Source organism: Centropristis striata, chromosome 4 (genome assembly GCF_030273125.1).
Source record: "Centropristis striata isolate RG_2023a ecotype Rhode Island chromosome 4, C.striata_1.0, whole genome shotgun sequence".
NCBI classification, from domain to species: Eukaryota; Metazoa; Chordata; class Actinopteri; order Perciformes; family Serranidae; genus Centropristis; species Centropristis striata.
The window spans coordinates 25,170,248-25,314,426 of record NC_081520.1 but is presented as its reverse complement, the minus strand read 5'-3'; the positions used below and the strand labels follow the sequence as shown (position 1 = coordinate 25,314,426).

The 144,179-nt window shown below is 38.2% G+C and overlaps 5 protein-coding genes across 7 annotated transcripts; 3 read left to right on the top strand and 2 right to left on the bottom strand.

The window, feature by feature from the left end:
• The first annotated feature begins 67,657 nt into the window (after window positions 1-67,657).
• On the top strand, window positions 67,658-76,358 carry LOC131969719 (sialate O-acetylesterase-like). The gene is made up of 10 exons (XM_059330889.1): window positions 67,658-67,859; window positions 68,436-68,594; window positions 68,846-69,000; window positions 69,344-69,482; window positions 70,206-70,374; window positions 70,494-70,588; window positions 70,679-70,812; window positions 71,961-72,118; window positions 74,921-75,104; window positions 75,699-76,358. The coding sequence occupies exons 1-10, from the start codon at window positions 67,736-67,738 to the stop codon at window positions 75,972-75,974; spliced, it is 1,593 nt and encodes a 530-aa protein (XP_059186872.1). The 5' UTR covers window positions 67,658-67,735; the 3' UTR covers window positions 75,975-76,358.
• A 1,637-nt stretch (window positions 76,359-77,995) lies between these two features.
• Window positions 77,996-83,860, top strand: LOC131969717 (sialate O-acetylesterase-like). The gene is made up of 10 exons (XM_059330887.1): window positions 77,996-78,170; window positions 78,849-79,007; window positions 80,007-80,161; window positions 80,285-80,423; window positions 80,579-80,747; window positions 80,936-81,018; window positions 81,109-81,242; window positions 81,441-81,595; window positions 82,183-82,366; window positions 82,891-83,860. The coding sequence occupies exons 1-10, from the start codon at window positions 78,059-78,061 to the stop codon at window positions 83,146-83,148; spliced, it is 1,548 nt and encodes a 515-aa protein (XP_059186870.1). The 5' UTR covers window positions 77,996-78,058; the 3' UTR covers window positions 83,149-83,860.
• tbrg1 (transforming growth factor beta regulator 1) lies at window positions 83,736-106,593 on the bottom strand. 3 transcript variants are annotated; one of them, XM_059330883.1, is made up of 32 exons: window positions 106,474-106,593; window positions 104,465-104,712; window positions 104,207-104,355; window positions 103,985-104,110; window positions 102,759-102,920; window positions 102,525-102,636; window positions 102,288-102,430; window positions 101,908-102,064; window positions 100,542-100,645; window positions 98,549-98,598; window positions 98,278-98,394; window positions 98,009-98,136; window positions 97,779-97,927; window positions 97,550-97,675; window positions 97,259-97,420; window positions 96,683-96,884; window positions 96,470-96,600; window positions 96,216-96,381; window positions 95,979-96,082; window positions 92,221-92,410; window positions 91,781-91,826; window positions 91,579-91,661; window positions 91,404-91,440; window positions 89,601-89,837; window positions 89,432-89,502; window positions 89,051-89,292; window positions 88,017-88,153; window positions 87,756-87,902; window positions 87,299-87,396; window positions 87,073-87,183; window positions 85,260-85,405; window positions 83,736-84,382 (listed from the first exon to the last, which is right to left on the bottom strand). In XM_059330883.1, the coding sequence occupies exons 1-32, from the start codon at window positions 106,591-106,593 to the stop codon at window positions 84,294-84,296; spliced, it is 4,290 nt and encodes a 1,429-aa protein (XP_059186866.1). In that variant the 3' UTR covers window positions 83,736-84,293. The 3 variants fall into 3 exon arrangements, with proteins under 3 accessions (XP_059186866.1, XP_059186868.1, XP_059186869.1); XM_059330885.1 differs by lacking the exons at window positions 95,979-96,082; window positions 96,216-96,381; window positions 96,470-96,600; ... (14 more) ...; window positions 104,465-104,712; window positions 106,474-106,593 and adding exons at window positions 90,970-91,032; window positions 92,592-92,881 and having other exon boundaries at window positions 91,781-91,838; window positions 92,236-92,367; XM_059330886.1 differs by lacking the exons at window positions 95,979-96,082; window positions 96,216-96,381; window positions 96,470-96,600; ... (14 more) ...; window positions 104,465-104,712; window positions 106,474-106,593 and adding exons at window positions 90,970-91,032; window positions 92,625-92,881 and having other exon boundaries at window positions 91,781-91,838; window positions 92,236-92,367.
• A 440-nt stretch (window positions 106,594-107,033) lies between these two features.
• On the bottom strand, window positions 107,034-114,307 carry LOC131969718 (matrix metalloproteinase-20-like). The gene is made up of 10 exons (XM_059330888.1): window positions 114,173-114,307; window positions 113,279-113,517; window positions 112,543-112,691; window positions 112,138-112,263; window positions 111,747-111,902; window positions 111,482-111,653; window positions 111,073-111,206; window positions 110,827-110,983; window positions 109,082-109,185; window positions 107,034-107,264 (listed from the first exon to the last, which is right to left on the bottom strand). The coding sequence occupies exons 1-10, from the start codon at window positions 114,305-114,307 to the stop codon at window positions 107,164-107,166; spliced, it is 1,473 nt and encodes a 490-aa protein (XP_059186871.1). The 3' UTR covers window positions 107,034-107,163.
• Window positions 114,308-125,704: 11,397 nt separating this feature from the next.
• On the top strand, window positions 125,705-131,784 carry mmp13b (matrix metallopeptidase 13b). Its single transcript, XM_059331529.1, has 11 exons — window positions 125,705-125,797; window positions 125,937-126,047; window positions 127,607-127,734; window positions 127,832-127,980; window positions 128,089-128,214; window positions 128,706-128,861; window positions 129,003-129,123; window positions 130,461-130,594; window positions 130,683-130,842; window positions 130,950-131,053; window positions 131,398-131,784. Exons 1-11 carry the CDS (start codon window positions 125,705-125,707, stop codon window positions 131,496-131,498), a joined length of 1,383 nt encoding a protein of 460 aa, XP_059187512.1. The 3' UTR covers window positions 131,499-131,784.
• The last annotated feature ends 12,395 nt before the right edge of the window (window positions 131,785-144,179 follow it).

Genomic DNA, 144,179 nt, shown 5'->3' with positions numbered 1-144,179 from the left:
GCTGAAAGCTAAATCTGTCTATAAGTAAATTATTGGTTCAGCCTGGAGTATATAATAGACTGTGCAAAAGAACTGGATGCAGTCAGAAGCCCCTTTCAGACTGCTGGTTCAAGCTGTGATATTTACACCTTGGTGACATTTCACCTTCAACCTGAATGCGGCAGGGGCATGATGGGGGGAATCATGTGATCCCGGCTCTGTAACACCTTCAGAGGTAGTTAGTGAAGTTAAATTGGTGAGACTGTTTGAGGCAGGGTCAATGTGAAATGGCGGTGCCGGAAAAAAGGAAGAACAACTTTGCTTGAGTCTGTAGAATCTCTACAGAGATAGCTGGACTTTTGCAGAAACGCCATCTTAAACGCCATTAACTGTCTACTACAGTTTGGAAGCCTCAAGTTCTGGCCACCACCATCTTGGCTTGGTGACCAAATTTGGATGAGAGGGTGGACCTGGGGAGAACGAAAGCTGGCTCAATTGCTTAGCAAAATGCATTCATAACTCAAATCTGAGTTGAACTATTCTCAACCTTTTAACGCTCCAAAAACAGTCTTTTAATACAACTGAACTCTAACAAGACATTTTTAGGCCAAAATGTTATGCTTAACTTTGATCAATTGAAAAGACACAAAGGGTTAAAGTTCTAGGACGAAAACATACAGTGTTAGTGACCTGTCAGTCAGAGCATCATGCTGCATTGAAGAATAGTTAAGCAAGCAATTGAGGCCATGAACTCTGGAATTAAAATGTTGACTGAGATAATAAATGAAGTGAGAAGAAGTGCCATTGTCGCATTGACTTCTATAAAGTCAGACTTCTTTTTGCAATCACTGGAGTCGCCCCCTGCTGGCCATTAGAAAAAATGCAGTTTTAAGACACTTCTGCATTGGCAGAATTATTTTCCAGCCCAGGTGTTTCTGTTTGGTATGCGTTAGTTTGCTGAGTGCATTATAATGGGCAAAAGATGGAAACAAGGCCACATGATGTTTTGCAAAAAGTTTGCCCATGTCCACTGCAAGCAAATCAAATGTAAGAAAGTCCTCCTGACAGATGTAGCACGAATGTGATAAACTAAAGGACTCATTTTTACATTGTTCAGTATGCTACATTTTATCTTAATGAGAGCCAGTATATCTGTATGGGTTTAGTCACTGAACTGAATATTTGGAGTTCCTTTTCACCTGATTAGAAAGCATATACAAACAGAAAAATTTATTATTTTATACTTTATTGGATGTGGAGACACAATACAAACCAGGTGAGCAGTTTACTATATTTTCTCACATGAAAGGCAATCTACTGGATGCCACTGCACCAGAAATGTGTTTATAAAAGTATTTTTCTAACTATTTCTCTCTGGGAAGCTGTGTGCATCCAGAACCCTTTGACATTATGTTGCAAGGGCCTTTTTAAAAAGGTTTTTTTTTCACACTATTTGTTTTATTCAACAGTCCCCCGTGAGAAATGGGTTCAAAGACACAGGAACAAGGGTTATACTCCTGACTTGGATCGAGCTGAGTCAACAGGACTTCTAAGAAACTGCTTTGTGAGTCGTGACCCTAAGTCTGTGGTAATCAATGTATTGAAAAGTTACGGTTGAGATAATCAGCTTCACAAAACTGTTAATTCAAACCCGACATATCTATTTTAACATTGTTCAGAATGGGAAATAAAATGGTGTTGACAACTCCCGGTGGATAAAACACTTTCCTCATTAAAGACCATTATATGAAACATTAGCTGTCAGTCCGCATGTTCCAAAAACACCAGCAGCTGCCTGCGGTGGTGGAGCACACAGAGGTTCTGGCTTCCTGTTCATCATAGGTGCAGGAGGATGCGTCTGGCAGTGAATCGCACAATTATATCTCTAAAAGTGTGTAGACACACACACCCTGTGCCAGTTGGCATCAGTTATTTTAGTAATAGCCTTTACATTGACTAAACCTATCAATCTCCAAAATGACCACATTTCCTTTCATTTTATCCAAAGTTAATGTAGTAGTTGATGTAGCGAACAAACCTTTATTGCTTTTTTTGATATTAGGGAATAAAATATGGAATCTATGGTCCATTTTGGTATGTTATGGGGAAATTTCATGCGCACACTGCAACTTGCAATCACACACATAGTATATGGATTGACATGTGGTATTGTTACAAAGTGCCCTCCCTTTTTCCCCAACTCCCAGAGATAAAGATGGCCAGAGTTGCAGTCCAACAAAAATGTATTCTTAATACAAAAGGTAGTTATCGTGAGGGTGAGCATGGCCAACATAACAAACAAAATATATCTTAATTGAAACTAACTTACCTTCACACAAATAAAATATAAAAGAAAAATCCAGGGATCTTACCTGCCTCTCTAACACAATACAGGTGTAGGGCTCACAGCTACTCCAGAAGATTCATTTGGATTAAAGACTGAATTCAGTGAGAATTGTCAACAAATTCTCTCCATGCTTCAAGATGGAGGTCGTTCTTTGTCCCCCTCCAAACAAAGACAAACGACCCCACCCCCACAGGTATCTGGAGATACCTAAAGGCGTCTCATTGGCTGATACCAACAGGAAATACAACTTCCAGGTTGAGACACAAAAGTGTCCTGCAGCCACCCTTTCCCGCTCTTCTCTTCTCAACTCCCTGAGGAACAGCATGTCTGCTGTCCTGGTCTGATCTTCCAGGAGGAAGACCAGGCTCCTTTGTCTCCAGCTCTAAGGGAAGGCCGGTGAAAACCCAAACCAAGTGGGCCCACCACCACGCTTCTAAGTTTCCTACCTGTGATCTATACTGGACATAATCACAGAGACCCTCACCAAGCTTCTGGAGCCAACAGCAACCAGCGCTACAACCACCAAAACCCAACCAGGAACCAGATTCTTCTCCAAAAGGATTTCTGCTTTCCCTTTCAACTCTGGACTCTGTGGTACAGTACTGGGCAGTTAGTAAGCAAGAACAAGTTTGTTAAGCTTTAATCAATGGTGTTGATCCGTTGTGTGTTTAAGTATATTTGTTGGGATATTTTGTGTAGTTCGATCACTTGAAGTTGTATGATTAATGTTGCTCTACATATCTCAAGTTGTACATGTAAACTAACTATAACTCATTTGATTTGCTCACACACTAATCCACATGAAATATACTTTTAATCTGGCTTCCAACAACACATAGACCTTCAAGACCGCATGGTCTATTGTTCTTCAAGAACAAAAGGGCTTCCGCCATTTTGATTTATTTAAATGACCGCCTTTCGGTAGCCATTTTGTTACACATTTTTTCCTCACTCACATTTCCACTGTAAATAGTCTTTTAGATTAGTTATTGTGTGTTCTGTTTGCTTTGTTTTATTTAGAATAAATATGTTTTTGGATTAATATGCTTCTCCCTTTAATGTTGCACATGAATGAATGATTTGCTAAACCTCTGCTATGAGAAGAACTCAAAATTCCTTCAACCGTTACTAAATATTAATAAGGTAATTCGATTATAATTATATTCATAATTAATAATCAATGTTCCAAATTGATAATTTGTTAACTTTATGAGACTGATTAACTATGATTTGCTATCTTTTCCTATTCCTAAGTGAATAGGTGGTGCCCCTGAGTAACTTTAATTCATTTAAAGTATTAAATATAAATTTAGTCAATTTCTGATAGCAAAATTGATCTAAATTAGCTTTACCTCTAAATATTTTGGTACCCCTGCTGGAGGCAATGTGTATCTGAAGCAGATACCCCTACACAGGAGAAAAGGTTCCCAAACAAAAAGGCTTCTCACCCCTACCTACAGGGACTGCACTAAACAAAAGGTGTCTTTGTTCCAAACAATTAAACAAAGATTCAACACTTCTCAACAAGTTTTTGCAAATCACAATGGCCCTCATTTATCAAACGAACGTAGAAACGAGCGCAGAACTGAGCGTATATTTTGTCTTACGACAGGGTTCAAGTGGGATTTATCAAACAATCGTATCCCATCAATCAAAGCGTAAGAATGGTCGGCTGTTGATAAATGTGGCCCTAAAGATTACGACACTGAAGGGCGAAATTCACCCTTTTCACCTTGATTAGCAAAGTGCACCATGACAAATAACAACAGGAGCAAAATAGACATTTTACAGAAATACGCAGCAAGGTTTATGAAATAAAAAGTTCAGTGAATATTTTACATTTGGAGCACTTTGAACTTAAATTTTCCACAGCTTTTTGGTTGCACCCAGGAGGTAAACAATTTTTTAAAGTAAGTTTTAATCCCAAAAGAAGAGAAATTTCTCAGAGGCAGAAAGTGAAACGCTGACGTCCAACAGCTACAACACAACAAACTGGTTTTGTTGTTTACTGCATTATTCACAGTTCATCACTGTGTTTGATTTTTACAGTATGGTGCTGTATAATTTACAATAAAAATCGGTCCTTGTGACAAAATTTAAAAAAAAAAATCACAGTCGTGAAAACATTACTATAGAAAAAACACAGTAGGCCGTGTAGTACTGTGAAAAGTAAAGTAGATTACTGTATTTTTCCATTTTTATGGAAAATCATAATCATAATGCATATCATAATTTTGATCAGAATCAGTCCTATACGATGCTGTTTAAATAATTAACTTAAAGTAAAGTTTTTCATACAAAACACAGTATGCAAATCAATTGTAAAACAATTCTTTTCTATAAAAAATAATGATTACATTATTATCAAATTAACAGCACTGTTTACTGTGCCATATTGCCATATACAGTAGCATTAAAAATCAGTTTTTAACTGTTTTTTATTCTTACAGTAAACAAATCAGTACTGTAAACACAACAAAAAATTCAGTGTTTAATTGTTTTTTTATTTTACTGTAAAGAAACCAGTACTATAAATAAAACTAAAATCACAGCGTTTGTTTTTTATTTCAGTTTAAAAAAACAGTACCGTACTGTAAATAAATATACAGTAGTTCTACTGTAAATAATAATTACAGTAAGTTACTTGTGAATTGCTGCCAATAAGTTACTATAAAAATCACAGTAAATTCTTTATAGTGTATAGTTGTTATTATTATGATGGAGAGATATTATTCACTTATTTGCATTCAGAAAGAATTCTGTCCCAGTCAGAGGAGCGTGTGGCAGCGATGATTGGAAATGAAAAACTGGGCTCCTCCGCTAGTGAAGGAGACGCTGACGCTCCAGTGTCCAGCAGGATAACGATAAACAGCAGAAGACATCAACATTGAATAGCCTCGGCTAGTATTCTGGTTGAAGAATTTCACGGTTGCAGGGTGTATTTATTTTTAATGAAGTTTTAGTGATAAATGATATAGCCTTATCAAGCTTTGGTTTGTCACCATTAAAAAAAAAAACATGGCAGATTTTGATCAGCTCCAGGCATCGATACAATCGTCTAAAATCACTTCTCAGACTCAGACTTGTGGACTTCACTCAGACTCAAATTTGCAGGCACAAGCTGAGAGCAGACGTGAGATCTGATCGTACCCTCCGCTCATGTCCAAATTGATAAATGCCGAGCCTTGTAGAAATGATCGTACGCCCACTTTACGCTCACTTTCTGTTGTACGCTCGTTTGATAAATGAGGGCTAGTATCTGTGATCTTGCTGGAAGATTACACACTGAAATACACACATAAAAACCATATGACCAATGGTCATAACAGTATACAATAACAAAAAGCCTGTATAGAAAAAATTCCAAAATACTAAAAACATTTATGATTTATTATCCAATATAATGAAGTAATTTATATCCATTTAATAATCCCTTTTTATTAATCACTGTCATTTTAATTTGATTGCCTCTGACTGTAATTTTACACATTACATTCACTGTGTTTTGTAATCACTCCATTGTAAATCCATTATTGAACATGTAATCCACAGTGACATCCCTCAGGGTGGGAGAGTGAAACTCCTTCCTCAGCGTGTTTATGAAACCAGCTGTGTTACTTTTCTCACCTGACTGCTTTGTCTTATTGGAATTAATGGGAGGCCAAGGTGGTTCACTCACTCCATTAATTAGGTATCATGAAGCTGCAACTTTGAACAAAACCCTAAAGTAATACACACCAAACAGCCCACCACTTGTTTGGCATTGGCAAGGGGGACTTGCACTAATGTCCTGTCCTCTGGCGGGTGGAAGGTACAGTTTTGTTTTCCTGATTTAAATGAGACTTCAACCTTGAAAATCGATGAGCCTCACCCCCCTCCCAACAACAGAAAAAGCAGCGCAGTGGCCTGAATGGTGGCATGGTTTAAATTCATGGTACATAAGTCAATAAGCAATTTGAGATTAGGCTCTATTGTTGTCCTCAATGGGTAAAAGATGCAGTAGACAGACTGCGAAGCATTGTCAGCCCATTTGTGTTGCAGCTTGTCATGAATAAAATGTTTCAAAAAAGCTATTTGGCTGCACTACAGGCTTTGTTTTTGACCTTGCTGGAAGTAAATAGAAGACAGTCAAATCCCTACACTGACATAAACAAAAGGCAGCGAAGGCAGCAGCTCATTTCACCACTTTATTCATTTTTTAGGCTATAAAGCAAAACCTAAAAAGGTTTTATTCAACAATGTTTCTCACTATCTGGACTGACGACCAGTGAAACTAATCCCAATCCTGAGTTTGCACAATAAAGGTGATTTATCAGATTATATAATTAATCTTTAAAGCAATGGCTCTCTTTAAATGACACCACATTTTATTCTTCAGCAGATTTTATTATGACACTTTAACATGAAATAAACCTGTACATTTAAAACAAGCATGCAGACTTTTTGCTTCATTTTTTCCTTTTCAGAATGTGTAAAGGATATTTTTTCTGTAAATTAATTTAGAACAACTGTATGATTACATTAACAGAGGCGGAAAAACAAAACTAATAAAGGATTAAATAATAATAATAATAATGATACTGCTAGCAGGCAAGCACGGCAGCAGTGAAATAAAGCTTTAGGAGCAAAAACAATGGTGTACTATTTGTCTGTCTGCAAGGCATCAATAACTCTGGCCCTCAGGATCAGAGTCATCTATTTCTCTGTCTGTCCCTACAGCTGTCATCATATTATTAAGCAAACATGCAGTAATTTAATTTGCTTGCATTACTCTTGTAAAATGGATGGATATTGGTGGTCCATGGTCAACAAGCAGAGAACCAGGCTAGGAGCACCGCTGACAGGAGAGAGCCACGTAATATAGCATGATTTCTTCTCTAGCAAGCAGTCTGAATTTAGATAAACAGTCATTTGAGCTCATACTGTTTGAATCAAGTCTGTTGTATATACACAGTCGCACATAAAGTTGGAATAATTTAGTTTTCAGACACAATCTTCTGTTAATTGTGGTTTCATTTTCATTGGGCTATGTTTGGGAAGAGAAGTTTTGAGAAGATAAACACTTTATCTATCAAGAATAAATCACATTGTCACAATCATTTCATGGAAAGAGGTAAAAAATATTTTATTCCAACTTTATGGGTGACTGTGTATTAATACACTGCTCCAAAATAATACTGAATATCATATTTCAATAGTTGATTTATATTTTCCATTGATAATCTGAATCTGCAAAGTAACTCACATTGTTTATTGTAGTGGAATAAAAAAAAAAATACAATATTGGCTTTTAAAATGTGGTGGAGCTGTATAAAGTAGTATAGAATGAAAATACTCAAGTAAAGTAAAAGTATCTCAAAATTGAGGTAAAAATCCTCTAACAACATACATAAATTAGAAGAAATAATAAAAATAATAATAATAATAATAATAATAATAATAATACACTTCACATTCACAATTATGACTGATTGAAATCACTGGATATCATAATATTAAGATACAAACTTGAATCAACTTTAAAAATATTTACTTTGTAATACTAATAACATACTTTGCATATGTATTTTTTATTTCAACATAGTAGTAGTTTGTACAGGTTTGTACTGTATGTCTTCCAACAGATGACCATTCTAGTCAACACAAAGTCATTCTTTTAAACATATGACAGTTACTTTTTTTAGTTTAAGTCACCAAAACTAATCATTTAAGTTTAGGCAACAACATTACTTCGTTAACTGTAGAAAAACAGTTGGATTAAAAAAAACTACTTCTGTAATTTATTTCAGGAACTTGAGAAATGCCTGGCCTGGAATTAGCAGTAAATTAACACAATTTCTCTACACAATGACTGCAACAAAGTAGAGAGCAGCCCATAGGGAGGCAGCCATGGCATCATACAGGCCCAGGCTCCAATCCTAGTCAGTCAAACTCTGGAGCACAGTGACCATGGACCCCAGGAGGTCAGTAGGTAAGCTATATTCACCACCAAACAAATCGCATAGTAGCATATCAGTAGCATATCCATGATACTAAAAAAGAGTGTGGCTGCCTCTTCCATGGTCCCTTTGGACAAGAAGATATCCAGCCTAAATGACAGAATGGCTCGTTTGTCAATACCACCCATGACCAGTGGTGGAGGTACTGAATATAAGTGCAATTATGAGGGATTTCCTTTTTATGCAACTTTATATTTGTACTTCATTACATTTAGAGGCCGATATTGCATTACATTACATTTAGCTGACAGCTTTTTAGGTCGAAATTTAATTATTTTTTAAATTTTGATTTGACTTATTTTAGTATTTTTTTTTTATTAAACCTCATAACAGTATATTAAGTCATTAAAATGAGCCCTATCTTGAGAAAGTTAAAATGTGCCTACATAAATGCAACAATGACAATAATCTAATAATATCTGAAAAATATATAATACAATCTGAGTGGGTCCATTCTGCATAACGAGTACTATTACTTTTGATACTTTAAGTACATTTTCATGCTGATACTTTTGTACTTTTACTTGAGTAAGTTTTGAATGCAGGACTTTTACTTGTAGTGGAGTAATTTCACAATGTGGTACTAGTACTTTTACTTAACTAAGGGATCTGAATACTTTCCCCACCACTGCCCATAACGACCCATATGATCGTTTCACAGTGCAGAGCAGATAGTTCTAAAAATAGCATGTGCGTCATCATACATAAACGCAGTTTGTGGTTGTAAAAAAGGCTGCAGTTTCATTTAGGCTACAAAACCACTGACCTAGGTTCAGGGCAAAACACTTCCTGGTAAGGCTTTATGAAAGACAGTTTAAACAGAAAGTAAATATACGTAAATGCTGGAAGTGACATAGCTATGCTGTGTGTATTTTGTGTGTTATCAGTGGACGATTTTCATTTTCAGGATCAGAGGGTGAGATGCAATCATTTCCAGCCAGATTCAAGGCTGCATTCTCTGGGATACACACATCTCTAAAAACACAAGGCTGTTAGGATGTGTCATTGAAAACAGAGAGGACAAGCCAACTTGTTTCCGCTCGCTCTGTGTGTGTGTGTGTGTGTGTGTGTGTGTGTGCTTGTGTTTTATTCATACCCTCCTTACGCAGCATGTCAGCTGTAGTCACACAACATGTACAAATGTGAAACTCTACCGGAGCGATTTGGCCGGTAAGTGGAAGCTGTACTCTATTTGCTGGTTCCATTCCATTAGGTCTATCACCCATACTGGAACATCCTTTCTCGTATCAACAAACTATGTATAATTGAATCACTGTTGTTGTCATTTCACACACTTATGTACTTGTAATGTGAAATACAATTAGAGGATCATTGTCATCAGCACTGCGTGTGAAGCCAGTGCACTCGACAGCTGGCTCTTCCGTGGCCTTTTTCTATTAGCAACAGTGAAGCAAAACACAACAGTATTTTAATTTATAATTCAATTTTAATCATTCAGAAAATAATAATTCAAAGGTGTTGTTCTCAGGATAATATTTTTATTGTTTTAGTCATCATTCATTTACAAGTGTAAACAAAAATATCTGCTATTACTATTAATAGCTAATATGGACTATCACTATTATTACAATTACCCCATGGAAATGTATTTGCTTTTTGTTTGGCATTAAATAATAAAAAATGTATAAAAGTACAGATTTATTTCTACTGCATCTACATAAATCTCCAAACTCAGTCCCATTACACACACTTCAAATCTGTTTGTTTTGTCTTGAGGGAAACAAACATTTAGCAAAACATTGTTCAGTGTTCACATTGTACAACTTGCAAGATTGAAGAACTATGTTAAACATATTTGTTGTTGAAAATGATTAAGATTTCTAGGAGATAGAGCTATAATCTCCATATATACAGTGAGATATAGATTATTATATTCAGTATATATGGATTCACACAGTGAAACAATAAAAAAAACAATGCTGCCTCTTGGACTCAAATGCACACTGAGAATGGCTAAAAACAAGCCGTGCTCAATGGTAAAATAAATAAAACAAATATTCATATGGGGCTTGGGGGTGGACAGATAGTGTACATTGTTGGGGTTTTGAGATTTTGACAGCCGGGCAAAAGAAACTGTTGCTCACCCTGGCCGTGAATCCTCCAACCAGATGGTGGTGAAACAAAGAGGCGGTGGAAAGAGTGAGAGAGGTTGTTGATAACGCAAGAGACTTGAGCATTTGTAAAAAATAAAAATAAAAATAAAAATAAATCCTCAATGGAGGGCAAAGCCTGAATGGTGCTTTTTTTCTCATCTCATTATGTGCTTGAGGGTCTCACGGTCTGAGGCAGGCTCTGTACCAGCAAGTCTGTTTAATATAAGGACACACAAGCCTGAGATATCTGGCTGTATAAATGCTACTTAGGCTGTATGTTCGGCTACATGAGTGTGAGAGAGTTTATTCATTTGTAAACAGAACTGTGACAGTGTTTTGATTATTTAACCTTGATTATCCATGTAAATCTAATGTTCTGGGAACTCAGAGTGTAACATGTATTTGCACTATCTCTGTTTACATCTGACCATATTAGCCTTATATTAGGCCTTCTGTATTTTTTGCTATATATCACAATCATTAATATATTTACATGCGACAAACTATTTAACCTATTTAACATGCTAAAATATATTTATCCAATGTGCAATATCTGTAAAAATGCAAAGTACTTTCAGGTAACAAACAAAAACAAAACAAAACAAAACAAAACAAATATATATATATATATATATTAATAATAAATGCCAAATAGCAGAAATGTATGTATATAATACATAGAATGTGTATAGAATGTATGTATTTGTCTCATTTTTTATATTCTTTATTCTGTCTTCTATCTACGTGTTTGTATCTAGCTGCTGTGCTGTACAACTACATTTCCCCACTGCAGGATAAATAAAGTCATATCTTATCCTATCTTGTCTTACACTGTATTTTAGACCTTCAAAATAACGGGGGTAAAGGAGTAAGGAGTAAAAAGAGTCAGAAAAATCTGTTGTGTAAAATAAATACACTGTGAAATCTCTCATATAGTAAGCTAATAGTTGCATCAAACCTGCATTTAATATTATTTTTTGCATGCAATTTCTGTTTAGTGAGCCTAGGCTGCTTAAAGGGAAGAAATGCGATGGAAATGACCATTCTTGTGATCATTCTTTTGTAACAGACACCTCCCTGCCCATGTAATCTCTAAAACCTTGTGAAATCTGTGAAATCTGTACTATACAGTGACTATGTATGTGTATGTACTAGTGTTTATTTCAGTTCTTGGACAAGAAAGGCCAAGATAAAATTAATTGGAATTAAAACAAATTATTGAGGCACATTAACACTTAAAAATATATGTGCACATTTATACATTTTCTGCAGAAGTACAGAACCAGCATATTGACTAAAGATTTCACAGTCCTTCACAACACCCTCCCGTATTATGCAGGAACATTAGCAACAATCCGATTTTGCACGACTGGATTCACAGCTGGGAACAAACTGAAAAGGATCAATGAGCCCGGTAAACTAAACCTCCCTCTACCTGACTACTGCATTTCCATTTCGGAAACTACACAACATGGCTTGAAAATTGGATGAGCAAAAAAATAAGCCCCCCTAATGAAATTCGAGGAGGTTCAATGCAGCACTCGACTTGCTTCCCTTGATGAAGAAACGCACTCTGATGGGAGGGTGAAATAATGAGAAGTCGGATGCCTGAGAGGTACAACGTAATTGGGATGGGCATATTCAATCAAAACACACTTCTATTCAATTTCCACTCTTGCAGGCTTACCTCGCCTGTAATTTCTTTTGATTGGCACCGGTCGGGAAACGGTGGAGGCTGCGGCCTATTTTCCCCCCTCATCAGGGAGAGATGGTCAGTCTGTATCAGCATGAATATGATTAGCCGGATCACTTCAGTGACCTCTGAAAGTCATTTTATGTTTAGACAAGATGTGACTGCCTAGAAATTACATGTGCTGTTTTATCCCTGAGTACAGGATGATGTGACACATTATACCTCTGCCACCATTTTTATATCATGCAAAGCAATGCAGATATTACTAAAAATGTGAATGCACTAAACATTATAGAGGCTGTAAGGTTGTTGTGTGGGATTGGATTAAATGTACAGCAGTTGCCACTGACTACAAGGCTAAAATGTACCATTTAAATTCTTTCTCTGTCAGTTAAGTCTATTGAATTATATTTCTAAACAATACTCTGCTTTTGCTTTCTGTCTAGACATGTAATTTGCATTTGCCTTTCATACAATCATCACTGATGGCCAATATAAAAAGTGCCTCAAGGACGTAAAAGCCATTTGAAAAAATATAACCATGCACTGACTTTATCAAAATAAAAACTGTGGATTTAATACACACTGCCTCTTGTATCTAATGGTGGATTTAAGTAGAAGATTACAACACAATTCTTTAGTGCATTAGGAAATGTAAAACGGTTATGAAATGTGTGTCTGTACAGTATCCATAGGGGGTACTGCCATACGGTTTTATAATGCACAAAAATAACTTTGCACTTTGTAGTATTTATTACTTTTTATCCTTTTTTTAAAGTATTTTAGCTATATGAGGGAATGTGTGTTTGTTATGTCTGACCATACGCTGTTTGTGACACTGTAATTTCCTGTAAAGGATTATTAAAAGGATCTATCTATCTATCTGCACACAGGTAGAATAAAATACAATCCAATGCAACAGACATGTAATAACAACCCTGCAGACAAAATATATATAATTAAACCTCTTACTGGAAGCTAGAACCTGAAAGGGTACTCCAGTTGAATGAACACAAAGTCTAGCATTATATATAGAATGTGTGAGAGGCCATCAAATTTAGGCTTTTAGGGTAAAAAAATTTATTCGGGGAGCATGCCCACGACTTTGTTCAGTTCCCACCATCATAGTCTCAGAAAATCCTGTGGGAAACACTTCTACAGCTTGTTTTGCAGTTGAGTGTCATTTTTTTATACTTTCTAAATTGCTAATTGATATTTTCATGCCATCCAGGCGACAAATAACGACTTACCCCCGCTAATTAAAAAAAAACCTAGAGGAGACACTGCATATATTACACCATCATTCCTGATTCAGATTCAAAGCAGAGCAATCTGTGTGTTAACACATATGTCTATACAGCAGACTGTAAAGTGAATTAAACCTCCCCTGGTGTGGTGATAAAGACATATTAATAACACCACAAACTGAATATTGGGAGCTACTGCAGCTTGAATAGCATGGAAATAATTTTCAACATACTTTTTCATCCAACCTCGGATCTACACAAGATGATTAACATGTTTTTAATGTTGATGTATGTTAAGACTAATGGTTTAGGTTTCTCAAAGAGACAGCTTAACCCAGAAAACATGTTATCTTGTAATTCTCATTAATGAGTGTATGCCCTTAAAATTATGTACTTCATCAGTTGAAAACCTTGAAAAACCTGAAGGCCTCTGCTCAGGTAAGGCATCTGTCCGTGACCATTGCTTGAACACAATACAGTGCTTCAAACTCAATGATTACATCCACCAATGTGGACACCCACTACAGGAAGGATGCACACTATAGGACGGCCTTGGGCGCATCCAATGCATAGAAAAGAATTCTGCCTCCATATAGAAGGTCAAAACACACAGATAACAAAAAAAGAGAGATGCTTTGAAAAACGGACTGACATACATCTAACTGGAGCAACATCACTGAGAGAGAAGATGAGCTGTAAGAACACTTACAGACCCAAACCCCCCATGACCCCAGGCTACATCACTGAAGATGTGTCCAGGAGCATGTATGTTCAAAAAAGGCTCTCTCTGTGCAGCCTCCTTTTGTTTTACCAATATTACCAAATGAGCGGCTGTGGCTCAGTTGGTAGAGTGGGTTCCACCCTAACCGAATGGTTGGTGGTTCGATCCCTGACCGTCGCAGCCTTCATGTCGAAGTATCCTTGAGCAAGATACTGAACCCCAAATTGCTCCCGATGCTGCGTTCATCGGTGTGTGAATGAATTCCCAATGGTGCAGGTGGCACCGTTTAGGGTAGCCTCTGCCACCAGTATGAATGTGTGTGTGAAAGGGTGAATGAGCGCAGTCTGTAGTGTAAAGCGCTTTGAGTGGTCACAAAGCGCTTTACACTACAGACTGAAAAGCGCTATATAAGTGCAGGTCCATTTACCATTTATTTTTTAATTCATCCATTATATTATATTCCTGATGGTCTAGGACCAGGAGACCTGTCAGGTGTCCTCTTAGTGAACACAGGTATTTGAAGGTGTGTCTTTGTATTAAATATCCGGCTTAATTTGGTGGTAAAATAAATAATATATGTTTTTTATGTCAAATCTTGACGTGAAAAGTAACTAAAGCTGGCAGCTAAATGTAGTGGAGTAAAACGTACAATATTGCCTCATATTTTAGTGAAGTAGAAGTATAAAGCTACATAAAATGGAAATAATCAAGTAAAGTACAAGTACCTCAAAATTATGCTTAAGTACAGTACTTGAGTAAATTTACTTTCCACCACTGTTCGTGGCAGCAGTAGTTAAGCTTTGTGTGATAAAACTTTTGACAAGTTCACCTTCAAGATGTTCTTATTGTGGAAGTGGGATACAGCGTCCCTGTTTCCGGAGAGGTGATGCACAGGAAAGATGACAGTATGTATGGTGCTATTTTTACATGCTGATATGCTTTATTCAGGGCCAGCTATATAATGCAAGGTCTCTCTGGTAACACTGTATGTGCTTTTGTTACCATGGTAAATTCAAGTTATTATTTTCTTCTCTGTCGATCAAAGTATTTAATTGGGCTTAAGCAGTACTGAGCTACAGAAAACCTTTTATTAAAGGCAGAGCACAGCCTTAAAGGGCACCGTCTGTTAGCCTGCATACAAACTATACATGCTTTCTGCTGATAGAAGAGCAAAGAGGTCACTGCTGCCACACAACATAAACTCCTAATCTTCAAAAACTGTAAATAGCTTTTGGAAACCAATAAGTCTATAAAAAAGCAAAAGGTTATGCAAGCACTGAATAAAACATTTTAAAAAAACTGTGGAATCCATCAAACATATTTTTAATTGCTTTCAATAGGTATATAATTCATCTGATGTAAGATCACAAACCTTACCCTTCAAAGTCTCATTTCAGCTTAAGACATCAAAGTCACTGGAATTTGGGTACGGAAAGTTTTCCCACAACACCTGTGAAACCACTGTATTTCTATACATCATGGCAGTGTGGCAGATGCTTGCACAGCTGGCAGAAACTCTGCAGCACAGCCTGAATTGACTTACGTTGTAGCTACTGTCATTTTTTTCATTATATGCCATATCTTTTGGGCTGATTTGGGGAAAAAACCTTAAAACTAAACACTTTCAGGTAATAAAGAAAGAATGCCAAGTTTTATCATTTATGCTCGCACCTTTGAAAATACAGCATTTAAAGTCAGTCATTAAGCGTCATTTTGACACACCATGTAATCCTTCAGTTCATTACAGAACAGATTGGTAGTAAACACGTCATCCCTGGGGAGGGAGTTATGATGCATCGTTCCATTACGTTTTTGAAAATAGCCGTGGCTATGGTGCAGTCTGGTATATTGTCTGTGTGTGCAGCAGATTAAACTATGTAGTGGTGCTTTTAGTCCAATTATTGTTATTCCCAAAACACATCAAGAGAGCACTGACCTGCAACACTCCAAAGATGCATCACAACCTGATCAGTGGATCCAAGCTATCATGCTTGACAGATGGATATTGACTGAAGCCCATCAATTTCATCCTTAAAATAAACAAAACATGTATTTTAGCACAGCAGTCACAGCTCTGAATGAGCGTTCTCATTAAGACTGAAGTTTAATCCTTAATGATCCCATATTCAAGTTCATAGTTATACTTTTAAAATCTTGCTTTGAGTGCAGAGACAACAGAGGTGAGGTTATACACAGCTGTATTCTGTTGTTGGAGGTTATGCTTTTGGTTCTGTTTGTTTGCTGGGTGGTTTGTTTGCCTGTGTCTTAGCAGCATTATAGAAGAATAACGGTCCTGATTTCAAACTTAGTGTTAAATTTAGGGTGTAGAATGGGACAAGAACTGCAAATCCTTGACTGGCCACTGGAAGCTGGCACTGAACGGGAGTCAACACTCAAGAGAATCAAAAGTTAAAATGCCCAACTTTACCACAAAAATAGACATGTCTAAACAGACCGTATGTTTTTTATGTAACTTACGTAGCTCACATCACCCTCGTAACTACTTCATTTCCGGCATTTACACATTTACATACATTTATTTACTGTATAAACTCTAAAAAAGTCTTTTACACTGCCTCACCAGGAAGGTTTTTTCCCCTAGCTTTTTTTACAAACGCAAACCGTATGTGTATGTACAGTTGAAACCAGAAGTTTACATACATAATATAAAAAGACACATATGCTTTTTTTCTCACTGTCTGACATGAAATCAGATCACTTTTCCTGTTTTAGGTCCGTTAGGATGACCAAAATTATTTCTATTTGCTAAATGCCAGAATAATGAGAGAAGGATTTTTTTATTACTTTCTTCAAAGTCAGAAGTTTACATACACTAACATTATTATGCTTTGAAACAATTTGGGAAAGCCCAGATGATGCTGTCATGCATATGGTAACTACAGTCATATGTGATGTAGTTACAAAGGTGACATAAAATGTGACGTAGAACATAACAAAGCTATGTAAATTGACTTATATACGAAACTTACAAACGGGACATGAAAAGCGATATCCTGTGTTTGAGCCATCCTTCAATCCAAACCACCTCCAGACAGAGTCATCTGTGGATATTGGTGAGAAATATTTTTGTGAAGGACAATCCGAAAATAAGAAAGGACATTTTCCTCAAAACATAACTGACAATGCAATTTAGCTACATGAGAATCTAGTTTTTTTAGGAAACTAGGCTGCACACAATGTGTGGAATTGTGATGGCAGCGTGAACCTCTCACATGTTAAGGGTTTAGTACACTTTCCATGTGTTTTCAAACCCGTCTGAAGACTAAAGTGTTTACACCCGTTCTGACTGACCACATTTGAAAGATTCCTCATGGCTGCATCTCACTGCTTTCTCTCTCAATCTCTCTTCATGAATTATATCTTTTGCATATGCGTTATGTAGAGAATCAAAAGAGACAGCTTGAGAGAGAAATTCAAACACTGCCTTACTTTCACACCTCTACCTCACATTGTCAGGTTTTTTCTTTTGGAAAGTTACAGAAGCAGAAGCAGCGCCTTGTATGTGTGCACGCTGTACTGTTCTATATTCTATTTTTATGCATGCAGAGAGATATTTTGGTAAATGGAGGTTCTATTCTAATCACTTAATTACTCTTTCTACATTAATATTTCTTCCCAGCACAGAAACTGCGTCTGCAGGCTTTGCAGGTGTCCAGTTTGTGGATGTTACATGTACATAATGAAGCGCTGGGTACGGAAAACAGTGTACGGTAAATTAATGAGTTTTGCCGGCCAGTCAGCAGTTTCTGAATGTGCTATCACTGCACATTAGATTGATCCAAACAAGCACTTAATACATTGCTTTCTGGTCCGAGGCACATGGAGGGGTCCGGAGGATGCGGAGACAAAGAAATCAATTGGCCCGATAGAGAGCAGAGAGGAGGGACAGAGAGGGAGACTGGGTTGGTGGAAGCAGCCGATCCAATCAGACGAGATGATGATTGCCTGTGTAGTAATTAAGTTTTTATATGAAGGACCACAGGAAATTGGGGAGCCAGTCGATATCCAATTTAATCAATATCAACAAGCTCCACTCCAAAGCAGCAATTTCCTAAAAAGCTGCTCGGTGTTGGTGCCAAATTTTATTTATAATATTAGAGGAGGAATACAACAAAAGGTCTATAGCTCCAGTCCTAAAAATATGCACAGCTCACCTTTTGTTGACAAACACGAGATGCTTCAGTGAAACCGATGAAATGAGTTTTAAATTAGAGACGGTTGCCGAGCTGGGACTTGTTGAGTGGTATGAATGTTCTGCTTATATGAAGATGAAGAAAAGTGGATTTAAATAGATTAGAATTGGCTGCGATACACACACAGTTAATGATTAAATGATCACATATAAATATTAATTTAAGTACTTGTCTATGCTATTGTAGGTACAGTGTTGTAAATATATTGCAGCTGAGTTTATTGAATTTGTATTTCTTATGGAGAGACATCATCAGCACTAAGAGTAATACCACTGTATCTCAGATACAGATAAGATTTACTGTGTTCCTAATTTACACACACTGAGCTCTTATTATTAATGATTTGATTAATGGCTATTTTATGTTGATTTATAAGTCATCAACCCCCAAACAGCAATTATCCAATCAAAGCTTAGCAACTGTAAGTAGGTCTGGCCTTGGACTTCTCCACATAAGTGGCATGCATAAAGCACATGGAAGAAGTAAGACTTGAAGCTCGTTAGAAAGCCTTTCTAAGACTTGGTTAAAGTTGTGAAATGGTGTATTTTAACACTAACCATTATCCTTTCCTAAACCTAACTGAGTAGTTTACCTGAAGCAAGGGTGAAAGTACTCTTTACTCTTTACCCATTAGACAGACAGACAGACAGACAGACAGACAGACAGATCCTTTATTAATGCTTTTCAGGAAATTGTAGTGTCACAGCAGCTTCAAGACAGACATAAGTGCAAAGTTATTTTTGTGCATTATAAAACCTTAAAGCAGTTGGTATAAAAGATCAATTAGTCTCCGACTGAAGGTGCTGCTATTGATCACCTTCAGGGCATTCTCATGTACATGAGCTCTCTTACTCCTACGACTGAATCTTTCTGGCAGAAAGCCCCGAAGGCTGATTTTTCCCGTCTGCATGCATGGAGGTGTTGTAAAGCTGATAACTACAGACTGTATACAACATGGATCTAGACTTTAAGCCGGATCGAATTAAGCCTAACTTTGAAATGAAACACAACTTTAAGCCTTGTAGAACCTGATAATGTAATAAATTCCCGATAATGTAATAACCCCAATAATGTAATAAAAATCTGCTCTTGAGTCCATTGAAAATGTAATAAAACCTGATAATGTAATAACTTCCCGATAATGTAATAAAGTGCATTTCCCAATAATGTAATACACTTTTTTACCAATAACATTAATGGGAGGTTATTACATTATCAGGTTAGCCTTCATTTCGCAAGTCCTGATCATGTAATAATTCCCCAATATTGTAATAATTTAACAGCAGACAACCCATTACTTGGGTTCAAGTGGTGATACTGTGTAGGCAACTCTAGCTCAAGAGCTCTAGCGCCACCAACAGGTCAAAGTTGAATGTTTATTAACTTTTGACCCGTTCATGTATCCATGACACATGAATGCATTCAACAGCTTCTTGAAATGTAAAGGTGCTCGGCCGTGACAACCAATCAAACTTAATGGCTAAGTCGCCAAACAGGAAGTAAGCCCATTTCTCAGCAACCCTTTAACATATCTTCACCAAACTTGGTATATAGAGTCATGACGTCATTCTGGGAACACCTAAACAATTTGGTGACCTTTGACATCTAGGGGGCGGTGCAATATCGAAAATGTGTTTTAACTCCTATATCCTATACTTATTTTTCAATGTCTGGTGATATTGCCAGACCTCTCCAAATAGCTCCAAAACTATTTTGCAAATCAGAATTTGACTGCCATTCTGATCTTTGAGCATCCTGGTGTTAAACTTTAACTCTTATTGACATTAAACCGGCTTAGAACCTAGGGAAAAAACCTGGTCTCAACCAGTCTTGGTGCCATTCACATGTAGTTAGAAAAACTATGTAGGTAATGCAATACTTGTAATGTAATACTATATTTTTGATTATTTGTATTAGTAGTAATAATATATTACTGGAGCTGATTAAAGACATTAATAGTAGTAATAATAATAACAACTAGAAACAACTAGAGTGGATGCAATATATTGGCTAAAATGTTGCAATGTTGCTGAGCTCACTGAGCTAGCTGCTTAATTTGAAACACGTGCATCAAGGACATATAAGGAGGGACCTTTGACCTTTATCATCAAATCAATTAATCTTTAAGTCCCTACAAACACTCATACCATAGTTGAAGCACTTGCACCAATGCATTCTAGAAATACTGTACTCAAGATTATCATGGCTGCCAGAGAGCCAAATGGTTTTGAATTTGAAAAAGCTGTTTGACACATTTGTTCAACTTGGTCTGAAGATCATATGCCAAGTTTCATGACGATTGGACAGAATATGTGGCCCCCTAGAGGTCACCAGATGTTTTGGGTGTCCCTAGGATAATGTCATGAGTCATATGATGATGTCATATGTACCAAGTTTGGTTAAGATATGCTAAAGGGTTACTGAGAAATGGGCTTACTTCCTGTTTGGCGACCTCACCATCAAGTTGGATTGGTTGTCACAGCCAAGTGCCTTGAATTTCAAGATGTTGAATGCATTCATGTTTCATGGTCTGAAGATCATCTGGGCCAAGTTTAGAGAAGATTAGGCAAAATGTGTGATAAGAGAGGCCTTTTAAAGGTTTCTGATCAAATCAAAGATGGCGGAAAATCCAAGATGGCCGAAAAACCCCATTGAGGATGCATTGAGCTCGGCTTGGCCCAAGGGTTCCAGTGATACATCCTTTGAGAAAAACGGATGAACGGGTCAAAAGTTAATAAACATTCAACTTTGACCTGTTGGTGGCGCTAGAGCTCTTGAGCTAGAGTTGCCTACACAGTATCACCACTTGAACCCAAGTAATGGGTTGTCTGCTGTTAAATGATTACAATATTAGGGAATTATTACATTATCAGGCTAAATGAAGGCTAACCTGATAATGTAATAACCTCCCATTAATGTGATACTTTATTACATTATTGGTAAAAAAAAAAAAAAAAGGGTATTACATTATTGGGAAATGCACTTTATTACATTATCGGGAAGTTATTACATTATCAGGTTTTATTACATTTTCAATGGACTCAAGTGCAGGTTTTTATTACATTATCAGGGTTATTACATTATCGGGAATTTATTACGTTATCAGGTTCTACAAGCCTCAATATTATTTAAACATATGAGTTGCATAAGAATCCACCTTCACAGGAGTCATGAATAGGGAAATTGACCCAAGTGGCCATTCGAGGAACTGCAGGTTACCGCTTGGTGATAACTCCATTTATAAAACATTTGGAGGGCGGTCATAGTCCGAGGTAGCCCTAGCTACGACAAACAAAATTATTATTATTTTTCATTCTAAAATTATTTTGTCCTGTAATCTCATATTTGTCCTGAATCCCTAGGTGCACCTACTGCTCCACTTCTACTATCAAGATAATCAACTGATCAGTATATCAGACTCTGTGAGACAACATTTTCATGACATAACAGAGGTTGCTAATGGACACCTGATACTGTGGTTCCATCAGTTTCAGAATCCAAAATACTTAATTGAGCCTTGAGGGAAATAATTTGGTTTTGCTCCAGTTACGGCAAACAAGAACAGAGAGTAGATACAGTATATATATATATATATTATTAAATTATACAGTATTAGATACAGTATATATATATAATATTTATAAATTATGATAAATTAGGTTAGAGTTGTAAGTGAGCTGACATGATTAAAAGCTGGGGCTCAGTCTGTTGACTCAGAGTGTCCAGCAGGAATTAAACAGTCTGATGACCACAGAATGACTTCCTGTGGCCCTTTGAGGTACATCTCGGTGGAAGGAGTCTGTCTTTATGTCATGTAAGGCCAAATGATGCTCAGGTGGGTCAATGTGAAGAGAAATGAAGCTAGCTGATGTGAGGGCGTTAAACCGTATTAACTGTTGAAGTACCAAAGGGGAACATTTGTGTGATAAGAGGCAGATGTTCCACCCACTTTAAAGTCTCATGTTTTCCACTGGGGAAACACATGGTGATGTGGGAGTCTATGTTCTATATGTGCACACATATGTTGCACATGTGCATTTATACTGTGTGTATGCATCGTCACCCATTTGTTTGTAATGTTTTAAAAGTGTCACCCCATAGCATGTGTTAATGTACACAAAGCATGTCATTGAAAGTTTGTTGTTCTGACATCAGACGCCTGCAAAGTGGAGCATGCATAATCACATTTTCATCCTGACTTTGTTTCATAATTACTTGGTGAAAGGTTGATTAGTGTGAGATGCTGTTAATGGAGTCATTGAATGCAGCACAAAAGGCAGCCCTTATCTTAATTTCCTATTTTTTCAGGGGTGCTGGGATATTATGACTGTTTTGTCTGTCTTTCAGAGAAAGTTCTGTACAAATTGTATTATATTGCTTTAGAATGAGTTGTTCAGCATTTCATTTAATCATTCATTCTCTTCAGCATTTTTCAAAGTGCCAGTGCAATAACTCAAAATACAAAAAATAAAATCTCTTTTTCTTGGAGCCTCTGTCTTAACACAAATATTAATTTAAATAAGCTTCACTCTACAACTTTACAGCATGAATTTCCTTCTTTTTTAGTAGGTCAACCCTTATTATAAAATATGAATAAGCAGTTTAACAAATAAAGTAATTTATGGTCCCGCTCTTCATTAAAGTATCTATCTTTAGGTTACCCTTCATCCTGATAATTTTTTGAGGTTCTGAGTTGGGGCTGACGTTAAATTAATTACTGACAATCTGTTTGAATCTCCAACTGAAAATGAAAAGTGTCAATGGAATAATGAGCTTTTGGGGTCATGCAGACAGCTTCAGTGTGACGAGAAATAAATATTATATGGGGTATTTTGTGCTGTATTGATGATAAAATATAATCCCAATTTATATGTATATGAATATATCTTAGAGATATAAATCATTAGAAACTGCATTTTCTCATAATTCTATTAATACATTTGTCAACAACTTTTTGATTTACTATTATTTCAAAGTTGAGTTTTTATAATTTATTGCAAAGCTCACCTCTCATTTGACCCCCTCACCAGCTGCTATTAGCTGTATGTTGATCAGGTAAAAATTTTATTGAGGTAAATTATTATTAATTTCTCCTGCCGGACCCAGATTATACAATATGTCATTATGCCTTGCTTTGTACAATTGTTTTAGAGCAATTACATATACAAACATGAAAATATTGGTACATAGTGTTGGCAATTACCCATCAGAAAATCATTAGAATATTTTCAATTTAAGGGATACTCCTAGACTGCATAACATTCATTAATTATTCATTCAGTAAAACTGTATGAATATGTATGCATAAGACTTACTGGGGCATACCCAAAGACCAGGTCAAGCTGGTGTTTTTGCTTACTTTCTGTCTATCTGTCTGCATGTATACAGTATGTAGTATGGATCACAGTGAGAAACAGAATACTCAATGAGGCTTTCTGCTTCCATTTATGTGTTTTGTGAAAAACGAAGCAGCCAGCTAGAAAATAAAACCCTTTTTCCTATTAACCAGATGGGTGCACAGCCGGTCGTCAAAGCTCTGAATTAAACCCTAAATTTACAATTGTGTTTCTGAGCACACCCACTCCAGTCTCCTCACCTACACTGGAAGTGTTTTTTTCCCCTTCAAATTTATAAAACAGCAGCGCAGCCTCGTCATGCAGTAAAACTTATAATTTTCCCAGGGGAGTTCTCTTGTTCACTGTACACGCTGCATTATGTTCTGATCACTGCAATATGTTCTCAAGGAAGGAAATATTTACACTACAGGATTGAATTAGACAGCTTCATGCAAACTTTATACCATAAACTACAATAAAGTAGTTACATGCATTCTAAAATATCCGGATTTCTTTAAACTTGTAGTTGCAAACTATTTTTGATGAGTGTACAAATCCAAAAAAACTTAACCATCCTCTTTCAAGTGTTGATTTCTGATCCACAGTACTGGCAGAGTGCATTATAGAGGGCTAATCCAAAAATGGGTTTAATCTCTGTTGAAATTATCTGTAGCCAAATCCTGCTACTGAAACCAAAGCAGGTGACCACTTCAACCCCTTTAAACCCAACTGACTGTATCATGTTGCCACTGGGGAGACATAATCAGCTCTCACAGCATCTGTCTCACCACATGGATTAACAGAGTCAGTGTGGAAACCAGCAGCACTCTAATCAGGACCAGCCAACCTGGTAGGAAACAGTAATACAGTACGTGGCACCATGGAGCTCTGAAAACACTGCAAAGAGGCGTATATATTAAGCCTGAGTGGAATTCTGCAGTTAAGTCGACAATATAAGGGACATAAGTTATATTACATATAACATATTAGACCTAACCAACGGTGACAAGCTACAATTAGTTTGATTAACAGCATGGATTGTGAATTGTTATAGCTCTTGGATCCAAAACACAAGCTTCACAGCTTGATGTGCTGCTTTGCAAGATTGTGTGTGTGTGTGTGCGTGTGTGTGTGTGTGTGTGTGTGTGTGACTGTGTGACACTGTTCCCATTTCACATTGAATGTGAAAACAAATTAAGTTTCATTAGAGCATCTTCAGTGTGCCTGATTAAAATGATGGGCAAAATTAGAAACCGTTTTATAATTTACAGAAAATTAAAAAGATCAACACACCATTTGCAGTTAATGCAACTCAGTGGTGCCATTACTGTGCTATTAAAAGGAAATAATGGAATTAATTTTATTTTTAGGTGTCTGTTCCAAATGTTGTGGGAATTCACCATTTAATGTATTTTTTTAACTACTTTCTACTGTATACAATTTGGTGTCCATATCAGCTCAACATCCATTAATCCATAAGTAAGCGGTTCATTTCAAGACAAAAAAGGTAAAATTATGTAAAATACAAGAAATACATGGTCAGAGCTAGCTTGTCTGCCCTGTCTAGCTTAACTCTAAGCTCATGCTTTTTCTCCTCAAAGTGTTTTTCAGCATGTTTATTCAAAGTAACTTATTGATATGGATTACTCAGGCTTCAGGGGCCGAACCAGAGTTAACTCTTTGCCTTCTACCACACTAATTGGCATCATGGGCGGGTGCTAGATCTTAGTGTGGTACAGCATAGCGATAGCACTACATAGCGCTATAATACTTCTCGCCAGTCCTACTACATGATGCAGTGCTTGGAGCTCCGCCTGCTCGTCCACCAGCAAAAGTCTGCCGGATGATGAGCGGCAGGAGCTCTGGCGTGCCTGTACTGCAGGCACACAGGGATGATTGGAAGTTTCCAATATTAGCTGGGCATGCACTGTAAGATTTGAGCCTGTTTCACTTTTTAAGTAAGTATCCAGACAGAATATTTTCTGTAAACTACAACATGTCTTTTGCAAAAGTCAGAATATGAATGTGACTGAAATCAGGGACCAATTGGAATGGTTTCCTGTACTGTGCTGCTGTTTTCTTGCCACCCAAGGCAACAATTACAGTAAATTCATTACTCCATAAAACCTATTATACTACCATTAAAAGTCCATTATGAGATGGTGTTATTGGAAGATAGGAGGTGTTTGTTGGCCCTCTGGGTATCAGTCACAGATGCTTAAGAGGCAGACAATTAGAGGACTTTAACATGTTAAATAGCTTTTATCTGATATAAATCAAATTAGTAAGTGATTTATTCATTTATTGGTTAATATGGCCAATCTGTCTCATGTTGAGTTATATCAGGATAAGGAGAATATGCAGACCAGTAGCATGACTAAATCCCTGACCATAACTTTTTAAAAGAATAGATATGAATTTAAACAACAACACCTGTCAGTCGCATACATCTTAGAAATCTGCAAAGACACAAGAGAGAAAGAAAAAGAGTGAAAATGTCAACAGGAAAGCTTGCGGGCAACAAAAGCTGTTCACAATTTTCCTGCGTCCAACCTCATTAAAGTGACAAATAAGCCCATCAACACATTACATTCAATGTCCCTGTACTAATTTTATCATGGACAAGCTGAGGGACTGGTTGATGATGAGATTAGGTTTATGTCCGTGTCTCCACCATCTGAAATCAGGCGCTGTTTGTCAACACGCCGTTTAGTTTCCAAGTAATGCAGTTTGTTCGGAGTCAATCACCTGAATGCGGTGCTCCCATGAGTGTCACACTGGCTGACTGACAGCATAGATTATATTGCCGGGCGTGTGAAGAATCACTGAGCAATTGCCGCAAAATACAAAAAGAGATTGGATTGGAGTTAGGAAATTAGGCAATTTATAGTAGAGTCATTCCACTGACAAGCTGTTTTGGTATATTTTTAATTTGGCTTTTGGAGAAGGAGGCATCAAGGACACTGCTCAACATGCTGGACGATCAGGATCCATATTGCTGAAGCAGAAATTAAGAGGCATGTTACACTTTAAGATATTCCAACCAAATTGGTTAAATAATACCTGAAAACCAACACAGATGACCCAGGAGAGGGTTGCTTTTTCTGCCCAGTGTGGATTAATTTTACATGGTAGAAACCCACTTCTCTTTATTTACCACCATTACCACCTCCTGTCTAGAGCTACATTTAGCTGCGAGCATGCCATGCTCTCTCTTCCACGCAATAACACATTTATCTTTTGTTCTTTTGTTTTGTCTCCACTCATTCCAAGGAATGTCACTTACCCCCCAAAATTGCAGTGCCTGAGGCAGAAGGTAAAGTATTTGTTTTCACTGTCTGTTTCACAAAGCCGGGCTCATTTGTCAAAAAGAGCGTGATCTGAGGGCCCTGCCCCAACGCCGTTTGTCTTGTATTGATCACCTCTTGTCACGCCTGCCTTTCTTGAAGCTGATGGGCGCTTTCTCTTTTCTTTCATGCTTAAAAAATGGCTTTTTTAAGAGCTCTTTGAGGGCACAATCATTTGAGGTGTTTTTTTCAGGTTACCAATGACAGAGTTTGGAGGTGATGTTGCCATTCTGATCATGACCCAACAGATTTTTATAAACCTACATAAGGTTCACTAAAAATAATTATATTAAATATAAATCATTAGACTGTGTGTCAGGCTGCATGACTTATTCAAACTTTGAGATACATTGTGTATTTGATTCAGTTTTTGTTAAGGTGGAAATATTTTACTCTATGTATGTGTTATGATCTCTCCCTTTACCCCTTTTATTTCCCTGTCTGAAGTCTTTCCCATGCACATTCTCACATGTGAAAAGCCAATTAGAAACCCTGATTATGCCGATACATGGCCAATAAAATTGGCTTTCTCCTGAAGAGATCTAGCCGGGAAATCAGTATCTCTAATCTCTTTCCTCGATTACATTTAAGGAATCGGCTTACTTGAGAAAGCTTACCATAACCCACTTACTGAATTGCATGTCAACGCATTGATTGTGTAGTTGATTGGTATGCCCTGCCATCAAGTGATGTATGATAGAAGACTGTGGAGATCATGGAACCGCCTTTACATGCTTGCTCAATGCAGTGTTAAACACATTTCTACAGAATTATGTCATGATGAATCACAATCTGTGTCACTCCTTTGAAGAAATTGTATTTTGAAGAAGTAAAGAAAAAAGCACACATATTGTAGTGAGGTGCTTGCTCCCAGGCAGACATCATAAAAGAATGAGAAAAGTCATTAGAGTGATGATTGTGCCTCCCTTTCATTCTTCCAAAGAAAATATATTTTTCTTGTCTCAAAGCACCTCCCACTGACAGGACATACATGGCTTTAGGAGGGAAGAGCGTACATTTTGTACAATTGGCATATTAGGCTGACTGCTTTAATAAGTGGAGCAGCCTATTATCTAAAGATGCCATAATGCATAAATTGTGTCCGTGGGGGGGGGGGGGGGGGGTACTCAACAATGTAAGCAAACACCAGATTAGAAAATATCAAACTTAGGCCAAAAGAACCTTGTCCTGTTAAAGCTGATATTGAAAATGCCTCAGTTGGGTTTTTGACTGGCTGTAACAGCGAGGGAAATGAAAAAAGTGTCAGGCTGAGATGTGGAGGAAATGCTGCTCATGTCAATACTAGAATCACCATCTGTCAGACAAAGTCAGAACAAGATAACAATGACAGGTAAGACTGGTTTTACTTCTATAAAGCAACATATAGTGTATTGCACACAGCAAATATTGTCATGAGTATTAAAAAACATGTATTCTTTTCATTTTCTGTGTAATATATACTGTAGAATACATTATAGTGTATGTTGTTGAACAGATGGTGGTGTCTACCATTAAAAAGAGCCAAGGGATGGTATTTCTAATCAGCCTGTTGTCCTTGTTTGCATCTTTATTCGTCTCCTGACCTTTAATCTCAGTCTCCTCTCCCTGTTATTATGTTGTGTCATGAATAGCCTTGAAGTGTTTATCGTAATCAGAGGTGAAATAAGCGACGAATGGCAGGGTGATAGTGGAAGCAGAAAGAGAGGTTTTTGTGTAAAAGGCATAAACTACCCAGACAGCATGAGGGTTATCAGCCAAAGTAAACACATAAAATGCCTTTTAATGTGGATGCATGGGTAGGTGCTCCCCAGCGATTGCAGACACACCAACGCAAAGGCCATTAAAGGTTTATCAGAGGTTTGCAGTGGCTTGGCCAGAGCTGCTCACAAACAGATGAATATGTTATTGTGGCATTAACAGCAACTGCTTAAATGGCTAACCGGGCGTTCACTTTTCTCCCAGGATAATGGAAGGCAAGTCTAAAGACAAATGTGCTCTTTACTGCTGCAAAGACAAAACAAGCTGAATGAAACCTAAAGAGGCAGCCTTCCCAGCGGTGTTAGCATCAGCATGACATCCCCATGGTGATCCCGCATCGCTACAGATTCTAGATAAGCCCCCAGGTCAGAAACAATAAGGTGGGGACATGACCCCATTAAATTCCTGCAACACTTAGGCGTAAGCAGCCCCCGTTTCCACTCGCCTGTGTTCGTGCAGATGCTCCCCTCGCAACAGCTTAACGCTCTCGCCGTAGAAGGCTCAGTTTGCAAATGACAGCACCAGCAGAGTTAAATCCTTCTAAATGTCCTGAAATGACTGACACAGAAGGGTTTAATAGAAGTTATATCCAAAAAGGTCGACAGCCACCAGACGCGACAGCTGTAATGACCATCAACACAGCCTCGGTCACATTGAACCTGCAACAAATACCATGTGTTTGTTTTATCCAGCTGTACTGGAAGGATCAAATGGGTGGCATTCAAACATGAGGAATAATCCACATTTACAGAGGAATTTAACACCAGCCTGAAAAGCTGTGATTCACTGCCTGCTCTTGTTGAAGGTTTCAAGTCTGTTTGACCTCAACCAGTATCGCTATTGGTGGTTAGAAATATATTCGACTGCAATTGCACCTGTAACCACAGCCAACAGTGATATCACAGTGAACTAATACTGCCATTTGTAACCTCTTCGTCACTGCAGCCCTGAAGTTAGACTATATGAGATAACAAAAAACCAAGGGGCACCCCCAGGGCCTGGTATTTGAAGCCAGTGCAGAAGTGTCTAAAACCTGCAATCTTTCTAATGGCCAGCTGAGGGCAACTCCACTGGTTGCAAAAAGAAATATGTTTGTATATAAGAAAATAAATGAGAAAATGACTCTATATCATATATATATATATATATATATATATATATATATATATATATATATAATTCTTCAATAAGAAAATGACTCTATATGTCACTTTATTGATAACCTAAGTATACTTCATAATAATAAATGTATGGTCTAAGTAGCTAGTTGCCAGTCTTCTTCAATATGGCATAGTGTTGATGTTGTAAATTATGGTCCCATTTAAATAAAAATATACATTTAAGCAGAGTATACTATTGCTTCCTTTCATCCTTTTGCACTGTGTTTTCAGTTCATTGTGACATTTCAAGAGTTGCGTCTGGATTTGGAGTTGAGCACCACTAGTGGTATTTAGCTATTGTTTTCGGTTGCTGTCTGTGTGTAAGGACACTGTCCTGCTTCTTATTTTTCTATTTTTCTTTATTTATTTTTTTCTCACTGCATTCTGTCAGTGTGTCTGTGTTATAACGTGAGCTGATCTATATAATAGTGTGGCTGTGGCTCAGACAACGATAAACCATGTTCTGATTAGGAATAAATGTGCATTCTGTGTGTGAGCTGTCCATCGCTTAAGCTGCTGTGACATACAGCATGTTGGTGACTTTGCTGTCTGCTATAGTGTAAATGTTCTAAAACTGGTAAAATATTGTTGGCCAACCAAATGAATACAACCATGAATGTTGCGCAGCATTTCATATGATGTGATTAAATAGACTTTATCTCAGCACCCCCAACTGTGTCTGACTTCCTCTGTGTACAAGTGTTTTATAGGAAGCTGTTCATCCATTAGTCTGGATCAGCGTGGTAGATCGACCAACAGACAGACCAACATTGCCATCAATGGAGCCATGCTGCTAGTGCCGCTAAAAGTTTTGCAAATAGAGGGCTGATATGTAAAAGGTTTTTTTTTTAATATATTTAGATTAAACCACTGTGATGTTGTCTGTAGCAATGCATCCACACTAGCCCAGCCTCTTGCATATTTTGAGTCAATTACTGCCAGTCTGAATGCAGTCTAAGATTATTGATGATTATGATTTGTCCCAAAATATCAATTAATGTTGAGTGGTCTTATTTAATGGCATGTGGTCACAGTATGGATACTGGATTTCCATTCAGCCTAATACGGGTTGTCTCAGGGGTCTTAAATCTTGCATGATTCCCTAGAAAACATCTCACCGATACCAAAGAATTGCTTCAAAGAGAATCCAGTTGTGAAATCAGGTTTGCTAATTGACAGAGTGGGGTTTAAAAGTCCTTAAGGCAGCATATTGATACTTATCATCAGTTTATGTGATGCAGTAATTTACAGTGTGAACCACAATTATGAGTTATTAGGTTAAAGGGGCACGGCATCTGGCACTCCACACTCTGTTTCACACTCATTAGCAGCTCATTAGGAGAGTGGTGATGGTTCTACTGAGCTTGCAGAAATATTGGAAATGAAAATATGCTATCCTTATCCTAACTACTGCACACAGATGATGCATCAAATTCAAGGCTTTAAAATCCAAACTTTTCATTCATCATTTGTTAAAAGTACGACAATGAACTGCTTTTATCAAACTATTTTATAGCAGATTTGATGGAGTGTAACTTAACATTTATTCTTTTATTCATAAATGTTTTTGAGTTTTTCATCTCTTATATTTCAATAAACATCCTGACAACTTTTAATGTCCAAAAGTTTTTTTTTCTACAGTAAACAACAGCTGAATTTGGCATTTTGCTAAACACCTCCAACATGCTGCAACTGACCAATCATAATCAAGCAACTGTAACTAGGCAAGAGGGTTGTGTCTTTTTACTTTGCATTTCCAAAGCCAATGTAAGGAATGGATTACTTAATGTGATGTAAGCTGCAAATGTTAGCATGATTGGCTAATTCACTACTGACATTAGTAACCTAACAATTGATCCAAGGCCAGAAGGCCATATTATTATGGCTACATTAGAAACTAAACCCTGCACACAATAATGCATCGTATGAGAGATTAGGGTATCATCAGTGTCCAGCTCTTTATTGGTCCATACCACAGCAGCAACATAGAAAGTGTTGAGTTTAACAAACCCATTAGTTAGTTCTCATCCTTAAAGCTTAAGTTAAAGTGTAAAAAGGAAAAATTCATAGTCAGACTTAAAAACTTATTATAGGTTTCTTTATTTTCATCCTAACATGGATCATCAACTCAAGTATGAGTACTTGCCAGGGACCTATTAACTTTAGCTTCAGTCATTGATCATGATATCATGAATGTTTTGTAGCTCAGACTTTTTTGTAGGGTACTTGTTTGAAAACAAGTCCCAAGACACATTGAAGATTCAGCGGGAGGCAACGTTTCAATCAATTATGCCCATTGGCTATCAGTTTGATTCACCCTTGGCTAGCAAGGGTTAATACTTCTGGGGTTCCAGTGTAGCCAGCGGGCATCCGGATGATGAATATCTGGGCCAAAACTTTCTTTTTCATGTGCGGGTTACTGTTTACAGCTCAATTTTTCAACTGGAGATGCAATAGAGTTGTAGTCGAGAGACAACAGCTATGTCTGGATTTCTTTCAAGTAGCCTGTTTAGTTAACTCAGCTAAGCTTCTAAAAAGCTAAATCATAGTCAGATTATACCAATGGGTTCCACCAATGCATTACAACTTGTTTATTCTCCACACAGACTGTTTACCTTGAGTTAATCCAGGCCTGCTCGAAAGTCATTGTTCAGCACTAGAGATGTTCCAATACCATTTTTTCCCTCCCGATGCCGATTTCGATACTTGTACTGTGGGTATTTGAGTATATCTGGATACGCCAGGGCAATGCCTAATCCAATCAGCAAAAGACCTGTAATCATGGTTCCGAATAGGTAAAGATCTTCAACGTCCTCCATGGAAAGAGCTGCCAGGCACACGAATCGCCACCTCTCCCACGCGTCCATCGTGTAGCCAACTGCAAACGTCGAGAAGATGGAGTCAATTGCGCTGAGAGACCAGTTGATCAAATCCATGATTTTTAGTTTTGGAGAGCAGTGCAGAGAGAGTCTCTCAAAGTGTAAGACAGTAGGCAAGACGAGACATTTAAGGGGCATTACACAAGGCCACAAAGTGATTTGTGACCAATCAGTAGGCCTATGTTTATGTAATCAATAGTCATACATACATACGTTGTAAATATTTTGTTAGAGGAAGAAGACATTGCAATTTTTGCCCCCAAAGAAGGCCTCCCCACCAGAGACATTTTTTCGAGTACCGATCCGATACCAGTATGTTAAAAAAAGAAATCATGCTACACCTGCATGACTGTGGTATGATTATCATTGTGGTAAGGCCTGGCTCAGGATAAATCATTTGTAAAACATGAATAAATACAGCAGATTAAAGCCATTTATTTTTAAATAAAACCTTAGACAAAACAGTAGTGCAACAGCAACTTAAATAAATAAATCTGGGGGTCCAGGGGCATACTCCCCCGGAGAACATTTTTGCCCTAAAAGCCTAAATTTGGTGCCTCTTGCACATTCTTATGCCACTATTCCATCCAAATCATTGCATATTTTATAGAATAATTGTAAAGGGGAATCAGGGTTCTTCTATGTTTTATTTAAGGCTTCTTATTTTCACTTCTTGTAAATTATGTGGTGGACTCTGCTAACACAGTGTTTCCCAACCTCTTTTGTGTCACGGCACATATTTTACATTAGAAAAATCACACGGCATACCACCAAACAAAATGTCAAAAAGACAGTAAAAAACACCCCAAATGGTTTCTGTATCCTGAGGGATACAGACATTTGGCAGGCTGTAGGGGGGAGGGGCATCAAGCATCTGCACTTAATATCATGAGAAAGTTTTAAGGGGGGGTGGGTCAAGTACCCAAGTCATGTGACTGAATGGCAGCATTCAAAACTAAATTGATACATTTATGTCAAACTCCAAAATGGCAGCCTACGTGGACAGAGACACTGGCCATGAGGTAAGAGTTGTTATTTTTCTTGTAAATTATGTTTTGGGGGGATTTGTTTTTGAAAATGTTGTTCTTCAAGCATAATTTTGTGTATTCTTGTTGAAAAATAATGAATGACATTTACACGTCTTTGATAAACAGGCATTGAATGTCTGTATCTTGGGGGATACGTTGTCCAGATAGGGGTATAAAAACAGGCATAATCACTCTCAGATATACTTATGTTTGGAACCCTATACTCTACAGATAATCAATAATATAAAGGTGTTAAATATTGATTACACTTTACTCTTGAATGTGTATTACTGATTTATTCACCAGTGTACATATGTTTTCAGGGAATTTCTACCAGTACTTTCTATGGTGCAAGAAAGAGAGAGCCGGCATCTGTTGTGTTGCCACCTGATGGTTCATCTGATTCAGATGAGGGAACCAGTGAAGAAGATGAGGAAGATTAATTATATACAGAGGGCCAGAATCAGGACAGTAGCAGCAGTGACCAGCTCAGTGACGAGGCAGAAGAGGGAGCAAACCGCAATAAAAGAGGGAAGATGTTCAGGTAATGAATAGAGTAGTATAGTGCATTGTTCTGTAAGAGATCCAGTGATTTTGGCGCAGATATTGTATGTACAGCATATGTCTGCAACAAAACATGATCTGTTGTATGGTCATGTGTGTTAGTATCTCTCATTTGCACAAACAGACACAAAGGAGTTTGTGTAAAATTATAGATAGTTTTGTGGTTTGTATTGATGATTGGGGAAAGGGGGTGTCTCTTTTTTCACAGATATATATTTTTTCCTTTTCAATAGGTGGAGAAAAACTAAATTTGAGCACCAGTGTACAGTCACACCAAGTTGCTTCACTGCACCAGATGAGCTATCCACTCCACTGACATACTTAGACATACACACCAAATTCTTTGACGACGACATCTTTGAGACTATTGCTCACCAGACAAACTTGTATTCATGTCAACTCATTGGAAGCAGCATCAACACTAATGCCTCTGAAATCAAAGCATTCATTTGAATGAAGTTGATCATGGGTGTAGTGAAAATGCCTGCAGTGGAAAACTACTGGGCAACAGATACAAGATATGACAAAGTGGCAGATGTCATGCCACTCAAGAGGTTAAATGTTTGTCCAGAATGCTCCACTTTCAAGACAACACAAACTCTGACTCCAGTGCAGATTGCCTGCTGAAAGTAAGGCCTGTACTTGACCACATGAGGGGGAAGTGTGTGGAAATTGAGAGTGAAAACCAATTCTCAATTGATGAAATGATGGTTCCATACAAAGGCAAAAAAGCTGGAAGTCTGCGGCAGTATCTACCCAGCAAACCCAAGAAATGGGGTTTCAAGATCTTTGCGAGCTGGTGTGTCTGGCTTTGTGTATGACTTCATGGTTTACACAGGGAAGTCTACATTTAATGGTGCTACTCCAGACAAAGAGTTTGGGTTACGTGGAAATGTTGTCCTGCAGCTGTGCAGCACCATCAGAAACCCCTCCAACTGCATTTTCTATTTTGACAACTTCTTTACATCCCTGAGATTGATAACTCATCTAAAAAAGTCTATGGGCCTCAGCAGTTTGGGTACCATTCGAAAGAACCGATTGATGGGTTGTACATTGGAAGAAGATCGAGACCTCCTACGAAGAGGAAGAGGCAGCTTTGACTTTCGTGTAGACAATGATGCGAAGCTTGCTGTGGTCAAATGGGCACACAACAAAACTGTCACCTTGGTGAGCTCCTGTGCTTCTGTCATCCCTGTTGGCCAAGTGAGACGATACTCCAAAGAAGAAAAGAAGAAGATAAATGTGCCATGTCTGAAGATTGTATCTGAGTACAACACTCACATGGGAGGAGTAGATTTAGCCGATATGATGATTGCCCTGTATCTCACTCCAGCCAAGTCCCATCGATGGTACCTGGCCATATTTTGGCAGATGGTTGACATTGCTGTCAATAATGCCTGGCTTCTCCATCGTCGTGATGCATCCCCACTGGGTCAGAAACATCAGTGTCTGAAGGACTTTAGGTTGGATGTTGCCAAGGGACTCATCTACCCTGAAAAGCAGAAACGGGGTCGCCCCTCCAAAGGAAATGAAGACAACACACCACCAAGAGTCATCAAACAGCCAAAAGTCCCCAGGCCTGTGGATGATATGAGATATGATGGGATTGACCACTTCCCTATCCTGTCAGCGAAAGGCCGATGCAGGATGTGCCCGGATGGACAGACCTCGCTCGTGTGTCAGAAGTGCAAAGTGAGGCTATGCATTGTCACTGGCCAAAAACCTTGCAACTGTTTCCACCGCTTCCACTGCCAATAGGCTATTCCTAGTGTAGGAGCTCCACAGGGGAGATGTTTGTATAAGAACAGAATAAGATGTTTTGTGTAATGTTAGTAGCTCGTTTTTTATTCAAAGCTAGATTTGTTTCCAGCATTATAAACATGTTAATAACTTGTGTTCACTTTTTCCCCCACTTTTTTGAAACTTTGTATACAAGTCAAAGTCAATGTTTCCAAATGAAATATTTAAATAATTGTAAAATGGTAAATTTATACCCTAAACGGACAATGTATCCTGGGGGATACAAACTGTAAAATTAAAAATAAAGGTCATATTTTGAAAAAAATCATGAAATTGTGTTATTTTAGAAAATAGCAATTAATTATTTTTCCAAAATTTTTTACATGTGCTTGCCCATTTAAGGGTTAATATGTTTAGAACTACATGTGTAATCTGTCACAATTCCAACCCTCCTCCTTTATCTGGCCTAGGAACTGGCAAAAGTGACCCAAAACAGACTGTAAGCCAGCCAGTGGCAACTTTACACATGCACGATTCATTTGCAGACTATTTTTGTCAGACGACGGAGCACGGCGCATCAATTCGGCACAGAGCAGATCGTGTGGGGCAGGAAGTCGTGCACAGACACAAAATAAAACATCCGGTATATTTTCAAAATAAAGTACCTCAGGTTAACGGCGGATCATATTTCACAACTTGAAGACTTGATGATGGGCAGGGACAGACCTGAAGTCAACAGGTTAGAGGTTTTCACGCTCACTCCGGTGCTTGTTGTAAACAAACAGAGATCGCTAAGTGAACACCTCCTACAGCAGCAGCAGCACATACACACTGTACTGCTACAAAGCTAACTGTAGCTAACTGCCGCTAACGAGGTCGGCCGAAATAAAGACGGAGTCGCTGGATTTGCCTCCAGTCATTAATGAGATGTTGATTCTCTTTCGGTTATATCATTTGATTACGCGTGCATTCGCGAGATTCGCTGATGCACTGCTCTCTGCTGGTAGAGCATTTCATTGTTCTGCGTCTCACTTCACGCCGCTCACTTAGAGTACCAATCAGATAAAATCGGATAATCTTCCATGGCACACCTGATGATTTCTCACGGCACACTTGTGTGCCACGGAACAGTGGTTGGGAATCACTGTGCTAACACATCCATGTGCTCTTATTTTGAAAGCTACATGTGTTTGCTTTTGTTTTGAAGGCGGGTCTAATACGTTCTTACCGTAACGCCATATTGTGTGTTTAATTTACACTCAAAGTCAGAACTTGGAGCTCAGAACAACATTGAAAATTCTGACATTCATGTAGACCTTGAACGCACCATTAGCCACCTGACTTTCTATGTGCGCTGCAATGTAAATAGCATAACTAACGGAACATTAATCCTCTGTTTTACTGATGATGTTTGTCGCTGAAAGTGGGGGGGGCGGATCGGGATCACTTTGAATCTGGAGGGGACATATCCCCCCCCCGTCCCTAGTGCCATCTGCATGATAGTGCTACTTAGCTTAGCTCCAAGCCTCGCGTCAACCTGCTCTGACACACGTCTGTCTGTTGTGTCTCTGTTACGTAATCAATTCCTCCTTGTCCCTCTAAAACAGCAGACTGCAGGTTGCAGCACTGCTACACTGAGCGCGAAGAAGAACTGTGCCAGAGCTTAACGGGGCGAACCAGTAAATAGATTTAATAGATAGAACCACGTAATTTAATAAATTACGTGGTTGCGGATCGGTGCCTGGACTCGCCGATACCGATGCCATCATTTTCAGCAGTATCGGAGCAATTTCTGATACTGGTATCGGAATCGGAACAACTCTATTCAGCAGAGTAAGACTACAAACAGACAACTAATAAAAAACCAAAACACTTTCTGTACTAAAATCTTGTTCCTTTGCTCATGCAGAGTTTGTTTATAGAGATACTGTTAGCTAAATTAGCCAGTTGGTTACAGCTAATAAAATCTGCAAGAAATTAAGCCTGCTTTTGTCCTGCTCTTTCTGAAATCAAGAACCCATTGTTTCTTAAAATTACTATGGATTTGAAGTGGTAGCCTTTAATTAGCTAAAAGTAGTATCAGCATTGACTGAAAGGTGAGTGGCTTTGGCAAATTATCAGTGATGACTGAAAGTTGTCTGCCATAGAAAATCAAATTAAGGTTTCATCATGTGACTGTAGATCAGGATCTCTTTCTGGAGTCTAACAAGGAGGACAGCCTGAAGCTGAACTGCAGACAAATGAAATGCTATGTGTATTTTCTAACCTTGGACTGATAATCCTTTCCCGGGGGTGCGCTATGACATTCCATGTTTCACTGAAAGTGCATTTGAGTGAGTCAGCGCAGTTTGGCTGCTCTGCGCTCACTACCACTCTCCATTACCATAATGATGACTCAGTCCTGTTCTCTACCACCCCGTCCTGTCCAATCCTGTCTCAGTCCTCTGCTCTCATGCCCTCTTCTCTCTGCCCCTCCTCCCCTGCCTCTCCTTCCACCGTCCTGTCCTTTATCACCTTGTCCTGTCGTCTTCTATTCTTAGTCTTCTCTGTCATCCCTTGACCACTCCTCTCCTCTTCCCAGATCGCGCCTATTCCTGCAGTTATTCACTTCCTCGCTTTGCTGACACAAGCTCCCACAGCTGTCTGTTATGGTTTTTCCATTACAGTGAGGTGAAAGGATTTTTATCGTAATGTTGTGTTAAGGGACCACAATGTCATCTGTCCTCATTAACCGGCACACTGATTAGTTATACTGAGTCGATGGATGCTGGCCAAGTGTGTAACCAAGCTGTTCTACCTTCAGCCAGCTCTGTGTTTCCTCACCCCTCCCGGCAATCGGAGCTTGTGTGCCGAGGCTGAAAATAGAATCTGCTGCATCATATTCCCAGTCCTCCTGGTAAAGTACCTACGGCTTAACATACTGCTGTGACGGCTCGTCTAGGTGAAACTGTCCTGGATTTAGCAGACATTTTTTTTACCAGAGGGACTTCGATGGATGGATGGATGGATGGATGGATGGATGGATGGATGGATAGATAGATAGATAGATAGATAGATAGATAGATAGATAGATAGATAGATAGATAGATAGATAGATAGATAGATAGATAGATAGATAGGCCTTGCGAGGTACAATATACACTTTAAAACACAGGGCACAAAGTTATCTTCAAACACAAATTTGAAGAAAACTTGAGTAATTGTGATTTGACAATTTGTTGTTAAGACACCGACCACTACTGGATGTTGTTGTTATGAGGGGATGGGAGGAAAGTAGGAAATGAGGCCACATAGTATGAAGAAAGAAAGTTGTTCAAATACCCATACTTCCCGTACTTACTATACTTAGTTTGAGTACGCAGGGTGTTCCGATTCCGATCGCGGCGAAAAGAAGTGTACCTAAAGGACCCAGATGTTGCCCTCATAACGGTTAAAACGCTGAGTGTGGAACGATTTACACTATACGCACTCAACGGCCGCCATCTTGTCTACGTAGCGGAACAGGCGGAGCCAGGCAGAGCCACTCAGCTCGAAATAATGATTGTAATGGCGGCCGAAACAACAGCGGAGCATTGCCTGTCAACATCAGGAGGAGTAGGTAGCGTTGCTGACGATGCCGCCGCATTCTCCACATTTGCTGCGTTAATGGAGCCATATTGCCGGATTGTAGAAGTAAAGATTAAACAACACAAAGGGTAATTTTTTCGCCGTTCAAAGCCGGAAGTTTTTCGCGGGTGATGAGCCGCGGCGGCTGTCGCAAGCGTAATTTCCGGTAAGTGCAACACGGAGTATTACATTTGGAACAACACTCACCTGCTGAAATCTGCGTACTTAGTAAGTGCGGATAGTGTACTGCGTTTAAGTGTACTCATGGAAGTATGAGTATTGGAACACAGCAAGTGTCTTTTGGGCATGGTTGATGGGTCAAACAAACCCAGACGTTGACCCAAGAGACCTGTGTTCATGCCCCATTTGTAATTCAAGGTTATTTTAAGGTTTACCTTTAAATTTGACTTCCGTATATACACAGTCACCCATAAAGTTGGAATAATTTTGCTTTCAGACATAATCCTCTATTAATTGAGGTTTCATTTTCATTGTGATATGTTTGGAAGAGATTGATTAATAAAGTTAATCTGTCAAGAATAAATCACATTGTCGCAATCATTTCATGAAAATAGGTGAATATTATTTTTTTCCAACTTTATGAGCAACCATGTAGATACATCATGTCCTACATCACCTTCTACGCCACCAACATAAATGCGTCCAGTAAGTTACATATGGAAGTACTTATTTGACCAAATTCTGTTTGGTCCCAAACCAAACCCAAACCGTATTTTTGGTGCTTAAACTTTACGAAGAAGTTCTGTTTTACAACATTAAAGACTTGTTAAATCATGTGTTTAAACAGAGATCATACAAAGGTTTCACAATGTTAAATAGAACAGTCATATTCTGTAAGATATTAACAAACCTGTTCATTGGGATTCATTGCATGGGGTCAAATGAATGCAAATCAAGTATTGCATAAGTGACAAAAAGACAGCTACATAGGTTTCCATGGTATCAAACATTGCATAATAAACAAAATTTGAATAGAATCTATTTTAAACATGTGGAAGACACAGACTCTATTTAAATATATTCATCCAGCCAGTGTCAAAATACTGCCATCGTGACTATTGTGAGTGAGTGAGTGAGTGAGAGTGAATAAATAAATCAAATGGGAAATTTAATTTTGTGATGTTTCCTGGCAGGGCTTAAAGACTGTTAGATGGCAGCATATGATACTCTGAACCTGCCAGAGTGAAAAGATAATGGGTTTAAACCAAGGGCAAAAGGCAGCCTCAGCCTTCTGTGGACCATGTAGGGCACATTGAGGACCAAAGCAGCCAAATATGTAATGCCATGCAATACGTTTGACTTGTAGAACATGTGAATTTAATAAATGGGTCAATTTCACCCACTGACATCTTAATGACTTGATAATAGACAAAAAAACATTTTTATTAATATATACTTATAGTATAAAACTTAAAAATGCCAAGATTTGTGAACCCTTGACAAAACTATGTTGGGTAATGAGCTGTAAAATGTATTAATGAAGAGATAAAAACTGCATGGTTACAAAAAAATCAGTCTTACAAGTTCAGTTTCATATACAAGGAAATGTTTCAATTTTGTGATTAAAGGCTACAAAAGTCTGACCTATTAACAGAGGTTTAGCAATGTACTGTAACAAATAATTGAGCATACATTCGTTAAACAAGAGTGCAACAATTTAACATCTATCAATATTTAAGTATCTATGATTTAGCAATAAATAGGTAGTGGTTTATAAAAAATGATTTTACAATTTACAGCTTATTTTGCCATTCCTCATATTGTATTACTTTCCATTTAGCAAGTATTGGTGATATAGGAATTAATGCTTACTTCTTCTCAGTCACTTCCAGTATTCCCAAATGGTAGTATTTAAGTGGAGGAATTGCAATTCAGTGTTTTGTTTCAGATGAGGAATATGCCACTCCACAGGCAGTCAATTGTCCTTGCTCCTCTTTATGGCTCTGAAAAAACTTACGACCATTTCACAACTTTTCAATCTGTAATCAACTGAGTTTGTTTGACTCTTCAGACTCTTTATCATCATGCTGTCAAAAAGAGTGTTGTCCAGTCAGAGATTTAGATATGAGGGATTTATACTTGACAATCATCTAAAGTTTTACAACAGTAGATTCATAAATTGGGGTGCCTTTCAAGACCTCCCAACAACAACAAAGAAATGCATGATAATAAAAGTATGCATGCTTCGCACCATTTATTAAGAGGAAACTGTGAGAGTATGCATGGCAAATAAGTTAAAGCATGCACCAGAGGTTTCACTTTGCAAAGGTTTTATAATATTAAATCATCTTATGTTGGTACATTTAGCCTTGCTCTTTGTGACTTTCCCACAATATACATAGAGTATACAGTTGATCTTTCATCATCAGAAAAAGACATTCAATTGTTCAGCCTCTTTTAGCTACACATTCAGTCATTCTGTCCAATAACCACTGGACTGATATCTATATCTATACTTCTGTACATCTATTCAACATATTGTCTGACTCAATAAGTCCAATCAGTCATGATGTGGATCTCTGGGTTATTAAAGTTAAAAGTGATACCAACACTGTATAAGGCTTATCAGCTGTTTCTTTATCCTTTGTACTGTAAAATATCAGGTGAATTCAGGACAGTTAATTCGAAATACCTTCTTTTCAGCTTTAAAAACCAATCATTAAAAGCAGAGAAAATACATTTTATTTTATCTGACCATGTCTTTGATTGTCATTTTCGGCACAGTCAAAGACTTTCGGTAGAGACATTTTAACAAATTCTGGCAGTGTCTAATCATCAGCACCATTATTTCCTTAATGGTTTTAACACAAACGCTGTCCACTATGTCCAACCCAGTTACTACTTAATGCCCAGAGTTGTCTCTTTAAGTTCCATTAAGTGATAATTTTGATGTTAACGCCAGGATCCAGCCAAGTCCTGGCGAAACAAAGAACATCACTGCTCCTGTTGGAAACCGATTCAGGCAAGAGGGCCACTGAGGTCCCAATGGAGCACCAGCACACTGGCAAGCAGGATGCTTTGTAGAGAAAATCCAGCCAGTTTTTAATTCCTCCAAGCTTGCCTCTGTGCCTCCTCCAAATAGCGATAGATGTCAAATGGACATAGAGGTTGTCTTGGTTGTCCATATGGTTAAGATTGTATCAGTTGCCCATCTTCTTTAACATTTCCTCTGTGTATACGCTGGTGTTAAAATTTGAAATTTGGCTTGATCAGCCAGGCAGCAGAATTGGCAGGAGAAGAGGTCACAAATGATGAGTTCATCTCCCTATCCTGATGAGTGACTTGTAGTCGTATGTCATCATTGTCCAATGTCAATCACAAGATAGACGTAAGAGCATAAACTAACACATAAACATAAACTAATTTAACGGTAGGTGTGTGCAATCCAGACTGATAATGAGTTTTTGACCACTAGTAGTGATATGGAGCAGTTTTTATCAGAGGATCCGAGATTTGTCAGTTTGGGATGATGCTTTGTGTAAGTAAATCCTTGATTAGCTGATCTATTAATGTCAAATCTTTACTTTGATTTTGTTTGGGAGTTATTCTCCTTCCTGTGCTTGAAATTGATTAATGCTGCTTTTTGTGCACAATCCAGCTGTGATTAACGCTTTGGGAACTAAATATGTTAAAAAGACTATTACACTGTTACATCATTGTTGCATGGCAGTCTCATTGCCGACATTGAAGTAACCCTTCGGTTCAGTTTAACTGTCTCTGTGTACTGATCTTTGATCTTACAGTCTGGATGGATTACCACAATATCAAAGGGACTTTTTACAGGGTCATTCCACAAAGTCGTCGCCCAGCAATCCCAAGCTCAAGCCCAGCAACTGCTGATCTTGTTCAAAAGAAAACGTAGTAGATATTTGCCATGCAGCCCAGCTCAGAACCCCCACGGTGAGGCTCCAGGTTTCATCTGATCATGGTCTGACCTCTGTGATTCACGTATGATCAAAGCTTGGTGAGTGTTAACTTTCTTCTGGACTTCATCCTTAACAGGAGAGTACCCAAGGAACTCTAGTAGATATGTATATGTGTGTGTGAAAGGCTAACAGTGTTTGCCCTCACTTTCATTTGTCTTTATCCGATTAGCTTATCTGTATCCAAGATGTGGAGAATATGCGATACGAGCTCTGCGACTGCAAAACCTAATTTAGAAATTGATGAATGCTGTTGTTAGTCGATACTGATTCAAGATTTTATGACAAGATTTTATTTCATGACGTTATTACTGAGCTAATTTGAAGTTTGGTTTTACAGTCCAGTCAAAAAAAACATTTAAATACTCCAAAATGTAGATGTTCCACTCAGTCACATTAAGCTGCTTACAATCAAAAACAAGCCTCTCCAGATCACTCGCTCATTACTGTGTCATTCAGGGATGCACAACAGCCTGCGTCCTTGTACTCTAACGTAAAAGACTAGAGGTCCTCTTGATGAGCCTCTGTAGTGATTGTCCACATTCATTCATCTGGTGGACAATTACTGTCCCAGCTGAGTGTGTATGTGTGTGTGAAGCTGTGTCAGTGCATACATTTGCGACGATACAGATGCTGGCAGACGGTGTTCGTCATTCTCCGTGTCACCAGAGCATCTGCCTGCGCACTCCTCCAGGCACTGTGGTTCAATCAACAACAGCTGGTTATTACAGCAAAAGGAGGAGAGCAAGCTCTCGTCTTTAAGCTTCAACAGGCTCCAGCTGAAGCCTCAGTGGTCCGAAGCCTGTGGCTTCACAGCTAAAAAGCATATTTCAATCCTTTCTTTGATTTAAGACTTTCCCCACAACAAAACATTGGCATTTTGTGTGGTTGACATTCTTCATTTTTCTCAGGGCAGATGCAATATTGTGAGGATATGAGTCACATAAATCTCAATGTTCAGGGTTATACAGCATCAGGACAGTGTATACAGCATCTGATCAACTGTGAACCATACAGGTTTATTTGAGTAAATTTCACATATTTTTCTGTGAATGTTTATTTTTGGCCCTTTAAAGTGGAAACTGGCATTTTTACCCCCCAACCCCCTTTAGCATTTTCAAGAGGTAATATTGTTGCCGTTTTTTTGTTACAGAAGCAACTGACTGGGCCTGGTTTCTAATAGTTCCTGGTTTGTTTTCTGACTGCTAACCTTAGTTATTGGCCACGTTAGCAAAATGGCTATCGCTATCTGCATGGCCACTGTGCAGAACAAGAAAAATACTCAAGAATCCCAATTTGAACCCCAATTTTAGTGCTATGAGTCCATCAATTTCTGTTTTCGCATCCCGGGAATAACTTCTGTAAGCTATTTTGTTGAGTTGCCTCTTTGCAAAATGCTCTCCAGTAAGCTTTTATTGTGAAAGAACTAAATGGAAGTAGTGAAGCTGTAATGCACTGTTGCTGACAATTGTCATCTTGGTTCAACACTATGGAGCAGGAACACCACAAACTATGGAACCTCTGTGTTATTATTTTATTCCCTTTATAAGTAAAGACACAACTCAAAAAGCTTTGATATTAAAAGCAAGGTTCATGAGGAACTAATCCAGATGCAGATTTTGTCATTATTCTACAGCCAACACATTGAGGAATCAATATGAATCTACTTCATAATGCTAAGTTAAAGCATCAAACTTGTCTATTGCCACTTTTACATTTTATTCCTCAACAGAAAAACACACTCATGGGGCCTTGCAATTATTTTAAAGCAAACACTAATTTATCCTGTTTGGCACTGTGCACAAAGAAGATCCCTCGCCAATTGCAAATGAATTTGTTTGCGCCGCCAAGGTTTAACAACACAACAATATGCTTTGATACATTAATGACCATAAAAGAGGTTCCATCCATTAACAAAACAGATCTTTCAAGAAGCTCTCACCAGCTTCCAGAAATGTGCTTAAAGTAACCTCCACAATCATTCATCATCTTGTATCAGCAACAGCAGATAGTTGTTTTTTTAATCCACAGCGATCCATTAACAAACATTCGCAAAGAAGGAAATATATTTAAACCGCATTTCACCCGCTGCACAAGGAAATCATTTCTCTGACTTTTATTTTTAAAGTGATTAAATGACCTATGCATGCTTCCCTCCTGAATGGCTTAATTAAAACTTTCATAACTTCATAGACAGCTACATAAGTCAAACTGTCAAAATGTTAAATATAACCTTCAGAGAAAATATACAAAATTAGACTGGCTGGGAGAGATTACAGAACACTGAAGTGTTTTCATCACCGGCTATTAGTTTACTGTGTGATGGGTTTGATTTGTGAAAGTAAAGCATCAGCTGGTAAACAATGGGATGGACCGTTGTGAGACAAATCGATGTTTTCCGCCACAGGCTGCATGAGAAACTACACACATAGGTTGTTGAACTTTAAAAAGGTCACTGTCAAGGCTCATAATTGCTGCTAACAACACAAGCTGGGCAGATAAGATGCCAATGAAAGTGTTCCAGATGACCCTTTGCCTGGTCACGCTCTGCATGCAGGAGCACATTGTTACAGACAATACAACAGAGATCTGCACAAATGCAAGGAGATATTTCTTTATTATTTGTGTTGTTAACATGGGGCGATCACAGTACCAGGTGTGCATAAATATGCAAACTATGCAAGTGAGTGGCAGTGATAGAATGGCCTTCTGGTGTTACAGGTGAAAGCAGGTATGTGCAGTTAGATTCAAGTCTAGTTTTCTATCATGGTGGATCCTGAGCTTTTGCAGATGGACAGACTTACACATTTTAGAGTTCTTCATCTTTATGTGAAAACTGGCGGTTCACAAAGCTACCAGACAGACTGTGCCACACAAACGTGTCTTGCCTGACATCAGCCTGTCTGTGATGTTGTTTTAAGCTCTTGCAGAAAAGACTTTTCATAGAGATTCAGATGGCACAGTGGGAAATGCAAATGCACCCAGAAGATTTCTCCCTGTCAGACTTATGAAAAAGTGGAGTTAATTTCATTTATCATACTCCTTATTCATGTGTCATAACATATTAATGTCGGACTTTGTAGATTTTGTAAAAAGCACTGTGGCCCGGGCAACTTGTCATAACTCAGAACCCAACAAGTTGAAGGCAATAACACATTATTCAAAACCCACAAAATTAGGTTTGAGAGATCAGAATTAGAGTTTAATTTCAACTCAGTTCTAAACAATAAAGTCAAGATGTGTGAGGGGAAATAAAATACAATTCAATTATTACATTCACTGCAGAAAAACTATGACACTCGACATCATAGAGTATATGACATAGGATAGGACATAGAGGATATCTCAAATACTTATTGTATTTACATGTATTCTATTTTTTTTTCTGTTTAGATGTGTGCCAAATTGATTGACCTTGTTTTCCACATTCAAAGTATTAGTAATACAACAAAGCACATCATTATGATGACAGTTGAAGTTACAATCTTTCATTCCCTCATAAGGCAATAAGTGGTCTGTTTTGGTCTTCACTTTCACCTTTACTCGTTTTTGAAGTTTCACTGTCAGTCGTTATTGCACTTTTCTTTGTTTATGGTCCATAGAAAAACAAAAAGTAAATAACTTTTACGTAACTTACTTTTTTTTTTTTTTTTACATAACTTACGTAACTACTTCACTTGCGACATTTACGTACATTTATTTACTTTTTTAACTATCAGAGGTTTTTTCCCCTAAACCTAGGTCAGTGGTTTTGTAGCCTAAATTCACAGAAACTGCAGCCTTGTTTACAACCTTGAACTGTGCGTGTATGTATAATGAAGTCTGTACTATTTAGAACGCTCCACAGTACCGTGACATGCGAAACGCACATTTTGACAAACGCTCTTATGGGCCGTTATGGGTGGTATTGACAAACAGTCAATTCTATCGTTTAGTATGGAGATCTTGTTGGCATCATCATTCTGCAAATGTAAGGGCTTTCATCAGTGGGCCATAGCCTCAATCACCATTGTGTTATCTCATTTAGTGATACTGTGACATATATTTAGTGACCGTTATTTAAATAAGGGTCTTCAAGATTATCATTTTAAAATCTGATTAATTTGAAGACTACAGTCTGTGAATTGTTCACCATTGCTGTGAATACAACTTCATAACCTGTTTACAGGAACTAAAACCATCATCACAATTTGTTTGTCTTTAAAGCATCTATTTTCCACAGATAACAAACCTCAAACATTAATAGAGGTGCAATAGTTATAAAAATATGTATGATCAGTTGATCAGCTTAAATACAGTAAATGTGATAAAATGTGTATACCACTCGTAAATACAGACAATGATTATTCTCTTTTTGTCTCTTTTTCTGTGTGTGTGTGTGTGTGTGTGTGTGCCTCAGTGTATTGCTCACATTGAGGGGACATAAATCTGTTTACACAGTCACATTGTGGGGACTCGCCTTCCTTATGGTGCCAAAATGCAAGTCATAACTCATTAAATTTTAGTGTATAGATTTAGTTTAACATTGGGGTAATGTTACGGTGAGGGTAAGTCTCCAGGAAATGAATGTAATATCCTCTAAACGTGTGATTGTGTGTTTCTGTGTGTTTTCTGTTGTCATCCATACATTTCAAGGTGAATCCAGATGGCTGGAAAAGGACCAAATGCTCCTCCTGTCTCCTCTGTGTGTTTTACTGTGACATCAATTCAGCTTGTCTGTTATTGCTCCACATGGTCATTAGGGAGATTTAGCAGCCTGACAGGTCTCTCAAATAAAGCATCTATGTATTACAATTACCATTCATTATTGTATTGCCACACTGTATTGTGTAATATTGCTGTTTTTTGGACTATTGTCTCTATGGAAGTTGTACATATCAGTTTAAAGAACTGGGAATCAACTGAAACAAGCAGCTACATAAAAACACAACATAATATTCTGCAAATGACAGAACTATAATAACCCTGCATGTCAAAGTGAATGACAACTGGAGGACACAGAGGTTGTTTGATTGACCGTGCCTCTTAATTTACTGTCTGTTTGACGGACAGCTCAGCGTGCGTGATCAGCAAACATTAAGCAGGCAGACATCAGGTCAAGAAAAACTGTGATCCGTGGTGGCTATCCAAGCAAATGACAGAATTCATAAGATTTATCATCAAAGTCAAGCATGTGTAAAGTAATAATAACTGGACTTCTAGAGCTGGTTTAGTTAATACTGTGAAACTCAAAACATGTTAAAAATTGGTGCAAATAAAACAACAAATATGTCAGCATTGTGGGTGTGAGATTTAATAGAAGAAATATTTTAAAACATGCTAATAAGAAAAGATTTATGTGTAAAAGGCAAGCTAGGGGGGGCTTTTTCCCCCCTGAATGTCAGTAAAGTGTCAGGTAGAGCTTACTCACCTCCTGTTCTCAGCGGCTCAGGAAGCCGCAGTAATCGTCCCATTTGCCTTTTCTCTGCCCTCTCCTAAATGTGCCCCAAATCTGTAAATTGATTTGGAACCTTTTGGTTAGTGACTGCTTTTCATTATCAGCCTCTGTGGTTCACACTGCGAGGAGACGCTGGCACATTATCTAAGCAAGTACCCACTCTCCAAGGTCTCCAGCAGCCCTCCGCTAATCTGCTTATCAGCCACTGATAGCATGAGCTTGAATGGGCTCCACTAATGGCAGGGGCTCAACTAATGGTCTTTCCTAAACAGCAACATTCAGAAATATGTTGCACTAAATTAACCATGTATGCATCTGCTTAAAAAAAAAACATATATATATATATATATATATATATATATATATATATATATTCGTTTTTATTTTTATGGAGAGCCTTAAACTTTAATATGCAATAAAATACAAAAAACAAAAAAACAAAACATAAAGTCATTGTTGAGCGACTGCAATAAACCTTTCCTTTTATTGGAGCACAATGAATTTTATTTGATCAGTGGGAGGCAAAAGCACAAAATGGCAAATGTCAATATGTGGGTTATGTCAGTGTGCTCCTTTCTGGTACTGCACCAGTAGCCAGGAACATTACTTGAAGATCACAGCTCAAAAATAGATCTCTTTCAATCTGCTGATTAATATAATAATCAAATCAGACACACTGTAGTACAATTGTTCTGTGACAGTGCGGTGATCTAATGATAACTGTTATGTCAAATTAAATATAAGTTAATGGAGATGTGGTCTGATCAGTTCTACTTACTGTATATAAATAATATTAAATGTGTATAATATGTGAGACTTTCCTGAGATGGAAGGCTTTCTAGCGTGGTCACGAATCTTTCCTGTTGGGTAGTAAATTCCCTTCATCATGTCTCTAATTGTAATTGAGCAAACAAAATGCCACTGCTTCCATCTAAACGCAGTACGCCATATGGCGAGCATGACAGCCAAGCAGCCAACTACAAGCCAACAGACAGTAAGTATTAAGCTTTCACAAACCAGACAGTCTTGTCTAATTGAAGATTTATTAGGTGTCCTGAAATATAAAAGCTACAGACAGCATCATCTGTGAAGGTACAGGCAACGCCAAAGATGTCCACTTATTTCTGCATGTTTCATATTGACAATAGATTTCACAAAAAGACCAAAACCTACAATGTATTGGTCCTACTTTCAAGTATTTTTTTAATTATTTCTCTGTCAAAGAAATTCAGTGTTGGCCAAGAGCTATTTAGAACACATCAATGAGCAATGTTTCTACATTATGATGAACAAGGACAATAGTCCATTTTGAGTCACAAATACACCGTCCTGCTGATGTAAATTCAATGGAACACAAAATAGTCTCCAATAAATACACGGTTTAGTCCTGTTTGAGAAAATTTTGAATATTAAAGTGACCAGCTGTTTCAGAAAATGACAAAGTTTGATGAAATCTGATACACATAAATACACCCACACATACACAGTTAACTCTTTTAGCTGGTAAAAAAATATACACGGTTGGCGGATTTTTTCATCTACTAGTCCCTTTGAGACAAAAAGTTAATTTCAAACATGGCTTGGTGACCAGTTTGATGTGCATCATGTCTTCAGCAGAAAGGGATGGGCATGGGGGCCAAAGACTAAGAACACTTTCACATCCCAAAGTTTAGTCCGTTTCAATCGAACTCTGTTGCGGTTAAATCCTTGTTATGGTTCGTTTGGTTGCTTGTGAACGATCCAATCGTACTCTGGTGCAGACCAAGACAACCGGCCCGAGCCCACTTCTGAGAGGCGGTCTCGTCTGTTTCCAATCGAGCCCAAGTATAGGGAAATGAACCGAAACACAGCGGATTGTGAGCTACCTGTACAGGCTTTTTGTGAGATGTACACAGAGAGACAGATGCAACAGGACTGGGGGAGGACGGACTTGGACTTCTGCTGAAGTCTGATGTTTGATTGACATCTGCACCAGAGAACACATACAGGCTGAAAAAAGTCCACAATAAAATAATTCGAGATAAACTGGATGAGAAAGGATTCGTATGTATGATAGATCAGTGCAGAGTCAAGGTCATATTTTCATGGTGCGTTCGGCGCCATGTTGCTTTGTGTATTTCTATGTTTATATTTTCCAAAGCCAACTTTCCAACCAATAAGAAATAATACTGCAAGTATATTTCCAGCCTTCTGCCTTCATACAAGCCCCTCCGAAAATCTTTTTTTGTTTGTTTGGTCCGCTTACCTTTCTGCACTGTGAAAGCAAACCAGACTAAATACAAAATGAACAACAACTATCAATTTCACTCTGATTCTGACTAAACAAACATTATGAGAGATGGATTTACTTGGACATCTTTGGATATGGGATTTGTTGACACATTTCAGCTTGCAATTCATGAGTCCCATCCCACTTCGCCAAATACCAATGCTTTCTGTTAAAGTACTGTCATGGTACACTTACCGAACCATCAACATGCTGCACTTTTAAGTGAAGGTGTACTTGTGTCCAATAAATAATGTGGGAACATCAGTTTCATTATAGAGAATAGCAGCTCTAAACATAATAGCAGGATTGCTGTGATAATGCAGCAACCTTTAAGATTGTAACGGACCTACTTTAATGTAACATTTCTAGTCATTAGTCAAGATGAATAACTTTTAAGTTTGCAGTTGGAAAGCCTGATAAGCACTAATCTGATGTTCACATGTATCTGATGTTAAGGATTGTTGGAAAGCCATTTACAATAAAAGGTTGTTGGAATTCCATGACTCATTTGTAGAAAGCATCTTATTCCTATTATCATCAAATTTATCATTATTATCATCATCTCTACTATCAAAATAATACATTTCTTGTATAGGGTCTGGTGCAACATGTCATTGTGATGCATTTGTAAATGTAAAGGGTGTATGAAAAGCTGTCACTTGTGTTGTCACTAAGTGTTATTTCTTTCTGGGTGCATTATAAATTCCTCAGGTATCACAGCCTGGCTCCTGAGCTGGATAGGACTCATTAGATGGAGATCAACCATCTTATTCCTCTTCACTTGATTTACAATGGCCTATCTCTGTTTGTGGAATTTGCCTACATGATAGGGCTGTCAGATATAACCAAGATAAAGTGTTGGTGCTGTGTGGGGCATATCTGCAGGGATTCACTCTGTGTCGTTATGGCTAAATCTTGTTTCCTTATATACCAAGCGGCTGGTTTTATCCCCCTGTATCTCCTCTCTCTGGGTACATAACAGAATTTGGATTGGATGAGGAGTTAATGAGAGATATGAGAAAAGCTCATACACATGAATCATTTATTAAAGTCTAGTGTGACTTCAATTCTTCTGTGGTGTCTGGGACCATGTTTTTTTTCTTTTTCTTTCTAATGTTTGTTATTGCAAGGCATTTATTATCCTGGTATAAGATCCACATATTTTTGTTTTTCTCATCAGATAGGAAACAATATCATTCAAATTAACCACAGAAAGGTTATTCGTGTGAGCAAATCTCAGGTACCTGAAATCTTGAAATCAACAAGTCCACCACATTTCACAACAAAATACCTTGTATCTCTTTGATGACACAGAATCATCTTTGATGTGATGCCATCATTCTTCTGTGGCCTAAAAGGTTAAGGCCTATAAACTACCTGGTTAGATCAGAAAGATCATGATCTGGGTCAAAATGAGTACTAGTTAAGGTTAGTGACACATTGTGGTTAGGGTTCAAATGTGATAAGTCAGTGTTAGCGGGTCTTCATCATCTGACGCTCTGCACTGTCATTGCAGCCAGGGAATGATAGTAACAGTGTTGTAGCAGCACTTTCTATCTCTATCATAGACTTTATATAAACGTAGTCGCCATGATGTCACCCAGAGGTTTGCGGACTGCCCCTTCATTACAACTGTCGCCATCTTTTCTTTTCTTTTAAACAGGGAGAGACCATATTTGGACAAATACCACATTCAGATGTACATATTAAAGTGCTTTGTTATTGAACTGATGAGTATTCTTTTTAATATAATGGCACTGTATCTAAGAGTTTACAACCCTGCAAACCCAAATCTGTGGTGAAATCACTTGGCACTAATGGTCAGCAAACGGATGATTCGGTGACTGCTGTCAGCAGTAGATAACCAGGGTTTTGGTATTTGGCAACTTATCACATATTTACTCCCAGTCTGTGTTTGTGGATGTCTGCATGGCTGAGTGTGGATATTGGACAATTTTGTAAATTTCTGTATTACATTGGTTGACTCCTTGAATGTTCACAGTTTTACTTGATCATTCCCACACAATATCTTTGTGAATAAAGTACACAAAAGGTGAAGGAATTTTTAGGTTGTGATACAATATATTGCAGTTTAACTACTTCTGTTTCCACAAAATTAAACTCAATCAAGAATTGGTTGTCTATTCATCTCACTTCAGTCTTTTTATTTCTCCACAATGAGAGTCAAACCCACAGACTGACCAACAAAGTATTCAGTCAAACTGAACTGAATTGATATCAAACATGTTTGGACGACAACTGCAGCATTTTATCAAATTTTCCTCAACTTTAAGCTTCACTGCTCTGAATTTTTTTTTGAATGAAACATAAAAAAAGCCTAACTTTGCAGGGTTATTTCGACAACTTCCTGACACACATAGTGCCTATAGATTCCTTACATCTTCTCATGATACCAGTATCGTCAGTATACCCCTAAAAGTGGGTCTTGGCATGAAAAGGTAAGAATGTTACGTGAAATCCACAACCCAGACCTCCAACACTTTACTTCCTGTTGCATCACATCACCATCACAGCACTGCCTGCACTACATGAGCAGTAATGCTAGTGAATAGACTAATAATGTGGCTTGCTATGTGTTTTAATTGTGTTTTCATTAGCTGGTTACTTCCATCTTAAGCAAAGTCTGTAATCCGTTATTAACTGAATTGTATCAACTGGGAAAAGAAACCAATTCTGAAGAAGACTGGAGCACAGACAGGAGTGATGGAGGTTATGTGTTTATCGGCAAGCTGTATTAAAAGTTAGAGTGACACTTTCATTAGAGTAACAGGAGGCTGTCTTAAATGGAGTGTCACATCAGTAGTTTGGATTCTGATTGTGTGTGTGCGTGTGCATGTGCGTGTGCGTGTGTGTGTGCGCGCGTGTGTGTGAACACAATTTTAATGTGCTATGCATAGATTTCAGTAACCAGACCTTAAACGAACCAAGATTCTCATCAAAACTCGCCAGATAACCGATTTTTCACGGCCCTCGGCGTCTGATACCAGCACACACAGAATCCCTTTGCTTCAGTTTTGGTGTCCAGGCCAGTGAGTCACTTTCCGCTGGCTATATATTACTATTATTATTATTATTATTATTATTATTATATGTTCTGTTCAGATCACCACCACACCTTTGTTAGCACTTATCATTACACTACTCACCATATCTTTTACATCATCTTGATCTGTATTTATATTTTTCATCTTTCATTCAAACTACTCCCCCCCCCCCGTAATTTATATTCACAACTTTTGCTTCTGTTTTTGCTGCTGTGACAATTGAATTTCCTCATTGTGGGGTCAGTAAAGTATAATCTAATCTAATCTAATTTTATATGCATAGTGGCTTTTCAAAATAAAATTCCATGTTTGGTTAGGAAACGGTCGAGTTTAGGAATAAAAAACACTTATCATAGGGTTGGGCTTAAAAACAACCACTTTTGCATTTAAAATCCAGACAAAGTTACGCAGGTTGACTCCAAATAACAACACTGACTTTTGATTTCAACCAAGACACAAACACCATCTCCCACATCAGAGTTAGTTTGAGGGTTTGTACTCATCCACAACCTTTGTTGTGTTCAAAACCTTGTTGAGAAGGCAGATATTTCTACAGCTGATATCCTCAACACTCTGCAACTCACACCGAAACAATTAAGATTGATGAAAAAGCACTACAGGTAAGAATAAAAAGTACTTCTGATTCTGGGTTGGATTGTCCCTTTAAAAGGCTAAATAGTAATGAATTTATTTATTCCTAATATGTGATAATATCAGTCTCATAATATTAATGTTTCCAAATATTGTGTGGTAATAATTTCAACTTTCTTCTGGGCAAGTTTGGATGTTATTGAATATTGTATTCATTCAGTTCATTATTTGACACTCAAGGATACAGTTTAGTACCATTCAGTTTGTTATTAGCTGCTCTTTTCCCCAGTGGCGTCCCTAGGCTAAAATTAATTAGCCCCGAATATATTTTTAATCGAAACTGCATGCAATAATAATTTTCAAAAAAAATATTAATATTAAATAAAGTGTTTTTGGACAGGTTTGAGTAACAGTTAATTTTTTATTTTTTTTTTAAAACCCACTACTTTGGCTTTGGCACACAAGTGGTTAACACCTCCAGGTCGCACGTGACGTCATTCACCCAAAACAGCAGCGTCCGGTAGCTTTTTCCATGTTTTTCCCCCCATAGGTGGTCAGCAATCAAAGAGGTAATGGGAATAGAAATATAGTAAATAATATAATAATTTAAAAAAATAATAAAATAGAAATTGTGTAAAAATGTATAATTTCGAAAAGAGTGTTGCAGCTGGAACTACTAGAGGGAAGTAGCTAACATTAGCTAGCTAGCAACTAGTTGATATTACATGGGAAAAAACAATCTTTTATTATTATTCTTTATTATTATCTGTCTGAAAGTAAAAAGTTACAAACAAGAAATGAACAAAGACAGTAGGTGTAGAGTAAGAGTTAATGCAGAGACCTAATTGCACATGATGACTGAAGAAAGAAAAAGAAAAACAAGATGTAAAGTCAAGTCTAGAGTGCAAGTTAAGACAGATATACTGTACAAGACAAATGTTTGAAGTAAAACGCATGGTTCGTTCAACATGTCAATGTTTACTGTTGCTGAATGGTTGCTGTTGGTATGTTCAACATGATGAATGGGGCATTTTTGTGCCTGGGCTATTGAGGGAAGTTTGTGAAAATTGCTAGCCTATTTGCTAATACTGGTAACCATGAAATGCCTTAATTCAATTCAATCCAGAAGAGCAGGTACCTGTAGAGTATGTGGAGAATGTCTCTATGTCTAAAAGATTTAACTTAACTCTTCTGGGCTGAGCCCCGGATCGGTCAAAATCCTAGAGACGCCCCTGCTTTTCCTGCTGGATTTTAGAAGCAACATGACTAAGAGCTCAGATGACCAGCAAACTGAAACACAGGTGTGCAAAAACACATGCAAAAAATACAAAAATTTTACTCCAGTGACATCTTGCCCTCCAAATTCACATAAGACATTTAAATGTTAAACACCAGTAATCTAGATCTCTCAGTTAGTGTACAACGGGGTTTCAGAATACCAAATTAAACCAAAACCAGAGAACATTTCTCTGTCCCCCTGCCTTATACTGAGGCTAGATACAGGAAAAAATGTTGAAATTCAAATGTCACACGTGATGCATCACAAGATTTACTTGCCATTTGGAAGTTAAAATGAGCAATCATGCAGCAAAGACCTACAGGAATCTGAATTTAATTTAAGTAACTCACTGCTCGGCTATTTCTTCTTCAATATTTACTACACTCTTACGACACCTTAAGATGGAGGTTCACATATGAGCTTGGGATTTAAAAAATGTTTTGTGTGGCATTTAAGCTGCTTTACAGGACGTCTAAATACACACAAATCAACTAATTACCACAAGCTGCACGCTCCATCAGCCAAATAAATAATTAGCCCACATGTAAACAGCCATGGTGGCCATCCATCCAGAGTTTTATCAATAAAATCTGAGTGTCCTCTCCTCTCTGACAATTTCATTTAAGTTGAAGCTTGCTGGAAGCTGATTAAAATAAAATAAAAACCCTGCAGTATGGGAGTGATGAGCAGCCTTTTTCACAGGAGATGCAGTTCAAAGTCAGTCTCTTGGATAAAGCTATTAGCATCCCAGCTTCCTCTCTTGCTCTGCATCGTACTCCCATCTCATCTCACCAGAAATGGGTATGCTGTAAGAAATTTGTGCGTGCAGGGAGCGAACCTTTCACTTTGTAAATTAAAGGAGACAGGCTTTCACTGCGCTGCCCTAAAATGTGCATCTCAACACGCTGCATAGTATTAAATTTGAATGACTTTCTAAAGTGTTTATTCCTAGACGTAATTTTGCACTTTGTCATACTGATAGCATGCAGGGTTGACGGAGTTAGACCAGATTTTAAGCAGTGCATTTTGTTCATAAAAAATAAAAAAATACACGTTCACAGACTATTAATCTTGAGGTGTCTGGGCGAGACAGTTAGAGGGTGTTTTCTTTTGCTGCTACGCCTCAGTCACGTTCGATTGGATATGAAGGAAATTGCTGCACTAGCCTCTTGAGCATTCAACCAAGAGGAAACGGCAGCAAGGGCAGGAGTATATGACCCTGACTTTTAATAGAAGGAGTTTAGGTCTAAGGTAATATTGGAAATACTCAGCTAATTTCATCCAGTGCGTGACCCTGCCATTCAGGGACTTTATTGCCTTTAACTCATCAAGGGTTTGGATTGGAAGCCATTATTTCTGCTGATCCGAGTTCTCCGCTGGCGTTCAGCTGCACGTTGGGAATTGTAGCATAATTTTATTTCCACTGTAAACTGCAAACTCTGCTCACCTGACAGGTCAATAAGCCAGGATAGACACCTGATTACTGCTGATAAGCTGCAACACTTATCCAACTTCCTCTGTGCTACACAGAGAGAGGAACATTCATCAAATACATTTAGCAATTGTCATTCTGCTACGAACCGGCCGTGATTTTGTGATGCACGCAGGTGTGCCGAAGCTGATTCTGTCGTCCTTAATATTCATGGAATGGCAGAGAAAAGTAACTGTCAAGGCCGCAGCTATAATTTTGTAATAAATATCAAGTTAATTGGAAGGCAATCTCATAAACCAGAATGTTTAATGACTCCATTATTTGATAGTGTGTCACACTGTCAGAAAAGGAACAGTGAGTGTGTTTACATGCAAAGTTAATTAAGAATAGAGGCTTTAATCCTAGTAGTTTTTCAAACCGTACGACCTCATGTGTTGTTCGTTCCAACCCTCATGAAGTTACCAAAAAGGAGATCAACATTTTTAGGTTTAGGCAACAAAACTACTAAAATACCACCCTTGTTTTCTCCAATTTCTTGTTCATTTTAATGCCTGGTACAACTAAAGGTACATTTGTTTGGACAAATATAATGATAACGACAGAAATACCTCACAAGAGTTTAATTTAAGAACTTATATCTAGCCATTGTCCATGGTTTTCTTGATAATAACCAAAATCATTATCAAGAAAACGGAAAATGGAAAATGTCTAGATATCAGCTCATAGCACTGTCTACATGCAGATTATTGTCTTTTCTCTTCTTAATCTTTTGCATATTCGGTGAAGGTATTTAAAAGGATGCGAGTCTCTGTAATGCTGTCAAAACATAAGCCCCCCCCCCAAAAAAAAAAATTGTCCGAACTCCAGTTTACTTTGGATCTTATCTCTGAAGTCTCTCCTGTCACAAGATATGTCACATGTGCCTGTGTCACCAGTATAGACATCCTCCTTATATGCCACGTTCTATTATGAAAAAATAAATATTTTTTATCAGCGTCTCCATTTGTTAGACATCAGATCGCCCCATTTACATATATTTTTATTCACACATCTATCGATATGAGATGGCATGCAGAAAGAAGAGCCGTTTACTGTACAATGCATCAACATGTCAGCTCCTGCCACTATATACTGGAGCTCATGAAGTGATTTTACAGTCAGGCCTGGAAGCTTATCCAAGCCATTAAAAATTAAAAGTGGGATATAACATTAAATGGACCATTGTTGCTCATATTGTTTGAGTAACAAACAATATTCGTCACTTGTCCATAAAATGAAAAAAGAAATCCCTCTGTGTTGGTCTGATGTGGCTTATCTTTGAAACCCCGTTCATTATAATCCAGATGACTGAAGTTGTCCTCTCTGAAAGGCTTAAGATAAAAGGAAAACACATGAGCTCCCTCAGTGTGGCTAAATTCTCCTCATGTGGTGTCAAAACACACAAAGCCGAGCCTATTTCACTGACATGAGAGTGCCACCTGCTGATCTGAAGCATGTCCAGCATCCACCTGACATTTTTATAATGGCCACTGTGTGTTAAAAAATGAAGCCTCAGCCATTTCTTTTTAATAGGTAGCCTCTGCTGTTTTTAAAACAATTAATTATGCTAATGCTTGCTGTTTACTTTAAAGCTCTTTAATCATGTTAGAAAGGGAAACTGTGATATTAGAGGCAAAAGGCACTGAGTGTGTAATTGCTAATGTCTCTCATGCAGCCTTTTGATGATAAAGGAGCTGAGGAGATGCTCCATTTTTATAAGGAAAAATGGGAACAGGAGGCATTAATGCAGGGCTAGTAGCAGCCATGTAAGGAAAAAAATACCTGAAGAAGAAAAAGCCACATTTTTAAAGACTTAAACACCTAAAATGTTGCTTTACAAAGAGCGACAAAGGATTTTTCCCATTGGTAGTTGTTTCTTTTTGATGTTTATGTGAAGACACATATTGCTTTCTCGTTAATCTTGACACACTAATAAACTGTCTTAATGCCTGTATCCTCCTGTTATGTGCATTTTTATGATAGACCTATTCAAATGAACTGCACAATACATTTTCTCATATTCTCCACCACGGGGCATTGCACAGCAGGTATTTAAGATACTATAATGATTTACAGTGAGTGTCAATGTGCAGCTAATTGCATGCAGTTTCGATTAAATAATTGCAACTGTGTGTACAGTCTGCCCCTGTGCATGCTATTGTCTACTCCTGCTGCTAATATAAAAAGAGCTATATAGTCTTTTGTTTTCATAGGGAGAGGAGGGCTGGTTGCTTGGCAACACAGCATGCCTATAAAGTTAACAAACAAAACGAACCAATAATAATTTTACATTTTTTCATCACCCTTTCAATCAAATCCAGCTATTTTTTCCCCCTTATGCATCATAAAATGTGCCGCTGAATACTGAAAGATCACGTCAGTTATTTAAATTCACTAAATATGTATATTTGTAAAGTAATTCTGCTTGTTTGATAACAACAGTAATAAACATGGCAAATGACACCTTTCACCGCTGCTTGAGAAATGAGTATGGTATATTGACTTATATTTGCTTCAAAGCAAAAAACACAATAGCTGATGAAGCAGATCCTCCCATTTATTAAAGTGACACTCAGCCAGGATTGTCCCTCCCAGGCTTGTTTCAATGTAGACTTTGGTTTATGATCTAATGGCTTGCCACTGAAATAGAAAAGGTCATTAATAATGGTATAGTATTTGCATTTTGCTTTGCTGTCATTTTTATACTGCCCCTCTGGTTATTCACTCTGGTTGTTTATGACACTACGAGGAGTCTGTGAATGCAAGATGATAAGAAATCATGACAGAGGGTGAACAGCTCTCTGTGTGACATTGTACACCGTCTACCTTCCATGAAACATAAAGCAGCTCATGTAACAAACTCACTTTGTGTCAAATACCTCTTGCCAGAAATAGTGTCAAACGTACTTTTTCTCCTGATCAGTAAGTAGCAATGTTTCCTCCTGCAATGACAACGTTATTAAGTAATACTGCAACACCATAACCCATCATGAAGCCGGTAACCAATTTAGATCTGTGTAGGTGGCTTAGAGCTGGAGCAATATGTGAGGCTGGATAAGACTCAGCTCAGTTAACTTTTGTGAGTTATGTATGAGCCCTATGTCCATAAGCTGACAATAAGCTATCAAAGGTTTCTGATAACATTAATTGTTGATCAATACATCAACATTTACGTACAGTAACCCACAAGTGCATTACACTTATAACAACTACATGATTAAAATGATTGTTTCTATCTTCTAGCTCGCTCATAATGGGGGAAAAAAGACAAGTTTTCTAGGGCCTCATGGGGGAAAATCTTGGAGGCCAGCAATAATTGTGTTCATCCAAAATGTACACAATGATAATAACATTTTTATTTTGAACCAAAATATTCACCATTGCTTATCAAAACAACAAAAATAATCATTGTAATCATAGTTGCTTCAGTAAAATGTATCCTTTTACACAATGAAAATTCCCTCTCCCGAAGACGGTATTACAAAAAAAATATTGTGCATTTTGTAACTGGCCAATAGAACTTGATTGCGTGTAAGTCCAGTGTCTGTACAGGGTGGGGCTAGCCCAAGAAGAATGAAATGTGAACTGCTACAGAGATCGTAATTCCTGCGAGAAAGATGTTATTTAAGACCAGATCTGCCTAACTTTACCTGTGACCTAAATAAAGGCTGGTATTGAGACCTGACTTTTTCTCCGGTTACAGTTACTCTTGGGCTTCCAGTCAACGAATCTGAGAATCTTTACATTAATCCAACTGTTTAAGTTGCAGGAGAGAACCATAAGAAACTAAAGGTAAGCTACTCGGCACCAGTTGACAGCAGTTGATCTGTTGTTAAAAGGGCCTTGGCGGAGAGTGCATTATGAATTATTTAGGACTCTAAACTAAAAGTTTAGGACTGGGGACTTGACCTGGGACCGGCCTGTCTTGACTTGGAAAAAAAACAAAACAATGACTTGATCCCACCTCTGCCAAGAAATAAAGCACTGTAAAACCACAAAATTGAGGTTTTGCACTTTGATTTTTGCACCTTTGTACCTTTTGGATGGAGCCAAGCTAAGAGTTTCCCCATTTCCATTGTTTGTGGTAAGCTAGGCTAATCGATTAAGCTAGCTGATTAAGCTAACCGAATTGGCTGAAAGTGAATTTACAGTAACCTGAACATGTATTCTTCAGCAGCTTGTTTTGGCATAAATGGGGCGAGGCAGTCACAAGTGTATACTGATTTAGATGGCAGCGAGTGTGAAAGTGTAAAAGTGTGATGCAGTCTGGGCTACAGGAGATACTGCTCAGGCTCCTCTCATGCACCTAATAGCTGCCGAGTGACTTAAAGGGAGGCGCTAATTCGAGGGATTTATCACATGATGGATGGGAGCTGATGTGTTAAGAGACCTATGAGGGCCCTAGACAGCGGTCATAAATCTTGGTTCATGCATGAAACCACAAACATATTTGCATCTCTCATTTCACCACATGAAATTAGCTGTAAAATGTGATGGAACAGACCAGAGCCCATTCCACGGATCACTAGAGGAGGGATAGCCATTTTCAACCCAATTTCTGCAATCTAATTTGAGCACCGGCTTGGACTCTGACGTGGAGCGGTAATATTGAAGCATTACTCATACGGAAAAGCACTGTCACATCAGTCTGATGCTTCTTGGTCTGCATGTAGAGAAACATGATAAGTAAATTAAAGATCTAGAGGTGCCGATGATGACACTTTTTTCATTTCAGAGAGAGATTCAGAAATGCGTGCATCTATTGATCTTTGTTGTGTGTTTTGTATGTGTCATTGGCAGCCTGGAAAGAGTGTGCACACTGCTGTAACTGAGTCACTAAATACAGTACAGGTAGTAGTTGTATCTGGAGAAAACACCGTTTCCCGTAATGCCATTTGTCTTCTTGATGGGAGATGTTTCTTTGCAACCTTATTGTTGTGGTATCTTTGTTTGCAAATTCAGCCCCAAACCTAAGGCGTTGAATATATGGAAGCCCAGGACACATTTCTCTTTCTTTCTACTGGCTTACTAAAGATTTTCTAAGTGGGATAAAAAAAAATTTCAGGGCTGTGCAGATGAATTTAGACGGGGAAGTGCTCAGAGGGGCACATGGAACAGTATTTTAAATTCTTGCAAGAGTACGTGTATTGTTATTGGTGTTGGTGTTGAAAATTATTATTGTTGTAAAACCTTTAATCATCTCCACTTCAACATATTTGATTGATCAGAAGCTAACAGCTTACCAAGTTAATATTTTGGATTAGAAAAAGCATACATTTCTTTAACTTAACTCAAAACCAGCACATCCTGTTTGCTACTCTGCCCCCTTGTGGCATAAAAGATGCAATACAACAAATATGGTATCATCCAAAATATTTTAAGACCCAGCATCTACAGAGGAAATGTAACACTTTACCTCCCGGCACCAGATCTATAGATTTCAAGTTAAAGAGACACTGGTAAAAAGTGAGTCATTCTCTTTGAAATATGAAAAAAAAAGTATGAGAACAGTATGGAAAACACATCAATTAGAAAACAATAAGAATATCATAAGATGCATGTATCATCCAAACATGACTTACTTTTAGCGTACAGCTGTACAGTGTACAGTGCAAAATACAGTGAATACATAGTTAATTTATTTACTCATGTAATGTCCTTAAGTATAACTTTAAGGTACTTCAGTATTTCCATTTTATGTAACTTTATACTTCTATTTTACTACATTTTAGAGGCAACTTTTGTACTGTTTACTCCACTACATTTAGCTGCCAGCTTTAGTTACTTTTCAGGTCAAGATTTAACATGAAAAACATATAATCAATTTAAAATTATTATGTATATCTTATAAATAAAACCACATAACAGTACATTAAGTAGTCAAAATTTGCCCAACCTTGAAAAAGTAAAATGTTGCTTACATAAATGCATCTATAATATTAATTCAATATCACGATGTGAGTGGGGGCTTTCTGCATAACAAGTACGTTTACGATTTATATTCGTATATTATATATATTATATATTATACACATTTTGATGCTTTTGTACTTTAGCTTAAGTAAGGTTTTGCATGCAGGACTTTTACTTTATGGAGTAATTTTTCAGTAGGCCTATGGTATTTGTACTTTTACTTGAATAAGGAATCTGAAGTACAAAGCTCAGAGGTACAGATCAGTACTGAATATTAAAATGACTGAACACAAACAGCATGTGCAGATTTAAAGTTCTGCCAACACCAAAAATGTCAATGCATGTACACATGCTTCCAGGATGACCAAAGTCCTCAAAGCTGCTATCAGACTTGCACAGACTCATTCAGCTGACAGAGATCCACAGCTGACTGAACAACCACGAAATGATTCAAGAGTTCTCCAGCGTACATAACATCAACCACTGCACAGTACGGAGTTAAACACAGATTAGCGTCACTGTGAGCCCTAAATATTTATCAGGAGAACCAGCAGACAGGACCGGTATTATGTTGCATAATGCACGATTTGAAGGTGACGCTGTGAAACGCTGAAACTATAAATTAAACGTGATAATCGATCAATCAGTACTCACCATCTGAACGTTCCCGCTGTTTCTCTGCAGCGTCCTGCGTCACAGCTGCACGTCATCAAAACGTCACATGATGACCTCTCTCACCTGATGACGTTGCCAGGTCATTATATTTACAGATAAATAGTTAATATTTATTTAATATTAACAATTATCGATTGTTTAATTAAAAGTTCTTCCTGATAAGAGCCACCGACAGGCAGAAAAAAAGAAAGAAAAAATAGAAATAAACAAAATAAAATTAACTTGACAAAAGGGCAATGGTGGAGATATTTTGGAGAAAAAAAATATTGTGAAATAAATCAAAGAAGAAAAATGTCATGTCGTGATAACTGTCAATTTAATTTTGTTTATTTGTGCAGATTCTACTCAGCACACAATTTTAGATATAATTACAGTGTGTTTACAAGGTGTTGTGATGCCTATTGAAACAGACTGGAACATTATCCAATAGAAATGCTTAAAATGCCATAAAAGATTTAATCTCTGATGCATTAATGGATTGCAATTATTTTTTTCCATTCAGCTTTTACCTTTGATCACCTTCCTTCACCATTCTGAAACCATTGAAACTAAATCAACAGTGTCCCCTCAGTTTTAATGAGAATATTCCTGTCATCACCTTTCATATTTGACAGGGTTCAGGTCAGTAGCACTTGAGTTGATGTAGCCAAAAGGAACAATGTCCTCAGTATTTATTGGGAATTAATTTGGGAATATTTTGGACCTGCATGCTTCAGAGACTAATTCCAAGTGCAGTCAAAATAGGATTTTAAGGCTCAAAAGAATATGCTAAACTTTAATTTCCACAAGGGAATAATCAATTCAAGGTCTACAGTTTTCATAAACTGTATTTTAATTTAGTTTATAGCTGTTCAACACTCTGAGCGAAGGCGACTACAGTTAATTTAGTAAAAAGTCAAATTTTACCTCCATATTTTTGTACCTCCAGTTTTCAGTCTGAAAACAGTCTCTGTGTGTGTGTGTGTGTGTGTGTGTGTGTGTGTGTGTGTGCATGCACGCGCGTGTGTGTATTAAAATTGCAAATGCTAATCAAATTAAAGGATTACATTCCATACTTTAGAGTTTCTTTTCAGACGTATCTCTCCCTAACAGTCGGTTCATAGGGATAATTCTCATTCTGTTCTCTTTTCATCATAAAGTGGCATATGTTCAACTGCCTCTGTGTTAGAAGCTCATTCACAGATGCTGTCACGAAGCTGTGTCAGTTAACAGATGACGAGGGATGGGCAAGAGGAGGAAACTGAAATTAAAAAGTAAATTCAAGGGAAAAAGCACAGGAACAAAGCCTTTAATCTAACGTCTCATATACATCTATAGTGTGAGTAACACAGAGGCTGAACACACTGTATATAGCCTCAGCCTCGGGCTTGCATTAAGATAAATGTGTTATTTCAAATTTCAAATATTATCACTGGCCTTTGAAGGGGGTATGTAATTGACACGGTGGTGCACACAGAAAGCTGCAGGGAAAGGGGAAATCATTTCATGTCACACACATGTAGTGACCCGCACGTCTTACTTCACACTCCATGAACACGTTTCTGCTCCTCACTTTCTCTCATTACTTTATGCTCCAGCCAACAGCTTTCCCATTCTCCTGTGTATATCCATCACTTATCTCTGTTTAAGTGATGAAGTTTTGTGTTAAATAGCGTGCCAACAGAACACGGCCTGTTCATTTATCTTTACTACAGGCAAACTCGTAAAATGCTTCGGTAAATAAACACCTGGCTGGTAAACTGGTGGATAATGAATGTTACACCTGCTTTTCATTTTTCATGCTGTTATTTTAGTCTATAGATGTTAATTACTTTGGCCTTCATAAGAATCCACCTCTAGCCTGCAGAGGGCTAGATTGGGCAGATTTAAAGTTTCATAATTGATCATTATGCATTGTATAAATATTAATTACTTGATCATTTAGTTCTGTGTATCTTATTGTAAGTGTTCCCCAAGTTTTGTTCCATGCGTAACTGACAGCTGAAATGGGCTGAGATGTGATCTAGTTTCTATATTTGAAATGTTTATCCAATATGAGTTTTATTTATTCCAAAAACATTTCAGAAAAGTGTGTAAACATCTCAAGTTGTCTGTGTTTGAGAAGATGACTCAAGGAAGAAAAGCCACCGCCAGGTTTACAACAGAGGATGTTGATTCTTGAACAGCTCTGGTGCAGGACAGGACAGAAATATCACACAGCAGTGTACTTTAACAGTGTCCGCATTCAAGCTCTTTAGGCAAGTTTTCACTGATTCCAGCTTAGAGGACTTTTGAAAATGCTTGAATGAATATATAAAATCTGTCAGTCTCCAGATTTTTTTATCTTAGTTTAATCTCCTGATATGTGTTGTCTTTATTTTATGTTGTGTACTTCTTAGACCACTAGGGAGCAGCATGTACATCAATAATTTAAGCAATTTGTTCACAATTTGTTGTCCTGTTGTTGATGCATGTATTTATTTTTTCGATAAATGGTTTGATCCCATAGTCTATCTTTTAAATTGATATTAGTGTCCAGTAACTGAAATAATTCTGTATTTTGATATCATGAGTGAATGAGAGAGAAGAAGAAAAATTGAATAATAATAATAATAATAGTAATAATAACACACACACACACACACACACACTATCAAACATTTATTTTGCATTCAATATAAATTGAACATCCTAACTTATTTCTCTTGCCTTGGAGATGGCTTATAAATGTTTCAATTAACATTTCAATTCAAAATTAAATTATGTCATTTTCTCTGCTGCATCCACCTGGAATATCTTACAACGTACAATTAAACTCAACACAATTGTAAATATGGGCCTGTTTAAAATTATGATTACCAATTACTCCGCTTTGACTGTTTTATGATATTTTCATATCGATAGCTTCAGTTTCAATTTTGAATGCATTTTTTCAAACAATGAATTTTGTCCCTAATCTGTTCCAATGGAAAAGAAGGGCTCTGTTCAATAACAATATGGACAAGGAGAACAAAACTACAACGTGACTGGTAACTCGTGGAATGTCCATAATTGGTATGTGGGTATTGTACTGAGAAACATGTGAACCTGTGCAATAAAACTACTTGCAAATTAACATTTACATTTGTGGGGTTTTTTTCAAATAAGATGTTTTGACTATTGGGTTAGATACTATTTACATACGTAATAGACATTTAATATCATTTAAAAGGAACAACATTTGAAGAGAATTTCTATTATGTTGGCACAAAGGTCTTTTATTGTGAAGGTTCGCAGTCAGAAAGTGCAGCTCAGGACAAACTTGAATAACTCGTTCGGAAAATAACGCAGGTCTATATTCTCACCGTTTCACGTCTAATTTTACGTGTAATCTGACTGACATGGCTGATATACAGACCATACCTGACAGGAGAACTAAGCTTTTTGTTTACGTTTTCTGTTTTTTTGTCATATCTGTAATACTGAGTGTTGTTTTTATACTTTTTGCTTCTATATACGACAGTGGTGAGTACCGTCTACAAAAACTGCTTGTCATCCCCAAGCATTGGTTACACGGGGATATGAATAATAATACCGCCATAAAACTTCCCCAGATAGTTACTTAAATTAAGATTTACGTTTTCTGAAATATCATGAAGCCTGTACATATGCAAACAATAATAATAATAATGTTTTTCATACATTTGCAGAACAAAAAATTGATCATTTGATAAAGCCAAACCTCCTGAAGCCTATAAATATGAAAATAACAATATCATATTTTGCATATTTTCAAAACAGAAATCTGAACATTTGATCAAGCAGTTTATTGTTATTTTTGTTTATGTGCACAGGTAACATCATGTAATGCCAACTTTTGGTGAATTTAGGAGGAATTTACAGACTGAAAGAAGCCATGTTATCCCTGGCCATGACAAATCAAGCTTAAATATTTAGTTTTGGCACTGCCTTAAAATTTTAAAACCAAAAGTCAGTCATATGTAAGACCTCTCCTATCCACACTGTTATCCTCCTAATATATTGTGATTTAATCCTTCTACACGCTAATTAACTAATTTAATAATTAAACTGTGTTTCCAGATGCGAAGCTGCGCTTTGCCTCTTACTATGGAGACCACATGGTGCTGCAGAAGGCTCCAGAGAGAGCTGTGCTGTGGGGCTACGGCCCTGAGAGTGCACAGGTGACCCTTTACTTGTCAGGACAAGTGGATCAGAAAACCTCTGTCACTGTCACAAAAGGTGAGTGCACCCAGTTGTTTGTAGGTGGGAAGTCTGAAGACGTCAAACTGAGTGATCCGGACGGACAGATTCATTTAAAAATGCATTTTTGATTCAGAGCTTTTTATTGTGTAACCACAATGGTTAGGACAGTTATGCTGTTGTCTGGAAAAAGTGGAAGTTTCACAAGAAGATAATCTGTGATCCAACTCGTAAAATGAAAGACATGCAAAGGTTAACAGAAAACGGAGAGTTTTCCTCTTTGTTCACAGGTATCTGGAAAATCACCCTTGACCCTGTTGAAGCTGGCGGTCCCTACACTGTGATAGCAGTCACTGAGAATGATGCAGCCGTCCTGACAGATGTGCTGTTTGGAGATGTTTGGCTGTGTGGAGGGCAGAGCAACATGTGGCTTAAAACATCAGTGGTAGGCTGAGCCACCTGTCTGTCTATCTCATGAGCTCACTACTAACATAGTAACCTGTTTGTGGGGTTGATTTGGATACCAGACTCAGAGATTGCCAAAATTAAAACCAATGACAACTGGCCCACTGATTTTACACTAATGTTTGTCTGGATGCTCCCACCTGCAAGTTCCAGATCAGCCCATCGACTTTAAATTGTGTTGATGTCACTTCCCGGCCAGAGGAAAGTTTTACAAATATAAAACCTTTATGAACCAAGCTTTCTTAACTTTTCGATATGTATGTATGCATTTATTCATATTTTACTGTGTAATGAACTCTTGCATTCATTCTTTCTCCCAATAGATTTTCAATGCATCAGAGGAGCTGAAAACTGCAGAGAAGTATCCTCATGTGAGGACTTTTATGGCATCCTTGAAAAAGAGTGAAACTGAGCTGAATGATTTGATTCACGTAGAACTTCCCTGGTCTGTGCCGCCAGCAAGTAAGTCTTAAGATTTTTTTAAATGTATTAATTTGTAGAGGTGTTTAAAGACGTGTTTGCAGCTAAATGTTCAGTTTGGCAGGTTGAACTACAACTGAGACAGTTCTAATATGCAATAGCAACATACATAGAAACATGCATACATTTTACTGTACAACTATTGTAGTGGCAATTTTGTCCGAAAAAATAACAAAATTAAACTTAAAACAAACTTAATCAAAATGCCACTGATGCACTATGGGCGTGTGGTGTACGCAGGCAAAGAAGGTGATGTCCATGCATGATTGTTAGTTCCAAAAGGTTTATTTCATCCATTGCGAGCAAGCAAACAAAGAGAACAAAGAAACCTGGCTCCTGCTGCCTATCTTCGTGCTGGTAAACCATAGGCCCACCCAGGTGCATGACGGCCCTCTGCCTACCCACCTACCTATATAACATCAGGCGCCCATGGTGCCAACCCAAATTCCATAAAACACAAAAAAATAATATGGAAACTAAATAAGCTAAACAATAATGATGATTAAACTAAACGGTTAACTAGCAAAACAAAATATTATCAAAATAAACAAACATCTAGACTAATCAAACAATACTTATTATTAATAATAAACTAAACAGACAACTAAATACTAACAAGAACTAAATAGCTCCAACAACTATAATTGTACCACCACCTACTTGCATTCTGGGGATGGACTGATTAACAGGCAGGTGTGTTTCCAGCTCTGGCAGAGTTCTCTGCGGTCTGCTGGCTTTTTGGACGTTACTTGTATGACAAGCTGCAGTACCCCATAGGACTGGTGGAGTCCTGTTGGGGAGGCACACCTGTTGAAGTCTGGTCATCGTCAAGAGCACTGCAGAAGTGTGGACTACTAGAGGAAGATTACAGCGGGTAAAGATGTAAAAATAATAATAATAATAATGATAAACACAATACGGCTAGCCTGTCACAAAATGTATGTGGTAACCGACACACATGCAAGTATAAAAACACTTTTCTTGTGCTCTCAGCACTTTTAATAATCCTAAAGAGAATTCAGTCCTGTGGAATTCAATGATCCATCCACTGCTCAACATGACCATTAAAGGAGCCATCTGGTACCAAGGTAAGACTACCTGCGCTGGTAACATAATGTTCAGTGTAGCCACATGTATGCATATCATGCATCTATAGTATACCTATGTGTCACTTCCAGGGGAGGCAAATACTTACTATCATCAAGACAAGTACAACTGTTCCTTCCCTGCTATGATTGGTGACTGGAGGATGGCGTTTCACCAGGGCTCAGGCGGGGAGACAGCTCCCGACTTCCCCTTTGGGTTTGTTCAGGTATGTTAGTATTTTAGTCAGCTAAAGCAAATGTACACATGTGGTCTGAGTTTTCCAACCACAGAAAATGTGTTATCAAACACCCAGCCAAATATGAATCAGAAAAGAAATTGCCAAGTGTAAAAAAAAAATGTGGTTTTAAAATCGTGAAAAAATGAGCAGTATTCTCCTCTGAAACGCTGGGGGCACTGAATCCTGGTATCTGTTATCAGACTTCTCTGCTGACTTTCGGTTGCTATCACACTGGCTCTCCCTCTCTCTCAAAGTTGTCATATCAAACAAACTACAGAGAATAAACTTTGCGTCTCTGTTTGGGTGTTTTGCAGTGCAGAGATCTGCTGTAAGCTGTGGACACGGAGATCCTCGTGACGATCTATAGATGATAGAAGATTTATTTTTAGTTCCATAAAATGCTCCAGAATTAGCGAGTATGTAAGATATTACTTCAGCCACTGCAATCTTAAGGCGCTATAATCGCTAACACATGTAAATGTATCAATGTAGGCCACTGGTAAAGATACTTATAGTGTTGGGGGCGGAGTTATGGTAAGGAAGCTTCAGTGCGTCATCGAGCCATGATTTTAGACACGCCCAAAAAAATCATGAACATGGTGGTCCTGCTCCAAAATTCAGTCATATAAAGTTTTAAGTCTTTTTTTTTTACATTTTTTCAGCTAATATTTTGTACCTTGTAAAATATGTTTTCATACAAATCTCTGATTTTACTTTACCCGAACTTTAAGTTGTATAATAGAAGCACGTACAGATAACAAGACATTTGAAAAAGTAACACTCTGGTGGGCTGAAGGCCCTTTCACATTAAATACACTAAAAATTTGTAATATTTGTTACATGTTAAAATGATTTTAATCAAAGGCCGACACAAATGTTAAAATAAACCCACTTTGAACTTCACACGCTGGAGATAGGCTTGATTTTCCAAGTGTGTAACGTGCGATTTTTTCGCATTTGGTCTGAGTTAAAAGTGGAAAACACTGTACAATTAGAAAATATCTGACTTTGTCCCCCCCTTGTGGTTGTATTAAAGAAGAGACTGGCAGACAGCAATATGTGCTGTTAATTTTTCACTATGTAGGTTAAGAAAACCTTTTGCATACATAATATGCAGAATTTCTTTGTACTTGCAGCTGTCCACCAACAAAATAAATGGATCCACAGATGACGGCTTTCCAGAGATACGCTGGCACCAGACGGCCGACGTTGGCTATGTTCCCAATTCCCTGATGCCGAAGACCTTCATGGCCGTGGCTTTGGATTTACCAGATGAAAAATCACCCTATGGCACGTAAGGGTGGTGATGTTATGTACTCATAGCAAATCTGTACCGCACATTATACAGGTAATTATTAATAGCTATGTGTGATTTACAAATAGTACCACTTTAGGAACTGTTTCACATAGATTGATCAAAAATTGTTACAAGTCAAATCAAAATCAAATCAAATCAACTTTATTTATAGAGCCCTTTAAGACAGCGTTAGCTGATACAAAATGCTGTACATGGCAGGACAAACCAACAATAAAAACAAAGAACAAGTAAAAACAACTAAAACAAAGCGAGTCTCATACTGGGTAAAACAAAAAACAGTAAATAAAAGTGTTTTTTAAAATTAATCTCAATTTTAAAATTAATCTTAATTTTAAAATTAATCTTAATTTTAAAAAAACACAAAGAACAAATAAAAACAAATAAAACATAACAAAGGCTCATGTTGAGTTAAAAGCCAGTGAATAAAAATGGGTTTTAAGATTCCTTTTAAAAGCGGACAGTGAGGAGGCCTGATGTGCCTGATGTGCAAAGGTAAAATGTTCAAGAGGCTGGGAGCAGCGACAGAGAAAGCCCGGTCCCCTCTGAGCTTACGCCTGGACCTCGGTTCCCTAAGGAGCAGCTGATCGGACGACCGGAGGCAACGTGCAGGGGCGTAGGGGTGGAGGAGCTCAGAGAGGTAGGGCGGGGCGAGGCCATTTAAAGACTTAAAAACTAATAAAAGAATCTTAAAATGAACCCTAAAGTGCACCGGCAGCCAGTGGAGGGAGGCCAGGATCGGTGTAATGTGCTCCCTCTTTCGTACTCCAGTTAGCAGACGGGCGGCAGCATTCTGGACTAACTGGAGACGTGCAAGGGAGGACTGGCTAACTCCAAAATAAAGTGCATTGCAGTAATCCAGCCGAGAGGTAATAAAAGCATGGATCACTGTCTCAAAGTGCTTGTGAGCAAGAAAAGATTTCACTTTAGAAAGCTGCCTGAGGTGAAAGAAAGAAGATTTCACTATTGCACTAATTTGGCGGTCCATTTTAAAATCACTGTCCATTTTAAAACCCAGGTTTGTGACAGTCGACTTTGTATTAGCTGCCAAAGGACCCAAGTCAACAGGGCAGGATTCACAGGATCCACTAGGGCCAAACACAATCACCTCTGTTTTTTCTGTGTTAAAATTGAGAAAGTTAAAGGCCATCCAGGCTTTTACATCATCAAGACAGGCCAGCAGGGGTTTGATAGAAAATGTCTCACTTTTCCTCAGGGGGACATAAATCTGGCTGTCGTCAGCGTAGCAATGGAAAGAGACGCCATGTTTTCTCAGGATGGACCCTAGGGGCAGCAAGTAGAGGGAGAAAAGCAAAGGTCCTAAAATTGAACCCTGTTGGACCCCATATAAGAGCGGAGCGGTGGAGGATTCACTAGCCCCAAGACCAACACACATAGTCCTGTCTGCTAAGTAGGACCTAAACCACTCCAGTGCGCTACCACCAATGCCCACAAGCTGCTGCAGACGCTTTAACAGAATAGAGTGATCAACAGTATCAAAGGCAGCGGTCAAGTCGAGCAGCACAAGAACAACATGGTTGCCACTGTCATTTGCCATTAAAATATAATTAAAAACTTTTAAAAGAGCAGTCTCCGTGCTATGCAATGTTTTAAAACCAGACTGAAAAACCTCCATAATGTTGTGTTCATCAAGGAAAGTTTTTAGTTGTGCATAAACTATTTTCTCCAGGATTTTGGAGACAAATGGCAACTTGGAGATGGGCCTGAAATTTGCTAAAGCAGTACTGTCAAGGCCAGGCTTCTTCAGCAAAGGTTGTACGACTGCATGTTTGAGGCTTATGGGGACAACACCAGAGGACAGGATGCTATTTACAATAGTCAGAACCGAGGGCCCTAAGGTAGAGAAAATGTTTTTAAAGAAGTGGGGAGGGACCACATCACGAGGGGAACTTGATGGTTTCATATGGGCCACCACATCCTCTAACACTGACAGAGTCACATGTGCAAATGTGTTGAACGCTGCTGGGCAAGGGACAGAGACAGAAGGGTCAAAGGTGGGTGGAGAGGCAACTTTGTCAATGAAAAAGTCCAGAAAACTGTGGGACATTCAGGACAGAGTCTATTGTTCTGAACAGTACACGGGGGTTCTTGTAGTTTTTTGTGACAATACATGCCAGATACTCTCTTTTGGATTCCTTTACAATATTTTGATAAAAGCACCAGCAGTCCTTTAAAATCTGAAATGAAATCTGCAGCTTGTCCTTTTTCCACCTGCGTTCGGCTCTGCGACATTCCCGTCTGGCTGCACGAGTTCTGTCATTAAACCAGGCAGGAGGAGTTAAACCAGGAGCAGAACTCCTCCATATCAGCAGTGGTCAGGATTCCATGTTCAACTCACTATTTTAACAACAATAACAGGTTTGACCTTTGGAGTTTATTTTGAAGCACAAAATGGTGCTGTGTTTAAATTGAACCAAAGAGCTCAGCTGTTCAAATGTCTCTGCTCCAGCTTCCAGTTTGTCTTTGGATAGAATTTAAGATCGTAATAAAAACATCTACAAAACTTTTCATGGACTTGGCCCTGATGTGCTGCCAAGACACAGCATTATTCACACATCAACAGACTTTCCTAATGGACCGAAGACTGAAAGACCAACGGGGAATCAGCTTTCTGCCGTTTCTTTCTTCATTAAACGTTTGTAAATGAAGATGTGACCTGCTTTTATATTTCAAAGTGATGCATACTCTATTGACTTTAAACCTCCTGGTCTTCCATGATGTTTGTTCAAGTGATGAGAGTCTTTGTTTTTATTGTTTCAGGATCCATCCACGAGACAAGCAGGATGTAGCCTACAGACTGACGTTGGGAGCAAGGGCAGTGGCTTATAATGAGGACGTATCCTACCAGGGACCTTTCCCCACCCAAGTCATGGCCACTCAAACAGATATCAACATTACCTATGACCAGAAAGTGTCTGTTACATCGTCTAAGGACATCTTTGAGGTAAGGCTGGCACCACACGCTTTGGCAACCAAGCTGACAAACAAAAAATGCTATTAATCATCTGAAACCAATGACCTTCCAACAGGTTGAAAGACATGTTTTATCTTTTAAAAAATAACCAAATTACACCTTGGCCATGTGCATATATTGTCAACGCAGAATTTTCTTAGGTCTTTTTGGTGGCTCAGACATGACGAACATGTAATTGTACAAACATGAACAGCTTGTTCTTATAGCTAGCTGGTGTGGCTAACCAGTGCTTGAGGGGGGCGTTGTATGTAGAATTGCCGTAAAATATTTTGTTTGTCTTTTTTCCGTGAGACTTCCAATCCCGGGACGCAAGTACAGATCCTGCAAGGCTGGTTTTCTGCTAGGAAAAAGCAGGGGGGGGTAGGGAAGGGCAAAATTTGCGCCAAAATAGGTCATTTTTTTCATCATGATTTCTAAACTGTTTTATTAAGTTGAAATACTGCATTGTTTTGCTTTAAAATTTTGCCAAAAATAAACATTTGGAAACATTAATTCTGCGCTCCTTGTTGCAGACTTAATAAATAAGCTCCAATCAGTGATTTTCTCTCTTTCTTTCAATTTAAGATCTGTTGCGAAGAGAATCACGCTCCATGTGGGAACTTCTCCTGGATTCCAGCTCCCATCATGCAGTGGGACGCGACCACTGTCATGGTATCTACCAGCTTGTGTCCACCTACTGATGAACTAGTTGCCCTCAGATATGCATGGAGCGACTGGCCCTGTGACTTTAAAGCCTGTCCAATCTACAGCGATGGTGGCATTTTACCTGCGCCCCCTTTTATTGTCAACATCACTCAAGACGAAAGGCAACTCAAGATTGTAAGAAGAAAAGGTGATTAAAAATGTGCCTTTTGTTTCTATTTGTCAAAATTAGCTGATAGGACAGACATGAGACAGATTGTGCAATGAAGTGCAGAAATTGATGACACTGTGAAAACGATGGGCTTCTCTTTCTGATCAAAATTAAGACATTCATAAGGCATTTTAGATGAAGGGATTTTTCTTAAATGTGATTATCAGTTTGTTTAGCTGTGCAAAAAGTTTACAAACTCTGTCATTTGGATATTTTTACGTCCAATTTACCAGAGTGAGCAGTTTTCTTGCAGCGTTTGTATCTTTTGTATCGTAGCTCATTGGAATGAAGAAAAATGGCACTAGACAAAAACTGCCATGAAGTGTTTTAGGTTGGAACGTTTTGTATTTATATATATATATATATATATATATATATATATTTATATATTATCAGGCTCTCTGGTGAAACAATGAAAGTGCCTATTGAAGCATCGATACCTTTGTAGTGAATGGGTGTATACTGGATATAATTTTTGGTTACCTTTTTTTATCCTATTTACAATCTATGCTGTTATAACTACTGCCAATGATTTATGGACTGGTCTGTAAAAAAGCATGACCAATACTTTATTTGAACAAAACTCCGGATTATTAAGTTTACAACACAAATGTGTCTTTATGAACTTTTCACTTGCAATTGTTTATAATTTTCATGAATAAATCACAAATCAGCAACTAATTTTGTGTGGGCCTGTTACATTCAAAGCCAGTGCTTTTACTACACTACTGCAACAGTTGGAAATGTAATGATATTGTTTGAAATAGTGTAGCATAGGCCAATGAAGAACCCATTAAATTTAGTAGCTGATACAAACCATGAGCGAGGATTATTTTTCACTTTCATTACCATTGCGAGATAGGGAGTATGTGCCGCATTCATGTGGTCTTGGTATAATCAGAAAAAAGTTCCAAAGATCCCCTCAAGTAGCAACGTTTACATTGTGACATAGGGAATGTCTTGGTGGAGGTTTGCGCTCTTCAGTCTTATGCTTAATGTAAAGCATCCTTGGGTTTCCTGAAAGGTGCCATATAAATTAGAGTTATTATTATTGATAAATATGCATCTGACTGACTTTTATTATTTAGTACTGACTTTTTATTGTTTTATTTATTACCTGTTAATTGTGTTGCTTGTCTGCACTGTATTGTTAGCTGCTGCTGGATATCTGAATTTCTCCATTTGGATGAATAAAGTATCTATTTATCTGAATTAATACATGACCATAACACTCACGTTCATCCTTTCCGTTTTCCTTGCCTCGCTCTTTCCTTTCCTTCTTGGGTTTTTTAAGAGGTCCCTCTTCCCCAGTGGACACCACTGACACCAGGTTATGTCCCACAGACAGACCTGAAGCTGCTGCAGGACCGGAGGTTAATGCTGCAGGCGGCACAGGCGGGTGAGAGCTTGAGCTTGGTGTTGGCAGTATCTCCCCCTCTGATAAAGACTGATACTGCAACAATGACCTCAGTAAAAACCTGGAAATGACAATTAATACAAATGTAAATAAGTCATTGTTTCTTTTTTAAAAAGCTGATGTGAAGCTTCACATATCATGGAGATCCGTTTTTAGAATCACAACAAGAGTTTTTTTTAAAAACTGCAAAAAAATGAGATGAATACAAATGTCCTTGCTGAACACACATATTTTTGGAACATTATTGGAAGCACAGCATAGCTGAAAATGTCCATTGTAAAGCTTAATGTAAAGTGTCCTTGGGTTTCTTGAAAGGTGCAATATAGGCTACATTTACATTTTTTCTATCTATCTCAGTAAAAACCTGGAAATTTACAAATTGTGTTTTACATTTGTGTTGGGTTTTTTTTAATAGGATGTTTTGACTATTGGTTTTGGATACTATTTACATACTCAATATACATTAAATTAAATTTGAAAAGAACGATATTTCTTCTTTCTAGAGGCACAAAGGGCTTTTATTGTGAAGGTCCGCAGTCACAACCAGCCGTCTGTTGGTGCAGACCATAGACACGAAACTTGAACAACTAGTTCGGAAAAACACGGAAGTAGTTTTATAGCTCGACGCTCGACCGGTTCCTCTCTGTCTGTCACATGACTTCTTCTGACAGAGGCGTTAAGCTTTTTGTTAACGTTTGCTGTGTTTTTGTCATGGCTGTAATACTGAGTCTTGCTTTTATACTTTTAGCTTCTATTTGCGCCAGTGGTGAGTACCGTCTACAAAAACTGCTTGTCATCCATAGGCATTGTTTACACGGGGAGAGTAGAGGGAAATAGGTTAATACGATATCGCCATAAAACTTCCCCAGCTAATTCCTTAAATTCAAACTGTTTGTTTTAACGTTTTCTGAAGCCTGTACATATGCAAACAACAAAAATAATCTCATGTTTTTCATACATTTGCAGAACAGAAATCTGATCATTTGATAAAGCCAGATTTATTTATTTGTTGTTTGTGTACGCAGGAAAGAGTATGTAACGCTAACTTTAGGTGAATTTAGGAAGAATTTACTAAAAAAAAAAACTGAAAGAAGCCATGTTATGGAAGCAAAATAGCCCAAAATTGTGTGACAGTGTGTAAAAAAAATAAAATGAATGAACAGATTGTTAAAAATGTTGTAATAGCTGAGATCGCATCGTTGAAGACTGCTTAAATTTTTTTGTTTTTTTTCATTAGAGTGAGGATTAAACCGCAGTCAGAATCCCTAGCCACGTCAAACCAAGCTAAAATATTTAGAAAAATAGAAATACAATTTTAAAACAGAAACCAGAAGTCAGTCATATGTATGACCTCTCATATCCGCACTGTTATCCTTTTAATATATTGTGATTTAATCCTTCTACACGCTAATTAACTAATTTAATAATTAAACTGTGTTTCCAGATGCGAAGCTGCGCTTTGCCTCTTACTATGGAGACCACATGGTGCTGCAGAAGGCTCCAGAGAGAGCTGTGCTGTGGGGCTACGGCCCTGAGAGTGCACAGGTGACCCTTTACTTGTCAGGACAAGTGGATCAGAAAACCTCTGTCACTGTTACAAAAGGTGAGTGCACCCAGTTGTTTGCAGGTGGGAAGTTTATGTTGACATCTGCAGGCTACTGAAGACGTCAAACTGAGTGATCCGGACGGACAGATTAATTTAAAAGTGCATTTATGATTCAGTTATGCTGTTGTCTGGAAGAAGTGGAAGTTTGAAATGAAATCTGTTTTTACAGAAGTAACATTTGTCAATTTCCTGGTTGCATGTGTCAATGTCACCACTTGCATTCTTTTATCATGATCGCCTTCTTTATTCCCTCATATCAAGGTTAAAATACTCACAAACCCAGCTCTCTGGAACACACATCTGATCGATCATGAACTTCATCCAGAAAACAATCATTTTAAAAATAGTTTTGCTTCTCTATCTTGCAGACAGACCAGACAAAGCATGAATTCAGACTAAAATATCAGTGTTGTGATGTGGTTTTTGTTGGCACTTGTGATTGTTTATTGCAATTAAATTACAAATGTTTGTTTTGAGCCTCTCAATGATGTTATGAATTGAAAATTGACTGTGTTTGGGTTGAAAGCAGTATTAATGGTTATTCCAGACTGGGTTGATGACCAAATGATTGTCAGCTTGTTTACACTCTTGTGCAAGTAACTTAAATGAACACAAATGTGATCCCCAGGCAAATGTAACGCAAGAGAAACATTTGGCTCACTTCTGGTGTGATCACACTGTTAGACCCTTAAATAAAGGGAACAACTACCACTTATGAATTCAGTCGCTGTGAGAAACTGACTCAGAGAATGTGAAAATGAGGTAGTTGACATACACAAGGGACATAGTTAAACATAATTTAATGAACTCAGTTTAACACAAAACGAATAATGGAGTCCATGAATGTGGGTCAATGTGTTTTAGGGTGGTTTAAAAGAACTGTATGTGATGCCGAGTGGAAAGCAATGTCAGACTGGTGATGTTGGCCTCCGAGACAGCAGGAGGGACTTCCCAACAGTATTTTTACAGTTTATGCATCATTGACTTTGTTCACAGGTATTTGGAAAATCACCCTTGACCCTGTTGAAGCTGGCGGTCCCTACACTGTGATAGCAGTCGCTGAGAATGATGCAGCCGTCCTGACAGATGTGCTGTTTGGAGATGTTTGGCTGTGTGGAGGGCAGAGCAACATGTGGTTTACAACATCAATGGTAGGCTGAGCCACCTGTCTGTCTATCTCATGAGCTCATCACACAAACATAAATGTGTAGTAGAAACCTGTTTGTGGGGTTGATTTGGATACCAACTCTTGCATTCGTTCTTTCTCCCAATAGATTTTCAATGCAACAGAGGAGCTGAAAACTGCAGAGAAGTATCCTCATGTGAGGACTTTTATGGCATCCTTGAATACCAGTGAAACTGAGCTGATTGATTTGATTCAAGTAGAACTTCCCTGGTCTGTGCCGCCAGCAAGTAAGTCTTGCATGCATAGATTAAATGTGTTCCTTAATCCAGGCTAGTGTTTTGTTATGGTGACAGCTTCAAGCATGTTGCTATTTGTTTATGTGTGTACCACCACCTACTTGCATTCTGGGGATGGACTGATTAACAGGCAGGTGTGTTTCCAGCTCTGGCAAACTTCTCTGCGGTCTGCTGGCTTTTTGGACGTTACTTGTATGACAAGCTGCAGTACCCCATAGGACTGGTGGAGTCCTGTTGGGGAGGCACACCTGTTGAAGTCTGGTCATCGTCAAGAGCACTGCAGAAGTGTGGACTACTAGAGGAAGCTAACAGCGGGTAAAGACGTAAAAATAAATAAATAAACACAATACGGCTAGCCTGTCACAAAATGTATGTAGAAACTGACACACATAAAAGTAAAATAACGTTTTTCTTGTGCTCTTAGTAGTTTTGTGTCATCACCAAGAAAGGTTAGCTTGCACTAACTGTACTGTTGCTACTTTTTGCACAATATAATCTCCCAGTCCTAAAGAGAATTCAGTCCTGTGGAATTCAATGATCCATCCGCTGCTCAACATGACCATTAAAGGAGCCATCTGGTACCAAGGTAAGACTACCTGCGCTGGTAACATAATGTTCAGTGTAGCCACATGTATGCAAATCATGCATCTATAGTATACCTATGTGTCACTTCCAGGGGAGGCAAATACTTACTATCATCAAGACAAGTACAACTGTTCCTTCCCTGCTATGATTGGTGACTGGAGGATGGCGTTTCACCAGGGCTCAGGCGGGGAGACAGCTCCCGACTTCCCCTTTGGGTTTGTTCAGGTATGTTAGTATTTTAGTCAGCTAAAGCAAAAGTACACATGTGGTCTGAGTTTTCCAACCACAGAAAATGTGTTATCAAACACCCAGCCAAATATGAATCAAATGTGGTTTTAAAATCGTGAAAAAATTTGCAGTATTCTCCTCTGAAACGCTGGGAATGTATCATAGATCATATGCAGAATTTCTTTGTACTTGCAGCTGTCCACCGACAAAAAAGGATCCAAATATGACGGCTTTCCAGAGATACGCTGGCACCAGACGGCCGACGTCGGCTATGTTCCCAATTCCCTGATGCCGAAGACCTTCATGGCCGTGGCTTTGGATTTACCAGATGAAAAATCACCCTATGGCACGTAAGGGTGGTGATTATATGTACTCATAGCAAATCTGTACCGCACATTATACAGGTAATTATTGATAGCTATGTGTGATTTACAAATAGTACCACTTTAGGAACTGTTTCACGTAGGTTGATCAAAAATTGTTACAAGCCAGGATTCCATGTTCAACTCACTATTTTAACAACAATAACAGGTTTGACCTTTAGAGTTTATTTTGAAGCACAAAATGTTGCTGAAAGTGTTTAAATTGAACCAAAGAGCTCAGCTGTTCAAATGTCTCTGCTTCAGCTTTCAGTTTGTCTTTGGATAGAATTTAAGATCATAATAAAAACATCTACAAAACTTTTCATGGACTTGCCCCTGATGTGCTGCCAAGACACAGCATTATTCACACATCAACAGACTTTCCTAATGGACCGAAGACTGAAAGACCAACGGGGAATCAGCTTTCTGCCGTTTCTTTCTTCATTAAAAGTTTGCAAATGAAGATGTGACCTGCTTTTATATTTCAAAGTGATGCATACTCAATTGAATTTAAACCTCCTGGTCTTCCATGATGTTTGTTCAAGTGATGAGAGTCTTTGTTTTTATTGTTTCAGGATCCATCCCCAAGACAAGCAGGATGTAGCCTACAGACTGACGTTGGGAGCAAGGGCAGTGGCTTATAATGAGGACGTATCCTACCAGGGACCTTTCCCCACCCAAGTCATGGCCACTCAAACAGATATCAACATTACCTACGACCAGAAAGTGTCTGTTACATCGTCTAAGGACATCTTTGAGGTAAGGCTGGCACCACACGCTTTGGCAACCAAGCTGACAAACAAAAAATGCTATTAATCATCTGAAACCAATGACCTTCCAACAGGTTGAAAGACATGTTTTATCTTTTAAAAAATAACCAAATTACTCCAGAACTGTTACAAGCTGGAATTATCGCCAGATTTTTTAATTTTCTGTGGTTCTAGAATGAATCATGTGCGATGAATTCTATCAGGGAATATGACCAAATCTAAGCTTAAATAGAGATATTTGATTGAAATCACTTTATTCTTCATGTCTTATTTAAAATAAAACTTTTGTGAAATATTAAATTCTGCACTCCCCGTTGCAGCTGGGAAACCATTAACAACTCAGCTGAGACCACCAGTCATGTGGAAAAAATACACCTCAAACTTCTTGGGGTTCAGAGAGTTAAAAACCATCAGATATAGGCCAGGTTTACTCTAATCATGTCTTAAACATAAAAACCTTGCTCAATAAATAAGCTCCAATCAGTGATTTTCTCTCTTTATTTCAATTTTAAGATCTGCTGCACAGAGAATCAGGCTCCATGTGGGAAGTTCTCCTGGATTCCAGCTCCCATCATGCAGTGGGACGCGACCACTGTCATGGTATCTACCAGCCTGTGTCCACCTACTGATGAAGTAGTTGCCCTCAGATATGCATGGAGCGACTGGCCCTGCGACTTTAAAGCCTGTCCAATCTACAGCGATGGTGGCATTTTACCTGCGCCTCCATTTATTGTCAGCCGCCCTCAAGCCAAAGGCAACTCAAGATTGTAAGAAGAAAAAGTGATTATAAATGTGCCTTTTTTTCCTTTGGGTCTAAGTGAGCTGATAAGACAGACGTGACCCAAATTGTGCAATGAAGTCCAGAAATTGATGACACTGTGAAAATGAGTCGTTTAGCAAATATTCTTTGTTTTTAATAGAAATGAAGGTACTTAAAGGGCATTTTCGATGAAGGGATTTTTCTTATACGTGATTATCAGTTAGTTTTGATGGTTTAACTCTTGACAATGAATTTGTTTTAGTCATATGTAAATCATCTCAGAGTGGGGCAGTGCCAGATCCCACAAATTGCTGAGCAAACATTTGTCTACAATCAACGTCATTTGCATACTGAAAGATTTTCTTTGCATGTATTTTATGTCCATTTTACCAGAGTAGACCATTTTCATGCAGCATCCAAAATGTTTGTATCTTAGCTCATCAGAATGAAGAATAATGCTACTAGGCTAAAACTGCCATTAAGTGTTGGAAAGTGCCTCTTGGAGTGTTGATACCTTTGTGGCGAATGGGTGTATATAATTTTTTATATTTCTGTTTACAATCTATGCTGTTATAACTACTGCCAATGATTGCTGGACTTGTTGTAGAAAGACACGACGAATACTTTATTTGAACAAAACTCCGAATGATTAAGTTTACAACACAAATGTGTCTTTATGAACTTTGCACAATTTTCATGAATAAATCACAAATGAGCAACTAATTTTGTGTGGGCCTGTTACATTCAGAGCCAGTGCTTTTACTGCATTACTGCAACAGTTGGAAATGTAATGAAATTGTTTCAAGTTGAAAAAAGGGCAACAATAGTTAAATCACAATGCAACAGTGTGCCACGAACCGAAACCTGGCCATGGGAAAACATAACTTTTTTTTTTTTCCACATTTTTTGTGCAATTATCAATTAGTAAAAAAAAGTTGGACTCAACTGGGACTAAAATTCAGCAGATATAATATAGAGCTGTTGTGTTCATGTTGCTATTGGTATGCTATGTACAAACTTTCCAGTATATAAGCATCAACTATCCCCAGGTGATGCTGTTCGAGACTGTTTTCTGAGTTATTGAACCAAAAGGAAAAGGTGGAAAAACACCAAGTTCAGGAGAATTGCGTAAATGTACGACTTAACACTTCCAGAATCAGGAGCTGAAATATGAGGTAGAGGGTTTCATGGTCGGGGAGGTCAGGTGGAGCTGATGAGAAGAGCCAGGGGACTGCGGTGTCTGACCTGAGGAATGATGGATAAACAGTATGAGATTCAAAACAAAAACTACAACTACTGTAAAGTTTCTGGCATTTTGGCAACACTTTTACTTTAAAATCCTAATTTTCAGTTAACCTTTATTTTATGATATGTTCACAGCAGAGGCTTGAAAGGAGTAGAGATGAAAAGTAACTAAGTACATTCACTTAAACACTTAATAAGGACAATTCTGAGGTTCTTTTAATTGAGTATTTCCATTTTCTGCTACTTTATACTTCTACTCATCTACATCTCAGAGGGAAATATTGTACATTTTAATCCAACATATTTATTTAACAGCTTTAATCAATTTGCAGGTTCAGATTAATAACACAAAATACAATCAACAAATAAATAATGACATATTATTATCAGTTAAGATCAAATTTTACTGATCCAAGTGGGAAATTCCCAAGTCGGATATAAATGTATTAAATTATTACATTTTGATGCTAACACTCACTTGTATCAGAGTATTTCTACACTAAAGTATTAGTGCTGTTACCAAAGTATAAGCCCTGAGGATGTCTTCCACCATTGGTAAGGAGAGTTATTCACAGACACTCGAGTTGAACAAACCATAACTGAGTGGCTCCACTGGAGCAGCTTCTCCTTTTTGCTCCGACATTTTGACAGCAGTTGTCAGGAAAGAAGAAGCATTTTTTATATTGTTTCCCACCAAGAGATTGTAACCCGTAACCTCCTCGCTACAAGCCGTGCTGTTAAACCTGAAGGATACCCTGGTTCATATCAGTGTGATGAGCACACAGGAACCAGGATGGCCTGTAATGCTTATACAGTACAAGCAATAATCAATATCCTGTAAATGTAACAAAACAAAGGTAGTAGGTAGATATTTAACCTGTTATATGCTCCGTCTTGATGTTCTCCTCGAAGCCCTGGTGTCTCTGGTAGGCCTCAAAGTTGACTGAGGCGTCGTCCTCTGATAGGCTGTGAGGGACCTGGCCGTCACCAGGGCGACACACCTCAAAACGTATCCACCGGTAGCTTTAGAAAAAACAATTAAAAAAAAATTATTTATCAAGAAATCTAAACTCATAGTGAATGTAAGCTGCCTAAATCTATTATGTAGAATAAGTTAACATGATTTATTGTGCAATAATTAATGAAATAGAATATTTTGTCTTCAAGTTCATAAACCTTGTTCAAAGTCATATTCAAGAACTTTTTTCCAGCACCTTAAAACTGTTAAAATCCATATTTATATAAACTGCATACATTACAGGGCTTCTGCTACATTAATTTAGTAGCGGTGATCAGTCAGCCTCCACTTGTTTTCCCAGAGCATGTATTTACTAAGCATTACGGTAACAACGTGTTAGCCCCGCCTTCAAAATAAAAGCAATGTTCCGGTAAACGTTATTTTACTGCATTTTCACAATCATTCACTTATGAATACATAATGGAAGCACATAAAGCCTATTCCATTCTATATATTTAAAAAAATAATAAACAAGTAAACTCAATAAATAATAAAAGAAAAGCTCAAGCTTCTTGGTGGTAAAGACTTTAGCATTTCAAATGTGAGTAGCCTGGAGAGACTTTAATAAGGACTACATTTACAGAGGCCAATACGAGTTCAAAGTGAGTACACCTCCTTGGAGTGTCAATTAAAAGTTGTTTTAATCCCAAAAGGCTAAAATCTGTACACTGTTAGTATTAATTACTAACCTATGAATTACTTCCTGGCGTTAAACACATGTAGCTTTCAAAATAAAAGCACACAGCTGTGTTAACAGAATCCACCACAGTATGAAAAAAAAAAATGCAATAGTCTTAGTCATAGTCTCATACAATCCTGTGGGAAACACTGGATGTAAAGCATGTTTTGCAGTCAAGTACCATTTTTATACTCTCTAAATTGCTGATTGATATTTACACATGCACACCATCCATGGAACATATAACCCTTTACCCCCACTGCTGAAAATCATCACATTAAATGAGTTGTTATTGTGCAATAAACAATTAAATTTATGTTCTGTGAGAGCTTCCTACAGAAGGCTGACAAGTTAAAACAACAAAGATTTATATGTCACACGTTTCTAAATAGATTAATGTAATCCTATAAATTGATTCAGTTCCATTCACCTTATTCAAAATCTAAGGACATTTTAAACACCACTTTAAAAGTCAAGTGCTTTCAAAGTTTTCCAGCACTTTCAGGAACCCTGCTCTTTGTATCGTTTAGCTGCAGGTGGAAAGGTTACTTTGGATTACTGGCTAAATAATATACTACATAAATCAGATCCAAACAAAATATTAATTCATTACCAGCATGTCAGCATGTTTCAATGAAGTGAAAATGTTTTCCTATTATTGAAAGTTTTTAAATGATAAATATGGTGGTTTATATGTCATCTAGAAATATTATCATCTTCATCTTTAGGCTATGCATATGGCAAAAAATGTGTTTGATTACATAATATTTATTGTAATTACATGACCTCTGTGTACACTCTTATAGTTCTTTTGGTTTAATTATAACGCAACCTACAGTCAGGTTTTGTTTTAGTATAAAAACATTACTAAGCACAACAAGTCTTCTGCTTCACAGCTGAAATGGAAGACGCTTTAAAAACATGAAAACAAATATTATTCATATCCTTAAATGATATTGTGCATGTTAACCACATGTCGTGTATTGAACTTACTTGCTACATTTGCGTGCTCCAGGACAGCTCTGGATGAGATTCTGGATGGTGGGGTGTGAGAAGCCAAAGAAGTCGGCCCCGGACGGCACGATGAGCACCACAGACTTGGAACTAAGAAGAAAAAAACATGTTGAAAGAGTTTATTATTAAATTACAAAGTCACAAAAAACATGGCTTTCTGAATATATTTGTTATGGACATACAAGCTTGTGGTGAACTGTGATACCTGACAGACGCAATGGCTTTCAGGAGGTTGGAGTGGCACTTGAGGGCCGAGGAAGCCACGATGGCATTCTGAGGATCTTCTTCAGGCACAATCTCAAACTGTGGGGGATGATATTGGATTGAAATGCGATTTTGTTCACACCATTTCAAATCAAACACAAGACTGATTCAGCAAGGTACAGTACTGTGCAGAAGTCTTAGGCAGGTGTGAAAAATAATGCCTAGAAGCATTGATGTTGGTTTGAAGGCAAAGGGTGGTCACACCAAACATTGATTTGATATAGATTTTTCTTCTGTTCGCTCACTTTGCATTTTGTTCATTGATTTAAGAATATATTACAATTTCTATTATTAAAAGCATTCTTATCTAACAGCATTTTTTCACACCTGCCTAAAAACTTTTGCACAGTCCCTTATGTTGTTGTATTCACTTGGATCTAAAGTTCAATATACAATACCTGTGGACCTGCTCCCCCATCCTTGATTTGGCAGGTGTAGAGGCACTGCTGGTCAGGGTTTTTCATGCTGGCAAAGACTCGAGTGCTGCAGAAGCCCACTGGGTAGATGGCACACTCATCGTGGAACAACATTCTATCTGTGATGATCTGGAGAGCAGACAAAAGTTTGCATTGATGGGTTTGTGTGAGCTTTAAGAGAGGCTGTTGTGTACTGAAAACTAGCAATAAACAGGGATAATAAAGCTATGACATGACACTGACCTCTCCAAGGCTGTAGACCGTTAAACCTCCCAGTACGATGGGAAAAACGGGACGACCAGATGAGTCCAGAGCAATGGGCTGCACCAGTTTCCGAGACCCGTCTGTGAGTTTTCTCTTCTTAGAGATCTTCTTTGGTACTGAAATAACATGAAATAATAAAGTAAGGGCCATCTTTCTTGAAAGATCAATCCGAACCCAATTGTCATAGAACTTGGTGGAAGGTTGTAACATGGGCCAAAGAAGAACCCATTAAATTCAGGAGCTGATACAAATCACGGGCCAGAATTATTTTTCACTTTCATTACCATTGCGAGATAGGGATTTTTTTGGTCTTGCAATAATCAGAAAAAAAAGTTCCCAAAGATCCCCTCAAGTAGCAACGGTTACATTGTGACATAGGGAATGTCTTGGTGGAGGTCTGCGCTCTTTGAAGGCCCTTCTAGTTTGAATCTCCTCCTCACTGTGATGGCTGCTCCATCCCCCGAAGTCCGCAACCTGGGTGTCAATCTGGACTCCACCCTCTCCTTCCAATCCCACATCAAATTGGTCATAAAAACAGCTTTCTTCCTCCTAAAAAACATCTCCAGACTCTGACCCTCACTCCCCTGGCTCTGAGGTAGACACCCTCACTCATGTCTTTATCACCTCCTGCCTACACTACTGCAATGGAGTCCTGTTAGGGGTTCCAAGTAAGCACCAAACTGAAAACTTTTGGAGTTTGTGTCTTCACGATGCAGGCCCCACCCTAGACCTCTCTCCCAGGTGAAATCTGCAATGCTGCATCTCTGGACTCCTTCAAAAAACTCCTCAAGCACCATCTGTTCACCTCTTTCTCTATCTTTCAGTTCTGCCTAATTTAAAGCATCATTGGGTTTAAATATGCATCTGACTGACTTGTTATTGTTTTATTTATTACCTGTTAATTGTGTTGCTTGTCTGCACTTTATTGTTAGCTGCTGCTGGATACTTGATTTCTCCATTGGGATGAATAAAGTATCTATTTATCTGAATTAATACATGACCATGACACTCACGTTCATCCTTTCCGTTTTCCTTGCCTCGCTCTTTCCTTTCCTTCTTGGGTTTTTTAAGAGGTCCCTCTTCCCCAGTGGACACCACTGACACCAGGTTATGTCCCACAGACAGACTTGAAGCTGCTGCAGGACCGGAGGTTAATGCTGCAGGTGGCACAGGCGGGTGAGAGCTTGAGCTTGGTGTTGGCAGTATCTCCCCCTCTGATAAAGACTGATACTGCAACAATGACCTCAGTAAAAACCTGGAAATGACAATTAATACAAATGTGAATAAATCATTTGTTTTTGACATTGTTTAAAGGTGATGTGAAGTTGCAGGTATCATTGAGACCAATTTTTAGGATCACAACAAGAGTAAAAAACTGGATAAAATCGACTCACCTCCGCTCCTCTTTAGCTCTCAGAAACTTCTCTTCTAAGTGGGCAACTTCATCACAGAGAGCTGCATTCTCCTGCAGGTGAAACAGTAATACTGAGAATGAGCTGTGCAACAATATCATGCCATATATGTAACTAGCAATAGATTCTCAAGAGTCAATAGTTGACTCACAAATATCATGGCGCGGGCAGCTTTGCGCAGTCTAAGGTACTTCAGTCGGTATTTTTCATTCTGGTTTTTTCGTGGACCCCTCTTCATCTTGGTCCTGTGCTCTGAGGAACTAGTGGGGGATGGGAAGGCGGGCCCCGAGGCACCTGAGCCGGAACTGGAGAGGGTATTCTGCTGCGGAGAGCCGAGGAAAGTCTGTGCAGTGAAAGCCTGCAGGGCCTGCTGCCTCTCCTCATCAGTCTGTGAGGAAAGATAAGAGACAGAGGTCTGTTCATGTGCATCAGGAGTACCTGAGGCTGATGCATGCATGTCCTGCAGGATGAGGGATGAAAATACAAGATGCAAAAGATAAAATAACACTGATGGAGCTTACACCGAAACCGCTGTATGACAAATAATGAAAGTTATTGAAAATAAAATGTGCACAAAACTAAAGTAATTTAAATAAAGATATTATGTCAACTCTTAATTCATCTCAGCACCCCTCTGTGAGGTTTTTCCCTCCTATGTCCCTTTTTATACTGAAACACTGATGATATGCTGTGCAAATGAGTTGTCCGACATCATTTAAAACAGGCCTGACACTGCTCAGCTTAAGTGATCAGCTTCTGTGGTGTAGGCATTGCTAGTGTAGTAGTTTAAGTAGAAAGATGCACAAAAATATCAGCTGAACATCAGCATCAACCTGTATTCACCCTGTCGGCTGCAATCGGCAAATTACATGACATTCACCATGTTTATCTGATGTTCTCATTTAGCCAGCGCAAAATTTACACCATCACTTCAGTTTCTGACTTGAACAAAACAGTCTTTTAAAACATTTCAGTTTTTGTTTTTATATTAAATATTACAATTACTAATGAAACAATAAATTGTTTCCCTAGTAATACATAACAACAAAATAAATAACAATAAAAAACATTAGCAATAAGCCAAATTATTATTATTAATTATTTGTATCAACCCAGAATTCCCAATTATGCCTATATAAAATAAAAGATTATTATAAGACTATTCGCGCTGTGCTGTAGTTATAAGATATTATGAGTTAAAATTCTCCATTTCTGGATCAAGCAGATGTATTATCCTTCATGGCCTTTAATAGGATTTTCATATGATAAGGAAATAGATAGCAGAGATCCTCTAACATTACACCATCAGCTTATCAGAGTGCAAGATAGCAGCTAATCCACGCTGCAAAAACCCTGCTCCTACATTTCTATATTATCAAACTAGATTTTAGACCCAGATCTCATGTGAACAGCAGCAACACCTCGGTATTTATTCATGACCAATATTCTGGCCTAAAAGGTCAAATGTATTTTCAGAACTTTTTGTGTGAAATTGGCATTTAGTGTCCCATTTAACTCACCAGCAGTGCAAAGACTCCGTTTCTGTTCTCAATCCTCTTGAATCTCCTGCTGCCTTTTTGTGTCTGAAACATAACGTGAGACTGAGGCCAATGCACGGGGCTAGAAAAGCCAAATTTGATTCCCAATAGCTGGGGGGTTATTTTAGATTAATTCCACCAATGATAGATACAGCAGGTTCAAGGCTTCTGCATCTGAGCATCTTTTGTTCTGAATACAGCGCAGTAATGTCTGCCTCTTTTAAAAGTCGTAAAATAAAAGGTAAAGAAGCAGGATGGAAAAACATGGAGAAAAAAATAGAAATATATAAACACAAAGTAATACAGATGATGCATGTGCTGTGTCAGCTGGACTAACAAATGTTCAATGGAGATGCAAGTTATTATACTCAGCAGCAGAGGTTGCTGTAAGACTGCTTCTTTAACATTCTCCTTACCTCACGGTACATAACAGCCTCCAGGCTTGATTTTGCACTGCCAGGAAGAGAACAACAAGAGTCTAAATGTAGACCCAGCAACAAGTTTGCAAGTCTACTCCAGAAATTAATGATTCATGTTTAAGCTTAGAGCATGTGCAACAAGTTGTGCAGTAATTTGGGAAGTTTGCTGTACTTGGATTGAACAAGTCCCCGGTCGATTATTCTCTGTTTTATCTCCTTTATGTGCATGGGACGTCCAGCTTCTTCCAACACAATCTACATGAGAGACAGAAGAAACCATAAACACTTACGAAATGCAAAACTGGCACAGCAGTTTTTGTGGTAGATGTTATTAACAGCACCAAAATTAAATATGAGAAATGAACGGCAGATACCTGTGCAGCATCCAGCCATGTGAGGTTTGGCTTCTCTGCAATTTCACTGGCTGGTTCACTGCAAATAAGAATATCATCCAGTGCAATATTATTTTATTTAATGGCACTTTAAAAACCATTACTTGTAAAATATCACCATTTTATGGCATATATTGTTCCATGCCTGGTACAACTAAAAGGTACTGTTGGGCAAATATAATGATAACAACAAAAATAGCTCATAAGAGTTTAACTTAAGAGCTGATATCTAGCCATTTTCAACGGTTTTCTTGATAATAACCAAAATCATTATCAAGAAAACCACTGAAAATGGCTAGATATCAGCTCTCAAATTAAACTCCTATGAGTAATCTTGTACGGTGTATTTTCTACGTCTATAAATTAAGCAGTGAGATTTCACAGGAAGTTTCTACAGTATAATGAAATGTTTTAAACGCAACATTATTTGCAACAACCTCTCGAGAGTCTCAGCTGTCCCAGACAGACTTGCTATGCTGTCCAGCGCAGGAAACAGAGAGTAGTTCCCCTGTCCATCAGCCTCCATCTCAGATTCAAAACTGTTGAGTGAATCCATAGGAGACGGGGACCTGTAGACAGCAAACACATGAACAATACACGTATTATCACTTTCTGTCTGCTTTAGCTACAATAACATTAGCATTACTGTACTGTGCGACTGTAACCAAGCAACACAAGCAGAAAACTGCAAAAGCTGCTATAGTGAAGCGAAGACTGGCTAATTACTCTGAGCTGCTAGTAACAGAGTAAGAGTAACGATGAGCTTAAAGAAAACACACACACCAACACACACCTCAGTGAAACTGCAGCAAACCAGCAAACCCACTTCTTCTAGTTGGTGCTCCGGTTTGTTTGTTTCCGTGTGTCAACCGGAACCTTCTGTCGTCTTCATGGCTTTGTTTACATACAGAGTGGCTACGTGCTAACGTTTAAGACCTAGCAGCAGCTTCGGTCGGAATAAAACTACACAATGGAGCTGTGTAAGGAAGAAATATATTAGTAAAATAGTTCAAAACGCGTGTTTTGACGAGGGAAAGATGTTCGTAGAAGGAACGAAAGTCCGTGGCTTCGACCGGACACTATTCCCGGGAGCATTTTTTAACGGACATCCGGTTTAGTTGTTTTGAAGCGCTTTTGTGAAATTGACAAAATAATGTACCCGTATTCCATTTAACACATTAACATTTTACACACAGTGGAGCATTTCAGATGAAAATCATATAGTAAATGGAAATGACACACTTGTAGTTAAAATACACCTCAAAAAAGGTTTTGAACCTGTGAAATAAAGTTCCCAATAAAATATTAAAAAGTAAAAAGTTTGTAGATGTTGAAAAAGCTTCTTCCAACACAATCTACATGAGAGACAGAAGAAACCATAAACACTTACGAAATGCAAAACTGGCACAGCAGTTTTATGAAGAAGGTTTTGAACCTGTGAAATAAAGTTCCCAATAAAATATTAAAAAGTAAAAAGTTTGTAGATGTTGAAAAAATACTTTAAATGGGCCCAAATTATAGGCTGCTTGACATTATGTGTGTCAGTGTGTCCCTCTGCATGTTAACATAAGCACTGTGTGTTCTAAAGAAAGTCTTTAAGAAATGTAACTAAACTTGGCAGGTCCATACAGGTCACTTGGCATGAGAGTAGTCTTTAAGTGTTGTTAAATTCCTTTTCAACCGGCCACAGAATATCTAGAACCAAGTTTGGGTGTTTTTTGCAGGCTAACTAGTGTATCAAATTCCTGTCATAGCTGATCTTCAACAACATTATACATCCATAGTTAGTCTGAAAAATTCTGTTTATGTCCAACTTGACCCTAAAAAACACATTCTCTGCAATTTTCAAATTTTCTTCTATCTAGCACCTTTAGTGTTTCCAAAGGCTCTTTCCCTATCTGCCATCATTGTAAAATGACCTACAGTAGCCTATGTGGTACTGACCTAAATGGCTGTGTGGTTGTGTTATGTGCAGAGAACAAAACACAGATTACAGGGACATATTGCACAGCATAAATATGCCACACCCACAACCAAGAAGGTCTAAAAAGTCCTTTAAAATCATGGGTGAATTTGACTCTGTCAGAAACAGAGACAAACTGAGTTATGTGTAATGAGATTTACTGTGTAATGAGACATCAACATCTCCAAATTAAATTACAGTATACTAGAATTATTGCCTATTTTCTGTCATTCTGGTATGGTAGCAGGCAATAAAAGGGTTAGTTTTCCCTTAAAAAGTTCACCAGTCTTTACTTAAGACAACCAGAAACTCATGATTAATGTTTCACTCACATGGCAAAAAGGGTTGTTCTCAATTAACCCTAGCTTGTGGTAAAAACATGCTGATTTTATCTGCTGAGTTTAGTTGACACGTTTCTAACTTTTATACGTCTTTCCGAGTACAGTTTAGATGAATGTCATTTATTGTGTGGTGTTCACAGAATTGTAAAATTACAGCAACATTTTTATTTTTCAGAAACAATATCCTGGTCTGGATAATCCAAAAACCTCCCTCTTCAGTTGAACTGCTTTCTGCTGGTGTTGGGATTATCTTAAACATGGGGGGTCTTTGTGTCTCAAAAGAGATTTAGCTGTTGGGTAGTGCTGTGAAGATCACCTCCAATGTACTGGGTTGGAAGCATAAGGTTCACTGATCTCAAAACCTGGTGAACCCTTATTCAGGTCCCTTACTCTTGCTAAATGTATCTTCTGCACTGATCACCTGATGGTTTGTTTTGTGCTTCAACCGTTATCCTATAAAACCCTTAATTTATCCCTGTTCATGAAAACAGCAGTGACTCAACTCTCTTTCTATATTGGATTTCCTTTAATGTGGCTAAAGTTGCACTAAACAAGCCCTGTGGTTCTAATTCTAAAATTGCAGCATCCAGGGAAAAAACAGGAGTATTTCAAAACAGTTGAAACATGATCAAGAAACATGATCAAGAACAACTAATGGCTCATATTTTGTTACTGTGTAACCCAAGTTGATGTATCCAAATATGAATAGGCCTACTTTGCAAGTTGGGCCTTGTTATGGCTAGAAGGAACTGTGAAATTGCAGGGGAGATCTTTATTTGTAACCCTGTGATGTGTTCAAAGGACAACTGTTAACCCCTTATTTTACATCCCAGATTGTACAATTTCTGCATCACTGAAATGAGTAACATCTCCAAGCAAATACATTCACCCTCAGTACATACTTTTGTAATTTCCACACAGAAAAAACATTTTTTTAAAGCAGGTCAAAGTTTATTTACAGAATTGATCGGATTATAATCAGTCACTGACCTTTGTCTCAGTGCCATCCTGTTATTTGCAAAACATCAACAGAACTGTTCCCCTTAAAATACACCATGTAATACTATTATTCATGTGTTTTTAATGCTAAATGCGGTCATATATTACACATTTTGACAGTTGTGTTTCTGTTAGCTCTCAGTAGCAGTTGAGCCAGCCGAAGTTGAGCAGTAAACGCATCACCCTCTTCTGTGGCAGGTAGTATTCCCTCTGTCTGGGGCCATTTGAGAAATAAAGATATCCTGTGGGAGAGACATTTCAGTTAATATGCAAGTATGCAATTATAAGTTGCAAATTAAATTTTAACCTTTGGCCATTTAGGAAAGCAAAACTTTAAACATAAAACTGACACAGAACTTATCTTGTAAACAACTTATATTACAGTCCCCTTGTGTAGTTGTTATATGTGCATGTTTAAACATCAAGCAGATGCAGAGTAACATTAGCCTTCATTAGGAGTCATGTTTCTTGACACCTGGTGAAGGTAAGTCCAATATCTACTCTTCGTTTAGCTCTACTACATCTGGAACTAAATGGGTTTATCAGAGCTTTTTTTTGTTGTTTTTGAGAACAGCTGGCTGATATACCATTATTAATAAATATAATAACAATATTAAATATACTTGACATACTAAAACATCAAAATGCAGGGCCAATAAATAGTCTGCCACGCAACTCCCTTATGATTTTGAGAGCCAGGCTCGCCATTTCCCCCTGCTTCCAGTTTTTATGCTAAGCTACACTAAGCTTAGCTAGCCTTACCGTCTCTGGACTATAGCTTGATGATGATATTGATGCTTTTGTGTCATTCTCACCAAAGGACGCTCTTGACTTGTATGAAATGGGTTCAGTAAATTAATTGAATGACATTTCTTACCATAATTCTCAAATACTGCATCAACTTTGGAGCCTATGCCAGGGAAATCCCAAACGATGTATCGTGGGTATCCAGAGTCCATTCGGTTTCTTGCCTCATCATAGCTACAATAGAAAAAAGAGAGCCTATTAGAAATGCTTTGCAGATATGTATGTATGTTTATATTAATTTTCATCAACTGAAGAACAATGGGAATATTATAAATAAATGAACTGCTTAATCATGACCAACACTCACCTCCAATACTGGTTATTCACAAAAATGAATGTTTTTCTAGTAGTCGGCTCATAGACGGCTGCATCCACCTTGCTGACTGAAGAGGGCAGACCCAGGCTGGTGAGGGGCTTTGGATAGCCTGACATGACTGTTTTTGCATAAGCCCTTATGCCCCAGTACTGACGACCTGAAGAGAGACAGTTGGAAGTTATTAAGTCATGTAGTTAACTGAAGCTAATATTTAAACCCAACAAAACCCCTATTATGAACTTTACCTTCAAAAAGATACATTGCATCCTTGTATGGGACTTCAAAAGCAGCATCGACGGAGTTGATTTGTGACCATTTTCTGCTCACTTTGGTTAAACGGATTCCATTGACAAGTGTACTCTTCCTCCAGTAGTATCTAGGAAGGATTATGATTTAAAATGTTAAAAGATTCCCAATCAAACAAGTTTCAACAAGATCGTCACACATTCAAAACGTACCCGTTTTTGAAGAAGTACAGGTCTCCCCTGACAGAGGTGGCAGCGTCAAACACCAGCTCTCTGCTGCACTGCTCATCTCGGGGGTTGGGCAGAGGGTCAGGGTTTGGATCCTCTGTTGGTTCTTCTGGCTCTGGACCAGGGTTCGGACCAGGAGGAGTAGGTTTAGGTTTCGGTGCTGTTGTAGGCACTGGTGTACGGCTACCTGAGAGATGGATTGGCAAAATCAAAACTCTATGATGTTCAACTAGCAGTATAAATAATATAAAAAGCACTTTCAGAAATCTTTATTTATGGTTTATGACATTCAATCTGAATGTCATAAACCACAATGAATACACAAAAGGATTCCATTTAATTCCCCTGCAGGGAATTGGAAGTAGAACATTGCCACTACAGCACATAGCATTCATTCATAGGTGAGTTGTTTATTGCTTGAACAGAAGATGCTGTCACATATCTCAGATGAAGCCATAAATTAGAGATAATCAACTTGGTTTTCCTTCTGCAGCGTCTGGAATGATGATTATAATTTAATCTGGCATTACTGTGAATCAGTAATCTGATGTTTTTGCTCACCATAAAGGGCTTGAACCCCGCGCCTGTCATCATCTGGCAGCCTGTATCCGTTTGTGTTGACATACTGATAAGTGGGGTACATTAGTGCACGTTTGTCCCTGGAGTGATCCAGGCCCAGAGCGTGGCCAAACTCATGGGCTGCTACCAGCAGCAGATTCACACCTAACACAACAAATAAAGAACAAATCAGACTGATAAACATGGAATGAGATAGAGAAAGATTATCTGTGGTAACTACACAGATTATACACTTCTTCTCCAGTGGACAGTGCAGCTTAAGAGTGTGTTGACCTCTTGGGGTAAGAGTCCAGGTTTCATCATCATCAAAGTGTGTGTCCCCTCCCTGACCTTGTCCAGGAGAGTTTGCATGAGCCAAGACTCCACCCGCCCCGTCAAAAGGGTAAAAGTCCCCATGATCTGCAACAGGACAAGGATAATAATGTGATCTAAAGAAAGTAATTGCATGCAGAGAAAAGGATCAACTGGCTCTTTAAGAACCTCTTATTCAATCCAGACTTACATCCACCCTTGAAGAGGATCATGATGTCCGCAGTACCGCTGTTGATCTGCCTAAAGTCCAGAGGGATGACATCGCTGTAGAGCTGGAAGGCCCGAGCAATGGTTGAATCCACCTGACTCCGGGTCAGATCTGGAGTGTACTGAGTGATCCTGTTCAAATCATATCATACAGGATGTTATAACGATGAGCAGCATTTAAATATCCAAGTATTGTCAATGGCTTCCAGTTACCTGTATGTAATCTGCCTTTTATTCCATTTGGGTTTCCCATGGAAGTGTCCATAACGGCTGATGTCTGACACTCCGCACCTAGGTGCCTTCATCACCTCCACAGTCTCGTTGTTCAAAACACCAGTCACCTGATTGTCAAATGATGATTTGAGGTAGCAAAATCTTAAATGTTTTTTAAGTGAGCCTTAAAAAATATTACCCTTTTGCCATTCGCCAAATGATTAATAGTATGAATAATTTGTCAGCTTTCATTCGTCCATTGTAATTACCTCCAGGCCAAAGAAAGCTTGCATGGCCTCTAGATCATCGCTGAAGGAGTTTATTGTGATACTTCGCACTGAGGAGTTTGTAAGCCCAACATCATCGTAGAACCGAGAAATGTATCCCTGACACCAGGAGAAGAGGGATGATTTTATCACAAAAGATTCATATTTCATTAAAGACTTTTTACAACCTGTCTCGCCTCTGACTTTAAATGCAAGATGTCCCTCTCTAATCAAATTGTTGGTTAACATTAATGCAAAATGTATACTGCGTTACCTCTGCCAGGGCTTGGTCCTCTGGTGAAACTGTTGGAGCAACGGTAGGTGCTGCATGACACAGGGCTAAACAACCCAGCAGCACAATCCAAAAATCAGCAACAGACATCCTATTAAAATGTTTTCTTCTCTCCATCCACTCTCCTCTTATAGAGCCACCTTGACAGCCTGAGGTTTTATTGCTCTGAGCTGAATAATAGTACGTGATGTCCGCTTTGTGCGCACGCCCCTGTGCCAGAATGGGGATGAGTAAACAGAGGCCCCCTCTGATAACACAGTGGGAGGAGATCATGTGATCAGTTTATACTTCACTCACAAAACATCTGTGAAGCAGTTTAATTGTGTTTTCTTCCGTTTGTCACCTTTTTCTCTAATGAGATGCTTTCAGCTGCTGTTTCTTCCCACCTGTATAATTTACCTTCTGATGTGTTTGTATCATTTGTCACATGTGCACAGTCCATTAAACTAAGAGTAATGGGTAAATGCATTGTGTATGCAAGTGTTTTTTATCAGTCAAAATCAAACAGTGAGCTGCAATTGAGCACACCACGGAAACAAGCCTGCTTTGCTTCAGTTATCCAATAAAAATTCTGGTGTTTGAAATTCAAGGGGTTCATTTGTAAAGAAACTTATCTCTGTTTTATTTATTTATCAATATAATTTTTTATGCAAACCAGGGAATATGAGTTGAAGTGGTGTTGAGTTGTTTTAAATATATGATTATTTTTTCGTATTTTCATAAATCACCTTTTTCTATTATGTACATAAATTTCAAGAATGGCTTTTTTTTTTGTAAATACACTCTTAATGATCCAAACATTTAATATAAAGTGGCCACAGTCCAGTTTGTTCAGTGAACATGAGCCTAATGTGTGCAGTGAACTCCTGTCACATGACATTATCTTAGGCTTTGATTAAAGCTCTAAGGTTTATGTCCAATAACACAGGATCAACTGACTGGACAGAAACTGTTCATTTGCACCTACCTTTCTACTTGTACACGTTTGTCTGATGCAAACCTTATTTCTGAATAAAATCATGCAAGTATTGTCACTTTATGTTACACTTGTACTTATTTCAGAGTGAAATATTGTAATTTTTACACCACCAAATAGCTGCACAGAATGTATAAAAAGAGGTAGAATGAATGAATGATTTTAAATCAAATATTACATTATATTGAGTTCACTTTAAGAAGACATATTAAGTTACTAATATCATGTAGTCATGAGATAGTTTTAATTACAGAATGCACATTTAATATTGATATTCACATTATAAATTGGGGGTACTGTATATCTTCACACATAATATATATATATATACCATTATAACCAAGAGAGAGGTCAGAGGTCATGTGATATGTGATTTACATACAAGTGTACACACACACACACACACACACACACACACACACACACACACAGACCGAAAAAAATCCAAACTGTAACAATGCAGTCAAATATATGATGCTTTATGTTACATACTTATTATCTCAGTTTCACAACTCTAGCAGTTCTTCTGAACTAAATATAGTATGTATTCTCAGTTCCTTGCCCACCACTGTATCCACTGTATCAACACCCGAGCCAAGAATTTGCTGAAATAATCTTCAGCACCTGGTTTCGTTTGAAGTCATACTGGTATGATTTTGTCCCACTGAAGAGAAAGATGCTACCTGTCAACAGAAAATCATACAAAAAGTGTTTTATCTCCTCATGTTTCAGAACAAATGAGATGCAATGAAAACAACAAAGCTGTAAACACAAGATTTCTACTTGAGTAACACACATTCTAAAACTGGGGCGAATGGTGTTTTCAGTATAAAAGTGTGTCCAGTGTGGTAAACCCCACCCGTCTACCACCTAAACACGGTAAAAACAAGAAATTACAACTTCTATTTCAGTTGGGTTCTATTTGTATCCTGCTGCTCAGGTCCACATTATACAAAGTTCATGACCATAAACTGTGACAGATTTTCTCTTTTTGTTTACCATCTAACTTAAAGGCTGCGTCGACCTTTCTCGGGACTCCGGGCCAGTCTGTTCGGATGAGTCTGGGGAAGCCGGGATCCATCCTTCTCCTGCGCTCATCATACCTGAAGTTAGATCATTTAAATATATATATATGTACACAGTATATATATCTGCCTTTTTTACCGTTGACAATCACTGCACTGTTAACACTGTACAATATTTCTATGATTTAATTTATATGCGCAATATTCTCTATGCAATGGTCCATATCCAACTGTTGACTCTATCTGCATTGTATATAATGTTCCTTTTTTATTATTTTTGTTTTAATTGTTAAAACTTTCCATATTTCTACTTGTTTATATTGTAAATTGTTAATACTTTAGTTTTTACTTTTTTATTTGCTTATATTTCTAGTTTATACTGCTGTTTACTATTTATTGTTTTTTTGCTGTCCACTTTGCTGCTGTAATTCTTGAAAGTTCCCCCGTTGTGGGACTAATAAAGGAAATCTTAATCTTTTTTTTGTATGAGAATGGCAGTATTTTTATCTATAATGTTGTTCATCCAGTTCAAGTTATTAAATATTTTTTCTATTCTGGAATGAATTTGCTGTTTGGGTACAGAGCATTTGCTGATTACAAAATCAGCTGATGAGCCATTGTGTAACCTTTTTTCTGATCAATTGGACTATCTGATATCCTCAAACAACAAAACTGCATTCTCAAGTAGCATTCAAAGGAAATGCATTTTCTCCCAGAATATGGGTGCAGTTTTAACGTTGTGAATTGAAATAGATCATGCTTTGGTTTAAAATAACTGCTTTTGCTATGAAACTTAAGTTGCAAGTTAAGTTCATCACACATGTGAGGTCAGTTACTTTACTTAAGTTACTTAAGTACGCCAATTTAAAAAAAGTGGCTTTTGGTTCCACACAGGACACAAATAGGGGTGTAAATCCTGTGTTTGTTTGACTCATGCACCAGCACTCCCCCTGCCCTAAGTGGACCATATCAGTCTTTATACTGTATCCTTGCTTCCGCCTTGGCTTCCCTCATAATTGCTATGGCCGCAAGAGGTCACCGCCTAACAATAAACATAAACACGGATTGTAATAAGCCGCTGTACAAACAACATATGGGGTCAGTCTTGGGGCCAGACGGTCTTGTTTTGTTGTAAGGGAATGTCATTTTTAGGAGACAGCTGTCCTACAAACCAATTTACTGCCTTTATAGTGATGTTTAAAGTAAAAGTGGTAAATACATTGAAAATATTTATCAACTTGTTTTGATTTCTGAGTTTTCTTGTTGACTTTTAATGTAAAAATATTTGAGCAAAACAGAAAATAATTTCAATGTGAAGCAAGTTTGCATTAAAAAGTTACCTGTAATAAACATCTCCAGTGAAGAAGACTGTTTTCCCATATTCACTAACATGCACGGCAGCATCAACCTGCCCGACTCTGGAGGAGAAGCCGTATTCATGGATGGAGCCAGCATGACTTTTCATCTTAAGCTGCTGAACCACCCAGTACTTATGACCTGGAAAAACACAGCCGTGTCACTGCATTTTGGGACACTATGAAAAACAGCAACATACCACAAGCGCTGCCAAACTCAATGAGCCTCTTGCATGAACTGCAACACTTAAGTTGCACAAGGCTGTAATTTGGGCGCAACATTGTGTTCCCCCCCTTGCAGGAAATCCAGCCATGTCATGCTGACAAGGCCTAAGTAATGCTTTGCAGACTGCCCATTACTCTACCAGTGAATATGTACGCCACGCCTTTGGCAGGGATGTCATAAGCGGCATCGACGTGAGAACTGATGCTGGGTAAATATGCGCTGCTGTGGCTCTCTGTCAGGCGATTCCAATACGTTGTCTGTGTTGTTCTCATCCACATGTACCTAAGTTGAAACAATATGCAGACTCAGTTGCAGCTCAAACATAGCGAAGCTCTTTTGCAATCATAATATAAAACATTTTTGAGATATTTTGTACCTGTTCTTAAAGAAAACTATCTCATTTCCAATCAATGTTGCTGCATCAAAAGAAAAGTTGGGGTCACACTTTTTGGGGGCTTGTTGTGTTTCTTCTTTTCTTGTGGGTTTTCCTAAGAAACATTGGAACCAAGTGCATTACATGTGATATTATACATTATAATGTCATATTCGCTGATCATTTTATTTCCATTTTGTACAAATAATCCCTCTGCATGTTTTATTTTCTCCTCACCATACAGCGATTGGATCCCCAACACGTCATCTTTGGATAGAGAGTACTGTGTGCGACTCTGATACCTGTAATTGGGGTACATGATAGCAGAGGGATCTGCTGAGTGAGTCAAACCCAGTGAGTGTCCAAGCTCATGAGCTGCAACAGCGAACAGGCTGTAACCTGAAATACAGCAACAGACAAGAAGTCGTTTTAGTCCACTTGACACAAAATCACACTGTAGACCAAACTGCCGTCTGTGGGTTTAAACATCTCAGGTATGTTGCACTTTAACCACCCAGTGATGACATTACAAAAGGTGATTTCAGACTGTTTCAGACAGCTGTTAAGGCATGTTGAAAGTTTTTAACTTAGAACAGTTATTTGCTCCCAATTGTGGCTCATACATTGACAAAAAAGTCCTGCAGTCATAATTGTACATACAGTAAATAAAGGTACAAGTTTTATCAGCAAAATGTATTTAGTGTTAAAAGTGAAAATACTCATTTAGAACAAGAAGTGACACAACAACAGCAGCACCAGTAGAAGTACACACATGGTCAGTGGTGGAAGAAGTATTCAGATCACTTACTTGACTAAAAGTTCCAATACTACACTGCAGAATCACTCCACTAAAGGAAAAGTCCTGCATTCGAAACTTACTTCAGTAAAAGTATAAAAGTATCAGCATCAAAATGAACCTCAAGTATCAGAAGTAAAATTAACCATTGTGCAGAATGGAGCCCCTCAGATTGTTTTATATATTCTAGATATATTGTTGGACTATTATTATAGATATTGATAATGTTAGCAGCATTTTACTATTGTCAAGGTACAGCTTAATCTAACTACTTAATATACTTTTATGTGATTCTATTTATAAACATATACACATTATAAATTAATATATTTTACCTGTTAAATCTTGACCTGAAATGTAACTAGTAACTAAAGATGTCAGCTAAATGCTAAAATATTTGCCGTTGAAGTATAAAGTTACCTATATTGAAATACTTTAGTAAAGTACAAGTACATCAAAATTATACTTAACTACTGTACTTGAGTAACTAAAAGGTAGTAAAACCTGTTTTGCAGAATGCAGTTCAAAGCACTTTCACATTGGCTACACAGTATTTTAGGCATTCTTTTACTTTGTAATAAAATAATGATCATCTTCAACCAGGAACATAAAGGACAATGATTGCAGTGTTTTGACAATCTGCAAACTGTATTTCGTTCCGACAAACCTTGTCTCCCTGCCGTCCATGTTTCATCCTCATCAAAGTGCACGTCTCCTCCTATCCCCTGTCCTGGCTGAAAGGCATGAGCCAGCACACCCCGGGGCCCATCAAAGGGAAAGAAATCTCCATGAGCTGCAACAGAAAAGACACTTTGAATAAGATGGTACCTCTGTTTTGAGTCTATCTTGGCTAATATAATAATTCTTCTGAAGTGATTTTCAGATTTACTTCTGCGGGCGAAGGAGAAGACTATATCAGCTTTGCCATGGTTGACTTTGATGAACCTCAGCGGTGCTTCGTCACTCCACATCTTCAGGGCTGAACGAAGAGACTTTTCCACATCCTCTCTCTTCATGTCTGGAGTGTATTTGGCGATCCTGCAGAGCCAAAGACGGATACAGGAACATGAGATGGTAGGAGCAACGCAGCTAAATTAAATTTAAAAATCAAAATGATTATGTAATCGGTAAAAACAACACCTCTCACATGTATGTGATGGTGTGGCTCTTCCATTTTGGCTTTCCAGGATAAAAGCTGAAGTTTTCCACATCTGGAACTCCACACCTGGGCTCCCTCATCACATCCAGGGTGTGAGAGTCCAGCTGACCGGTCTCTGTCAGACCAAAGAAGTTTTGCATCTCTCTGATCTTCTCCTCCATGGCTGACGTGGACCTGATCCTTCTCCCTGACACTCTGCCTCTGGGGCTCAGGTTGTAAAACCTCCTGAGATATCCCTGTTGTTGAGAGGTTTTTTTTTCTCTGGTAAGTTAAAGTATTGGAATATGACATAGAGAGATTTAGCCATGTCTGTTTGATGTGAGGTTAAAGGGACAGTTAACCTTGAAGATGTATATTTTGTCTCTTACTTATCGTGCTATATATTTATTGAGTGTTGGAGATATCAGCTGTAGAGATGCCTGCCTTCTCTTGACTATAATGGAACTAGATTATACTTGGCTTGTGCTCAAAGCATTTGAAAAGCTCAACAGCAATGTCTCTTTTCAGAAATCATTACCTGGTTACTCGGGACAATCCACAGAGCTTGCTGTGAGCAGTTTCATAGGAACTGCTTTCTTTCTACCAAATTACATTTGCATCTCAATACATTAGAATATCATGGAAAAGTCCAGTAGTTCAAGTCAAATAGCCCTAACAACGTATTGAGTCATATAGATGGACATACTTTCCAGAGGCCAACATTTCCATATTTAACATACTTTTTAAAATTGGTCTTTTGTAATATTCAAATTTTTTGAGACACTGAATTTTAGTTCTTCATGATATAAGCCATAATCATTTTAATTAGAATAAATTAAATAAATTAACACATGTAATGTTTCATTGTGTGTAATGGATCTATATAATGTGATGTTTTCACTTTTTGAATTTAATTACTGACATAAATAAACTTTTCTATGATATTCTAATTTATTGAGATGCACCTGTACACCTGCTAACTGTACCACTGCGCAGAAGGAAGCATGCATTTACTCATGAACAAGTTTCTGGTGATTGTGACAGCACAAGATGTGAACATTAACAGTGTCTTCCTTGCATAAGCTGTGACATTAGCTGGCTCAGTGATGCCATTCCCCTCTGCGTAGTGATACATGTCTAGTATAGTTTGGTAGAAAGAAAAAAGTTCCTACATGAAACTGCTTGCAACAAGGTCTGAGTGTCATATAGTTCCATTATATTCAAGAGAAAGCAGACATAACAGCACTCGGCAACTCACACCAAAACCAGCTAGATAGATAAATAGCACTACAGATAAAATCTGTCTTTTTGATTTGGGGGTGAACTGTTCCTTTAATGCTTGTGGGCTTTTTTCAGACTCACATGTGCTACAAAGACAAACAAGAATTATTCAGTCTACTTCATGAAGGACATAGATAGGGTGAATCCTAGTAAAAGTCAAAATGATCCTGCATCTATATCCCTATTAAATGTACAACATATTGATTGCAAAGAGGGAGATAAGGAGCATAAAGGTTAGATAAGGATGTTGAGATAATTGAGAAGTGGATAAGCAGAAAGAGCTGCAATTTGGAACCAGAGGAATGCCTAATTATTCTTTTCTCTATCCAACTTCAACATGAATCCATCATTTGAAAGGTGCTGTGACCTGGTTCCATGTGGGTACATAATATATCTGTGCTACATAATCCATGTACAGTTAGCCAATTACCTTTCCTACACTTCAAAAATAAGCAAAAAGTGGAACATTTGGTTCAATAGTGATACATTTGGAAATAACAATACATACACTGTAATGTAAGTAAGAAAACATGTGCATTAAGATCCAGCATCAAATATGTGCAGTATTACCTTTTTAAATAAAAGCAGAGTAACAGCATTGGTTACAGTTTGCAGCAATTTTTGCCACAAGTTTCTGCACAACCAAAGTCACATTAATCATGTAAATTATAAGCGGCAACAGTTCTAAAGAGATGAACTCTTTGTAATATAAACAATGAAGACAGTCGTCGACACACCTCAGCCAGCTCCACATCCTCAGGCCTCGGCCTCTGATCCTGATCCACGGGTAGAGACCACATGACTTCAGCTAACATCAGAGAGCCCCAAACAGGTATCCACAGCCCGAACAACTCCATGTTTATTGTGCACATTGCCGCCATGCTTCACTCTTTTTATATGGGAGTATTCTCTGGGGTTGTTGGGCAATCACATGACACAAAGTATAGCTACAGCTGGGTCTACCTGCACCAATTTTCTGGAGGTTTTGTGGTTAAAACTTCCCAATGAAATGTCTGCATAATATGTCTGGGCTTTCTGTCTGTGGGGGGAAGACGTGTGTGTACAGTGTGTTGTGTCGTATTAAAACCAGAAGTCAAAAGTGTTATTTGTGAATTCTCTAGATTCTACTCAGTCAAGTCAAAACCTGCAGACAGGTTAGGCAAACCTTAATTTACATTCATCCCCCATCATATGTGTACATCACCACAGTATTGTGTAGGTTTGATGAAAATATTTACTCTGTATGAACCATAACTGCTGATTAAAAACACACACTTGTATCATCGGGTTTCAATTGTAATTCTTTTATTTTGACAAAACATGACGACTGATAAATAAAAGCACAGTGTTGTTCTTTTCATCTCTTTTAATTTAAATCAAGGTTTTCAGGTAATTTCCTCTTTTAATGTTGATGGATTTACAGTATTTCAACATCCTAGCCAGGAATTTGCTTTCTCAACTCCGACAACATGTCTCTGGGTGTAGTCGTATTTGTAGACTTGCGGCCCGACAAAGAAGTAGATGAAACCTGAGATGAGAGGGGAAAAAATCAGATGTTCAAGAAGCAATCAAACCTTTATCGTGTTGTGTTGACTGGAATGTTTTGGCTGTTTGTTGTTGATGATGATGATGATGATGAACTCTCTTTCTTTCTGAACTTAAATATCCACTTTTGCTCACAGTTGAAATGGCACTATATAAAATGAAGGCCTTTAAGTGGTAAAGTGGATAAATTATACAGCTGAAATGATAGAGGGGAACCACATGTTCTGTAAAAACTTCACTACACTCAGCTGATGCTGCATGGAAATAAGCATTGCTGCGCTACTAATAACAATACAACTCGATAAAGCTCCCTCAAGCTACAGACAGAGGTATACAGTGGATATAAAGAAGTCTGCACAGCCAGTATGAAATTACAGACTATGAAATGTAAACACAGACCAAATAAACATAAACATCACACTTGTTCAATCTTTGTTTCACTTGTTTCAAAACAAACTCAAATCTAAAGAAAAATGCATATAGTTAATGAGTGACATTTAAAAATAATAATTAATTGCATAACTCTGCACACCCTTTTATTCATTTATTCATTGTGTGTTGAGGCCAGAACCTTCAATGAACTGGGTACAATCATGACCAACCCCACACACCCACTCCACACCCTGAAGGTGATCTATCTATCTATAATGGGGGCTCTAGCTATGATTAATGTTAACCAATGAGGAGTTACATTGTTCTGGGAGAGTCATTTGCTGAAAGAATCATCAGAGAAACAACTAGATCAAATTGATCAAAAGTCATGAGAAGGATATAAAGTGTAATCGAAGGAATTTGATGGACCACGGAGCAATGTCAGAACCACAATCATTGATCATCGAACAGGATGGTCCTCCAAAGTTGATAAAAGGATTAGGATGAAACTCATCAGGGAGGCTACCAAAAGGCCAACGGCAACATTGAAAGAACTACACTTTAAAGGCTAATACATACTCCGCAAAAACAGAGGAATTTTCTTCTCTCTCCCAGGGCTACAAGAACAGAATTATGTAATTTTTTCTTCTTGCAACCCTGGGAGAGAGAACAAATTTCATTTGTTTCCATGAAAAAAATGAACGAGCGGCTGCCATTGGCCTTCAGATCGCACTTTGAGAAACTAGAATGCTTTCTTACCAAACAGTACACCCAAGCTGTCTGAATCAAGCCGTAAGATATATTCAGTCACCCAAAACCATGTGGGAACATGTGTTTTGTCTTGACAAAACAAAAAACAAAACAAAACCTGATTATATAACATCTATGGCGCAAAGCTAATGCAGCTTATCATCCAAGGAAGACCACAACAACTCCTTAGCGTGGTTGTAGTACCATCATGCTTTGGAGCTGCTTCTTTTGAGTTGGGTCAGGGGCTCTTGTCAAGATTTTACTTCATAACTGCTGGCCTCTGTCAGAAAGCTGAAGAGAAACATGATAATCACTCAAAGCATGCATCCAAGTTAATCAAGGCATGGCTTCAGAAAAGGGAAATTTAAAGTGTTTGAATGAGACCCTTTCACAAAAGGAAGGAAATTGAACTTTTGTGCAAGCAAGACTGGGAAAATGTCCAGATGTGCAAAGTTGATAGAGAATTGCTGCTGTAATAAATGCAAAGGGTGCTTCATAAAAGTGTGTAGACTTTCTACATCCACTGCACAACGTCCTAAACTACAGACAAGGTTACTGCACTTTCTAATCTACTGTTGTTGTGAACATTATGTGGCTTGTTGACAGAGTTAGAGATTTAAGTGAACAAACAGCTTACGTTTCAACAGTACAGTGTGTAATATAATCATACTGACTCACCCTCTTTATGAACAGCTGCACTTATTGTTGTGTTGACTCCAGGAAAGTCCTCGCTGATGTACTTTGGGTAACCGAAATCCATTACCCTTCGGTTTTCATTGTAGCTAAGAAAGACATGATATAAACAATGTTCATCAGAACTGAAGTCATGACTCATGCTTGTCTGTTCCTCTTTCAGAGCTGACACTAAATGTTTGGTCATGGCTGCCGCTGCTCGGGTCACGTCATCAGAGCCCACACTGAGCCCTTTGCTCTCTGTGTGAGGTCCAAATCTGACAGGAAAGTTTTTAAATGTCCCAGTCTCCACCTACCAATGCTTTGTGATTTGTCTCAGTTATGCAACTATACACTTTCATTTAATATATTGCAATTATATTAAACAGTAGTTCATTTAGGCTAAAAAAAAGTACAGTATAATTTTATTTAATTCAGTTTGTAGTGCACACTTGCACATGCTGTATTTTCATTCACAATATTTGGGACATGGTCCTTTTCTCTAAATTGTGTGCCACTGTGCATAGTACCTGCACCATTCTCAGCCAATTTCCCCAAGAAGCTGCCATGACATCATCCTTAATGCAACACTCAAATCTTTCATCAGCAACCAAAGAGAGGAATGACTACACTTCATCAAAAGTGCGCCATAGTTTTGCAGGCTGCAATTTATTTATTTTTAAATCGGGGTGACATTGCAGTTGATCTTGACAGTATTTTGGCTATTTGTGCAGGATGTCTTGTGACATGCAAGAGACGATTCTAGTATTTATTCCCATGACCAATCAGGGGTCTGCAGATTTTTAGCTTCACCTTTTTTATCAGCTTAGCTCACCAAGGTGGCACTAAGAAAGTACCAGGTAAAAGGTACTAGCCACAAGTTCTTGAAGAGAAGAGAAAACTCTAAAAGAGCAAGTTGAGCCATACCATGCAGTGTTAATGTATTTTTGCTCATGCACGGTATTGGACAATTTGCCCTCATGATGGAAAAAAGATGCCAAACATGAATGTTCTTTTACCTGCAGTGCGGCTTATACAGTTTCTCAGGAACAGCAATAATGCTCATGAGTCAATTGACCCGGGGCATGTTTAATTATCCAAAACTGTTCAAAAATCCCAATAAACATGATTTATATTTCATTAATAACTCCATTACGAACCATTTCAATCAATATTTGGTGCAATGGTGTTCTTTACCTCTCACAGATCATGATTCATTAAGGATAATTCACTCAATTATCATAAAAAAATGCGTGTTAAACTTTTTTTTATGAACATCTGAAAGACCTACATATAAAATACAATGGTTTTACATTACATTGATTTTTTAATTTTTTTATTTTGCATTTTAAGTTTTTTTTCTTTTTATGAAAAAATATTTTTAACTATTTTTATTTTAAGATTTCTTTACTTTTAAATGGGTCAGTTTGACCCAAAACATAACAGGAGGGTTGATGCATGCAAAGCAATGTAGAAAAGGTCTTTCAACTAAGTGCAAAAAGTGAGTCACTGATGGACTAATAGTGCCCCCAGTCAGTAACCCTAACCCTAACCTGACCCTTCCAGTGCAGCAAACATGATGCAGAGACATTTACTGAATGCTGCCCATGCTTGATAATTGTCTGCATGCCCCATGTAGCTGGTGCCCTTTTTAATTTTTTGCCCATGCCTTACAGACATCCTGACTCCGGCACAGGAATTTCAATAACTGCTCCATGATAATGAATAATGTATTCACGTTGTTGCCTTACCTCCAGTAAATATCATGCATAAAGAAGAGGGTGCGTCCTGTTTTCACTATGTGCACTGCTGCGTCAACTTCCTGGACCCAGACTGGAAATCCAAAGTGGCTGAGTGCTCGAGGCTTTCCCTTTATAAGAGAGCCTTTCACTGTCCAGAACATGGATTCTGTCAAAACAAAGAAAACAAATTAAATTTTTCGTGAATAAAAGGTGAAATTGTTCACTTTCAGGTACTGAATTATTAAAGAGAGTTACCATGAATGAGGTAAGCGGTGGATCTGCGAGGCACATAGAAGGCCGCATCGATGCTGGTTTCAATCTTGGGCATAAAGTTGTTGATGGGACCTTCTTTGATGCCATATTGCTCATTATGTTTAATCCAGAGGTATCTTGTAGGAAAAAAACATTGATTAGGTTGAAAAATTAAACAATATACCTTTTTGTAAATGGCAAACCTATCTGTTCTGAAAAAAACCTTAGAAATATATTGATACTATTAAAATAACATAACATTTAGTATTAAATGCTAAATGATAACAGGTTAGCATAGCACAAGATAATCTCTCATGGATCTGATACCATATGAGAATTAATCATTTAGTGATACAAACAGATGACCTTTGACATTTTTTGCTTGAAAAAAAAAAAGCCATTATCAACATACCTATCTCTGAAAAAGAAGGTGGCATCCCCAAGAGTGGACACGGCGTCAAAGGTTAAGTCTGAAGCACATTTATCCTGCATGCGTCGAGGGAAGCTCGCGCCTGACAGCCAGGGGTTATTCTGAGAACTCCAGCCGAACCTCGAAAAGTAGGTTGGACGACCGCTGAGTGGACCTAAAACACATAGGTTTAATTTGAATTGAAATACTCTCAAGATTCAGAAATGTAACTGAAATCATTATGTTCAAATAGAAGGAAATTGTTTACTGTAAAGTGCGTTGATATTTGCTACGTCTTCACTTGATAACAGGTTGGAACGGGAGTGTTTGTAGGTCGGGTACATCAGTGACTCCGGGTTTCTGGAGTGTTTCAGGCCCAAAGCATGACCAAATTCATGTGCAGCTACGACAAATAGATTAAAACCTGCAACAGCACAAAGCAAAGGCATCCAAATAAGTTATATTGTCTTTTGTGGCTATCAATTAAAAGGACAGTGTACCCCAAAAATGCATACTTTTCCTCCTACCCTAAGTGCTATTCACAATCTGGATTAATAAAAAGCACGACAGGTAAGGAAAAATGTGCATTTTAAGAAAGGATTTGAGGTGAACTGTCCCTTTTATTTCTTCAATATCATGTTTGTGATTCGGTTCAGCACCTGTCCCTCCTGCTGTCCAGTGCTCAGCGTCATCAAAGTGTGTGTCCCCTCCCACTCCCAGCCCTGGACCGAAAGCATGAGCCAGCGTGCCTCTGGGTCCGTCAAAGGGATACAAGTCACCATGTTCTTCAGAATATAATCCATGCCAAAACATGAAATAAAAACCACAGAGAACACAATTTTCGTTCATGCCAGTAGAAAATTACAGGCTTCTGCTCACAATCATCTAAATGAGTTCAGCAGTCAGTGCATGATGACGCTGAGTTAAATCACTACTGAATCTATGAGAATGGGTTTTACAAAGAACTGGATATAACACTGAAAAGTACATTTTTCATTCTGTAGCTCATGCACTTTCAAACATCATCTATACCTGTCCTGAGTGAAGCAAAAAGACAAACTCACCGTAGGTCACAAACTCTACCATGATGTCAGCGTTGCGGGTGTGTGACCTGACAAACGTCAGACTGCTGGCTCGCGCCCAAACACTGAAAGCTGACTCAACCAGTGAGTCCACAGTGTTGCGGGGCAAATCTCTGGTGTACCTGCCAATGCTGCAACAGCAATAAGTGCATGTCATGATGTTGATGAAGAAAATCAAGAGAAACACTCCCCTAAATGTCTAATAAAAACATTATGGATAAAAGAAGAAGAATAGCTGCACAAATTCCATAAATGATACAACATGCACTTGTTATACAGTCGTTGACAATAGCCGCCCCTCTTAGCTTCTCTATAATTATGCGTTTATTCTGTGTGTAATCCAGCAGGCGTGCCTCAAACAGAAGCAAAGAAATGGATAAGGACATTCCAGACAGTGTTACATAAGTTCATGCATGTATGGTGAACCTGGAACTCAAAGCATGCCCATAATAACTCTCAGAGGCAGGCAACCCAAAAATCTGTTAACCAAGATGATTTGTGACAGCTGCTATTCCCTATTTCTGCCAAAGGTTTAATTGCCGCTGCCTCAAAATGTTTCCCACATATTGGTGGGGTTTAAGGGACAACCAGACTGTTATATTTTTGGTTTAAGTTCAATCTGGGTCAGACATGCCCACAGATATTTCTCTCAGACTGTAATTCTACTTCACTTTAAAAAGAATGAAAGCATTGTGATCATTAAAGACAGCATAGATACCTGTAGGTGATGACGTTCTTGTTCCATCGTGTCCCCTGGATGTGACTGTACTCCTCCACGTCAGGGACGCCGCAGCGAGGGCTCCTCATCGTCTCCAGGGTGTCTGAGTCCAGCACGCCTGTTGCATTGAGCCCAAAGAATATCTGCATGTCTTTCACCTTGGAGGTGAAGGAGGGCCCGCTCCGCTTCATGCGCCCCATCGGCTCTTTTTCCAGTTTGTAGTACTGCTGGAGGTAATCCTACAAGTAGATTTCAAAGTCTAAATCAGACGTCATGTTGCACTGAAGAACCGTTGCTCCTGTACAACTCTTTTTTAATGCCCGAGTAGAAAGTTGTATTCCCTGTGTAGATCCTTTTTTTTTTTGCAGCATGCGTTTTACTAGATTACATTATGTACATTAAGAACATTATGTTCATTCATAACCTCTACATTGCACCCTTGGATGACAAGATTTACAGCATCAACTGCCAATTACACCACCTCTAATTGCAACTAAAATCCTTCACAACAATTAACTGAATCAACATGTTGCAAGTAATATTGGAAATCAATTCCAATTCAGATTGTTTTCCCAACAATTCCCCCAAATCCATGAAAGGAAACAAGGGAGAAAGAAATTGAGTATGCTGTAAAAAAAAAATTAAAAAAACACCCAACAACAACTGCTAAAGCATGCAATATAACATCAAGTTCCGAGGGCAGTGCAGTGACTTACCTCCGCCCCCCACCCACACAAAAGCAGAAGAAATAAATACGTTATTTCAACATCCCACATGCTCCTTCAATAGAAATTCGGTCAAAATTGGCATCTTTTTGGTATTGTAAAAGAGGTTGAATCACATGCAGTCCAATCTCAAACTTTTGTAATGCAGCTCATGCAATTATGCACTTACTGTGGCCAGCTTCAAGTCAACCTGTGGTTCAGTGGAAGAAGTGCTCTCTGCCTCCGGCATGGATGTGGGTGCCGTAAAACACGGACCGGGCATAAGCAGGACCAGGATACAGCAGGAAAGCAGCATGACATGCATTTCACAGACTTAACACTACATGAATTGTAGTGGCCTACTTTAAAGACATGAAGATGGAAGTTCTGGTTAATGAGAAAGCCTTTTAAATGGTTATTGTGACTCATGCCACTTGCAAATCCAAGGGAAGCCTCAGACAGTACTATGGAATTAGGGAGGGGTTTGCAGGGAGCAGAGGACAGCAAAACGAGAAAAGAAAGAAATGACATTTGAACAGTTTTGGTCATGTGACATGTCTGGTCCAATGATCTAAATGGATGACATATTGAGTGCTTGGTTTCAATTTCAACATTTCGTTCAAGTTAAGGACTAAAATTGTTTCAACAGTGATTAACCTCTTAGTATGCCACCCCCTTTAGTAGAGGAATGGGGGTCAACAGGGATTAGAACATGATGATGGAGGTACATGATATCAACTGCCATGTCCAATTATGTCTCATTAGTTGTTGCAGCAATTTTTAGGATACAGTTTGTTACATTGATTTACATGGTGTTAAATATTACTATTTCGACCACCCAAGAATTTATAAAATATTGGCAAAAATCCCTCCAGAACACCACATTAAGACACCAAGACCTTGAGAAATTCCATAGAAAATGCTGTCAATATTTTGACATTTTGGAGATGAAGTATTGAATTTTTTCAGCGATTAGATGGTGAACACTTCTGTTCTGAAAAGAAATATCCTTATTGCCAATGAACCAAGTAAATCCATACACCCTCTGAATGCTCTAGGTCTCTAGTTTGTGATTGTAAAGTTCTATGGGACGGTGATTATCCTAGAGGTCACAACAGGTAATTTTATACAGTGAGGTCAACTTTCAAGAATGCCATCACTGCAATGAACTGGCTACTAACGGGACTAACATCATCCCACAAGAATAAAATAGGGCTCTCAGTTTAATATTCAAATATTCAAATACAATAGATGAAAATAACACATTCATACTGCATGAGAAAAGCTGCATTTATTAGCATAAAGTGAGCATGTACAGCAGGGGTCGCCAACGTCGGTTGTAAAAGAACTCACTTGATTTATTACCCCAGAAAAAAAACCCAGCAACATTGTGGTCTTAAATTTCAAGTCTTCTTCAAGTCATTATGATGTTAACTTTGTAAATAATGGAAAAAATAGACGATAAAGCAGGGTACGATTTGGGGTGTGGATACCTTTGATTGACAGGTCGTGCACACGGCGATCAGGATAGAAGCAAAGCAAAAAAATGCGTGAACATGTTTGTCTTTGTCCATGTTTTTGTGTCAGAACTTTTTTCAGTTCATGAAAGTTTATTTGAACATTTTCGTCATTTAAAAATGTTTTGTTTAGCGTTCGGTTGTACTAAAAGACACTCCAAAGAGTAGGCTGTTCAGTTTTTTCCGGTAAGTAACAGACATTTGGTTTTAGCGTTAACAGTTTATTCTTAGATACACCGATAAATGATCATGCTGAGCCCACTACAGCCTTTGAAAGAACACCAGGGGACATTAAGGGGTTAAAGTGATGTGAATAAAATTAAGACACAAAACTTACACTTGGAGTTTTAGAGTGCATTGTAGTAACTCACAGATAATCCCAAACAAGTGGTGAAACTACAATATGATGCAAGAAAGTATGTTTGGCATAAACATGTTGATATTTTTTCCCCATCAAAAACAAGCAGCTGTGATATTGAGCAAATTATTTCCTCAGTTGAGCTCCTGTTGAAAAACCTCAACTAAACTCCCTCCAGACTGATGCAACACAATGAGCTGGGTGGCACTGCTCAGTCCCACGCATTCTGCAAGGCCTCCCGAAATAACCTCATCAAAGCCCATTCTTGTCCCGTTTTAGCAGCAGATGCATGTAAAACCATTCAATGAGAGAGCTCGTTGAAGGGGAGCCGAAATTGCAGGGGTGGATTTAAGGCCTTTCGAAAAAGAAAAATGGCCGCCAGCCAGGCCGCCTAGACTGGCAAGGGTGGTGCCGCGGTACATTCAGGCTGCAATTACGGTTGATTGGTCATTGTGGAGCTTTATGGGACCAACAGCATTCCTCTGCGGGGCAACATGAGTTAAGTTTTCCAGAGTTTGGCGCACTCTTTCGCAGAAAGTCTTGAAGAATTCAGATCGCTCTGGTTTTATGGTCTGAGAACAGACGAGGTAATGAAGTCATTTTAAGCAGGGGTGATGACTGAGAGTTTAGTTTAGGTCTGCAAGGTTACAAGCTGGGAGAGACCGCTGTGGTAATTAAAGCAGTGGAGACAGCTCTGTTTGGCCCCAAACATACACTTTCCCACTGACAAGGTGCAAGAGATGATCCACATCAGAACAAGTAGCTGAGATGAGAGCTTTCTTGGAAAGCACTTCATTTTATCTGTAATGAAAAGTTCTACTTTATGCAAAGACTACAAAAGCACTAAAGGGGATACTGAGATTCAGAATTGACAAAACAATATTCAAACTAGTAGTACAGTATAGTATAGTACAGTACAGTATAGTATAGTATAGTATAGTATAGTATAGTATAGTATGGTATATTACTATAGTAATAGTGATATATCCACTTCACTTCACTCTATATTTTTCTAACTTCCCTGCTTCTGAATTCTGTTGGCATTTAAAATGCATCAGGCTGATATTTTCATTGCAAACATGCAAAATGAATGCAGTTTTGTTTTAAAGCAATACTTTACACCCAGAATGACTATTTCTATATCAATAACCTGTTAAGGTTTTTCCCTTGCTTGCCTCCATGATGAGGGAAGAATATGAAAACAGAAAATCAGAGTGGCTGGCATTTTACAACTTTTATTGATTTATCAGTCTGTTAACAAATGTTAACACAAATCTTGCAGTATAATCTAATTCTCATTTTTCCAGTCATATGCTTGGTACTTCCAAAATACATACACTTTCGCTAAAACCTTTGCAGCAAGCAAGTGATGGTTTTATGCAGAAATGTTTGAAATAATAAGATTTCAGAAGTTTTGTTAACCAGGATAATCTTCACAAATGAACACCACTTTTATGATGTTTGAAGTGTTAATGCATCTGAAAGAAGTAAAAAGCTAATGTTATGCTATAGCAAACTACACCACAGTCACATGACTTCTACGTCGCCAGCGTTAGCTTCAGATGGTCTCCGACAAGCTAACCAGCTGTTTTGAAAAGCTAGCAAAACTGTAGCCTAATACATTGTTTATTAACCTAATCTACAATCTAACAGAGTTTGCAAGAGCACTAAAAAACACAACTAGAGGCTGTAAGGTGGACTAGTGAGAGAGTTCTGTCCGTGTCCGGTGTGATAACGTTTAATGTTCCCGAAAACCACTGTAGTCTCATTACGCCACTTTTTAGCAACTGCCATTTTAAGGTTAAAACTTAAAAATTCGCAAGTGGGGGTATTTACTAACGTGAACATCTCTTAATCTTGTGTTAACCACAGACCTTATTTCGGGCATCATATGATCAACACATTCAAAATCCTCACTGAGTCTGAGAGGACCAGGTCGCAAATAGACAAATAAGACTGGATAGCAGATCATGCTTGTGGTTTCTTTCAGGAAAATATATCAAATGTGTTTTTACAGGCTCTTTTGATGACAGAGCAAATGTGACATCAGAATTGTTTCTTCTCTATTTATTTTAATTTGTCAATTGAGCATGAGGCTGAGGCAACACTGGGGATAAGACACATGCAGAGCCAAAACAGTCTCTGCTGCCCTCCTGTGGTATCTCCTGAGCACATGTACAGTAGATTGTAGATTTTGCTGAGTGAGCCTGACCTTGTGGTTTTGGGGGAAATTTGCAGTTACTCAGCATTTTAATTTAAGCCCTTTTTTGAGTTTTATTTGTGGATTTGCAATGTGTGAAGATTAAATTATAGTTTCGGTAGTGTACTGTATCATTTCTGATACATCTTTAGCATCTGTGTAATTCTCCTTACTGTAAGCTGATTCATACTCTGACTCCCTGCTCTTTCATAATATCGTCATATTATATTGTATCTACTTGGCAGATTTTGTCCAAAGAGACTTACAATAAGAGTTTCATGCTGTTGTGAACTTTCGTTTTGTAATCTTCTGGTAATTTAAGCTGTGCACAGTAAATTATTTTTCCTGTTGCCAATAAATTTGATGATACCATATGTAAAGCTGTGTTTTATGGTATCAGAGGTTTCATTCTGCCTCATCGCGGGAAACATTGAGTCACTTTGTATTTCATGTTTGCATTCAAAGTTGCTAACACATTAATTAATAAGTATTCTTACAAATGACTGAAAGGCAGTCTTTACCAATGTCCAATGTCAAATTTTTTTTAATTCATAAAAGCCCATTTCCCCCAGTAAAAGTATAAAATAGAATGCTAACTTGATTATTGATTGTAAAATATCCTGTCAGTCATTACCATGAGAAACTTTCCTGAAGTAATGATTTAGAATCTCAAAATAATGACTTAACAACTGTAGTATCATGAAATAATGACAAACTTTGTCAAAATAATGATTTGGTATCCACAACTAATGACTAAGAATCTCAAAATAAGGAGAAACTTTTTCAGAACAATGACATTTTATCTCAAAATGAAGGCTTTCTCAAATTTAAGAAAAAAGCTAAAAAGAAAAATTAACGGAAACACCCTCAAAGTGCTTCTTCTGTTGGGCTTTTATTGTGAAACTCTTTTGAAGAAGCTACACACACACACACCATTCAGTTAGTTAGTCACAAAATGTAGAATAACAACAAGAAAAAAGGATTAAAATGTACATTAACATATTTTTGGTGTTATTGAAGGTGAATTTTTTTTAAGCATGCAAGGCTGACTGCTGAGTCTTCACAGGTCTTAACAAAAAATCAATCAGGCAGCTGCAGCTGATCCAGAACGCTGCCGCCAGAGTCCTCACAAACACCAGGAAACTGGACCATATTACACCGGTCCTTAAATCACTACACTGGCTTCCTGTGAGTCAGAGGATAGATTTTAAAATCTTACTGCTGGTCTACAAAGCTCTGAATGGTCTCGGACCAAATTACATGCTTGATCTGCTCCCTCTCTATGAAGCATCCAGACCCCTTAGGTCATCTGGAACTGGCTTGTTGCGTGTCCCAAAAACAAGAACTAAGCGGGGTGAGGCAGCTTTCAGTTATTATGCTCCTCACCTGTGGAACAAACTACCTGTAGATCTGAGGTCTGCCCAAACGGTCAGCTCCTTTAAATCAGGACTAAAAACACTATTGTTTACTGAAGCGTACTCTTAACTTTAACACTTATCTGCTCTACTCTACTGCCCTTACTTTTTAACTACACAATGTTTGACTTGTGCTTTTTATTATTTTATCTCTTTTTTTATCCTGCTGTATCTTCCCTGTTTTAATTGACTGTTTTTACTGTTTTCAATTGTGTCTTGCTGTTTTTAATGTGTATGTAAAGCACTTTGAATGACCTTGTGTTGAATTGTGCTATACAAATAAACTTGCCTTTCCTTGCCTTGCCTTGAGTCAGCAGAATGTAAATGCAGCTTCTGGTTCTTGACTTACTTTCCGAATACAGTGAAACAACTGATTCATTAATAACCCTTTCATGGACAAGGACATACTCACAAATTAAGTACAACCTTATTTTTCTTTTTGTTTTTAAAGCTATACAGTACCTGAAGGAACGCCTGGTCTGTAAAAAAAAATAACATTTTGCAGCTTTTGATTTGGTCTCAACACCAATTCAAATAAAACAATGAATACCTGGTTTGCATGATGAAACAGTGGAAACACCTCAGAAAAATGAAACTGGCATCAGTTCCAAGTGAGGACACAAATCCTCACTGTTTATCTCAGAAGGTCTGTCCAACATGTGTCAGCTGTCCTCTGACACAGCAGGGAAGTGGTCGATTCAACAAACCTCATGTCATCCCTGCACAACCCTTTTGCATCTTCCATGCCAAAATATTATGACCAACAGTGACATTTAAGAAGTGAATTTCACCAACATGATGAGGGTCATTCCTGATGAGGTGCAGTCAGTGGGTTAGTCCTTCACATCAATTCCAGGCACTGTTATTACAAAACCTAACAAAGAACCTTGCAAAAAAGGTCTAAAAAGCGAATGAAGGCAACCAACCACCATGTGATACAGTCATCTGACCAAAGCCTGAGAATAACATGAGTGGAATCGACCACTCTCCTTTTGTGTCAAATTCAGAACTCAGAGTTTATATTTACTTAATGAATTTTCACAATTCCAAACATTAATATATTGTCTTTATACAGTTCTCAATTGAATATATGTCACAAAAGATTATTAAATTACAGCATCCGATTTTCTTAACTTTTTAGACAGTGTCCCAACAATGTCCCAAAGCTTAAACTTGCCCAGTGAGGGCAGCATCGTTCTCGTCAGACTGAGTAGATGTCTGAGTGATAATAGTCAACATTAATAACAGGTAACTGCATCTGTGCACACCCAACAAGATCTCCAACCTAAACTACAGAATATCGGCATTACCACCCATAATGACCCATATGAACGTTTTGCATCTCAGAGTGGAGCAGAGCGTTCTAAAAATAGCACACACGTCATAAAAAATACACGTACAGTTTGCCCAATGTAAAAAAGGCTGCAGTTTTGTTAAAGTTAGGCTACAAAACCACTAATCTAGGTTTAGTGGAAAAACGTACTGGTTATGCGTTATAAAAGACAGTTTAAACAGTAAATAAATGTACATAAATGCCGGAAGCAAAGTAGTTACAAGAGAAGTTATGTAAAAATGTGAATCACATAAGTTCAGTGATGTTAAAATCACATTGTTTACTTTTGTTTTTACATGGGACATGAACCTCATTCTCCTTGGTGAAAGTCCGACATACAGTCATGGAAAAAAATGATTAGACTACCCTTTGTCTTCAATTCCTTGTTCATTTTAATGTCTGGTACAACTAAAGGTAAATTTGTTTGGACAAATATAATGATAACAACAAAAACAGCTAATTTAAGAGATATCTAGTTTTCTTAATTTAACCAAAATCATTATCTAATATTTTTTTTCATGACTGTAGCTGTTTGTAGCTACTGTTAGATGTAGCTGCTGTAGATATTGATTGGCAATAGACAACCAAACATGATATGATATTCAACAGCAGATATTTGAACACATTACGATGTCACTATTATGTGTTGAAATTGACTTTTGGATTTAAAAAAATGTCATCACTACATTGTTTTATCCTATTCAACATTTGTGTGAAGTTTTGTCGTACTTGATGTGCATTTTGTTATGGCCAAAAGTGTGTTTTGTGAGGTTACAATGACCTTGACCTTTAACCTCCAAAATATTTTCAGGGTATCCTTGAGTCTAAGTGGACTTTATGTACCAAATATTAGGCAATTCCCTGAAGGTTTTCCTGAGCTATCTTGTTCCTGAGTGTGATGAAGCCCTGTCACTGATTTAGCCACACACAATTTATTTAATTACTTCAGTTTATTCTTACTTAGCTCAGTGGTGTTGTTTCAGCAGACAGTGATATTCTCTTCCACAGTCCAGTGGTCTGAACCTGAGCTTAACAATTGTGCTGTCTTTTATACAGGTGGATCCACAGCTGAGGGCTAATGATGGATCATGGATCACAGTGACCCAACCTGTTTAATGTGTTACAATGAGAATGAGACAGATGTGAGGTCACAGTGACTTTGACCTTTGATCTTGAACCAGCAAATTATTATCCAAACATATGTATGGATTTATAGATGGATAACTGGACAGACAATTGATTTTTGTTATTCCTGTTGCAAGAATATCATACAGTGTTTCATCTGTGGTTTACAGGTGTGAGTTTTTAGGCTTGGCTCTACTATATATATTATACAACACAGTGTTTTATCACAGATAAGTAGTGTGTATGTTTCCATATTTTGTGTGTTTGTCTGTGACATTTTAAAATAACAGCAAAAATCCCCCTGGCTGCTAACTTCCCCTGACATGAGTCAGGAGCACTCTGTTAACCGCCGTCTAAGCAATGATGTTACTCCAAAAATATTTGTCTCCACAGGATGCTGAAGTGTTTGGACTCAATGTTTGTTACACATTACACATGGTTTCACTAATGGGATGCATGGGATGTTTGTATTGTATTGTCGTGCTCCTTTATAACAACGAGAGACACCAACTGTTTGTAATCAGTACTTGCTAATGAAGTGTGTGAGCTTTGGTTTCCTCTGACAGAGCAACAGCTTGACATGCAGTCTGATACTGAGCAAAACAATGTCATTATGAGACATTTTCCAGAAGCATGTTGATAATAACTGGAATTGTGACAAGGTCAAATGCTTCTGTCAAATGTTTGACAACTCCTGAGTGCATGAATTTAAGTCTTTAAATGAGGTTTTGTATTTAAATATGCTAAAGAATGTCATTATGTTAAGTATTTCATTTCAAGTGTTAACTTATTTAAAACTTGCATTCATTACCAGCCTTTTTCTACAGTTTAGAAGTTCAGGAATTCCATTGTTGTGGCAGGAGCAAATAATTATATACCTCTGTTGTCTCTCAGGTAGTAACAGGAAGCATGTCTTTACCTGCCTCCTCTGCACAGACCTGCAGCTACCAGCACATGTCGTCTGGAACAATACTCTGGATGTGTTTTAAATATCATCTTGAACATCATAAGAGAAAAAGAGTGACTTAAAGTTTTCATAAGCTGAAATTATTATGATAGTTTTAGATTGTGACTGTTATACTGTCTCTTTGCCTTAACTGTCTGTATGAGATGTACCGGGCTTTCGGCTAACTATAACTGGAACAGCTGACATACATTCATCGGCCACTTTATTATCTAGCATATTCTGCATACCTCAGTTGTGCGAGTGATTATTTGACTTATTGTTGCCTTTCTATCATCTCCAACCAGCATGGCCATTCTCCTCTGACCTCTGGCATCAACAAGGCATTTTGGCTCACTGGACATTTGTCAAAGACGTAGTTCAGAAGGCAGGACTCAAATGCAATGACAGAGATCAAGTTCCAGTACTCAAAAGGCGTTTATTCCAAAAAAAGAGTTGGTACACAGGCTGGCAGTCACACAGGCAAAGACGAGAGGCAAAAAGGCAGAATCAAAAGGCGAGCAAGGTTCAAACACGACAAGGCTATGACTATGCGAAATGCTGGACCATGGGCTTAGAACAGGGGTCCCCAAACTACGGCCCGCGGGCCACTTCCGGCCCGCCAAAGCAATTGGAGTGGCCCACTTAACTATCCCAAACATTCCCTCTAAACATGGCCTGTTTTTTTTTAAATTTCATTTATTATATATTTATTTATAAAATATATGCATGTAATGATTAAGGTAGGCGTTCTAATTAAAATTGACCTTAGTTGTGAATTATTTACAGTAGTAGCTAATTTTCAACCCCTCACACAATGGTATATTCTGATCTACGTGATGCCAAACCGTAAGCGTCAAGTTTTCGCGGGCAAGGCAAGCTAACGGAAGAGAGTCGGTCAACAAAATGTGGAAACGGAAAATAGATTCTGAATGCAGAATCTAATTTCACCTGTACCTGTTACAAAATCATCGTTAACTGGCATCAGCTTGTGTTTTCATTTTCTACAAAAAAAAGAAGAAGGAATATCTGTGGTACTTCAAATAAACATGTGAATACTTTATATTACTTTTTTGCAAACCAACAGGTGGTGCCAAGGCCAGCAAATGATTGTTAGCCTATATTTACACAATAACACTGGTGGTCACTTTGGCCCATATCATTTCCTGTTATAGACTGACCCCGGCCCCCCATCACAGAAAGAAAAGTTGATGTGGCCCCCACCGAAAAAAGTTTGGGGACCCCTAGCTTAGAAGAACTGGTGAGGAGACAAGACACAAAGGGGGTTAACGACAGGAACCTGAAACAGAGACGGGTGAGCGATCACAAAATATAACAGGAAGCACAAGACATGGAACATGAAGGGAAAATAAAAGACTTAACAGACAGTGGAGTCATGACAACATTTCCTTTTTTTCAGACCATTCTCTGTAAACCCTGGAGCTGGTTGTGAGTGAAACCCACAACCCATAATTCACTTAAATCACCTTCCCCATTCTGATGCTCCGATTGAAATGTATCTTAATTTTGACAATCACATGGCCTCAGATTTATGGAAATGCAACACTCCTGCAAATCTCAGATCTAACTGACAAACACTGCTATGGTGGCTCAAAATATCAACAATTTAAATATTGTTTTTATCATTTAAAAAAAGTCTCTTGCATTTTGTGTTCTTTGTGCGTCTATAACCTTGATTCCAAAAATGTTGGGATGCTGTAAAAAAAAAACGTAATAAAAACAGAACACAATGATTTGCAAATTCTTTGTGACCTACATCCAATTAAATAAAGTATAGAGACAATATGTCTGATGCTCTGTGGCTTAGTTAGTTGTTAGTGGTAAGTTTTTCTATGTTTTAATGTTTGTTGTAGGTTTCCAAGGTTTCTATGCTGTGATCAAACCTCTCACAATCGACAGAACAAAATTAGGATAATTTAGGTATTGAATTTGTCATTTATGCTTTGTGTAATCCTGCTGACTGTGAATCATATATTACTGCCAAGGGCAACACGGGAAAACACCTAAATCAGGAAGAGCTGATTTCAATTATTACTACACAAAACGCATGCAGAACATTTATTTGTCTCATGTTTGTCAGTATGAAAGGCCGCCCAGTCTATCAAATACTAAATAAGTATATATATAAGTAATACTAAAAAACTCTTATAAAACATAATATCCAGAGGGATGTGAATGTAGATGTCACCTTTTCATCATCTTTATTTTGACGTGTGCTTGTTAGTCACATCTCCTATAACGTCTTCACCTAAAATAGCAAGACACAAGGACTATCATGAGACCAGCAGCAGCATGAGAGTATTCCCAAAATTCCCTTATTTTTTTCTTTTTCTTTTTTATAGTAGGTTTATTTATTTATTTATTTAATTTTATGTAGGATGTATTGATAATTACTAATTATATGACAACCACAATAAGGGGAAACGTTCTATTTAATATAGATATAACTATCATGTTATACTTGTTTTTCTTTTCTTTTTTAAGACAAAAAGAATTCAGTGTCTCTTATTTTGCTTGACAGGCATTTTCAGTAAGTCTATTGGTAAACTCCATTAGTCATGGCATTTTGGGAAATGGGAATTTCTTTATCAAAGCATTTTGGGTGGGTTGGAAGGAGTTCAGTCAAACCACAGTGACTGCAGTTTTACAGATACAAGCACATTCTCAACAAACAGAGGAGGAAGTGGCTAGGTGCTTTTACATGACTCACTGGGACCCTTTGAGAGAGAAAAAAGTGGACCCAAAGCACTATAAATACCCCTCAGAGCTTCTTGACCCCAATGAGTGGTTTGGACGACACAGAGACAACAATGATTGCTGTGCTGCTGCTGCTGGCGCTGGTCGCTCACTCCTCTGCTCTGCCGCTGCCGTCTGCGGACACAGACAACCAGCTCTTAGCAGAGGTAAGCTCTGACCTCTGTAATTCACACTCTGTTTAGGCTTGTTCTGGATTCAAGTGGTTTTTGTTATAATCAAGAGTCCACAGAGTGGAGTAACCTACGCCTGTTTGTCACTCAACTTGTGTTCTCTTTCAACAAACAGAAGTACCTCCGGCGGTTCTACGGCCTCCCAGCTGGTCTGCAGGGCAGACGCGGGTCATCCGACCCCTTTCAGACCAAGATCAAGGAGATGCAGAGATTCTTCAAACTTAAGGTACCACACATCTGGACAGTTCTCCTGCTGGTATTGTGAATGAACAGCTGTTTTTGTATATTATGACTTTTGCTTCCTATGTCTTAGTTTGAGCATTTTGTTTAATTTTCTTTTTGTTTTAATTAAATTCAGCTTGTGTATAGTCTTACACATTTCATAGTTTTTGTTGGTTATACCGCAAAACAAACAAAAAAACAGATAAATAAATTCATAAAAAGAACAAAGAATACAATGTACAAGCAAACGTATATACAATCATTCAAACATAACAATCTACCGTCATGGAAAAAGTTATTAGAACATTGTTTTCTAGCCATGGCTAGATATCAGCTCTTAAATTAAACTCTTATCATCAATTTATGTTGTTATTATTATATTTGTCCAAACAAATGCACTTTTAGTTGTACCAGGCATTAAAATGAACAAGAAATTGAAGAAAACAAGGGTGGTCTAATCATTTTTCCATGACTGTATGTGTAGCAGGGAGCCAGGGGAGTTACAAAAGGACCTGATACTTGATACCTGATAACTACTATATCACCCTTGAGTCTCAAGGTGAATGTCAATTTTCCATTACAAAGATCTCATGCATCATATTAAACCAATCTGCTAACACAAGTGGCTCTTGGTGCAACCATTATTTTGTAATGGCTTTTCTTTTTTACTGGCAACCAGCATTATTTTAAACATATATGTATTCAATAAGCCAAGCTAGTTTGAGTATTTTTAGGTAAAAGAAAAAGGAAAGTTTATGATGATTGGAACTTTAACAGAGTATTTGTGGTGCTTGATGTATGCTATTCTTGTGCAAGGGCGATATTTAGTCTTGAAATTAGGTAGGGACATGCTTTGGGCAACCATTAATTTAAGTACAACTTTAAAATGTTTAGGTCACATAAAAAAAATCTAACCTTAATCTGTAGTAATTTTCATTTTTTTACACTCCATATGTGTGCATATCTTTGATATATAACTTGTTATGATTTTATAGGTACCAAATACTTGATCGTGCTGCTCATACAATGTAGTATAATGAGATACAGACATTGTCTTATTATTCTTAGTATTTGGGGACATGGGGCTTTTTTTTCCCCCCTAAAACAATGAAATATGATAAAAGTAGTCCCCTTTGTCCAAAGATATGGTACAACAACAACTCATTTTTCAAAATGTCTTCAAATTTGTGCTTAAACGAGCCCAGGCAACTCTTCCCACAAACAAAACTCAAAAGTTTTGTTGTTGGCAGAAATGGGTTAAAATCTTTCAATGCGGTATTAACTTGAGGAGTGAGCTTTAAACTGTGCCAAATTTTGTGTTCCTGTTGTGCAAATGTGGGAGTGTAGATAACATTTAAATTCATGTTAAAAATGTGTGTAAATTACAAATGGTTTATAATTTAACCCCCGAGCCTCAATATAACAAAATACCACCGATTATTTCCCAAAAAAATCCATGAGGTAAAAGTAAAATCTACCCTAAATAGCTTCAAAATGTCAAATTCTACAGTATTTTATGAACCTATGTTCTTGCTTTTCTTTCCATCTCTTCTGCCTCTGAAGGTGACAGGGAATCTAGATGACAACACTCTGGAGCTGATGAAGCAGGCCAGATGTGGCGTCCCTGACATCGGGGAGTACAACCATTTCCCTCGACACCTCAAATGGCAAAACAACAATGTCACATTCAGGTAAAATAATTTAACAAGGAGTGGAGGTATTTAGATATGGCCACCGGTATCATTTCTTTACTCAATATTCCTTGTCGTCTGTTCTTCGATGTTCCAGGATAGTGAATTATACACCAGATCTGAAGGCGTCTGATGTAGACAGAGCCATCCGCAACGCCTTCAACGTTTGGGCCGATGTCACGCCTCTGACCTTTAAGAAGCTGCACAAGGGCATCGCTGACATCATGATCAGCTTTGGAGAAAAAGGTCATTCTGACTGTATATATCCTCTACAGAAAAATACATGGCTTTTTTGACATTGTTCCTGCTGATCACATGCTTTATATATTAAAGCTTGTCTGTTTTATCCTGTAGAACATGGAGACTACAATCCTTTTGACGGGCCGAATGGACTGCTTGCTCATGCCTACCCGCCCGGCCAAGGCATCGGAGGAGACACTCACTTTGATGAGGAAGAACACTGGACCAAAGACTCATCAGGTCTGAGTAATGCATAAATGTACAACATGCATATTATATATATATATATATGTCATATACCACTTATTCTATGTATTCTACGTATTCTTTGTATAGCTCTGCATATATTTGAATATATATATGCATAATAGATGTTCATACTACTACATGCAAAAACTTATTTAACCTATTTAACATGCTAAAACATATTTTCTCCAATGTGCAATATCTGTAAAATGCAAAGTACTTTCAGGAAAACTAACAAACACAAAACATATATATTAATAATACATGCCAAATAGCAGAAATGTATGTATAGAATGTGTATAGAATGTATGTATATGTCTTATTTTTTATATTCTTATTTTTTTTTAAATATCTATGTGTCTGTATCTTGAGCTGCTGTGACGACTACATTTCCCCACTGCGGGATAAATAAAGTCATACCTTACCTTATCTTATCTTAGTAAGCTCTATCCTGACGATTAACTCTGAGCATCTTTCCTCCTCAGCTTACAACCTGTTTATCGTGGCGGCCCATGAGTTGGGCCACGCCCTGGGTATGTCTCACTCCAACGACGCCGGCGCCCTGATGTACCCTGTGTACTCGTACACTACAGGCTACCCCCTCGCTGAGGACGACATTGAAGGCATTCAGGCTCTCTACGGTGGGAAAAAACATGATCAGAAACTACATTCACTAGTCAAATCATAATTGATACCATGGTTGTATAGCATGACACTGGGTCGTATCTTTTTAAATGAAATATGAGGTGGACTGTTCATTAATGCCACATGTTTAATCACAGGCCCAAACCCAAACCCAAGGAAAGTGAAGCCAAAGCCTGACGCGCCAAACAAATGTGACCCCATGTTAACTTTTGACGCCGTCACTGAGCTCAGAGGGGAAACCATCATCTTCAAAGACAGGTACAGTAAGACACTAATACCTAAACTCTAGATCACTAGTTCCCAAGGGATCACTAAAGCTTCACAGGGTGGTTCTTCATTTTAAGGAGTGTATTTTATACTTTTTTTGGGGGTGTATTATAATGATTTGTTTTGTTTTTTTATTTACCGTTGCATCTCACCATTTTATTCACTTCTGTGAAAAAACGAATGGAATTGTTATTTCTAAAGTTTAGAATATTTAAAATATAAAATTAAAAAGAATTAAAAAGAGTCTTCTCTTTCTGCCAGTAGCTCCTATACATACCAGGGATGGGCAATTGGAGGCCCGGGGGCCGCATACGGCCCGCACTCTCACTTGAAGTGGCCCTAAAATTGCAGTTTCATCATATCTGGTTAAGTGCACAGTCCTATATGTGGCCCTGTGGTAGTGTCGACGAAAAACTGTGGCCCCCTCCACCATTTAAGTTGCCCATCCCTGCTCTATACTAAACAGCCTCGTGCTGCATTCAAAAACTACACAGTTAAAACAACCAAAGGGCTATTAGAACAATAGCCCATTGTAAGGGAGAAGAAAAGATGGTAACACTTTATTTGAAAAGGTTTGCATAAGACTGACATGACAGCTGTCATTAAGATAAATGAGACTTCAAGCATGCTTATGAATGTTGTCATTAAGTGTCAATCAGTCAATTATGTCACCTTTAATGCATTGTCTTTGTTTGTCATTGTCAGACATTGTTTGAGATGGCAGAAACTACCACAGCAAAGAAAAAAAACTCCTCCCAATAATGTATAAGTACACTTAAGTTATTGACTAAGGTATTTTATAAAGCAGTATCATAATCTGTGTAACTAGTTCCTTGCTTACTTTTTGAACATACATGATCACAAATGTTTTAAAAAAAAATACTTTTGTGTTCTTGACAAAGAAATGCCAAACAATGTCAACTTTGGATTAAAAGTGACATAACTGGCGGAATGGCACTTAATGACAACATTCATAAGCATTCATAAAGCCTCCTTCATCTTAATGACAGATGTCATATCAGTCTATGCATAGATTTTTATTTTAATAAAATGGAAAAACACAGACAATTGTATTAAAAGTTCCTAAAAAAAGGAAAACTCATGGGGAATGAATCCAAATCGCTCATTCAACACAAACCTCTGCAGTTGTTGACTTTACTTTCAGTTTTTCATTACTGTTATTGTTATGCATTGACTATAATATGAAATAAAAAGGGAAAAAGGTTGGGGACCACTGCTCTAGATCATGACCATGAAAGACTACCAGACTAGTAACCTATAACAACTCAAACTCAAACCATAACTCTGCCACATTACGTGTGTTGCAGATTCTACTGGCGTCTCCATCCCCAGATGCCGGAGCCCGAGCAGACAATGATCAAGTCCACGTGGCCCTCCCTCCCCAACAAGGTGGACGCAGCATACGAGAACCCAGAGAAGGATCTAGTCATCATATTTAGTGGTGGGTTATACATACTTATTTATTGCTATTAATTTTTTTTTATTCTAGATATAGTGTGTGTGTGAACCAAAACTCTATGTTTCAACAGGGATCAAAATGTGGGCTTTGAATGGATATAACCTGGTGGATGGTTATCCAAAGTACATACACAAACTTGGTCTTCCTAAGGAAATAAGGAAAATAGATGCAGCTGTGCACATCGGAGACACCGGGAAAACTCTGCTCTTCACTGATGAGGAATATTGGAGGTATGTGGTGATGAGTGTCACAAGTTTAAATCTGCACTCCTGTCATACGTTTCACATGTGATTCTATATTCCATTAACATCGCTTTGCTTTGCTTTGTCTCCCACAGCTACGATGAAGCAACTGGCACTATGGACAGTGGCTACCCAAGATCCACTGAGGATGATTTTCCTGGGATGGATGACGAGGTCGACGCTGCTGCTTATCACTATGGTATTTTAAAGCCTCATTTATCACATTTCATTCATAATTGTTAAACGATTATCCGAACTTGCGAACTTCCCAGCTGGCACTGGGTGAGAGGCGGGGTAAAGCCTGAACAGGCCGACAGACTGTCACAGGGCAGACAACCATTCATACTTTCATACACTCCTACGGGCAATTTAGAGTCACCAATTAAAGCTAGCTGCATGTTTTTGGACCGTGGGAGGAAGAGGAGAACATGAAAACTCCACACAGAAGAGCTATCCCATTTCTGTATTGATAATAATCAAAATATATATTTTATACCACTATACTGTTTTCCCTAACTGTTCTCCCACTCTGTTGTCTTCCAGGATACTTGTATTTCTTCCATGAACACATGCAGTACGAGTACAGCTACAACTCCAGGAAGGTCATTCGCATCATGAGGACCAACTCCATTCTCAACTGCTGATGAGGCATCTGCAACCGCCAACTCCACGATAAACAAAAACAGTTCATTGAATGAGCAGGGACATGTAGACATGCAGGGTTGACCTGTTATGAAAAAAAAAGTTTACTAGTGCTGGACACCTGTAGGAAATACAGTTTAATTTGACACAGAATGCTGGAAAATTCCTCAGAAACATATTTCCATAGATTATTGCTATTTATTTTACATCTCTATATTTGTACTATAAGTTTTACTTTGTACATCAAGATGCTTAGCAGGTTAAGTTTCTTGTAAGCAGCAGTTGGCAGTGAATTCATTTTGTTTCACTGACGTTGGTTGTTTAATATATTCTGCAATAGAAGCAGGTACATTAAAACTAGATTAATGGCCTCAGTGTTCTCAGAGGGCCAAGTGCTGAAAGTAAAGTAATGTCCCATATAGAGTTCAAACACGTAAAATGAATTCTAAAGTATCTCCGACACTGCATCTTGTGCCAAAGATGAGTTTTAAGACTCGACACTAATGGGACTGTGTCTAAAAGATCCACTTACTCAAACCAGATTTTACCAAATGTCATTTTAGCACTGATGTATTTTTGACATATGTGAATTTTCTTGTTTGATTTTTATGATTTATGTTGATTTATTAAATAAAATGTGAGTAAATGAAGGCAATGAGTATGTTATTTGATCATCACAATTATGTATGTATAACATTTTATCACTAAAACATAGTTATACCTTGTCACAAGTAATTTGTTTAATGTAAAGTCAGATCATAGTAAACATTTTGATTTTGTTAATTATAAAGCAGGTGTAGGTGCAATATAAATACTGTGAAAGTATGAAGATGGTCAATCTGTTACGGTTCTGTACTTTGGTTAGAACTGGACTTAATCGCTGGACACAGAGAAGTCTAGTTCAAGCAAAAAATAATAATTTGATAACACACTGCAGAAACACCAAGGCCACAAAGGCAGAAACGAGGACAAGCCAGGCACAAGGGGAGGTCATGAAGGGGCGAGAAAAACAGGGGGTTAGAAACACGCATCAAAAACTCTGACAAACTTGTGATAAAGAGTGGCCGAAGCATAACTTACTAGAAAAGACATGGATAGAAATGGCACCGGATTACAGGAGCCACAGGGTTTAAGTAGAACAGGTAATCAGTGAAGAGTGGAGACAGCCCAGTGTCTGGCTCAGGTGCTCTGATGAGCGAAGGCGGAGGCAAGCACACACACAAGCACACACACACACACACACACACACACACACACACACACACACACACGCACACACACACACAACACACACACACACACCCAGGCATATTACCGGACAGACTGGGATCCTAACAAAATCCACAGAGAAATGCACACAGTCCGTATTCAGAAACTGTTCATTTAAAGGAGTGATCAAGACTGTGATGTCACAACTATACAGGTAGAAAGTGTTGCAACAATGCCATTACAGTCACTCCCCGGCTGCAATGATGGTGCAGAGACACTGAGAGTGCAAATTGGGAAAATTCAATACACTGACCAATCAGAGCAGACTGGGTTTAAAGAGACAGGCACCTGAATGGAGTGTTTCAGACAGAATACAGGTATATATTAAGACCCACAGTATGAAACTGAGCGTTTTTTTTTTTTTACATTAAAGCATTAACCGGAAAAGCAGATGAACTGCCTAGACTCAAAGGTTGCGTAGGTGCATATAACACACTGGCAAGGTTTAATAAACTTAAATTAAACTAAATACTGCTGATTTTGGAATGTGGTTTATTCAGATCAGACTCAGATAATGTAACCTTGCTGGGGGGTTGTTGACTTGGAAAGGTATGGAAATACATTACAATTATTTATTTATTGCATCAATACTCAATAAAGGACTATATAGCTTTGCAAAACATATTCAATAAATAACACATATACTTGAATTAAATTAGACACTACATTTAATGTTGTATTAGTATGGGACTTGCTTACATTATTATCTCAAGAAACTCTGGGGCATGAACATGTAGTTCCCCACTTTCTCCACTAGAGAGCACTCCTCAACAGTTTGTTTGGGAAGGTCCTGCTATAACCAGAGTCCTGACAAATCTGGGACAGCTTAAGTGAGATATGGAAAAAAATCAGTAAAAAAATCAGTGCATGCTTCATTAGTGCAACAAATGTTGGGGAAAATCTTTGGCTCTGGTTGTATCAGATCTGAACAAAGCAACAGAATAAGCACTAATTGCATTAATTAAGGGTCATTACACTCAGTATCTCCATATTCCAGCGTACTTTATCAACCTAAAGCCAGTTATCTGAGCTGAAAGTTTAGGAGCATGTGAGATGTTTTATGAAAATTAAGAATTTGTGTTGTGTGAGCGGCCCAGATTTGAAAGGTCAGTATCTCTAGATGAAGTTGAAGGGAACAGTGAAGCTAGAGCCAAGCAACGTAATCCAAAGGCCCCATCATGTGGATGTAATTACAGTGCAGTGAAGCAGTCACCTCATTTGCTCATTTCCGAGGTATTGCGTGGTGTAGGCTGCGTCACAAATCCTGTGTGTTCATCATCGGTGTGGCTTTACGAGTCTGAGATGGTTTATCTGAAAGTAATATGTCTTTTGCATAAGCCTTTTTTCAATCAAATGAAGATTATCATGTTATTTGCATGTGTCAGAAATTATTCTTCCCCCTTCAGCTTGCCACTTAAAGAGTTCATGTGTTTTGAATTGGATTGTGCCGTGGGCAATGCAGAAACAAGGGGGACGACATGACAAAGGAAACATTTAAACAACAGAGCTCATTGTGTTCTCAAACAGCACTGGCTGAGGGAGGCTCAGCAAACACTGATACAGCTGACTCCAGGCCTGTGCTCAAAATATTCCTATTCCTGTAACTTTACCTTGATGTTAATGATGGTTAAAGATGCATGTTTGTGGCCTGAGGGAAAGTAGATCCAGTTTTGGGAAGATAGAAAAAGCACTCACAGTAAAACACAACTGTTTTAACATTTAAAGTCTCTATATGTTTATTTCAGTGAGTTGATCACTCTGTCTCCTATACTTGGATGTGTTTTTACTCCCCTTGGAAAGTGAACAAAACTGTCTCTTGTCTCTAAATATTTACTGCTGACATGCTCTCCCTCCTTGGTGGTTTGCAGATATTGAGCAACTTTTGGTATTGACTTAACTTTAGGCTTTTATAGAGCAATGCAAGGAAGAAACATGAAACATTAAGTCACTTTTAGCACCATGTGGATTCAGAGGTCGTATAAGTCTACCTTTCTTTCCCCTGCTGTTCCTGCCCCAGTCAAAAGTCATTAATATCTGACTCTTTCAACGTGTTCAAGATGCAGCATTGAGGATTTGAACATGAGCCAAATGAAAAAATCATAAACGCTGAATTTTAATATCTCTCTCTTGGTTAGACGGTATGTGTTGAAGTGATGCTGCGTTTACTGATTTAGAAAAGTGCAGCTAGGTCGGTACGTTACAGAGCATTCAATGAGCGGAAGATTTAGATCCTGCAGCCAAGAACAGGTGGGTGCGGTTCATCTGAGCTCCTAGACTGACATGTGCTCCCTGAAGCTAGGAAATTAATTTTAAAGGTGTAGTAAAACATTTTTTAATGTGGTTGTATGAGATACTTGTCCAGCGTCAGTGTATTAGCTAGATGGCGGTCAGCACGCCACCAGTTTGATGAAGCTAGTAGAGCTACATATATGCATATATGCTAAGCTATTTACTGCAGTGGACAGGGGCAGCAGCTAAACATATCTTTGACTCCTAAAAGACAACATCAACCTTAGTTTAAGTGTACGCTATATTTAGATTATTTTCACCTTGCTTTACCTTGCTCCTTCCAGTTTCTTTTGGCTGGTCAGTCTCCCTTTATAAAAGGTGTTCTCTTGTTTTTACAGCATTTCATCACTGTCATAATCGCTTATTTGTATTTTATGTATTTGTTGTCTCTTCCATAAACACAGAAAGCCAGATCCAAATAGCTGATCAGCAAAATAATACAGTTTTGCTTATGCGTAGGAATATGTAAGGTTGAGAAAATATAATGCCACAGGAAAGAGGCTCTCTGGTGGCAAGGTAAACACATGAACATTTCAAGTAATACATGCACTCAAACTGAAATTGAATTTTTTTAGGTTTTAAAATAAGTTTAGCTGCTGCCCCCGTCCATAGCAGTGCATTGCTTTGCTTCAGTGCTGGTGTAGCAGCCCAGATTAACCCCCCACCAAACTATCCCCAGGATTATAAAACAGGCTAGGCTATTTCAAACCCCCCTAGACCAGATTATATTAGGCTGTTACACCGGTATTCCTGCCTGCTTCTACAAACTGGAGGTGTGCCAATAGCCTCCCACTGTAGGTAATACACTGACTATGGATAAGCACCTCATACAACCTCCCTACAAAAAATCCAAACTATCCCTTTAATGTTTACATCCACCTCTTATTTTTTCCTACTTCAATTTTATGGTGATATATCTCATTTGGATTTATTTGTGTCTGTTTCAGCTCTGTAGCACATTGGAGATAATAAAAATGCAAGACAAGGACAGAGACAGTTGAAGGAGGTCAATGAAAAATAGAATGGGGGAAAAAAGGTGGTATCCTTTGAGAAAATCTTCACATAGTCCAGCCCAGCAGCTCCTGATGGAAACCAGATGGAGGGCAGCAGTCTCAGGATATATCCCTTTTCCTCTGGGAAACTCCCTCCTCAGACCACCAATATGAGAAGGGTGATGCAAGACTCCTGCTACTCCGACACTGAGCTGATTATTCTGAGTGTAGGCATGCCATATGGCACGTAAGACCTATGAAATGTCAAAGAAAGCTTCTTTAATTAAAACAACTTTAATTCATATCTTCTGATTTGACAAAATAACATGCACGTTCACATTTTACAGCCTGTGTGTCACAGTGCAGGAGAGGCATTGTGTTGTTGTTCAACTTCATCTGAGCAGTTCTGATAAATGTGGCTTTAAGAGTGTGCTCAGTGTTGATAGCGGCAAATATTATCCTTCTGGGTGTATCTGTTTATTTTCCTTTGCCTTCTGAGTACTGTTAGCCTTCTTGTCTCGTCTGCCTGCTGTTATTCTTCCTTTTCCCAGACCAGTATAGAAAAAATCTGAAGTCATCGTGTTTGCAAAGCAGCCAGTGATTCAGTGAAAGGGGCACAGTCTGTGTTTCTTCCTCCTACGTACTGTAGATGCTGGAATGTGGGAAAAGTCAGGCTCTGCTCTGTGTTGACCCATTAGTAGGTAAGGCTGACCTGATATGGCCCAGACCCAAAAGTGCCCAGTAAGTGCAGTAAAATAGCTGTAAGTGTGACTTCAGTATTTTAGGATGAGCTAAACTGCAACCTAAGGCTTTCATTGCACAATATTACCAATGTTAGTATTTGGTATGTAAGTATGTTAGTATTTTGGTATGTTGGCAATTTAAGAATTGGGGGCGGGGCCTTCATTGAGAACAATGGGGCCTTTACCTAAAACTTAAAAAGGTAGGGAAAAGAACTAGTTAATTGATTAAAGGTACAATGTGTAATGCTTGGCCATATATTTCAAACACATGGGAGGCAGTATTTAACCAAGATTGTGTACAGTTATACATGACAAACCTTGCAGTGTCTTCAAAAATGTATAGCGAGCTTTCAAAACTTCCAATCCTGCCTCATTTCATTACAGTAATGCCAGTGGTTATAGTATCAACATTTTTTTTCCAGTCAATCTACTCTACTGGTTCCATACATTATAAATTTACCATCATCACTAAAATAAAAAATTAAAAAGCCAAAAACTGAGTGTTGGGGAATAACTTGTTACATGCAACAGAGTTTAGTATTTAAACTACAAAATAAATGCAGTTTTAATCCATTACTGAGAAAGCATATGTCATTTAATTATGGTTACTTATCAAAATGTTGTTAATTACAAAGGGGTTGCAGCCGAATATATTATTTTCAGTAAAAAGCTTAAATTCAGAACATAAAGCTTTGCATCTTTCCAATGTTACTTATTTCGGCAGGTTTATAGAACAAATTTGAGAGCAACAACATCAATGGAGCTGTCTCCACATCCAGAAAGGTTCCATTCGTTTAGCAGTATGGACTAAAATGTTGACCATTGTTACTGACTGGTTCCCTTTGTCAGATCAATATTCATTGCTCTCATACGAATGTATAAATCTGCTCTAAGACAGCGGAGTCCGTTGTGCCAAAGACCAGCCGACCATGCCAAGGAGGTGACCATGTATGGAGTTTATTTCATATTTCTATTCAAGAGCTGACTTGATTTTTCCTTCAGATTGTTTTACTGCTTTCTCTCAAACCTGTTCTTGTGCACTCAAAATATCACTGCTCACACTTTTTCTGTCCTTGAGCTCAAAACTGTGTGATTTACTTTGCTCTCACTTGAACTCTTGGGATAAAATAACAGTCAATACAAACACCCGTTCTCCGTATTAGTGCAATAACACATGTGTATATAGCAGTAGTGCTTTTATTGCATAGCCACAGAGACATTTCGATTGCAAGAGAAGAGGTTTGAGAGAGAGCAGTAAAACAAGTAATCCTGCTCTCAAACAAAAAATCGTGCACTTGAATAAAGATAGTAAATAAACTCCATAACCATATACTTGGACAATAACGTCTTTCAGTGCTGGAAATTCAACAATATTTTCTTTCTGAAATCAGAAAAGGGCTTCACTGTACAGTTACATTTTTTTAATGTTTGAACTGTTTCGTCAGACCCTGTTGCACATTTAAATATTTCCAGAGTTTTATGGTATGAAACGCAAAAAGCTTTTGCACTTCTTTAATGCGACTGGAATGCAAAAAAAACAACATACATGAAGAATTTGAAATTACTTAAAACAAATTAACAATAATTCTACCAGCTAGTGTTTCCATGAATAAGTTGTTGTTTTTTTTACAGCCAGTTGTCAGTGGAGAAACATGATCCAGCAATTGTGACCTCACACAAAGTCATGCTTTTGTCTTGCACGCTCTACCTGTTTGTAACATAAACCTGTTCTATGGGCCCTGTTGATAATACACACTGTCAGTTATTGTGTAAAAATAAAGACTTATTTTTAACTCATTCACATGGGCATGTTTATGTGTAGCCTACGTCAGCTAAATAGCATTGCTCAATCTTGGTTGAATTTGCCACCATCTGTTGTGCAAAAATACACATGCGAGGAATATCTGAACTTTGGCTGAAGACAGAAGTGGAGATACTTGTATAATGTGAATATAGCAGCAAACAACTGTTCTTGCTCTACTTTATGAAACATGACCTCAATTTCAAGTGAGGGAACAGATGGAACTGTTCTAACCTCAGATTCAGCATAATAACAAAGTCCACTGTATGCACTACTGACCGCAAGGTAGTCCTACACGTGCTGAGTCATGGTGCAGTTTTGGAAATGTTTACTCTTCATCAAAAGAGAAGACAGTTCACCCCCAATGATTTCTGGAAAGAGACGTTGCTGTTTAGTTTTTCTTTTTTCATTAGATTTGACAGAAGGCAGACATCTCTACGGCTGATATCTCCAACACTCACAACAAAATACTGTAGCCTAATAAATAGGTAAACAAGAATATGGATTTTTGGGAGAGAACAGTCCCTTTAAGGCACAACAGCAGTTAAGGAACACAGTGGTTCAAAGTCTCTTTATAAAAAACAAAGCAGTGTTTACTTGCAACCCATTAGTTGTGTTTCTATTCAATTGTGAAGCAAAAAAAGAGCAAACATTTGGAATGTAAGCTAGGCTACAGTGTAGTCTTATCAGTAGTTGGTGTTTGGCTGGAGGTTGCAAACTGGAAAGAAAACAAGACGTCATGGCCATTTAACCCATCCACAAGAGAAAAGCTGAGAGTTTTACTTGGTCTTTCATGTCAGCTTGTATCGGCCAATGATTAAACTCTCTGGAAACAAGATCAAATTACTGACATTTTAGGGAAGACGCCGAAAGCAAAACAGTTGATTAGTAATGTGAGTTAAATGTTTGCTACATTAGAACTGGGCAAAGGCGTTTCCATATCTCTAAATGGCATATCAACTTTTTCAACAGAGGACACAACCACATGCAAGCATAAACACTTTTTGGTGCGATTTGGAAGGTTTTGTTGAATTTTTCACTTTTCAATCAGCTTTTCTAACGTGATACTTAAAATGGCCATAAAAATCAGTGAATGAAAACAAGGTTGCATATGTCTTCAGGTTGTAACAAAAAGAGAGAGAAAGAGTGATTTTAACCTATTTTCATTTTATAAAAATATACAACTCAGTCAATCAGTCAATCAAATGGCAGCACCTCAATGCATTCAGGCATGTAGACATAGAGAAGGCAAGCTGCTGAAGTCCAAAACAAGCGTCAGAATGGGGAAGAAAAGTGATTTAAGGGACTTTGAACGTGGCATGGTTGTTGGTTCCAGACGGGCTGGTCTGAGTATTTCACAAACTGCTGATCTACTGGGATTTTCACATCCAACCATCTATAGGGTTTACAGAGAATGGTCAGAAAAAGAGAAAATATGCCTTGTTGAAACCGGAGGTCAGAGGAGAATGGTCAGACTGGTTCAAGATTATAGAAAGGCAACAGCAACTATGTATTGGCAGTTCTTCCTGCTCGCACTGTCAAGCCTCTGCAGATGATCCAGAACCTAAGAGAGACCAGCCCGAGAGAGCACATGTCACTCCATCTCATCTCTCTGCACTGGCTCCCAGTTGCTGCCTGCATCTAATTCATGCTGTCTCTTGCTTACAAAACAGCAACTGGCACAGCTCCTGCCTACCTGAGGTCCTTTATTCAGGCCCACAAACCATCCTGCTCACTCACTACACTCTTCCAATGACAGTTGTCTGGCTCCTCCACCCCTGCAGGGCCCTACGTCTCAAACTAAACTCTTCTCCTCTGTAGTTCCCCCAAACTCTATCCAATCTGATGGAGTCCCTCTCAAGCTTTAAGAAAAGACTAAAGACCCACCACTTTACTGAACATCTTCACACAAAATCTACACAGAGAATAATAAATAACAATAAAAACAAGCACTGTCTGTATGCACTGCCTAATATCACTTACATCCTAATGGACTCAAACTTAACCCAAGACACTGACTCATGTGTTGCCTTTTGACTTAATCTTTGCTTGTGTTGTATAAACTTTGAAATGTACGTCTCTTTGGATAATTACATTGTAGAAATGTAGAATTGTAGAACTCATATAACCACTCGTTACAACCAAGGTATGCAGAAGACCATCTCTGCACACAGAAGATCACATCACCACTTTATAAGGTACACACTTCACCTAATAAAGTGGCCGATGAGTACACATATTTGTGTTTTTAATCATTGTATGACTCCTTACGCCTGATTTACGCTTGACGCATGTGGGAGGGTCTTGAGTGTCTTCAAGGCTGAAGTCCATGCATATCTGGGAGGAGAAACAGGAGAACCTGAGGAGCTGCTGAAGGCTGCAAGGAAAAACCAGCATGAGGTATAAAGGATCAAAACATTTCCTTGTCATAATTCAGCTCATGTCTGTGCGAGCGTCCATGTGGAAAGCATATTTCCCGAACCATAGATTGGAAACTACCTTAAACTATAATATGGCATCGAATATTTAAATTAACACCAATCAATCATTTGCATGGACTCTTGCACTCTTGGACTCCTGGTGCATTTTCTTTGTTTAAGCCAAATGTAAATCTCTGTAGGATTTACCAAATGCACAGTAGTGCCATACAGTGGTATAAACTTCAACAGCTCTTTAGAACAACAAGCAAATCTTTGTGGGCTGTGACAAGTTGAGCTGATCTTTTGTTTGTCTGAAAAACAAAACCTCTGTGCTGAGCTGCAGTGTGCTGACACAGTGCCTTGGTTTCTATTGTCACAGCAGCACAATAAGCCAGAGGGCATTTGAAAGCAACATTAGTGTTGTCAAATGAAAAATCTGCTTCAACACCTCTGGAAATACAGTACGTGCAAGACATTCTTTTTGTGTTAAGAAACAATTATCAGCTCCAAACAAATGCTTTAGAAAGTTGCTTGTAAAAAAAAAAAAAAAAAACATTCTTGGGTTTCAGCCTCCTGTGGGATTGAAAAGTAAAACCTTGCAGTGTTCAGAGCAGGATGGGCTCATTGTTGAGGCAAAGTGAATTAGCTGCTTGGATAGCTTGATCCTCCAGAGGATCTATCCCGGGAAGGTCAAATTACATTTGTTTGATAGTTGTTCAAGCAAGAACGGAGCACTTAATAAAGACACCCTGGTTCTGCTTGCCTGAATTAATTACACACAGTTCAAAGCTTCTCTCCGCTTTGAAGTAATTACATCTCAGAGCCAGACCCCTGCCGAGAAGCCAGTGATTACCTTTTGATTTCTTTGCTCGCTTGTCCCACACTGCCATAATGCAAACAACACGCCTAAATTAAGTTGTTGTTTTTTTGGGAAAATGAAATTAATGATGATGTTCAGAATCCTCTTCCTGCGCTTAAGTAAACAAACACAAGAACAAGAAAATCAGGTAAAGTTTATTCAGTGAAAGCTGACGCAAGAAATACATCTTGTTCAAACTTGCATACATGTGTTTGTTCCGCAGCGATTACCACAGACATGCACATAGGATAGATATTCAAATGTTTTTTCAAATATCAGCTGACTAAAAACATGAGTCGCTTATTAAAGGCCTCCAGTGTCGACTTTATCCACCTGAAAAGGGCCTCTTGTTCTCCTGATTACTGCCCCTCTCCCAGTGACTGCCCTGTATTAATGTGATGACATGGCTTCGAACCATGAAAGCAAGATGTCATGAGAAGATAAAACACAAGGTTTCTACGTTGTCAGAGCTCTGTGGATACTTTCCAGCATTCTGTTTCTTTGCTTTCATGGGAAATTAACTTTCTGTCAGAGTAGTGTCAGAAGTTAGACGAGCATATTCCAATTAAATGTCACTGCAGGGTTTGTTTTTCTGTGTCAAACAGAAATGTCAACATTGCTGGCGAGATCTCTATTGATTCCAAGTTCTGAGAAAAACTTTTTTAACCTCCACTAGCTGTAAGTAAACCTGACCTCATGTGACTCAAGGCTGTGTCATAAAAGTGACCAACAAATTTGAGAAAAGAGTTAATCTCCTTGGTGAAACAGTGGAGCTTGTAGCAGGCTTTTACAGATTAGTTGCTGTAATGTTAAAAAAAAAAAAGTGTCAACATATGAACAGAATGATATTTGAACTTATTTTACCCCTTAAACTTTATTTTGAGTTGATAAACTAGTTGGTTCCTATCTTAAAAGAACAGTACTGGGTCATTTAAAAACACCATAGGGGTGAAACCAACAAGATCTCCAACCTAAACGACAGAATAGACAGTTTGTTAATACCATAATGACACATATGAGCATTTGTCAAAATGAGCGTTTTGCGGCTCACGGTACAAAAAAAAACGTGAGTTAATGAAGTCACTTAAAAAACGTCAGTTACATAAAAAGTAATTTACTTTTGTTTTCACACAGGACCAGGATAACAGTTTGTTTGACTCATCCTTCTCCCCTGTCACCAACCCCGAGTGTGACATCCGCCATTTAAACTCCAAATCGCCATCAATCACTACTACTACATCCGTAATATGGCAGTGGAGAACAGTCGAAAATGGAAATATGAGTCATATTTTGCTGCCTGTACAAGCGCCTTATATTTACATTTTTGAGGGGAGACCAGTCTTGGGGAAACAGTTCAATTTTTGGTACAGAGAGAGGGCATTGCCCATTTCAATGTGCTTTTCGTTTGTGTATTTATTTAGCCAAAAACAGTTAACAACTGTTTGCCATAACAAAATCCTGGCTACAAACAAAAGAAACAAAACAGAAAACTTCTTCATTGTCAAATTAAGACATTTTCTTCATGTGTCACGCCAACAGGACTTTCAACCAGCAGGTTAGTGTTTGTGGCCTCAGTGAAACCAAAGGTCACATATATGTTAACCTCTGTGTGTAGCAGCCACACATTTTATGTCCATCTATGCAATATCAATATCTTTTCCTAAGCTTAGTCAGGTTTAGTCATCATGTAGTTTTGATAAAACTTGTTGTAAAGCAGCAACCATTATGCTTAGGTATGTGTTGTTGATCTCCTGCCACCATACAGGGCTTTAATTAAAGAAACGCTCCTATGGGTGCTGTCAGACATCGTTTAAGATATTAATATATCCAAAATTGTGTTTAATCATGTTGTGGTATTTTATCTGAGCAGTAGACACATGGACAAAACATAATTTTTGTCAGCCAGTCTGCCTGTAATGTATCGTGCAGTTTGCATGTCATCAGATTTGTGCTGCTTTTCTACACATCTGTGCATGACCCGGACCAGAGAGAGGAACTGACTCATAGAGACATGTGAGCTGATCCTTATCAGTGTAGCTTCTTGATTAAGATCTTATCCACTGAAATGTCATCATTTAAACTTTCATGTTCAAACATGAAGAGCTACAATACGAAAGGGACCAAAGTGAAACCCACTCTGGGTCTTTCATCTGATTTGTTGTGCTGTTGCATTCCCTGAATGTCTCTGCAGTTTCACGGTGTGGTCTACTGAATGCATTCAGGACCGGTTTTGATGTATGGCTTGTTCCTTGGGTGTCAACATGCCATCGCATCAGGAGATGGACAAAAAAATGACAAACATCTGGAAGT

Bases quoted from the DNA above. Each gene is read 5' to 3' on its own strand.
- mmp13b (XM_059331529.1), top strand. From the start codon at position 125,705: ATGATTGCTGTGCTGCTGCTGCTGGCGCTGGTCGCTCACTCCTCTGCT. The intron at 127,735-127,831 runs GTAAAATAATTT...TCGATGTTCCAG, and splicing joins AACAACAATGTCACATTCAG to GATAGTGAATTATACACCAG. The intron at 129,124-130,460 runs GTACAGTAAGAC...CGTGTGTTGCAG, and splicing joins ACCATCATCTTCAAAGACAG to ATTCTACTGGCGTCTCCATC.
- LOC131969719 (XM_059330889.1), top strand. From the start codon at position 67,736: ATGGCTGATATACAGACCATACCTGACAGGAGAACTAAGCTTTTTGTT. The intron at 67,860-68,435 runs GTGAGTACCGTC...CTGTGTTTCCAG, and splicing joins TGCTTCTATATACGACAGTG to ATGCGAAGCTGCGCTTTGCC. The intron at 70,813-71,960 runs GTATGTTAGTAT...TTGTACTTGCAG, and splicing joins TCCCCTTTGGGTTTGTTCAG to CTGTCCACCAACAAAATAAA.
- LOC131969718 (XM_059330888.1), bottom strand. From the start codon at position 114,307: ATGCATGTCATGCTGCTTTCCTGCTGTATCCTGGTCCTGCTTATGCCC. The intron at 111,654-111,746 runs GTAAACAATTTC...TATGTGTTTTAG, and splicing joins AAATATCAACGCACTTTACA to GTCCACTCAGCGGTCGTCCA. The intron at 111,207-111,481 runs GTATGTTGATAA...TTTTCCTACAAG, and splicing joins ACCTTCTTTTTCAGAGATAG to ATACCTCTGGATTAAACATA.
- LOC131969717 (XM_059330887.1), top strand. From the start codon at position 78,059: ATGACTTCTTCTGACAGAGGCGTTAAGCTTTTTGTTAACGTTTGCTGT. The intron at 80,748-80,935 runs GTAAAGACGTAA...ATAATCTCCCAG, and splicing joins CTAGAGGAAGCTAACAGCGG to TCCTAAAGAGAATTCAGTCC. The intron at 82,367-82,890 runs GTAAGGCTGGCA...TTCAATTTTAAG, and splicing joins CGTCTAAGGACATCTTTGAG to ATCTGCTGCACAGAGAATCA.
- tbrg1 (XM_059330883.1), bottom strand. From the start codon at position 106,593: ATGGAGTTGTTCGGGCTGTGGATACCTGTTTGGGGCTCTCTGATGTTA. The intron at 102,921-103,984 runs GTTTGTCGGAAC...GCTGTATTTCAG, and splicing joins ATGGACGGCAGGGAGACAAG to GTTACAGCCTGTTCGCTGTT. The intron at 88,154-89,050 runs GTGAGTGTCATG...ATGTTATTTCAG, and splicing joins GGAAAACGGAAAGGATGAAC to TACCAAAGAAGATCTCTAAG.